Raw genomic sequence first — 144,179 nt, 5'->3', positions numbered from 1 at the left:
CATAAGGCTTGAGAAATAAAGTCTGGAATACTACCCCACCACATAGCAATGTTATCCACACTTTTTGCATTTCTAGTTAGCCTATGAGCAACCTGATTACCTTCCCTGTGCACATACACAAAATCACATTCAACAAAATAGGAAGAGAGAGACTTTATCTCTCTGTATAATAAGCCTAACAGTGATCCCTCCATGCTGTTTTGCTTTAAGGCCTCTACTACCAACAAGCAATCTGATTCTACCATAAGCTTTGAGATGCCCATGCTAACACACTGCTGAAGCCCTCTAAGTATAGCAATTAATTCGATTGCTTCAACTTCCTCACACTCATTGCCAACCATACTAGCTGCCATCAACACAATACCTTGGTCATCTCCCAAAATTGCCCTAGAACCAGATTTATGTTGATCTTAAAAAATAGCACAATCAACATTGAGTTTCAGCACACCTACTGGAGGGGGCTTCCATTGAAAGTGATCCTTCAGCTGGGTACTTGATTTGAGTCTGACCTCCTTAAAGCTTATGACTGACACAATAGCATTCTCAGCACCTTTCTTTGGATTCAACAACACCTGGTCATGCATCATCTTGTTTCTTCTATACCAAAAACTCCATGCCAAACCAAAGAAGATTGGTAGCTTCTCCTTTGATTCGCCCTCATAGAACTTCAATGCAACCTCATAAAATTTCATTCTAGGATCAATAACAATGTCTGGCAGCAGTTATTTCCATACATTATGAAGACTAGCACAACTGATCAAAGCATGATGTAGACCCTCACTCTCGGCCCCACAGAAACAACACTGCCCTTCAATTAAAACATGGCTTCTTAATAAATTCTCTTTTGTAGGGAGCCCATCTTTACAAGCATGCCAAGCAAAGATTTTTATCTTACTTGGCACCTTCATCTTCCATAACTATTTCCATAAGACCTTATAAGTACCAGTTGTTGAGGATTCAACACTATTTGAACACAATCTTGCCTTGATGAGTCTATAACAACTTCTCACACTAAATGAGTCACACCTCTCATGAGCCCAAATTCTGCCATCCATTGAATCTCTTGGACAGATCACTATTTTAAGAATATCAGCCACCACACTTGGATTGAAAAGAGTTCTAAGCTTATTTACATTCCACATTCTCGTATCAGTATCAATCAGTGTTGCCACTAAATCATCTTTCGTATGATCTGGTCTGAATACAGCTTCTGAAACAAGCTCAACATACCCTGGTATCCACTGATCACTCCAAACTCTTACATTTCTTCCATCTCCAATTCTCCATCTACAACCAGTAAACATCCATTTCTTTGATTCACATATGCCCCACCAAGTATAAGATGAATTATTTCCCAATCTAGCTTGCTGAAAACTAGAATTTGAAAAATATCTAGCTTTTAACAATCGGAAAATCAGAGATTTATCATCCTTCCTAAGCCTCCATCCTTGTTTTGCCAAAAGAGCCAGATTAAAGACTCCAAGATCTTTAAAACTCATCCCTCCACATGATTTCATCTCACACATTTTGGACCAACTAAGCCAATGAATTTTTCTATCTTCTCTCTTTTGACCCCACCAGAATTTAGACATAAGACTCTCTAACTCAGAAAACAAACTTGAGGGAAGCAAAAAGCAACTCATAGAGTAAGTAGGGATAGATAGAGCCACTGCCTTTAAAAGCACTTCATCTCCCCCATGTGATAGCAATTTTTCTTTCCACCATTGAAGCTTTTGTCAAACTCTTTGTTTTATGGAATGAAAGGCTCGGTGTCTAGACCTACCCACAATTGGTGGAAGGCCTAAATATCTTTCATATTGTTGGATTTCAATATTTCCCCACTGCAACCTTATCTCTTCTCTCACCTCCCTACTGACATTTCCACGAAACACCGTGGCAGTTTTTTCCTTATTAATTTTATGACCAGATACAACTTCATATTTCTCTAAAACAGCCTTCACTCTTCTGCTCTCCTCTACCTCAACTTTGCAAAAAATAACACTGTCATCTGCAAATAGCAGATGATTTATAATTGGAGCACCCCCGCAAATCTTCAGTCTCGAGATCCCCCCTCTCATCCCAGCTTCTTTTAAAAGAGTAGTCAAGCCTTCAGTATAGATAAGAAAGAGATAAGGGGACAAAGGGTCCCCTTGTCTCAATCCTCTACTAGGAACAATTGGCCCTTTTGGGTCACCATTTATCAGCACAGAGAAAGATACTGAGCTGATGCAGTACATGTTCATATGAATAAAATTTTGATTAAACCCCATTACCTTCATCACTGATCTTATAAAACTTCATTCCACTCTATCATATGCCTTGCTCATATCTAGTTTCAAAGACATAAACCCATTTTTACCTCTTTTTTTTTTAAGATAATGAACTAACTCATAGGCAATTAGAACATTATCCGTAATTAAACGACCAGGAACAAACACACTTTGGCTCTCCCCAATAATACAGGACAAAACATATTTTAATCTATTGGACAACACCATTGCAATTAGTTTATACACTACATTACAAAGACTAATGGGCCTATAGTCACAAACTTTTAAATGAGACTTCTTTTTTTTGGACAAGAATAATGTGTGTATGATTTAATGAGGCTGGAAAAGAACCTGTATTTAATGTACCAAGATGGTTGAAGTCACTGACTCCCCCACCACATTCCAGTATTTTTGGAAAAAACTTGGAGACATGCCATCTGGGCCAAGGGCTTTTGTGGGATTCATTTGTTGCAGAGCTGCTTTTACCTCTTCTGTAGAATATTCGTTGCACAACTCCTCATTCATATTGTTGCTCACCCTACCAGCAAAAGGCTCCAGAAAGTTCAATGAACCATTTGGACTAGAAGTTTTGAATAAATTTCTGAAATAATCCATGATGAGCCTATCCCTGCCTTCTGGTTCCAGCCACACCCCATTATCATCTTCAAGCTTTCCTATCTTATTCTTTCTTATCCTCTGAGAAGCTTTCAGGTCAAAATACTTTGAGTTTTGGTCACCTTCTTTGAGCCACAATGCCTTTGATCTTTGTCTCCATATAACCTCATCCCTTTCAAGCCATTTATGCATCTCTCTATTAGCCCCCAAATGAACCTTTTCATGAAGCATCGACATGTGTTGTTTTGCTTGAAGAAGCTTTTTTTGCATATGACCAAAAGAATGTCTATCCCATATGGCCAATTGATTACCACAAGACTGTATTAGCCCCATCAACCCAATCATATTCGTCTGAGAATCACATCTACCCCATGTATTTTTTATAACATCCTCACACATTGGCACACCCACCCACATAGCCTCAAACTTAAACATTCTCCTTTTTTTTTTTTTTTTGAAATCTGCATTACCCTCTCCATGTCCATCCATATAAGGACATGATCTGAAAATGCCACCAATCCATGAGTAACACTAGCATTAGGACACATGTGCCACCATTCAGATTTGGCCAGACCCCTATCTAGCCTCTCACTGATACACTGAGCCCCTTCCCTATGGTTACACCATGTAAAAGGGTACCTTTTAAAACCCAAATCTCTCAAACCACACTCCTCCACCACCTCTCTAAAAGAGGCAATTTTTCATTTAGGTGTTTGCCTCCCACCTCTCTTCTTATGATGATGTAATACCTTGTTAAAATCTTTTAGAACCAACCAAGGATCCTCATTGTTTCTACATAATGACCTAATCAAATCCCACAATCTGTGTCTAAGGTTTGAGTCTGGATTTCCATATGTGCTAGTTAAAAACCAAAACCCGTTTCTTACAGTATCACAATTTACCACAGCATCAATATGCGAATTAGAAAAGTTAATAATAGATAGATCTATTTCCCTTCCCCATAGAATTGCAAGACCCCCTTTCCTACCACAAAAGCAAATCGGTAAACAATTTAGAAAACCTAATTTGTACTTACAGCTCTCAAACTCACGGACCGTGAGTCTCGTTTCCTATAAGAACAACACGTCAAGACCTTCCCTCTTGATCAAATCATAGAGGGTTCAAATGCCCCATGGGTTCCCAAGCCCACGTGCATTCTAACTTATAATCTTCATTGCTCCCAGCCACCACCGATCTATCTGTTGTAGAGACCTCATCCTTGTACGTAGCAGACAAGGTGATGATGTGCCACTTGGCCAAACTACCATCGAGCTCCTCTATCTCTTCTTCTTCGCTAGCACCCTTTTTCCTTTTTCTCGAACCAGAAACCAACCTTTTTGACACTTTCCTTTGGTCTACCGCTTCATGGAGAAATGACACCCATTTCCACATTACTTCTAAGCCCGTCTGGTTTCTCCTTAATACCAAAGCCCTTCATCATGGGTTTTTGGGCCACCAGAGGCTAATCACTAGAATGCATATCCTCAGAACACCTTTTGGAGAGAACCGTAATCACTGGTCCATTTAAGTCCAGCCCACCCTTACTAATTAACTATTCTTCTCTTCCATTCTCATAATAGTTTTATCTCATCATTCAATTCAGAGCACCCTTCTTTACTCACAATGTCAATCTGTTCAGAGATTTTCTCCTCTAAATTCGCCAACTGCTTTTCTTTTTTCACAGAGACCATTATCTCCTTTTCCCTTGCAGTTTGAAACCCCTCGTAATTATCCCTGCCATTATTCACGACATATTCCCCTCCTGTCACAGCCACTCCAGCCATAACCCCCACACCTTCTTCACCGTCCCTTTTCGACGTAAAGAACACCATCGGAGGAACTTTTGGTTTGTCTTGGGCAGCCTCCCTCTTCTTTAAGCCATTTCTACGGTCACCAAAGCTCGAAGCTCTCAGCCATGCACCATATGGAAACATTGCACCTTCAGCTTGCATGGATTTTTGTTTCCATTCACTGCACTCTTTGTTTGCATGGCCCATCCGACCACACCCATAACAAAAATTAGGAAGTTTTTCATAGGAAAATCTGACCCAACAAGACTTGCCTGCACCAATGGAGACTTTTGTACCTCTTAACAGAGGCTCTAGAACATTAATAGCAACTCGGACGTGCTTGTATTCCCCCCATGCCATTTCACCCTCATCCAAGTCTAACTCCTTTACTTTACCTATTTTATTTCCTACCAAACTTCCCACATATTCATTCCTAGCCATAAGAGGGAGATCATGAAATCGAATCCAAAACAAAGCTTCTGTTATTTGAATTTGTTGTACCTGTTGACAGCCGTCTACCTACTTCACCAATACAATCTACTTGTCAAACGACCAGGGACCCTCTCTAATCACGCGTTCCTTGTCTATGCAATCATCAAAATCAAAAAGAAACAAAGAAGAACTCAGATCTTGAAACCTGACTCGCTTCTCAAGCCTCCATACTTTCCTCTTCGTGGATTTGAAGACTTCCTTGTTGTAATACTTATCTGTTAACACCTTCAGTATTAAACACTTACCCTCGCTTATGATAGCATCTTCTAACTTTTTCGGCTCCACCACAACCTCTTCTATCTCCCGCTCCTTCAACGAAAGTTGTGTATACAAATCCGCAAGGTTTTCCTCCATAGATCTTAACCGAAAGAGACCAAATCTATGCAAGGAAGACAACTGCACAGGCAATAGTAGAGAAAACCTCTTCGTAGGAAGACCTAGAGAGGGAGTTTATTTTAATTAATGGCTTAAGTGCCACAACCACTTAAATATATTAGTTAAGATAATCATCCAACTAATTTCTTTCTCATATTCATGATCTTCTGATGTTTCGTTTGGATCTTTGGCAAAACAACAAACATCCAACATCCAAACAACATGCCAAAAGATCACGCTGATTATCCAGACAACGTCTCTTTTAATGCAAGTTATATTACACATTTGAAGTAAGAAAAGTTACATACTTGATGAGCTGCAACTATATTTTCTGTGTCTTTTAATTTGCTTTTTTCCCTTCCCTTTTCTAAGAATGATTAGCTTAAGTACTATACGTTCTGGTTCGAAATGGTTTTTCACATGGGCATGCAACGCTTTATAACTTCATTGAATCACACACACACACACTATAACACATTAGGACAAAAAGGATTTGCACACACAGGAAAAGACTCTCTTCGAGGGGGAGCGCCTCCAGGAAGGGGTTGAGAGACAGAGAAGGAAAAAGTAGAAACTCGGTTTTCATTAAACTTTCTGGATAGTCCTTTTCATTCACTATATAGAACATTTAAACTAAAGATGTGCAAACACAGAGAAAAGGCCTTAGCCTTGTATAGACATGACCCACGAAATAACAACAACTAAACAAAGCAAATAAAGAGGAAATGGCCCAGATATCCTAAGGCCCAGTTCGTCATTCTAAGTAACATAACTAAACACTTCAATTACGAGGCCCATCAGCTTGGCCCAGGCCCAGCATGTGAACCCTTCTCATCTTGACTTCCACTTCCCACCAAGTACATGGAACTACTCTTCACTTCCTCTAGGCCCCCTCGACAAACACTTCAGCTCCACCGTTCACTTCCCTTCAGATTCTCATCTCCACCAACTGTGAGAGTTGTTGCCGAGGCTTGTTACATACCCTTCCCCTTAGAACACCTTGCCCAAAAGCTGTGGGAAGCCCTCCTTTAGCCGCGAGTAAGTCTCCCAAGTGGTGTCGTTGCCTCCTGATTGTGCCAACGAGTAAGTAACTCCACCACTACGTGGTTCCCTAATTTTCGCATCCTTCTATTTAGAATTTCCTCTGGTTCTAGGTAAATGACATCGTGTTCTTTCACTGGTGGTAGGGTCTGTATAGAAGAAATTTTGGAGCCCAATTTTTTTTTTAAGTTGAGACACATGAACTGTTGGGTGGATCTGAGAGGAAGATGGAAGATCGAGCTTGTAGACTCCTAAGCCGATCCGCTATAAAATTTTGAAGGGGCCATAAAATTCGGGTGAGAGTTTAAGGTTTCTACGCTAAGCTACACTGGTTTGGTGATAGGGCTGTAGCCTGAGGTATACTGCTTCTCCCACTTCAAAACTTTGTTCTTTCCTTTTCAAATCTTAGTATTTCTTCATTCGATTTTGTGCTTGTTGAGTGTTGAGTTTGAGGAGCTTTGTGATTTGGTGCCCGTTGCGTAATGTTTGGTCTATAGAGTCAACCTTGGTTGTCCCAGGAATATAGTCTACAAGTCGAGGTGGGGGTAGCCATAAAGTGCGTCGATGGGTGTCGATTTTGTAGCAAGATGTTGAGTAGAATTGTACCACCACTCAGCAAGAGAAATCCATGACACCCAATCTTTCGGTCTATCACAAGTGAAACACCTGAGATAATTCTCCACTGTCTTGTTGACAGCCTCGGCTTGGCCATCCGTTTGTGGGTGATAAGTCGTACTCAAGTCCATCTGAACTCCTTGTAAGGAAAAGAGTTCTTGCCAGAAATGGCTTGTAAACGTGTTATCCCTGTCCGACACAATTGATGTTGGCAACCCATGTAATTTAAATATGTGTTTGAGAAACAATCCAACTACTGTTTTGGCAATGTGGGGGTGCTTCAGTGGGACGAAGTGACTGTATTTCGTTAATCGATCTACTACAACCTAGAGGTTGTTGTAGCCTTGAGAGTTTGGGAGGCCATCTAGAAAATCCATCGTTATGTGTGTAAATGGTTGGGAGGGGATGGGTAAGGGCTGAAGTAGTCCACTGGGCAATGAGTTATTAGATTTAACTCTTTGACAAATATCAAAGGCCCTAATGAATTTTTTGAGGTCTTTCTTCATCCCAGGCCAATAAAATTCCGTTCGCATTTTGTGGACAAATTTGTCGTACCCTGAGTGACCCCCCCACGGGCTGCTGTGTGAGAGTTCCATTAACCTATTCTTGAAATCTTCGTTGTCGAGAATGTATAATCTGCTTTTGTAAAGAAGCAGACCCTCTCTTATGGTGTACTTTGGATTCAAACTGCCTTTGTTGTAGTTCTCAAAGAGTGTTTGTAGGTGTGCATCTGAACAATAAGCTTGTTTCAATTTATCGATCCAGTCCACACTAGGAAAAGTAATCAGCATAAGTATCCCCTCTTCTATTTTCTCCATTCTGGACAAAGCATCAGCTGCTCTATTTTCAGATCCCCACTTATATTCCACGACAAAATTGTAGGCTAGAAGCTTTGTAATCCACCTTTGTTGCATTGGCAGTCCATTTTTTTGATCCAGTAAGTGTTTAAGGTTTTGCTGGTCAGTCCTCACCACAATGGTTCTTCCAAGCATGTAGGGTTTCCATTTCAACACTGTCGAGACAAGAGCGAAAAGTTCCATTTCATATGTGGACATAGCAAGTGTGTAACACCCGGATCCAATCAAACTCAATTTTTTATTATTTATTGATTTTGTTATTTATTGATTTTATTTTATTTTCTTCACACGATAATTTCTTTTATTATTTTTATTTTTTTCTCTCCGCATGTTTTTTTTTTCTTTCTTTCCGTCTATATTTATTTTTCACAGTAGTGTTCCTCTCGTCCACGACTTGCACATACTCACGGCTCTATTTTTCAGCTTTCACTCCCACACATGTCTCCCTCATTTCTCTAGAGTTTTTCCATCGCCAATATATATTTATACGTACCTGCATGTTAGTTTACCAAGCCTATAGCTGCCGCTAAAACTCCCACGGCAATCTCCACCCACGCACGCACAGAAGCAGCTCCATCCACAAAGCATCATCCACCACAAGCCGCCACCCTCCACAACCTCCATGCAGTACCGTCGCTGTCTCTACACCTCCACATCCACGCCGTTAGACCTCGTTTGCAGCCTAGTTACACGACCTCACCATCACAAAAGCCCACGCACGTATGCGCTCAATCGAACGGAAACGACACCCGTACGAGTTTCCCCTGCACGACGGAAGCCTCTGGCCTTGGCCCAGCCCCTTGTGAAACCATAAGCCACCGTGCCCAACCACACGAAGCCGCCGCCCAAAGCCTCCCGTAGCCTCCGTTGCAAACCACGAAATTCTCCTGTTTTTGCTCCTCGAAACAGAGTAGTTGTACCACGGCCAGCCCCCTATCCTCCACGCCATCGCCTCCCTAGAAGACTAGCCTCCACGTTCTCAACCCCCTGATCAACCCCTGCATGACCTTCACCACCGCAAGCCTCCACCGGAAACAGCCTGGCCCAGCTACCGCAAACACATTCACGCTGCCCTCGCTCTCTCTCTCTCTCTGTTATCGCTCTCACCGTGTTGTTCTCTCTCTCTCTCTCTCTCAGTGCTCCGCCGAGTTCACCACCTTCCACCGCACCGGGCGCCGCACCCACCACTGCCGACCTCAGCCAGCTCTGTGCGTTGTCGCACGTGTTCCCTTCCCTCACGGTGAGCCTCTGCCGCGTAAACTTACCTCACGTAGTATGAGCATGTTTTCAAATAACAAAGCTTACCATATAGTTGGTCAAGCATATATTATTTGAGATGAAGTTACATCTTTACCCTTTGAGTACAAGCTGTATTAGCGTGTTTTAAACTTTTAAATATGTATTAGTGGACTTTATTTTATTTACGTTTACAGAAAATTACTTAAGTATTTTTAACATGTTATTAAGTAAAGATTTATTTTAAGAGTAAATAATATTGGAGTAATGTTGTTTTACATTTTAGATATGATTTAGTCTATTTAAAAATAGTTATGTTTATTATAAAATATTTTGGGATAATTATATTATCTAGTATTAAACTTTATAGTTTGTTTTCAATAATAAATAGATCAAACTTTTAAATGTTTTAATCATAGTTATTAAATCAACAGTGACGATTTTAGAAAGTGATTATTTGAATTTTAGGTTTTAAGGAATTTAATAGGCTATTTTAGAAGCGTAGGATTGAATATCGAAATATGAGATTAATTGAAAATTTACGAGAATTATGTGATTATTTTATAGGCGATGATTAATTATTGTTCGACATTTTGAGGAAAATTCTGAAAAAGCTAAGAAGTCCAAGTAAGCGATGTTCCTATGCTAGACTTTGCATAAAATAAAATGAACTGAGGTCCTTTTTGGAAAATGTGTATGTTTTGCTATGAAAAGAAATCTGAACACAATCTCAGATATTTGTTCTGCATTACTCATGAGATTCTGTTTAAGAAGAAAGTATTTTTTGTCATGACTGGTGTAGACATGAGCTTATTTTTAACATTCTGTTTCTGAATTTTGAAAAAGAGGGCGAATATGAAATTTTGTGCATAAATTATGTTTTGTGATCTGATTCTATTCTGTTCTGAAAATGTTTTGTACTCTGTTATGATGTGGCATCTGAAAAAAAACCTTTGGCATGACTTTCTGATTCTGTTCTGACTCTGATTCTGATTATAATATGGTGATTCTGATTCTGTATTGCTCTTATATGTGGCCTTGTCACGGGATACAATAGTGACCTCTGGCCCTGTCACGAGATATAATAGTGACCTCTGGCCCTGTCACGGGATACAATAGTGACCTCTGGCCCTGTCACGGGATATAATAGTGACCTGTGGCCCGCCACGGGATATAATAGTGATTTTCTGTTCTGAGTGCAATCGCTTTGATAACATGGTGATTTATGTTCTGCTTGGCTTTTCACAGAATGGACAACCCTACCACGGGAGTTAAACATGGCCTCTGTTCTGATATGATGCTCTGATATGATATGATAAGATAAAGATGTTTAGTCATGTTGTGCCAAATGGGTCTTTGAATATGAAAAGTTGGTTTCTGAATATGAAATGTTTGAAAAGTCGCTCTGATTTTCTGATAATATCTATTTTTGAGATTTGCATATTGATACTGAAATGTTTTGTTTCTGCATTCTGAACTCTGTGAAAATGCTTATGTTTACACACTAGTATATGTCCTCTGCTTACTGAGTTGTTGATAACTCACCCCTTATCTCCAATTATTTTTCAGATGATTTTTTGAATAGTCCAGCTAAGAATCAGGATTATGGAGCATCGGTGAGATGATTATTTAAGCATAGTGGATTACTCGTAGAAGATTTCTGAGAAGTGATGGATTTTATTAAGAGATTTTGTAGTATTCTGATGATGTTATATTTTGAAGTCTATAAATATATTGAGGAATGGTGAGTTTTAAGTTATAGGGAGTAACTCTTCGATCCCTGCGGGAACGGGGCGTTATAAAGTGCCCTCCCCTTTAGAGCTTGGCTGTAAAAAGCTATAGGTCTACTCTGTTGCATCAAAACAGCCCCTACCGCAATGCTAGATGCAACACACTCAACCATAAATGGCATAGTAAAATCAGGTAGTGCCAATACTGGAGGTTGGGTCACTGCTTCTTTCAACTTGTGAAATGCCACCTTATCCTCTTCACTCGAACAAAATCCATCTTTTTTAAGCATTCTTGTTAGAGGGGCTACAATTGCTTCATAACCCCTAATAAATCACCGATAGTAACCCGTTAATCCCAAGAATCCCCTTAATGCCTTTAGGGACTTTGATAAGGGCCATTCCACCATAGCTTTGAGCTTCTCGAGGTCTGCCTTCACACTGCTAGCTGAAATTAAATGGCCTACGTAGGCTATCTCCTTGCAAGCAAAACGACACTTAGATTGTTTTGCAAACAATGAGTGATGTTTCAGCATCTCAAGAGTGAGGTTTAGGTGAGTAGCATGCCCCATTTTCGATCTACTATACACAAGAATATTGTAAAAAAAAAAACAAGTAAAAATTTCTCTAGAAAATGGTCGAAATACCTCATTCATAAGACTTTGAAAAGTGGAGGGTGCATTAGTAAACCCGAAGGGCATTACTAGGAACTCATAGTGCCCTTCATGAGTTTTAAAGGTGTTTTGGGAACGTCATTGGGCCTAACACGGATTTGGTGGTAACCGAACCTCAAATCCAGTTTTGAAAAAAAAATCGACCCTTGCAGCTCATCCATTAATTCATCTACCAGGGATAGGAAACTTATCCTTGATGGTCACACTATTTAGCCCCCGATAGTCCACACACAATTGCCAAGTGCCATCGGCCCTTTGAACTAGCAGTATGGGGGAAGAGTAAGGGCTTTGGCTAGGTTGAACTACCTCCATCTTCAATAGTTCTTGAACGATTTTCTCAATTTCATCTTTTTAATAGTAAGGGTAACAGTATGGCCTTATGGAGATGGGGTTGGTGTTTGGGATAAGGTTTATAGCATGGTCATGGGTATGTGGGGGTGGTAATCCCTTTGGATCAGTAAATACATCATTAAAGTGGCCCATCAGGGTCTAAATATTTGTTGGAATGGGCTCTTGCTAGTCCGTGGCACTATCTTCCTCTAACAGCTGCAAAATGACACCCTTGTTTTCCATTTTTTCACCTTTGTATAATGACCCTTCTTCGATCATATTTACTGCAGTAAGGCCTTGCAACATAACTTCTTTGCCCTCATAGCAAAATTTCATGGACAGGTTTTTAAAATCCCATAAAATGGAGCCAAGCTCTCTTAGCCACTTGACACCCAACAACATATCGCATCCTGCCAATACCAGAATTTGTACTTCTAATAGAAAGGTAGTTCTTTGAGCAAATTGTCTCACATCTTTGCATTACCCCTCACTTGGGATGAGATCCCCATTAACAACCCGTACTTTGACTCTTCCCATGTCATCAATAGGCAAATTGGATTTCTTAATGAAAGCAGGGTCCAAAAAATTATGAGTAGAACCTTTGTCAATCAAGATTGTGACCTTCTGGTTTCCAATTCTCCCTTTCACCCTCATTGTGCGTGGGTTGTGTAATCTGGCAATTGCGTGGAGTGATATTTCAAGATTGGGTGAAGTAATGGTGGTTTCGAAAACTATTTGGGTGGGGTCACTTTGTTCACCAATTTCCTACCAAATGGGTTCGCTGTACTCTCTGTCCAGCAGCACTTCTTCTGGTAAATATAGCTTGGGGTTTTGGCATCTATGGCCTGGGAGCCACTTGGTATCACAATGATAACACAATCATTTCTCCCTCCTCTCTTTCATTTGGTTTTGGGTGATTTTGTGGATGGGAAAACTTGGTTTGTGTTGGTTGGTCTTGGTTGGGTCTATGTGGTGGGTGGGTGGTGTTTTCAAAATACATGTGTCAGGTGAATATAGGCTCACATTTTCTTCTTGAGTTTTGGTTAGACTATGTGCTGTGGTTAAGTTGGTGGATTAAAGATATGCACTGTTAATTGGATCTCATCTTTTAGGCATCTTAAAAAATAACTTAACTTGTTCTGACAACCCTCTCAATCTGTTAGACAAGATTTCAAACCTTGCTTGATAGTCTTTTACAGTACCAATTTGCCTTAATCTTGTGAGGGCTTCCATCGTCATATGCATTGGCCCGAATCTAATCAACATGGCCTTACTAAATGTATCCCAGTCCCTAAACTAGGTTTTGCTTCCATTTCTTGAAACCAAATGAGGGGTCTACCCTCCATGTGAAAGAGGCAAGCCTTAGCTTCTGATATGGTAATGTGTTGTGAAAATGAAAAAACTGATTAACCTTGTAAATCCAACCTGCAAGGTCTTCCCCATTAAAAATGGAAAAGTCTAATCTCTCTGATCATGCCTACACATCACCTCCATGTTGCTGTTGAAATTGCTAGCTTTGATGGTTTTGCTGCTTGTATTGTTGCTACTGAAAAGTCAAATGTAGCTGTAGGCTTTCAGCATCTTCCCTTACTTGTTCACTAGAGGATGAGTCCCTAGGGCTGACGTGGGGTTACCTCTTCTGAATTTTTGCTGTTAACACAGCTAGCTGTTGTACAATCACTTCATTTTGCCGTTTGATGATAGCCATTTCAGTATCCAAATGTAAAACCTTAGCATCAATGGTTTTTGTCATTTCATTGTACTAATTTTCTAAAGCTTTTTTTAGGGCAATGAGCCCATCTTGTAGTTGGTTTTGTCTTGTCCCCTCAGCCATTATAAACAGTGCCAGAAATCGGTGTCTCTTGATACTATTTGTAACACACTAGGACAAAAAGGATTTACATACATAGGAAAAATCTCTCTTTGAGGGGAGCGCCTCCAAGAAGGGGGTGAGAGATAGAGATGAAAAAAGTAGGAACTAGGTTTTCATTAAACTTTCTGGATAGTCCTTTTTGCTCACTACAGGGAACATTTAAACTAAAGATGTGCAAATACAGAAAAAAGGCCTCAACCTTGTGCAGACATGACCCACGAAATAAAAACAACTAAACAAAGCAAATGAAAAGGAAATGGCCCAGATATCCTAAGGCCCAATTCATCATTCTAAGTGACAGAACTAAACACTTCGATTACGAGGCCCATCAACTTGGCCCAGGTCCAGCCCGTGAACCCTTGTCATGTTGACTTCCACCTCCCACCAAGTACACTACACGGAAGTACTCTTCACTTCCTCAGAGAAAGCCCCCTCGACAAACACTTCAGTTCCAATGACTTTGTTGGCCTAACCCTAACACTTCAGCTCCGCCGTTCACTTCCCTTTAGATACTTGCTGCCGAGACTTGTTACACGCACATACACAAACACATATACATGTTTTTCAACTGATCAAGTTTATCCTTCGCATGCATGCACTATATCATATACAACCTAGCTAACCCAATATAAAAAATATTGCAAATCTTAGATCATGTTATAAGGAAATAATAAGATCAATATCATTAGATCAGAAGGAAATATACAGTGTAATTTGCAGTTTTCTTTTTGGGTATTAGAATTCTCTGATAAGTAATTAATATGCTATATTAATCTTTTTATATTGTTGTTTCTTTTCTGATTTGCATAAGCCTCAACAATTTGTAGACGTGCCCAACCTAAAACTTTCCCGTTCTGCCTTTAATTAATATTGGTTCATCATGTAGCGGAAAGCTATTTTTGAAAAAACAAAGTTTATGAATATAGTATTTGTTAAAAGAAAAGAAAAACATCTGAAGGAACCACTATCTCAATAGTACAAGTAATGAAACCAAGGATTTCACAGCTATTTTAATTTTATAGTTTTGGATTACAAAGTCAAAATTGAAACCGGCCATGAGAGCTAGCATGCATGCATCCTGTCCAGGAGGCTAACTAGGACTAAATTAATTAATAACAACCCTAATTAACTTATATAATATAGGACCGACCTATTACTAATGAAAAGCACTATAATCATAAAAAGATCTCGTCACAAAATTAAACTCACAAATTAACATGATTTCATATAATACAACATTAAATCTATTTTATAATATAAGGTAAAACATCAATCAAGCGATCACGTCAACTCACATGAGTTTACTTTTGTACCTGCAGATTTCTTTGTGACTAAATTATTTCTCATTACTAATATATATAATTGTAGGAACTTGCTAGTAAGACATGATGTACGTACATGGAGGTCGTGTGGTGTTCATGTGTTTAGAGTTATTGCATGCGTAGAACGTAGTACTTTGGCAAACTAAGTGCTTTATAAATAACACATGCACGCATGCATATTATATACGCTCCTGATCTTTGTCAATCATCTGTTCCAATAATCACTGATCATTAAATTAAAGTTGTGTTTGGTTCTTAAACTCAATCTAATTTTTAGATGAGTCTAACATCCAAATACCTAATTCTCAAATTACTAAACTCATCTTAACTCAAAACCTTTTTACACGTGAGACTCACAATTTTTTTTAACTTAAAACATTTTTATATTTGGGACCCACAACCTTTTTAAATTTCCCATAAAAAGTAGTACTAGACTCATTTTAACATCCAAACACACTTTAAACTCAGTTTAGATAGGTCCTACATAACTTCCTCTACTACTAATTAACTCACTACTATTGCTCATTTAAGGTCAATATCCAAATGCAGCCTAAGTGTTAAGAGAGGCTTAATCGAGTCTGGTCTACTCCTATTGATCCTGTTCCAGTAGGAGTACCAGTACTGTAGCGCTGTACATACACTGCTATATTTACGTGCACGCCAAGACAAGGTTTTTCAGTATAAATATATATGTGTGTATGTGTATGTATATGTATATATATATATATATGTATGTATGTATTCTACCGTAAGCTTCGGGTAAATTAAACTAGGACTTAATTAAATAAGCAAATCCGGGCGTGTCGTACTGTATGTACATTACTGGTTGTACAAGATGCATGCACCCTGCAATAAGGAGCTGATTCAGTACATATATATTAATTGTGCGTTACACTTCGGGTAAAAGCATTTGATAAACGGGCAATTGGTGTTAATTATGGCCCCCTTTAGCAAGGGAAAAGTCGTAATTTATAAGTTGGGTTCATTATAATAAATAAATATACTGTAAAATTAAACAAGTGCATGTCAAACTTAAGGAGGAACGTTATACGTACGTATTTTAATCCTAATTAATAATCTAGCTAAGGCATTGGACACATGGAATAAACATACGTATAGATTAATGAGGGAAGAAAGTCCTACCAAAACGAAAGAAGCTAGCTAGATATCATGCATATAGAAATTGAAAGCACCTAATTAATATGGGTTTTTTGAGAAAAAAAAACACCTAATTAATAATTATGCGCACAAAATATAGAAGGCAGGCAAGGATATAAATTATAATTATAATTAAAAGCAAAACCCAGAATAGCAGCCGGCTAGCAGTACTAATCGATCCTCTAGTCTGGCTTTCTTTCTTCTTCTCCATTTTTTTTTTCAAGAGATCAAAAGGGAGATCTATATATTGATCGATATTGTAGGCGTGCTTTGAAAAAGAGATCAACTCCACCACACACACTCATGATCGAGGTCTTGTCTCTCTCTAATCTTTAGGGAAGACGGGTATCATCAAGTAATAGCTGAATTATGATTAACCTAATTGGTTTGCATGCATACACACACACATATATTATGTATGTATGTATGTATGTATAAGCAACCAACGAGGAGATTCATGACCCCAAAGGGCAAGGCAAATTAAAGGGTAATAGCCAGGCGGCAACGGAATAGCTTTTTTTTTCTTTCTTTTCTTTTCTTCTGCCCTTTCATGAGCTATAATAGCTCATGCATGGGCGATATCGACAAACTCATGCATGGAAGGCTCGTGATATATACCAAGAAACGGTAGTTGAAATTCGCATACATAAGAACTTGAAAAATATGTAGTTTAATCCCAACCTCAAGGAGTGTACAATGATATTAAGCAAGTGTATGCACGTCCAAAGATAATGATCAGTAAAATTCTTATATGTTGAACTAGCTAGCAGTTGGGCAAGTTAGGGATCAAGTGATCAGAAAGTGAGGCCTTGATGCAATATATTGGAACGTTAATATATTTAACACACGCACGTAAAAGTTTGTTATAATTACCTGATGCAAGCTAGGATCCAAGTCTGATGAGGCTCAGATAATAGATGCGACATTAAAAGCATTGGATTACTTCGAGAAGGTAGACCAATGCAAAACTGGTGGGAAAAGATGAATATTCCTAGGATTTGGGCGAGAAGCAACAGATTTGGACGAGAAGTGGTATGTGTCGGATTTGGGCGAGTAGCAATTTATTTCTCAGTTGGGCAAGAAGACTTTTCCTCGCTGGGCGAGGAGAAGTGCCGACATCAGTATTTTAACTAAGACGTTGGCTACAGGTGTCAGAATCATGCATATGATCTCAATCTGGAAAGCTCTCTTCGTTGCACACGTCGTGATCACCATGCCTTTCCAGGTGGGCCCCTTGTTAACCCCAAAATTAGCCCATTTTATTCCAAATCGTCACTTTTAGTTGATTCTTCCATTTTTGGTCAATTTTCTTTTATGGTAATGTTTATCTTTGGTAATGATTTTATTCCAAAATCTTAAACTAGATTTTAATCATAGTTATCTCATTTCGTATTCTATTGTTTGGCCTTAGTTACAATTTTACCATTTTTCCTTAGCTATAAGCCTGGCTTGTGAGCTTCAAAAGATTATCATTGATTTATTTTATGGTAAAACCCTAATCTCATAGTTTCTCTCGGTTTCCAACTTTTCTCAATCTCAATCTCTAGCTCTCATTGTTTAACTAGCCATTACAATAATCTCATATTCTGGCCCGACGTCAATACCTGATGTAATTAATTAACAAGGTCTTATAATTTGGAGTATTCCCATCATAAGTTCTTTATTTCTTCGATAGGATTTGACGGTAGCACTTACTATTTCTTCGATCAATATGTAAAAGTTTGATAATTGTTCTTCCTTCAATTTAAACATGTAAAGATGCTTGGACGCTTCTTAATTAGAAGAGTGATCACTTGTTAAAATTTCAAAGGAAGATCATCATCAGCTAGATGAAATTATCTCGATCGAATACATTAGCAAACAATGAGAATTGAAATTTATAATTTATTGTTTGAGGTCATTTTGCTTAAATTATGTGGGTCATGAAGAGAAAGGAAAGGAAAGAGAAGATGTGAAAAAGAAAAACAATGATAAAAAAAGTCTAGAAGTCTTTTGTTGCTTGAGAGAGCATTTTTGTTTGTTGCTCAACATAGTCCTTTGTTGCTTGGGAGAGCCTTGTTCCTCGATGCAATCCTTTGTTGCTCAAGCAAGCATTATTGCTTAGGTGAGTGAGTATTGTCGCCCAGGGCAAGCGTTATTACTCAAGAAGAGCATTGTTTCTCAGGAGGCCTTTGTCAATTGTTTTTGGTGGTGGGCAAAGTGTTTGTTAGATTCTTCCTTTACTCCATATGTTTTGTTGGGCAAGCAGGCTCCCCAAAGTCTATTGTCTTTCAAGGTGAGCATTGTTGCTCTATCATGTCTTTTCTTGTCGCTTAGTCAAGTCTTTCTCTATGTCTCGATGGCGAGTATTGATATTCGGCACAGTCCTTCCTTACTGCTCGGAGTGAGCACTGTTGGTTGTCCTAACTCCTTGCCTGAGGACAACGATTTTTACTCGCAATTGTCCTTGCTTGTTTTTCGGGATGGGTGTGATTGCTCACCCAAAGTCTCCTCGTCGCTCAGGGTGAGCAGTTGTGCCCGCATGCCCATTTGTACGTTCATTCAGTCTAGGTACCCACATGTCCATCCGTTCATTCTTTTAAGAGCCTCATAGAAATCTGAGAAACTTCATGGGGAGAACATCCAAAGTGAAAGTTAGATCTCGTGCTTGGGGCGAGCAAACAAGAGTGAGCTTCTTTGCTCTGGTTACTCAGAGTATTTATAACTTCGCAGCGAGCATTCTTGCTAGGTCAAGCCTTTCCTTGTGTCTTGAGTGAGCATATTATTACTAGGCACGATCCTTCCTTGTTGCTTGGGGTGAGCTTCAGGGCCCACCATGCTTGGGCAAGTTTCATGGCCTGCCATGTTTGGACGAGCTTCTTTGTCATGGTTTTCCATTCAATGCTTAGCAGGCTATGCAAACTCCAGACTTTTTAGCCGGGGTGAAAAACTCAATTGAGTTTCGTTGCTCGCCAATTTGATAGATTAGGCAAGTCATGTATTCCTCGAGCGAACTCCATTGGTTACCTTGATTGTTGCCCGATTGCTTGCCCTAAAACTCTCCATACATGGGTCTGGCTGACTATCTGCCTTGCTTGCCTTCGCTAATCCCTACTAGGGCAGGCTTCGCGTTTAGAGCCTAGGAAAGGTTCATGGTTACTTACCTTGATCATTGCTGGGGTGGTCTCACTGCTCATTAAGTGCCCACCTTGCTTGTCTCTCAATTGTACTATATTGCTCGCCTGGGACTTTCCTACCACTAATAGGTCAATGCTTGTTTCTTGGGCGAGCTGCATTACTCGCCGAAGGGTTCTAAGCAATGGCGGGTATAGTGACCACCAGACTTATTTCCTAGGTGAGAAATGGGGTTCACCCAGGATGTCCAATCGCTAACGTGGTTGGTGCACGCCATGCTTTTGCCTCTGGCGAGCTGCATTGGATTTTGACCTAGAGGAGCAGCCTTTAAAATCTAATGATAAGAACACAACTGAATATGTGGTTGAGTATCAAAAGTGGGAAAGGGCTAATAGGCTTTGTTTGAAAATTATCAAACGTTCTATATCTGATTCCATTATGGGAGTTATGATGGTACAAGTGGAGTTAGAAGGACATTATGAAAATGATACATATATCCTCTAAGTTAAAAGCCCTTATAGTTCCCATTGCAACGCCTTTTCTAGTCTATCATGTTCAAAATAGTCTTCCTAGGCAGTTTAATCTGCTAAAGGTTACTTATAATGCTCAGCAGGATAAATGGAATTTAAATTATTTAATAATGGTGTGTGCCCAATAGGGGTATAGGATGCGTCGTTAGACTGTTGAAACTGTGCAATTGGCTTTTTAACCACCGCCGAACAAGGGGTATTCTCATAATCATAAGTCTAAGTTCCATAAGGGTAAGAAGTCACACTTAAATCAACACAATAAAAGGTTTGGAGGTCAGACTTCTAGCAGTCCTAAAGGAGCTATAAAAAAAAATTATCAATGTAAGTTCTGTAAAAAGAAGCATCATTGGCAAAATGATTGTTTTAAGTTTAAGGCTTGGTTAGAGAAGAAGAAGAAGAAGAAGAAGAACTCGGCAGGTACCACCTTGGCCTTAGTTTGTTTTGAGTCTTCTTTAGTAGATTTGCCTTTAAATTCTTCGTGGAAAGACTCAGATGCAAGTATTCATATTGCGAATTCCTTGCAGGGGTTTATAAGCAAACGAAGGCCAAGTGAGGATGAAGTGAGCTTGTGCATTGGGAATTGTGGCGCTCTCGACCCCCATGTACGAAAACTCAGGGATTGAGACGCCAGGATGATGACAACACGATCACGCATCCTAACGAAGTGCCAAGTGTGTGTACATGCAACAGAGTACAATAAACAATGCATCGGATAAATTAAGTAAGTCAACTAAGTACCAAAATATTTTTATACAAATTAACATAAGTAAAATTATTAAATAAAGTTAAACAATTATTCCAAATAAAAATATAATACAAAGCAAATTACAGATACGAGTGATCCCAAATCACTCCTCGGGCGGAGCCGAATCCTCAGACTCACCCTTAGCTTCAACTGCATCAAAATCTGCGTTATCATAAGACAGTACTGGAGGTAAATATAAACCAAACAATCATGAGATAAAAATATATTAATGCAACCAACATGCATGCATATGATGAAATATGCGTCAGACCCAAAATATCATTTTTTTTTTAAATGGATATTTTCCAACACACGCCAAATCCCCTTTGGACCAAAAATAATAATCCGTCATTTTTCTAGAAAATGACCCACACAAAATCTTTTTATCCAACACACGCTATTTTCTCATAAAATAGCCCATTAACCAATTTTACCATATGTATCACGATCTCCCCTAGGGATTATCTGCACACCCTGGCTCTCATCGTCACACCAAGAGTAACAACCGTGCGAGTGACTTCGTAACGAGCGATGCCCAGTTCTGCGCCCAGCGCGTTCGTGGCCAAGCATCCACTAACCCCCGCCAGCAGAAGGGCCACGAAGTCGACACAAGAGCGTTACCATCCCGTCCGATCTCGTTGTCTCCCAGTGACAACCCAAGGGACGACACTCAGTATATTCCGCTTCCGAGTGACTAGAGGAGCTCCACTGAGATAATGCCTCATCTCGACTTGGGGTCGTGATATGCACGCACCCAAAAATCCTTTAACACATGAAAACCTAGTTTTCAATAAACACATGAACATGAATGCAATTACACGAAAACCCAATTTCATTTACAAACATGATCATGTGTGCAAATATGCCATGTCCATGAAACAACACCTTAACCAACAACCAACAACTCACACCACAAACCAAACACACAAATAACTCAATCCTCCAATCCATCCGACCCCCTTACTCCTCGAACTCAGTCCGGCATAACCAACCAGTTCACAATAAAATGAGTTAGTACAAAAATATATTTAAATCACGATAGTTATTTGGAAAAATACTTTCAGCGCTTTGTAATAATTTTTGAAGGATTACGGAGCTGCGAGAAGTGGCAACACAGCAACGTAACAGTGCAAAATGCACTATAGCCGTGGGTCTCAAATACCCATTTTTGAACGGGAACAAACCAAGATCCGAGATTGATAGGGAAGGACATAGGGATGTCGGTGAAGCTAATGGTAGTGGTGGTTGGCCGTGGGTGGCGGCGTAGAGGGCGGTTAAAGCCAAAATGCTCAAAACGGAGATGTTGATGAATGTGCTTCACCGGTGGTAGATCGAGGCTGAAGATTGGTGCATTAAATTGCTATGAGGTCGAGGATAAAGTGGTGAAGAAATGGTGGCCGGAGGTGGCGCGACGGCGGCGCTGGAGCAAATGGAGGTCACTGCTTCGCATTGAGCGGGGGGACAAATGGTGGCGAGAGGCTAAGATTGGAGGGTGGTGGTCGTCGGCTGGTGGGGAAGGGAAGGAAAGGGGTGGTGAGGCACATGGCGACGCGTGGCGGTGGCTGGGTGGAGCAAAAGAAACGCACGAGGAAGAGAGGGGAGGGGTGTAGCGCGTGCGAGAGAGAGGCAGGGCAGAAAAAAAAAAGAAGAAAAAAAAAAAGAGGAAAGAGAAAAAGAAAAGAGGGAAAAAAAAAATAGAGGGAAAGAAATGAGGTCCAATTCTCACATCTTGGGTCACAAAAATGATCCAACGAAAAAGATTTCAAAACAGCAAATCAATTAAAATAATTTGAACGTAGTGCTTAAAATGAAAATAAAATAATTAAATCTAATAATAAATTAATTTAAAATGAAAAACAATTTAAATGCATAACAATAATTAATATTAATGAAACATATCAAATTAATTTTCACAAATTAAAAATCATAAAAATAAGCCATTTAAAAATTCGACAATTTTAAAATAAGATAATAAATTTTGAATTAATAAAAATAATCATTCAATAAAAATACACTAAAATACGGGGTGTTACAGGAATGGAATTCAAGTGAAGGTCGAGTTTATAGGAGTAGTAAAGTTAAATTTGGAGTCTGATTTTTCTCTTGTTTTGGAGAACATAGTTTTTGTACCGTCAATGAGACGGAATTTAATTTCTATATCAAAACTTGATGATTCTGGTTTTTCTTTCAAGTATGGTAATGGAAAAGTTGAGTTGTTTTATGATTCTCGTTTGGTTGGAAATGGCATTTTATGTAATGATTTATATAGAATATATTTGCCTCCTTTCGGTGAAGTTTCTTGTGTCACTAATGTAGCAAAGAAAATGTCTTTCATTCGTGAATCATCTTCTATGTTGTGGCACAAGAGGTTACGGCACATTTCAAAAGAAAGAATGGAAAGATTGGTAAAAGTTGAGATACTTCTCTCACTAGATTTCTCAAATTTTGACACCTACGTGGACTGTATAAGAGGAAAGCTGACTAAAGCCACAAGAAAAGGTTCTACTAGAAGCGATGGTCTTTTAAACTTGAGACACACCGACATTAGTGGACCTTTACCGTGTACCATACGTGGAAATAAGTACTTCATAACTTTTATTGATGATTTCTCTCGCTATGAATATGTTTACCTAATTAATGATAAATCCCTTGCACTTAAGAAATTTAAGATACTCAAAACGGAAGTAGAGAAATAATGTGGGAAAAGTATTAAAGTTGTGAGGTCTGACTGTGGTGGTGAGTACTATGGGAAGTATGATGAGTCTAGTCAAAACATGGGTATTTTACAAAATATTTACAAGAGTATGGGATGGTGCCTCAATACATCATGCCAGGAATACCTGAGCAAAATGGCGTTTCTGAAAGATGAAATTGGACTTTGAAGGATAAGGTTAGGAACATAATGAGCAGAACAAATCTGTCGAAGTATCTATGGGGTGAAGTTTTGAAAACTGTTATATGAATTTTGAACAAAGTTCCCAGTAAATCTATTTAACTCCTTTTCAATTGTAGACAAATCGTAAGCCAAGTTTAGCTCATTTCAGAGTTTGGGGATGCCCAGTTGAGATTAGGATTAATAATCCCTTGAAAAAAAATTAGACCCAAAATCGACTTCTGGTTATTTTATTGGGTACCCAGACAGATCAAAAGGATATAAGTTCTATTGTCTTAATCGTGACACCATAAGTGTTTAGTCCATTACAACCAAAGTTTTGGAGAATGATGTTGGTGATAGTGAGAGTTCTGTACTGAAGTTACAAAATTTTATCATATTTTGTACTTTATTTTTTTTATATGTAATGAACAATATTTTGACAAGTATGTAATGAACAATATTATTTAATATATCTACTATTTTTTAATTTCAATTATCAATCTTTTTAAATGTTAGCTTATCAAACTTTAATATTAAATCATTGCACTTCAAGTCTCAATCTTTTTTAATTTGTAATATCCAACTTTAATATTAAATAAAAATTTTACACATTTGCACGTAAGTAGCCTCAACGTTCGAATGTCCAGGGCCCATTCGAATATGAATATGGATACGTTCGAACGTAATATAATTTCTCGGCTGCCTTTAGCGAGGGTTTCCACCTTATATAAACTTCCTTGAATCACACACACATATATTCATGTTTTTCAGCTGATCAAGTTTATCCTTCGCATGCATGCGCTAAATTATATACAACCTAGCTAACCCAATAATATAAAAAAAAATATTGCAAATCTTAGATCATGTTATAAGGAAATAACAAGATCAATATCATTAGAGAAGGAAATATACAGTGTAATTTGCACTTTTTTTGGTCCGGTTTCTTTTCTTTGTTAGAATTATCTGATAAGTAATTAATATGCTATATTAATCTTTTTATATTGTTGTTTCTTTTATGATGTTCTTAACCCTCAACAATTTGTAGACGTGGCCAACCTAAAACTTTCCCTTTCTGCCTTTAATTAATATTGGTTCATCATGTAGCGGAAAGCTAATCCGGGCGAGTCGTGTACGTACATTACTGGCTGTAAAAGATGCATGCAGCACCCTGCAATAAGGAGCTAATTCAGTACATATATATTAATTGTGCATTAAACTTTGGGTAAAAGCATTTTATAAACGGGTAATTGGTGTCAATTATAGCCCCCTAGATTTAGAAAGGGAGAAGTCTTAATTTATAAGTTGGGTTCATTATAATAAATACATATACTGTAAAATTAAAGAAGTGCATGTCAAACTTAAGGAGGAACGTTATACTTGTGTATATTAATCCACATAATTAATCTGGCTACGGCTCAGCTAACAAATACGACGTTAAAAGCATTAGATTACTTCGAGAAGGTAGTCCAATGCAAAACTGGTGGGAAGAGACGAGTATTCCTAGGATTTGGACGAGAAGCGGCAGATTTGGACGAGAAGTGGTATTCGCCGGATTCGGGCAAGTAACAATTTATTTCTCGGTTTGGCAAGAAGACTTTTCCTTGGTTGGGCAAGGAGAAGTGCCAACATAAGTATTTTAACTAAAACTTTGACTACAGGTGTCAGTATCGTGCATATGACCCCAATTTGGAAACTCTCTCCAGCGCGCATGTCGTGATGACCATGCTTTTCCTGGTGGGCCCCTTGTCAATCCCAAAATTAGCCATTTTTATTCCAAATGTAGTTAATTCTTCCAGTTTTCGTCAATTTTCTTTTATGGTAAAGTTTATCTTTGGTAATGATTTTATTTCAGATTCCTAGGCTAGATTTTAATCATAGTTATCTTATTCCTTATTCTATTGTTTGGCCTTAATTACAATTCTACAATTTTTCATTAGCTATAAGCCCGGCTTGCTTGTGGGCTTCAAAAGATTATCATTGATTTATTTCATAGTAAAACCCACATCTCAAAGTTTCTCTATGTTAGCGATTTTTCTCAATCTCAATCTCTAGCTCCCGTTGTTTAACTAGCCTTCAGAATAATCTCCTATTATGGCCTGGCTTTCATAATCTCCAATCCCGTTGTTAATTACCTGATGTAAGTAATTAACAAGGTCTCATAATTTGGAGTCTTCCCATCATAAGTTCTTTATTTCTTCGATAGGACTTGATGGTAGCACTTACTATTTCTTTGACCAATTTGTAAATTTTGATAATTTTGCTTCCATCAATTTAAATATCTAAAGATGCATGGACGCTTCTTAATTAGAAGAGTGATCACTTGTTAAAATTTCAAAGGAAGATCATCATCAGCTAAACGAAATTATTTCGATTGAATACATTTGCAAACAATGAGAATTGGAATTTATAATTTATTGTTTGAGGAGTTTTTGCTAAAATTATGTGGGTCATGAAAGGAAAAGAAAGGAAAAAGAAGATGAGATAAAGAAAAACAATGATATAAAATTCTAAAAGCCCTTTGTTGCTTGAGAGAGCATTTTTGTTTGTTGCTCTGCATAGTCCTTTGTTGCTTGGGAGAGCCTTGTTGCTCGGTGCAATTCTTTCTTGCTCAAGCGAGCATTGTTGCCAGCGTGAGTATTCTCGCCCGGGGCAAGTGTTATTGCTCTGGAAGAGCATTGTTTCTCGAGAGGCCTTGTCAATTGCTTTTGGTGGTAGGCAATGTGTTTGCTAGGTTCTTCCTTTTCTCCATATGTTTTGTTGGAAGAGCAGGCTCCCCAAAGTCTCTTGTATCTCAAGGTGAGCATTGTTGCTCTATTAGGTCTTTTCTTGTTGCTCAGTCAAGTCTTTCCTTGTGTCTCGTTGGGTGAGTATTGATAATTGGCATGATTCTTCCTTATTGCTCTGAGTGAGCAGTGTTGGTTGTCCTAGCTCCTCGCCTGAGGACAACTAATTTTACTCGCACTTGTCCTTCCTTGTTCTCAGGAAGAGTTTGATTGCTCACTCAAAGTCTCCTCGTTTCTCAGGGGAAACAATTGTGTCTGCATGCCTATTTGTTCTTTCATTCAGTCTAAGTATCCGCATGTCCATCCGTTCATTCTTTTAAGACCCTCATAGAAACTTGAGGAACTTCATGGGGAGAACATCCAAAGTTCAAACTTGTTAGCATAAGTGAAAGTTAGATCCCGTGCTTACGGTGAGCAAACAAGAGTGAGCTTTGTTGCTCGAGTTACTCAGAGTATTTTTTTGCTTGGCAGCGAGCATTGTTTCTAGGTTAAGCCTTTCCTTGTGTCTTGAGGGAGTGTATTATTACTAGGCACGATCCTTCCTTGTTGCTTGGGGTGAGCTTCAAGGCCCACCATGCTTGGGCAAGATTCATGGCCGGCCATGTTTGGACAAGTTTCATTGTTATGATTTTTTGTTCAATGCTCAAGCGGGCAATGCGAACTCCTAGCTTCTTAGCTCGAGTGAGAAAACCATGTGAGTTTTGTTGCTGGCCTATTTGATAGCTTAGGTCAATCATGTATGACTCGAGCAAACTCCGTTGGTCGCCTTGATTGTTGCCCAGTTGCTCACCTTAAATATCTCCATGCGTGGGTCTAGCTGACTATTTGCCTTGCTTGCATTCGCTAATCCCTGCGAGGGCAGGCTACGTGTTTATAGTCTAGGCAAGCTTCATGGTTACTTGCCTTTATCATTGCTAGGGTGGTGTCATTTCTAATTAGGTGCCCACCTAGCTTGTCTCTCAATTGTACTATATTGCTCACTTGGGACTTTCCTAGCACTGACTGGTCAATGCTCATTTCTTGAGCGAGCTGCATTGCTCGCCCAAGTGTTCTAAGCGACGGCGGGTATAGTGCCCACCAAACTTATTTCCTGGGTGAGGAATGGGGTTCGCCCAGGATATCCAACCGCTGACGTGGTTGGTGCTCGCCAGGCTTTTGCCTCTGGCGAGTTGCATTGCTTGCCCAGGATTTTCTGAGCAGTCGCGCGGGGTGTTCCGAGCGATGGCCTTAGATTCCCCAGGACAACGTAAATGAAAGATAAAGAGAAACAACTGTGAAACTTATATATTTCTTTGGAGTAAAATAGCGTTGCAGTGCAACTAGTTTAGAGATGTTGCAGTCCAGGGAGCTTTCGAGTCAGAGGTGCTCGATGTGGACTGGGCTGCATCCACGGTGGACTGGGCCGCTAGGTGATGTACGTATATTTTGACATAAAAAATTTTAATTAGTTTCTTTCAAATATTTTGCTATCACGTGCTTGATCCACCTATATGTACATAAAAATCTTGGAACGGTTGATCAAATTTGTTCCTTTGACCCTTTTCCATTTGTGCACTGTTAGAAATCTTATGCTAGTGTAGCCAATTTTTTTTTTCTTTTAGATTTGTTATTATTTTGGGTTTTTCATTATTAGTTTTTCCTTCCATCTCTTTAAATTCTTGGCATTTCATAATATTTCTTGCATCTTTCCCTTTTTTCGGAATTCACTGATCTCGTGATCCTTGGCCTCATGATCTCCATCCTTACACAACAAAAAAAAAAAAACATCACCCTTTTTAGTTCACAGACATCTTTTGGTATATCAAAAGGGATATGATCATCACAGGCTCAAAGGCGTCCAAGACCAGCTCAAAGGTGGTGCTCTTTTTTTTTTTTTATGGAAAATGAGCATTTGGTACTCTTAACTTCTAGCATCCGAAAATCTATAACAAGGCGTACTGAGGCCAGATCCATGAAAATTTGATAGTTGTCCTCAACCATACCAACTCACTAATTTTCATCTAAATCACCATGAAAGTAAGAAAATAAAATGCACCTAATTAGCATACATTATAACAGAGCACATCAATTCATCTTAGGAATTGTAATTGCCCAAACAAGATATTCATGATTATCTAGATTTGACTTTAATAATAAAGTGAAAATTCAAACTAAATGCATTAAGACATAAATCTTAATGGCTAATTTATTAAATTATATCCCTGGTCTTCTTGCCAAAACATTATGGCCAACTTCGATTATTGTCGTAGTTTATTTTATAAGCAACAAATGCTTTATTCTATAATAATCTACTCCCATTATATTGTTAGACATTTTTCAAACATTATAATATAAGGCTCTAATTCCTGCAATATCATCTGCATTTAAGCCTTTAGTCACTCCCTGAGAGATAAAAGGTTCCATGATTGCTCCTTGAACTGAGCTATGTCCAAGTCCAAGTAGGTGCCCAATTTCATGTAAAGCAACTGTCTCCCAGTCATATGCACCAGGAGTAGCACCCACACTATAGCGCTCATCTGCATCATAATGGAATCTTCCATCTGTTGGCGCAAATGCATGAGCAATGGTTCCACCAGGTCCATCAAAAGGAAACCCATCTCCATGATCCCTTCTAAGAAAACCAATAGTGATATCTGCATTTGCCGAGGCTCGAGCTAGCGAGAAAGTGAACTGGGTGTTTCTTGCCCATGTTTGGAAAGCTCGTGCGACAGGATTCATGGCTTGAGTTGGGGTTCCTGGGAGAAACCTGTAGGTGAGATGATACTTTGAGGGTGGCCACCTTGGGGCACCTGGAAAGAAACTATAATGAGAGACGATATGAAATGAGCCCAAGTGGTGATGCTTTTTCTTATCCGATTGCATCGAGTTTGTACCATTGATGATATCAGCTACGCCACAACGAGGCATCATCATCTTTGATACTGTTTCAGCATCCAAAGTCCCAGTGGCCTTTAGATGATAATTTTGTTGGTATGTTTTGACGGCAGATTCTAAGAGTTCATCAAAATCATCATCATTGGCATGGGTGTTGTTTACGGTTTTGTGATAATAACCAAACTTTTCAAGATAAATTTTGAGGTCATGGATACCTTTGAGCTTCTCACCCTTGTGGCATCCCTGAAGATGCTTGACAAATCCAAAGGGCGATGTTTTTTGGTCAGAAGATTGAGGTGGAGTTGTTGCATGAGAAAGGACAGGAATGAGGGCAAAGAGGAGGCCGAGAGCTATCAAAGAGAAGAGGGGAGATCTTTTAGCAGCCATGAGTACTACTAAATGGCGAAATCAAGCAATTAAGTTGTAGGGATCGATGTTGCAGAAGGCTCATGGATTGGATGCTATTTATAGACTGCTAATAACCTTGTCTAATTAATGAAGTAAAGAAATTAAATAAATAAAAAAAGATGATCAATTAAATGATATATATATATATATATATATATATATATTCACTATGATCTAGAACGTACGTACGTACGTACATACTGCTACATACATATTAATTTAGAAAAATGATAAACACACATCACATTCATTTTAATTTAACAAAATATCCAATTAGTCAAAGAAGACTGTCTGTGGAATGAAAAGGAGGGAAATATATTAGCGATTTTGCTCATTTCAGTGCCCAAAGAATAGAAGGTGAGGATCATCTAATTTCCTGCAACAGGTTCAGTGAATTGTACGTACTAAAACAGAAGTCTGATGATCAATATTCGAACAGATCGATTTAACATCGAGAGTATTTAGTACGTAAAGAAAAATTGACTATTTACAATAAAAATGAATGTTTTCTCTGAAAGAAGAATCTATTTTTGTTATAAATAATTGGTCATAAATAATTATTATTTTTAGTATCATTGGTAAAACCTTCCATATTTCTGCTAATTTATTGTTAAGAGTTGTAAATAAATTAACTAAATAATTCCTAAATAATTCGAACACTTTCAGAAGGTTTTAATAAATTTCAACTTAAAACGTATTTTTTGAGACATCTAAAAAAAATTTTAGGACAGACCTATTGGGACGGCCTAAGGACGAAATTTTTTCATTTCAAAATTTTTGCAGAGGCTAAATGGAAACTTTTTAGGACGAAAAATTTCTTTCTTAAAAAGCAATTTTATTGTAGTGTTAAGAAAATAATTGATTTGTAAATGTTTTATTATATTAATTTATTAGGAAATTAAGTCAAGCTGATCATCGAGTAGAAGCTGCTGCCATGATTGATACCCAAGTCTTTCAAAGATATTACCAGATATATATAATTGGCAAACAATTAATAAAGCTCGTGATCTTAGATTACGGAAAACTTTCTACTGTCTGTACGTAATTGTTCTTGGCTCGTGTCTCTTTCATGCATGAAATGAAGTGCATCCCATTAATTTGTATCCTTTGTTCGATATAAGAAAATTATTTATTTACAGCTAGTTAATTCTTGTAAATTATTAATTATAGTTAAAATGAATCTGTTTTAATCACAAATAATCTTTTTATCACAAATAAATTATCACAAATATCTATTTTTTGAAAATTGAGAGCTGGGTAATAAGTATGTACTGTTTGGACATTGCAGGCAGGTCAAACATATATATATATATATATACACACACACACATTTTTAGTTGAAATATATGAGTAAAGGTAAGCAAATTATCAGAAAATCCAATTCGATCCGATCAATTAATTTTATAATTCAAGTTTTTAATGACTAATGCATTAGCAGATTATAGAATTGGAGGGAACTAATAAATTTATTTTTTTCAGGTTTCGATGATATGTATTAGAACTAAGGAATATGATAGTCCCACCGAGAAAAGAAACCGAATGTGTTTTTTTTTTTTTTTTTTTTTTTTTTTTTTTTTTTGCTTTCTTAAAAAGATACTAAAAAAAACACAAACTATTGATTTAAAAAAAATACTAATCAGTACAATATTTCGATATAGTGCATCGATAAATCTATCATTGTCCTAGAACTAATTAGAAGCTGCTCGCCGATCAATATCAATTCAACTCATATGTAATACCCATTTCTATTTTTCGGATTTGTCTAGTGGCCAAAATTAAAAAACTGGAGAGAGATCACAAATACATTTTCTGATCTAAACACATTTTTAACAATTTGGAGAGAGAGATAGATACACCATATGGAGTCCAATGCATTAAATGTTGTACGTGAGTAATATGGACCTAAATATTAAATGCAACGGTCTACACATGTATCTATCTCTCTTTAAATTGTATAAAGTATTTGGATGTTTTTGTGATCAGTTTATTGTGACCAAAAGATTATTTGTAACTAATTTTAGTTACAAATAATCATTTTGCTAAATTAACTATTCGTAAATAAGCAATTTTCTTATAATGTCAATAGAGATTTCCGTTTGTCAACGCTCATCAATTAATTCTGTATTCAGAAATAGTTAAAAACCAGCAAGATGGAGTTAAAATCTTGACCTAGCTAGAAGTGATAGAGAAGAGATCTAGCAATTAAGAGGAAGAAAAGATGAATGCCTTAACTCACACGGAACCGATGTTCAATCGAGAATTAAATTTGCAACAGAAGAGAGCTACATTATCAAAACAAACTCAACCGTGAAAACTAGACAAAATACTAGTACTTTGATAAGCCAAAAATATTAATGGTATATATACTAATATACATCTACACCATTATTATGAATGTGTTACAATGTTAGGCCCCGTTTGAATTTGGATTGAACTGAGATCAATTCAGTTCAGTCTAATTTTAAATTAAATCTAATATCTAAACATCCAATTCTCAAATCACTAAGAGTATTGATCGTAGTTTATGCATTTTTATATGCAAAATTACATCTTTTCAAGATTGATTTTCATTGGATTATGCATTTTTTAACTAAATAATAATAAAATGTTCATTATTTTATAATTTTTTCCTATAAATCTAGATGGTCTATTTTATGCATCTAGATGTTATATTTGTTAATCTGGATGGTCCAATAAATTAAAAGTAATGTTGGGGACCGAATAGAGAGAGAGACCGAATAATGTTGGGGACCGAATTATAATCTGGATGGTATATTGGGGTTCAGATAGAGAGAGAAAAAACATTAAAAACTTGAAGAATCACTATTTATAGCTATGTAAAAATTTAAAGATGCATAAGTCAATGTAAATAAATTTAAAGACATATTATTCAAATTTGAAGATGAAGATAAAGATGAATAAGCCATTGCTAGTGCTCTAAACTCATCTCAATTCAAAACTTTTTTACACGTGGGATTCAAAACCTTTTTCAACTCAACATCTCTTTATACACAGAACCCACAACCTCTTTCAACTTCCTAAAAATATATTTAAACTCATCTTAACATCTAAACATATCTAAATTCATCTTAAGTGGACACCACAAAATTCAATCCACCATCTCAACTCACTACTGTTGATAAAGAACTCAACTCATTTTAATTTAACTTAGCTCAACATCCAAATGAGGTGTTAATGTCTTTGTTCCTAATTCCCTCCTTCCAGGAGTTGAGAAGAACAAGCATCATTATACTGCTAGCTGCTAGCTAGTGCTAATTTCTGAACTCTAGATATAGAACATAAGACTAATTAGTTAATTGAGTTATTATACATAACTTATTAACCATTTAGGCCTTGTTTGTGTAATAATGTATTCTCAGATATTCTCAAATATTTCTTTCCCAAACATTACTCAAATATAAAATAATTTTCAATTTCAAATCTTCAACTTCTTAATTATCTAGTTATTATCCAAGCACAAAACCTAATACAAATTTTTCAAACTTCCAAATAAAACATAAAAAATAATACAATTTTTTCAAATTTTAAAATAAAAATAATACTAAAAACTTATGTTCAATTAGTTTTTTAACTTTATTATAATGTTTTTATTCAACTTTTTCTCTCTCATTTCCTCAAAAGAAAAATCTATTTATCAACATTTTTGTCATCATCATCTCAACATCCCCAGATGTGGCATTAAATGAAAAGTCCATAAGTGAAATATAATAAATAATCTACAATCATATAATATTACATTATGAGATTGTGAGAGGATATGATGGTAAAATAGATGATAGTAAAAGAGATGATGAGTAACATTACTCTTACTCAAAATCTAATAAAACAGCTTAACTCAAATAATTTTACTACTATTTATAGATATTTTGAGATATTCTAAGGTTTCGTTTGATTACACAATTCAAATAAGATGAAATGTGATGTTTAGTTAAAAGTTGAATAAGATTCCATAAAAAAAATATTAGTAACGCCTAATTTCGCTGAAGGACTGGAAAAAGGAAAATTAATTTGGTCACAAGGACATCCATCTAAAGCCTAAAGATGCCATTCATGAACCTTTGTCTTCACCAACCTCAAGCTCCAAATTAAGGATCAGATATATATATATATATATATATATATATATATATATATTTATTTATATATATGCAAGTTATAGTCTGAGACTACTCTTATCTTCACTTAATTGGGAAAAGTTGAACAGGAGCCATTTTGATTTCTTTTTTGGGTGGGGGGAGTTGTTGTTGGACTGTTGATATGGGCCACAAGATTTGGGGTCCATGCATGCCATTGCTTGAGCTTGAAATACAAAGCGCCCACACAACTTTAATGGCTTAGCCCAGATTCAAACTTGTGTTTCTACTTCTGGGCTTCTTCATGTAAAAGCAATCATACCTAAGAAGTTGTACAAATTCAAGCTTGGACTTTCCCAACAAAAAGTAAAGAAGCTAGCTACGCATTTAATCAAATACTTTTTTCCACCCTAACTAATTAGAGCAGTGAATTAAATATAAGCAAAGCTGTAATATATTTAATACAGGGGAACAGTAAAATAGCTTTTTTTCTGATCAAAAGAAAAAGGAGTTTAAATTTGTTTTGAGGGATTCAGCTGGTAAATGATGATGGGTGTTGGGCTGTTGGGGTTTTTGTAAACAAACAGGCGGCTAAACACGTTGGGTCAATAATTTAGAGCTTTATGATCGTACGGCCTGCCTATACATATATATATATATATATATAAATCTCAAAGAAAAAGATAAAGAAGTTTCTGAGGTCTTTAAGAGCTAGATAGCTGGCCGGGGAGGAGACGAAGACGAGGAGGAGAAGGCAGCAGCAGCAGCATGCATCATGGGCTTCCTTACTTCCTAGAGAACATCACCCATAAAAACAATAGCTTTCAGCTATAAAAGATGGATGTAGCTAACATGTATAGCTGCTGCTCTTAGCTTGTTGTATAGCCATAGACAAAAGGCTTAAGCTTTAAGTACATAGGGAGGCCGGCCTATATATCTATATATTGTTGCTTTATATAGAAGGGGACCTCTCCTCTCCTCTTCTCTTCTGCTCTATAAATGCAATAACTTGCTGGGTTTTACTTCTTTTATTTTTGCTGATCTTAATGCTTTGTTTTTCGACTTTTGACTCTGATCACATCAAAGTAAGCAAGCAAGCCAAGGGCAGTCTCTGTCTGTGTTGACACGATTTTAAGTACGTACAGCTAGGCCAGCTGCCTTCCTCAAGGACCCCCATCCCTAAAAGGAACAGTTATCTCACCCCAAATCCCTATATCGATCTATTCACATCAGCTTACAGGTCTTAACTAATTACTACTACTGTTACTGCTGCAAATTTCTTTCTGTTTTTAATGGAAATTAATTAATGAATGCTTAAGTTGAAAACTCTTAACTCTATTATATGTTATTATTTTCATCCAAAATTAATTTAAAGAGAAATATTATAGTAAAATAAATTTTATAAAAATAAATTTACGACATTAAATTATAAAATTATTTTTATTATAAATATCATATTAGTTTATGTCAATTTATAATTTTATTTTTATGATATTTTTTTATAATTGTAACACTTATCATATTAATAATTATATTCTAGTTTCAATTAATGTGAAAATCAAATTAATAAAAAAGCCTAATCTGGTCAACGGTTTAGTTTTATCTTGAGCTAGCTGGTTAATAACTCAACCACAAACACAAATGTCAAACTGCTCATGTGGCCCTTGGCCTGCCTCTCTTATCAGCACTAAAGGAAGGCTAGCTAGAGCCTAATGGTAGAGGCAGAACCTAAAGGTTGAAGACTTGAAGTAGCGAAGAGAGAGACAGTCCTGTACAGAAAGGGACATGACTCCTTGTTAAGGGTGACCTTCCTTAAAATCTAGTTGTCTATTTTTCTCGTATAGGGTCGGTGGCTTTCGATCCTTAAATCATCAATTTATTTATTTTCCTATTTTTTTAATTTTCTAATTCAGATTAACTAATCTATTTCTATTAGATTTTTATAAGTAGATTAATTTTGTTTATTAATAAAAATAACTAAAATAAAATCTATATTTCTATTAAATTAAATTTTTTTAATAAATCTAAATTTACAAATCTGGGATAAAAGACTGGCAAAAAGATAAATCTTTGAACTCAATAAAATACTAGGATATATATATAGAATTTTCTGATTTTTCATTTTAATTTTTAAAAATATATTTGGATAGAGAAAGTTTACTTTACTTCCCCAACTTGACACCTTCATTTGACCGCTGGTCAAAATTTTTTTTTTTTTTTACTTAGTGATTAAGGAAGTGATTTTAAGTGTATTGGTGTATTTTTTTTATTTTTTAAATATATTTAAATATGTTAAAAAAATGTGAAAAAAAAAAGAAAAAAAAAAGATTTTACGCTTTGCAGTATGCCCAGCGGTCAAAATGGGGTGGCATGGTAGCCGCCCCCATTTGGATAACTCTATATAAAAAACACACTAAAGATATAATTTATATACATATATAACTAAATATGTAATATTCATAAACATAAAGCTTTTTTCCTCTACCTCATGAATAGTTTTAATTCTCCTTTATTCTTGATTTAGAGGAATCGCCAATATTCTTATAAGTGGAATATGTTGTAATGATTTTAAATAATAATCATTACAAGAAAATTGCTTGTATATATGTTGTTAGTTATTTATAATGAAAATAATTATTTTTTGTTAAATTAGTCTATTCTCATCACAAATAGTCATTTTCGTAGTAAGTAATTTGTCACAAATAATCATTTTTTCTTATAGAGAATCCGCCGATTGATCTTATCGTTTAGATTTCATAAAGTAATTGATCGATTATTATGTTACAGATCGGGACAACATGATAATTAGCATGCAGAGAGATCAATTGGAGATCTAGAACGTGATGAAGAAGATTATCAATTAAGTTTAGTACTCAAGTAGGGTCTTGATATTAATTTCGGATCAACTTACAACATAAGCCACAGCTAGGGTTTGATTCTTGGTTTAGTTCATGTCATCATGCACAGATCATCAGATTCTCCCTCGTATATCATGATCATCAGTATACAATGTTGTAGTGAATGATCAGGTCTCCGATATATCGACATGCTGCATATAGATCAGCATGCATGAGAAACACAGAGGCAAGGATCCAAACCATCAGCTCATGCATTACAGTTTTTTTGTGACAGATACAACGCGTGCATGCATTATATACTCATCGCAGATTACAATTTTAAGTATTTTATGCATATATATATTTATATATATATGATTCGTGCATTCGTAGATTAATTGCTCACGCATGCATGGGTTTTCCAGCAATCTACGTACGGGTGATCATCAGAATCAGATGCTATAAATGCATGAATGCATGGACTATAATAACAATGCTTCGCTTTGAGTTGGGAGATCAGCCACGTCGATGGTACACGCATGACCTTGATTAGTCACTATTCATTCCATACTTTATATTTAATAGTTTTTTTTTCATATAATGTGAAGTACTATAGAATAATGAATAATGACTGATGAGAAATTTTTTTTTTTTCATATATATGAAAATATATATATATTCGTTAATTTTGGAATATTCTGCTAGCTGGTGTTACAAAAAATATATATTATTTTTAGCATAATATATTACGAAGAATAAAATCTAGAATATTGATCAGCTTTGTAGAGGGACATAAAATTGACCATATTTTTTTTCTTATAATATTATTATATATTCTCCCACTTCTACTTGTAAATTCCCCAGATAACATATATATATATATAGTCTGCAGGCATCGTGGGAGAGAATCCGATCCACCAGTCACGCATGCACGAGTGAATAAGAAAGTATGCCTATTTTCTTAATTTATTATATTCAAGAATTTAAAACATGATCAATTAAAGCACAATGTTTTTTCTTTTACCAAATACTCGATTTTTTCTACAAATTAATTAAAATTTCTGTTGGAATTAGGAAGATCGATCTCTATATATAGAGCAAGAAATTAAGGGCATATTTGGATAGTTAGATGAGATAGTTTTAGATAAGTTGAATAAAATATTATTATAATATTATTTTTTAATATTATTATTATTTTAAGACTTGAAAAAATTAAATTATTTATTATATTTTATGTAAAAATTATTTAAAAAAATTATAATGATAAAATCTCAAATAGATTTATCCTCTTTGTATCCAAATGAGCACTAAAAAATCTATGTATATAGGCCTAGCTAGCTATAGGTACAAAAAACGCAGGAGTAATGAAACATAATATATTTTTTCTAATTACGGAGAAATATATTTTTTTTATGGGAAATACGGAGAAATATTAAAGAAATTGGAAAGGATCACACGACATGTCGACAACATCGCCGTTGGTCGGCGATAATTTAATTGGGAAAAAACATACAAAGAACCTCTTTGCACGTGAGTCGTGACACCTAGAGAGTACTCTGATTGAACTTTCTGCGTTACAGAAACAAATAAACAGATTAATTAAATAAGGAATCCATTAAAAAACTAAAGAAAAAAAAAAAAAAAAGGTTGATGAGAAAGAGTGGAAGGACCACGTACGGCACGGATAGAGGAAGTAAATGAAAGAACAGTATAATAAAAATTAAAATTAAAATTAAAAGTAATAAAAAGAAAGAATAATTAAAATTTAAATGAAAATAATAAAAAAATAGAGAAAGAATATAAAATGATGGGAAGAAGACAAGCAAAGCTAAATTAACGGAGGTGGCGTGTTGTCTCCAAGAGTGGGTACATATGAGTAGGTCCTCCAATAATTTTCCCCACACTAATGCCCCAATCAATCCTCCACCTTTTTTCCACCATTATTTTTTTTTTATTATTGCTATAAATAATAGGAAAAAGTCCTCATTTACTACTCTACTCATGATGCTTTCGGTTTTAAACTTTTTATGCTTATGTAACACCGACAAACCCTAATTAAATAAAGAGTTCAATTAGAGAGAGTCGGTGCACGGGTTAGAGGGGTTAACTAATTTGTACGTACGTATATAGTATTATTTGTACTAAACTTTTGCACGTACATATATATATATATATATATGTGTGTGTTTATATATTAACTCGGTTTTTACTCAAAGGTTCTGATATCATGTATAAAGTAAAATAGTATACAAAAAAAACACTAAATAACACGTACTATCAATTGATGATAACTTGTTGGCTCTTATGTCAAAATGCCAATGACAACTCGTACAGTCGATTAATGGTCTGATATGAGAAAAAATAGATTGAAAACTGGATATAGTTGAGAAAATTTTGTGAGAGGTAAAACAAGAGGAAAAACTTTAAAAGAAATAATACACAGAATCAAGTCTGACATTAGCCAAGGACTTTGATACTACAGTGCAAAGTAAAAATAAAATATATAGAATATATTCATAATACTCTAGTATGTATGGTAATATTCTAATATACATATATATGTATATGTATAGAAAACTCAATCCATCATCCTCTTAATTATCAGTACCCTCATGATGCTCTTATTTGGCAAACAATAATTGGTTTATAAGTAATGAATGATAAATAATTTTATAATTATTTAATATCACATTAGAGGATGATCACAAAAGGAAGATGGCAAAAAGGATGGTATAATATTAATTTCTTGTGTGTGTATACACATACATATACACAGATTTTTTAGATCAACTTCAAAGAAGTTATATTGAAAACTATTCTATATATACAACTCATGATGATCATCAAGCTTAACTTTGAGGGGCAAAAAAGGAACTTTGGAGGATGCTTCATGAAAAATTCTTAACTCTCACATAAGAGTTTCAAAAAATTTGAAAAGTTTTTGAGACCAAAGGAATAAGGTAGGTAGCGGATCGAGACCCTAATCTTGCAGTTCTGTGTCCAATAATTCTCGAAAGAAATCCTGTATCATGCATTTACAGATTTAAAATCCAGGAAATCATGGGTAGAATGCTGTAGAATGTACAAGTTTGACTTACGGACATAGCTACTAGCTCTAGGCCGGATGATCTATATTTTTCAAGTTTTATTTGATCGAGAGTAGTCGAGAGTAGAAGGGGGGCCGGGAAAGGGATCGAATGAAACATATATATAATAGATAAAATGATCAATATTAACTTCTTTGGGATGTAAGTTTGAATTTTGAGTTACAATAATTTAAAATATATTTTAAAATTTAAAAATATACTATTCATATTCAAAAGTAATATTTTATTATAAAAATTATCTCAATTATTTTACTTTTCAATTTTAATTTCCCATAATTTTTACTACTCTTGAACGCTCTTTTACTTTTATTTTCGTGTTTAGTTTTGAAATATATGAAGGAAGAAATATTATTATTATTTAATATATAATTAGTGTAATTGTAAATTTAAAAAAATTATTATTAAAAAAATAATATTATATTATTATTTTGATTAATCTAATGTGATGTTATGGCTAGTGATCAGGTTTTAGATTTGTGAAAAAAATATAATTTTTATTAAATTTTAAAGATGATTTTAATAAAACTAATATTAATGCTCTTAAAAGGGGCCGGGAAAGGGATAGAATGAAACATGCTAATTACAAGCTAAAATATGCATGAAATAAACACGTACAAAATGTTAAATATTGTAACCCTTTTTTCTTAATTGCCAAATGAACACGAAATGCAATGCTATATAGCTAGCTGCTGAATAATGAGTATATTGGCAATCAGGACTTCCTGCATTCACCTCTTATCAATAAATGACCACCAAAACCTTTCATCAGTTGTTGGAAGAAGAGAGATTATGTGCCTTTTTGAACGCCATACGTACGTAAGGATCGATATATCAACCAACCGAATCCTAACATCAGATTGGATATTATATATAGAGGTGTACGCGGTAGCCTTATGGAGGATGAAAGCTAGCTGAGAGAACTAGCTAGCTAGCTAGCTTTTTCACTCCTCTTTGACTCACTTTTAACCTAAGTAACGCATCCTCCAATAAAGTTATCTCTATTCGTAAATTATAAAGTATATATAATATATCTGTTAATTTATAAATTTAATTTTATAAAATCTTTTTATATATAACTACTTTAAATTTCTATATATTATAATATGGTCATTTATTGTAAAATCACAATTTATTTTAAAAATTTAAACTAATAGAAAGATGTAGATTTAGTATTTGTATCATATTCTAAACACTCTTACTTACGTGTGTGTAGACTCTTTTTCAATGGGTGACCTAATATTAAATAACATCGAGTGTAGAGTCAGAATTCGAATTTAAAATAGTAGATTGATGTACATTTATTAATGAGAAGAATTAAATTTAATTATTTATATTCTATTATAAACATTTACTGATGTACCTGATGTGGATCAGCAATGCCTGCAAACAAACAATACATGCATCCGTTAGAGCTAACCTTATAAAGGATTAATCAGGATGATCATCAGTAACCTAATTAACCCAAAAAAAACTTGTCGATCTCGTGTATTGATTTCAAATCAAGTAATTATTTGTCATCTTGTGAATCTAAAATCTCTAATAAATAATAAAAAGGGGTTTTCTGTAGTCAAACCATTACCAAATTACTCAGATCAGTTTAAAGAATGATGCATAATATTGTTTTAAAATTACATATATAGCTTAATTTTATGAAGAAATTATATTTATACTTGTGAAATATATAAATATTGTGTAATTCTTTTAAAAAAAATAAGTAATAACAGAACTTACTTGATAAAAAAGTAATTTTTTAACAATAAATTCTATTATTTTTTAAAAAAATTATATGATACGTGTACACATTATGTTTTTAGCAGCTTGTTTTCATAAACTGATATGTCATATATTCTTACACTTTTTTTTTCTTTTTATCAGCTGATTGCATGCATGCATGCAGGAGCAGAGTAATAATAACAGTAAGATCAACAATAGTTAATTAATTAAGTAAAAAAAAAAAAAAAAAAAAAAGGAAGATGATCAGTACTCATTAAATCATATATATTCCCTATGCATGATCTAGTACGTACGTACGTACTGCAACAGACTGCAGACATATTAATTTAACACAATATCCAATTAGCCAAAGAAGGCTGTCAGTTGAATGAAAAGAAGGGAAAGATATTAGCGATTTTGCTCATTTCAGTGCCCAAAGAATAGAACGTGAGGATCATTTTCCTGCAACGGGTTCAGTCAATCGTACGTACTAAAACAGAAGTATCTGATGATCAATATTCTATCAGATTTAGGTTATATTTAGGTATTGAATTAAATTAAATTAAATTGAGATGATAAAATTTTATTATAATATTATTTTTTAATATTATTATTATTTTAAAATTTAAAAAAATTGAATTATTTATTATATTTTATGTTAAAATTTAAAAAAATTATAATGATAAGTTGAATTGAATTTAACTTACAAACGAAACATTAACATCGAGAGTATTTAGTATTGAAAAATTGACTATTTATAATAAAAATATTGACAATCCAAATTCAAAGATATTACCATATATATATATATATATATATATATATATATATAACTGGCAAACATTTAAGCTCATGATCTTAGATTAGGGAAAACTTTCGACTGTCTCTTTCATGCATGAAATGAAGTGCAATCTCCCAGTAATTTGTATCCTTCCTTTTGTTGGCATCATAATTTTCTTGCGATGCTGGATCTGAGTTTTGGGAATTGGGAGCTGTGTAATATGTACGTACTGTTTGGACGTTGCAAGCAAGTCAAACACACACCTCTATATATATATATATATATATATATACACACACATACATGTTTGGTTGAAATATATGAGTAAAGGTAAGCAAATTATCAGAAAATCCAATTCGAACCGATCAATTAATTTTAAAATTCAGGTTTTAATGACCAATGCATTGTCAGATTGTATATAGAAATGGAGGAAACTAATTAATGCATTTTTTTTCAGCCTTCGATGATGTGTATTAGAACTAAGAAAAATGATAGTCTCACCGAGAAAAGAAATCAAATGTATATTTTGTTTTTTTTTTTTAAACTGAGTTTTTTTTTTAAATATAACAAATAAAAAAACACACACACAAATGATTGATTTAAAAAAAAATACCAATCAGTGTAAGATTTCGATACCGTGTATTGATGACCCTAGTATTGTCCTGGAACTAATTAGAAGCTACTAGCCGATCAATATCAATTCAACTAATATGTAATACCCATTTATATTTTTCGGATTTGTCTAATGGTCAAAATTGAGTATGGAGTTGGAGCTTAATCGAGTGACCCTAGCCAAAATTAACAATCTAGAGAGAGATTGTAGATACATTTTTTTATCTAAACACATTTTTAACAATCGAGAGAGAGAGAGAGATACACCATATGGAGTCCAATGCATTAAATGTTGTGCGTAAGTAATATGGACCTAAATATTAAATGCAACGGATCTACACGTGTATCTATCTCTCTCCAAATTGTAGAAAGTATTTGGGTTAGAAATTTGTAAAAAAATCTAATCTCCGGTAATTGACCTACAACTAATTATGAGCACTAATTGGGAAAAGTTTAATTTCTATGCATCAACTAGTACTTGGTTCCAATAGAGATTTCCGTTTGTCAACGCTCATCAATTAATTCAACATTTAGAAATAGTTAAAAGACTGATTAGTTAATTGAGTTCTTATACATTAGTTAATTAATTCAAGTTCAAATCTTAAACTTTTTGATTATCTAATTATTATCCGAGCACAAAATTCAATAAAACTTTTCCAAATTTTCAAATAAAATACAAAAAATAATACAACATTTTTAACTTTCAAAACAAAAATTATATTCAATCAATTTTTTAACTTTATTATAATATTTTTATTCAACTTTTTCTCTCTCATTTTTTCAAAAGAAAAATCTATTTATAATCTTCATCTTAACATCCCTTGATGTGTCATTAAATAAATAGCCCACAAGTGAAATATATTAAATATATAATGCCACATAATAAGATAATGGGATGATATGATGATAAAATAGATGATAGTAAAATAGATGATGAGTAGCATTACTCTTGATCAAAATTCAATAAAACGTCTTAACTTAAATAATTTCACTACTATTCATATATATTTTGAGATATTCTAAATATGTAAATGAGCTCCTAATGTTATTCGAAGACTTGGAGAGACAAAAGTAGTACTAGTACTGTAGGAAATCATAATCCTTAAACCTTACTCTAGCTAGCTAACTTTCTTTAATGTACAACTATGCATACATGAGATGGATATATGGTAGTTGATAATTAAATATAGGATACTTAGTTCTTTGGGAATTTGGTCAATAAATGGAGTCGTAAGTCCATATATATATATATATAACAATAGTCGTATCCATCCATATATTAATACGAATTACAATTAGAATGTGCTGAGGAGTTTGAATAATAATTATATATTCTGCAACTTTTAATTACCTTACTTAAATATTACGAAAAAGGAAAAGTCATGCAGCATGGTGCATGATTAAAATTATCTGATCATCTCATGATCTCGTAATTGACTTTTCCATGACTGAGCAATTGAGAAAGATGACAAATTTTCCAAAATTATGGAGGGGCCCGGGATTTAGATCATTCATATAATATATATAATATATATATATATACACACATATATATGTATGTATGAGTCTGAACATGCATGAAATTTAAAGAATTTAAATATGAGGGGTAATTATTCTCGAGAATTGTAGTACTACGTGATCATCTGGGCAAGTTCTGTGCGATGGTCAACTGTATATGATGGTACGTGAGTGCAATAGCCCGCAAGCTGTCTTCCTTTTGATCAAGTGTCAACATCTTCATATCTATTACATTTTGGTCCTTACATGCACTAGAGTTGTAGCTAGCCCTCACCCAAACCTAAAACTTCAGCAATATTCCCCCTTTTTCTTCGTCTCTTCGTCTACTTTCTTTTCTTATTTGCAACTACTCCTAAATATCACTTCTATATACATAAAAATTAAATTTGGAGGTAGGGACTCAACAACATTACTATATATGTCATGTACGTGCGCTCGCTCTAAAAACTGGCATGCGATATTATACGTGCGATCGATAATTTCATGGTTTGATAGTCAAAATTAGGTCATAGGTTCGAGTTAAAATTACAGGTGTAATGTCAAATACCGTAAAATACTTGCCCTTAGTATATATTAAGGCCTCGTTTGTTTTTATAGATAAGATGAGATGAGTTGAGATAAAAATTGAAAGTTAAATAAAATATTATTAAAATATATTTTTTAATATTATTTTTATTTTAAAATTTAAAAAAATTGAATTCTTTATTTTATTTTATATGAATATTTAAAAAGATTATAATGATTAAATGAAATTAGATGAGAAATTTTATAAAAGTGATCGAGCCCAGTAACCTTCAAGGAAAGGCGCAATAACTTTTGAAATAGCTAGCTCGCTAGGCTCTATGATGTACCATAATTGGTCATAAAATTTGGAGTGCTCAACTTGTACAAACAAGCATGGATCCATGATGATACTCGGTATCCATCATGCCATGGTTGGTGCAATATACATATCTGTCTGTACTCGGCCATCTGATAATTATGGTACTTTTTAATTCATAATTATTATCTATATATCACGTCTCTGGTTTAACCAAGTTATAATTTAAGGCATTAATATTTCTGTCCAACTCATGATATATACATATATATATATATGTATATATATAGGCTTTCTTTCATGTTTAACTAGGGCTAGCTAGCTTGGTAGCTGCTCTAATTACTTAATTATATTAATTAATTAGATAATCATCCAACTAATTTCTTTCGATCTCATATTCTGCATGATCTTCCGATGTTTCGTTTGGATCTTTGGCAAAACAACAAACAAGAAGCAAGATCCTGTCCAGACAACATGCCAAAAAATCATGATGATTATCCTCCAGACAACTTCTCTTTTAATGCAAGTTATATTGCACATTTGATGTAACAAAAGTTACCTGTTTGATGAGCCCAACTTTATTTTCTGTGTCTTTTAATTTGCTTTTTTTCCCTTCCTTTTTATGAGAATGATTAGCTTAAGTACTGTACATTCTGATTCGAAATGGTTTTTCACATGGGCATGCAACCTTCTATAAATTACTCATTGAATCTTACACACACGTACACACACATGCATCCTGTCCAGGAGGCAAACTAGGACTAAATTAATTAATAATGACCCTAATTAAGTTATATAATACATATTGGACCGACCTATTATTAATGAGAAGTACTATAGTCACAAAAAAATTTCACAAAATTAAATTTAAAAATTGACATAATTTCATATAATACAACATTAGATCTATTTTATAATTAATCCAAGGTAAAACATCGATCAAGTCATGGTCACGTCAGTTTACATGAGTTTACTTTTGTACCTGTAGATCTATCTGTGACTAAATTATTTCTCATGATTACTAATATATATATAATTGTAGGAACTTGAGATTAAGTCAAGAGTACAAATTATATAATGTGTGCTTAGTTCTGAATCTCTGATATTGAAGGAGACAGTACTAACGCAACACTTTCCCAGTCTAATGGGCGTACGTACTTAGAGCTCGTGTGGTGTTCATCATGATGTGTTTAGAGTTATTGCATGCGTAGAATGTACTTTGGCCGAGTGCTTTATAAATAACACGCATGCATGCATGCATATTTTAAACGCATCTGATCTTTGTCAATCATCTGTTTCAGTAATCGCTGATCAGTAAACTACGTGTTAAAAGAGGCTTAATCGAGTCTGGGCTACTCCTACTCCTGTTCCATTAGTACCAGTACTGCTTGCGCTAGCTGTAGGTACACTGCTATATTTACGTGCACGCCAATATTACAAGGATTTTCCGTATAAATATATATATATATACGTATATATATTCTACCGTAAGCTTCGGGTTAAACTAGGATTAAATAATCAAATCCGGGCGGGTCGTGTACGTACATTACTGGCTGTAAAAGATGCATGCATGCATGCATAATTATGCGCACAAATTAATATAGAAGGCAGGCCAGGGTGTATATTATAATTATAATTAGAAGCAGAATCCAGAACAGCAGCCAGCACTACTCGATCCTCTAGTCTAGCTTTCTTTCTTTGTTTTTTTTTTTCAATCCTCATGAAAAGGCAAAAGTTGTGAAAAGGATTCGTTATGGGTCCAATATTAATATTACTTGTAAATTAAGAAGCGTACGTACATCAACTTGACACTAATTAACAAATTAAGCAGCTGCACTTTAAGCTTGGAAATTATAATTAAACAAGTGCTTTTCCAAATTTACGAACACTTGGCAATCGATCGAGAGATCAAAAGGGAGATCTATATATTGATCGATGGTGGCGTGCTTTGAAAAAGAGATCAACTCCCACCATAGATGCTCACGATCGGGGTCGTGTCTCTCTTGATCTTTAGGGAAGATGGGGATCATCAAGTAATAGTTGAATTATGATTAACATAGCTAATTGGTTTGCATATATATATATATATATATATATATATATATATATATATAAGTCATGTATGCATGTATAAGTGTTGAAGACCAAGTCAAAGATATAGTTTTTGTGATGGACAAACCTGCTCCATTTCCCACTTGAATTTGGTCAGGTCCATCATGATCTTCATTATGAAGATTGAGATTGTTGACATCATTCGTCAAGTCATGTGTGGCTCCTGTGTTCAGATGCCAATCAGACTCCAAGTTGTATTGATTTGATGCGACCATGGCTTGTCGTTGTCGGGTTGCATTGGAATTATCCTAGTAGAAAATATCAAATATGTGAAAGCAGTTTTTGGCATAATGTCCAAGGTTTTCACATACTTGGTAGACAAAGGAGGTGCGGCTAAACTGTCCATGGCTAGAATAGTTATTGTTACCACCACAGTTAACACGCCCCCAACCTTTCTACCCTCCATTACGGCCTCATCTGTAATTTTGTGGAGATAGTTTGGTCGCAACATTGGCAGTAGCATTGATAATGGGTGTGACTTGATTGTGATGGTCAAGTCGAGACTCACTTGTTAGTAAAAGAGAATAGACATCTTCAAGTTTAAGAGGATCTGGCCCTACAGTAAGGGTGGAAACCAGCGACTCATAATCAGTTCCCAAATCGACAAGGATGTAAGAGATTATGACATCATCAGAGAGGGGCTGACCAGCAATTACAAGCTCATCCGAGAGCTTCTTGACATGAAGAAAATAATCAATGACAGAAGAAGCGCCTTTGGTGGCAGTGGCTAGCTGAGTCTGAATATGAACAATATGAGCCTTTGACTTGGAAGAGAAACTTTGTTCAAGGGATAGCCACACGTCTCAAGACGTGTTATAGTTGATAACTTGAGCAAGGACACTTTTAGTAAGAGAGGTCATAAGAGTGCTTAGAATGAGATTATCCTACTTTATCCATTGTAGATAGGCAAGATTTTACGAGGGGGAGATATCACTAGTGTAGGAAGAACTTTCCAGGATCGGAGATGGTTTTGGAATAAAACCATCAATGTAACCGAATACATCTTGATCTTTGAAGTATGGAACCATTTAGACTTTCCAAAGAAGATAATTGTCACGATAGAGCTTGGCTGTGATCATGTGGGCCATAGCTGTAAAGGTTGGAAGTTGGGATTGGTTTGGATTGGAGTTGGAGGAGACAGACATTGTAGAAAGTAGGACGTTAGTCGAGAGGGCTCTCTGATACCACGTAAAATTTCAGAATTCTAATATATTTGTAAAGAAGTCTTTTTTATTGTCCTCTATAATTTACGTGAGTACTACATGAGATTTATACAAGAGTTGATTGTAACAAAAACATGTGAATGCAACAAGAATCCAAAATTCAAATTTACATTTGAATAAACACAATAAACACAAAATTGATTTTTAGTCTAAAACGTGCATCTTTATTGGCTATAGCCTTTGTTATCACATATACATGAATAGCCTTAATTTATCAACTGGAAAAATTTTTGTGTCGCGACATGTCGTTTTTAACGAAAATCTATTTCGTTATCATAAAAGCCAATCTCCACCAAAATCCACCAACTCCACCGTCCTTGTTCTCATCCCTTATCATCTCGGTCAAATGCCTTCTTCCACTTCACCTATTTGTGATGCAGGTACACGTAACAATCAATTCTCCATATCCCACTTGAACGCAAGTTAGCAAAGACATACATCTCCATTGCGAAGAGAAGAGAATGTGTCTCCTGGCAAGGATGCCGAATCACCTCCTAAGCTGTCTCCTTTGGTGCAACCAAGTTCCTCTCCACCAGTCCAAGAAATGTCAGTCCCGCCAGCCCTAAGGCACTCTATAGTCACCCGATGAAGAAAAAATACAGTCAAGCCAACTACACCCTTTCCAGGGATTATTCGTTATCCATTACCGAAACCACTTATTGCTTTTGTTACCACAAAAATTTTGAGCCAACATGTTACACAGTGGCCTCCAAATATCACCAATGGCGAGAGGTGATGAACAAAGAGTTTGATGCATTGCTATGAAATGGTACATGGACTTTAATACCACTAAAACCTAACATTAATGTTGTAGGTAGCAAATGAATATTCAAGATTAAAAGGAATGCAAATGGTCAAATTGCACGCTACAAAGCAAGGTTAGTATCTAAAGGATATCATCAGCAACATGGTATGGATTTCAATGAGACTTTAAGCCTTATGGTCAAACCGGCAATAGTTTGTACTGTTCTTTCACTAGCCATGACTCACAACTGGTACCTTCGCCAAATTGATCTTACATGGAACCTTACAAGAAGAAGTGTATATGGTTCAGCCTCCTGGATTTCAACATCCTCAATATCTGAATCACCTTCATTGTCTCAAGAAGTCATTCTATGGCTTACGGCAAGCCCCTTGTGCCTGTTTTCATGGCTTACAGAAAAACTCAAGGCCCTCAATTTTTACAATAGCAAGGCAGATACATCTATATATATTTATCACACCTCTTATGCAATTCTATATATTCTCATATATGTTGACGACATCATCATTACAGGACCAAGTTTGGCCTATTGATCAGTTAATTAATGAACTGGATTCAGATTTTGCAGTGAAAGATCTCGAGTCTCTAAGTTTCTTTCTGGGTGTTGAAGCCATGCCTTATGATGGTGGTTTATTCCTAACACAACATCGCTATATTGTTGATCTCCTCAAATGAAGTTCTATGGATAAAGTCAAGCCTTGCTTGACTCCAATGGCTACTGCCACTTCTCTCACAACAGATGATGGAGAATCTTTTGAAGACCCTTAGTTGTATCGCAGAATTGTTGGACGGTTACAATATCTTTCATTCACTAGACTTGATCTCCCATTCACTATATACAAGGTTAGTAAATTTATGCACAAGCCACGTGTTCCACATTATCAGTCGGTTAAACGTATTTTATGTTATCTTAATTTTTCTCTTTCAGATGGATTATATATTGTCAAAAGTCTAGATTGAGTATAAGTCACTGGCAAATACTGCATCTGAGATTCAATGGTTGAAAACACTATTGACTAAGTTTTGCATTCATACATCTTCAGCACCAGTGTTATGATGCGACGATATAGGTACAACTTATTTGTCTTCTAATCCAGTGTTTCATGCCCGCACAAAACATATAGAATCAACTTCCATTTTGTACAAGATCAGGTGGTGAGTAAATGTCTACAAGTTAAATTTATTTCAAGTCGAGATCAACTTGCCGTTTTATTTACCAAATCGTTGAGTGCTACACAGTTTAATCTTCTGAAGTCCAATCTTACGTTACGAAGTCTTCCCTTACGATTGCCGGGGGGGGGGGGGGGTGTTGAAGACCAAGTCAAAGATACGGCTGTTAGAGACCAAGTCAATGAGGCTACAGTGGAAGCGGAGCAGATTTGATCTTGGGAGTTACCGTAATTGTAGTATACTCAAATGTAAATGTGAAATTTGAATTCTTATTACATTCACAAGTTTCTGTTACAATCAGTTCTTGTATAAATCTCATGAAATACTTACGTAAATTATAGAGGACAATAAAAAAGATTTCTTTTCAAATATATCAGAATTCTGAAATTTTACAATAAGCGACCAACGAGGAGATTCGGGGCCCTAAAGGGCAAGGCAAATTAAAGGGTATGTAATAGCTAGGCGGCAGCAGAACAACTTTTCTTTTCTACTACTTTTTCATGAGCTATAATAGCTCATGCATGGGCGATATAGACAAAGTCATGCATGGAAGGCACGCGATATATACCAAGCAACGGGAGTTGAAATTCGCATTCATAAGAACTTGAAAATAATGTAGTTTAATCCCAACCTCAGGGAGTGATGATATTGAGCAAGGGTATGCACGTGCAAAGATAATGATCAGTAAAATTCTTATATCTTGAACTAGCTAGTAGTTGGGCAAGTTAGGGATCGAGTGATCAGAAAGTGAGGCCTTGATGCAATATGTTGGAATGTTAATATATTTAACAAATGCACGTAAATGTTTGTTATAATTACCTGATGCATGGGAATCTGAGTCCGATGAGGCTCGACTGACATATGCGATGTTAAAAGCACTGGACTACTTCAAAAAAGTAGATCAGCACAGAACCTACAATAAGATATGAGTATTCCTAAGATTTGGGTTAAAAGCGATAGATTTGGACGAGAAGTGGTATTCGTTGGATTTGGGTGAGTAACGATTTATTTCTCAGTTAGGCAAGGAGAGTGGCGACATCAGTATTTTAACTATAACTTTGGCTCTAGGCATTAGAATCGCGGATATGATCCCAATTCGAAAATCTCTCTTTGGTGCGTATGTTGTGGTCACCATGATTTGCCTAGTGGGCCCCTTATCGACCCCAAAATCAGCCCTTTTTTCCTTCTGAATCTTCACTTTTAGCTAATTCTTCCATTTTTGGTCAATTTTCTTTTATGATAATGTTTATCTTTGGTAACGATTTTATTCCGTATTCTTAGGCTAGATTTTAACTATAATTATCTTATTTCGTATTCTATTATTTGGCCTTACTTACAAATTTTTCATTTTTCTTTAGCTATTTAAGCCCGACTTGTGGGCTTCAGAATATTATAATTGATTTATTTTATAGTAAAACACTAATCTCAGAGTTTGTCTCTATTTGCGATTTTTCTCAATCTCAAGCTCTAGCTTCTATTGTTTAACTAGCTGTCAAAATAATCTCCTATTCTGGCTTGACGTCATTACCTGATGTAATTAATTAACAAAGTCTCATAATTTGGAGTCTTCCCATCACAAATTCTTTATTTCTTCGGTAGGATTTGCCAGTAGCACATACTATTTCTTCTATCGATTTGTATAGTTTTTAATTTTTCTTTCTTCAATTTTAAACATCTAAAGATGCATGGATGCTTCTTAATTAGAAGAGTGATCACTTGTTAAAATTTCAAAGGAAGATCGTCATCAGCTAGACGAAATTATCTCGATCGAATACATTAGCATGAGAAGTGGAATTTAGAAATGAAATTTATAATTTATTGTTTTAGGACGTTTTGCTTAAATTCTGTGGGTCATGAAGAGAAATGAGAGAAAAGAGAAGATGAGAAGAAGAAAAACAATGATATAAAATCTGAGAAGTCTTTTGTTGCTTGAGAGAGCATTTTTGTTTGTTGCTCAGCATAGTCCTTTGTTGCCTGGGAGAGCCTTGTTACTCGATGCAATCCTTTGTTGCTCAAGCAAGCATTGTTGCCTGGGTGAGTATTGTCGCTCGGGGCAAGTGTTATTGCTCAGGAAGAGCGTTGTTTCTTGAGAGGCCTTTGTCAATTTCTTTTGGTGGTGGGCAAAGTGTTTGCTAGATTCTTCTTTTTCTCCATATGTTTTGTTGGGCGAGCAGACTCCCCAACGTCTCTTGTCTCTCAAGGTGAACATTGTTGCTCTATCAGGTCTTTTTTTGTTGCTGGGTCACGTCTTTCCTTGTGTCACAAGGGCGAGTATTGTTATTTGGCACAGTCCTTCATTATTGCTTGGAGTAAGCAGTGTTGGTTGTCCTAGCTCCTTACTTGAGGACGACTATTTTTACTTGCAATTGTCCTTCCGTGGTTTTTGGGATGAGTGTGATTGCTCACCCAAAGTCTCCTCGTTGCTCGGAGTGAGCAGTTGTGCCTGCATGCCCATTTGTACATTCATTCAGGCTAAGTACCCGCATGTCCATCCGTTCATTCTTTTAAAAGCCTCGTAGAAATCTGAGGAACTTCATGGGGAGAACATCCAAAACTCAAACTTGTTAGCACAAGTGAAAGTTAGATCTCGTGCTTGGGGTGAGCAAACAAGAGTGAGCTTCGTTGCTCGGGTTACTCAGAGTATTTGTTGCTTGGCAGCGAGCATTATTGCTTAGTCAAGCCTTTTTGTGTGACTTGAGAGAGCGTATTATTACTAGGGACGATCCATCCTTGTTGCTTAGGGTGAGCTTTAGGGTCCACCATGCTTGGGCAAGTTTCATGGGCTGCCATGTTTGGACTAGCTTCATTGCTATAGTTTTAGTTTAATGCTCAAGCGGGCTATGCGAACTCTCGACTTCTTAGTTTGGGTGAGAAACCCAGGGGAGTTTCATTGCTTGCATATTTGATAGCATAGGTAAGTCATGTATGACACAAGTGAACTCCATTGGTCGCCTTGATTGTTGCCCAGTTGCTCGCCCAAAACTCTCCATGCATGGGTCTAGCTGACTATCTGCCTTGCTTGCCTTCACTAATCCCTACGAGGGCGGGCTACGCGTTTAGAGCCTAGGCAAGGTTCATGGTTACTTGCCTTGATCATTTCTAGGATGGGCTCATTGCTCATTAAGTGCCCACCTTGCTTGTCTCTCAATCGTACTATATTGCTTGCATGGGATTTTCCTAGCACTGACAGGTCAATGCTCGTTTCTTGGGCAAGCTAAATTGCTCACCCAGGTGTTCTAAGCGATGGCGGGTATAGTGCCCACTAGACTTATTTCCTGGGTGAGAAATGGGGTTTGCCCGGGATGTTCTGAATGCTCGATCGAGATGTCCAACCTTTGACGTGGTTGGTGAGGCTTTTGCCCCTAGCGACCTGCATTGCTTGTTCATGATTTTTTGAGCACTCGTGTGAGGTGTTCCAAGAGATGGACCAGGATTCTAGAAGATAAAGTAAATGAAAGATAAAGAGAAACAACAGTGAAACTTATATGTAACTGTTATGTAAAACAGGGTTGCGGTGCAACTAGTTTTGAGAGGTTGCGGCACAGGGAGCTTCTTGGCCAAAGGTGATTGATGTGGACTGGGCCACGTCCACCGTGGAGGATGTGCTAGGTCAGTTTTTCAATGATTTCGATTTGCTTTGTTTTTGGTGTTTAAAATAAAGGCTGCTATAGCTTTTGTTGGCGGTCACGGGGAATCTCCTAGGCGATGTAGGAAGTTTGTTCACAGTGGCCCTAACGTTTAGTTTTGTGTGGAACAGTCTCTAGTGGACGAGCTAGGATGTAGCTGGGACTCTATTCCTCTTCTCCCACTGTAACGCTCCGTTGAGTGCAACACCTCATTTGCATTGAATTAGCTTTTGTTGGGTAATGTACTTGTTGTTCTGAGAGTAATTTGTTGGATTCCACATATGTCGCCAAACTATTGATGCAATTTTGCAGCGTGATCGAAGAGCAACAACGCAGATGGATGGCCAACCATGATGGATTAGACGTTATAAGATTCTTGGGTAGTCTTCCATAAAATAAATAATATATGAAACATATAAATTGTAAATAAAAAGAGAGACAAAGATATTTATGTAGTTTAGTATAAATGCATACATCCACGGGTCATTTGGAGGCAAAATCTATTATATTTGATGATTATATAATCTCTCATGACCTCACATAGCTTTTAATACAATAGAGAAAATATGATATAGTAGAGATTGGAGAAGGCTCTTTCCTTTTGGACAGAGAATCCAGTTGTATAAAAATAGTAGTATTTCTTAACAGAGTTGCTAGATCCCCATGTTTGTAGTGGTTTCCTTATTTTATAAGAAGTCTCATTCCTTCTTTAGAGTAACTAAGACTTACTTGCATTATGTCACTTTTACTATTTTGTATGTCAGTCAATTTTTTTTAGTTTTATTTCTTCTTTAGCTTTATCTCTTCATTTTACTATTAGTAATGACCTTCCAACGGGCTATATGCCCAATTCATTTTATATTTAACATCTCATATTCACTAAAGTAAATTCACATATCGATATAGTTTTACGTAGTAATATCTATTTTATAAAAGAAATAATTTTGTGATGTGACGTAACACATCAAGACAATCATTATAGGTTTACTTTTTACAAAATAGTTATAGTAAAGCATTTCTCAATCTCTTAATAATCCAATACTTAGACAGAAACACAAAGTGAGATTATGGCGACTGATGGATATTGAGGCCTACTTTTTGTTTAATGTTTATGACTCCACGTTTATTTAATGATAAATGCGAATAAATTATCATGAGATAATGCACGCGGCGCGTAATTCCCACGCTGCTGACCGATCAGTACTCGGTACTCCATTAAAATCATGGGGATGGGTCCTTTAAAGTTTAAGGTGGTGGGGCCGATGGAGCCTCCAATACGGACTGCCCAGATGGAATTGAATGGATCGGAAGGGCTGGTTTTATGAACAACATCTCCGTATGGATGGAATGAATATCTTGTATTATTTATAAATATTAATAAAATAATTTGTAAATAAAAATAAATAATATTAAAATAATAACAAAATAATAGTGAATAATAATAAATTATTTATAAATAATTTAAAATATCTGAAACAAACAAGCCATTGCTGTCCAAAAGCAAGCAACACATACATATATACAAGTACAGAACACAGTGAAAGAAAGAAAGACAGACAGACAGACGTTAAAAACATATATACGTGTATATGTTTGATTAATTTGCTTAAAAACAAATGAAGGAGAAATGTCGTGCGACTTTTGGAGGAGTGTGTCCTTTTTACGTGTCTTTTTTATTACCATCTCCCCACCTGTAGCTGCAGCTATAGTTAGTGTTATTATTGGAGAGAGAGAGAGCGAGCGAGTGAGAGAGATAAAGAGAGTCTGAGAGACAAAGAAGGATCAATTGGAGAAGAAAGGAGGAGGAAGAAGACGACGAAGACGATGATTATGATGGTGATGATGAGAGAGAAAGTTTGGCAAAAATAACAAATGAGCAGATGACTCTGAAGAAAGGTCGTTATTGCTTTCTCTCTCTCTTTCTCTTTCGAGGGGAGCTAGACTCATCTCTGCTAATTCTGGGCCCCCCCTCATCTCCCAGAAACTCAGTCCTTTCTCTCTCTCTCTTCCCCACCTCAGAAGCTTAACTTTTTTCTCTCAGAAAAGCCAAAGTGACAGTAATAGTCGTCTTACCAACAGATGCAGAAGCAGCAGCATCAGTGATCTTCTTAAGAGCGAGACAGACAGAAACTAGAAAGCCACCCAACAGACAAAATCTCTGTCTCTCTCCGCGTATCAAAATTTAATTACTCTTTTTTTTTCTCTCTCTTAACTCATAATTTCTCTCTCAGAGAATTTCAGAGACCCCACTTACATAACACCTACAGAGATACATCCATAGATTGAGCTCAGTATCACAAATCTCTCTCACTATATATGTATGTGTCTCTGTTTGTTTGTGTTAAATATACACTTCCAGTCAAGAGTGGATTCTGTTAACAAGACGACCAGTTGTGGCTACTACACGGAGGTTACCTTCAGATTCTGGAGCTTTCGCAGACTGGGGGGCTGCGTCTTCCTCCGCCGCGGGTTGCGCTGCCCCGGATGAGCTCTCCCTCGGCTTTAATGCCGGACCCACCGCCGCTGGAACCAGCACCGGCCCCACCTCCGGAATGTGGCAAGCTGCGTCCTCCAGGCCCATCAATTACGGCCTCGCTCCCACCGAAATGGGCATGGTGGGCCTGCGCGATCTCTTTGTCGTCGCGCCCGCCTCGTCTTTCCACCACAACAACCATCACGGCCACCACCATCACCAGCATGACCCCATGATGTCCAATCCTCATTCCATCAACGGCTCCAACCCAGCCACTGCACTCGGCATGGGCGTCGGAGTGGGCGTCATCCCCCTCCTCACGGCTACTTCGTGTCTCGCTGCGCCAAGTATCGGCGTCGAAGATGAGAACAATGGGCTGAGTAACATGAATCGGGGCGGTGGAGGAATTCAGCTCTGGCAGAATAATCAGCAAACCCAGCATGGGCACTATTTCAAGAAACCCGCGATTCTTGATCATCAAGGTGGTTCTGGGAATTTCTTGCAAAGTGGTGGCAACGGTGGGGGTGGGATCGGTGGTTCGGCAACGACGATGTCATCAACAGCCACATGCCAGGACTGCGGTAACCAGGCCAAGAAAGATTGCAGCCATGGAAGGTGCAGGACTTGTTGCAAGAGTCGCGGTTTTGATTGCGTCACTCATGTCAAGAGCACTTGGGTCCCAGCCGCTCGGCGAAGGGAACGCCAGCTCATGACTGCGTCCGGTTCTGCAGCCGCTGGCTCTTCTGGGGCCACGTCTTGTTCGAAGAAACCTAGACTCATCACCTCGCAAACCACCTCTCATAATTCCACTTCTAACACCACTCCCCCAAGAAGCTTTGATACTAGTTCCAGTCACCAAGGTTTGAGAATTGCTCTTTCTATCTCTCTTGAACGCCTTACACATAGATAATGTTCTTAAATATTCACACTTCGTTAGTTTAGGCGAGGTTTAGGGTGTTTGATGTTTGAACCTGCATGATTGTAGTTTTTGCTGAATTCTGCACAGATGGGAATTTTAAAGAGGCATTGCCTGGGCAAGTACGTGCACCAGCTGTTTTCAAGTGCGTACGAGTGACGGCTGTGGAAGACGGCGAGGACGAGTACGCGTATCAGGCGGTTGTAAAGATCGGTGGCCATGTGTTCAAAGGGTTTCTGTATGATCAAGGGATTGAAAATAGAGATTATCCTAATATATCTGAATTGCATCTCGGCGGCGGCGGCGGCGGCGGTAGTAGTGGTGGAGGTGGGGGGAGAAATGGGGCCTCGTCGTCTTCCCCAATCCTTGACCCTTCAGATGTTTATGCAGCCTCCGGCCGAGGACTGCTTGGAGGTTCAAGCTATGGTAATCCAATAAATTGAAGCGTTTTCGTACACTTCCAGTCTCCGAGAATAAGGTAGTCGATCTAGGGACTGGGAAGGAATGCAGCTCTTCTTCTTCTTCTTCTTCTTCTTCTTCTTCTTCATGTTTTCCACTTTTTCATATGCTTTTGCAAAAACTGTTTCATTATTTATATATTCTTGTATCTTATTAACATATCATGTCATGCTCTCAAATTTTCAGCTTCTTGGATTTGATTTTCTTTGTTTCTCGCAGCCTATTTCCTCTTGCCATCGCAATGAGATCGAGGATCATTATATGCTAATAATGCTACATTTCTAACGACTGTAGTCATTTTCTTAAACCAGATTACTGAAAATGGAAACTAAAAAAGGAGGAGACAGCTTGTTCTAACTGCTAATAGTAATTACATGTTTTAGAAATGGGTTATTATATAATATAATTACATGCTTTTTCTTATTTTTCAAAGGTGAAGGGTACAGTGCAAAAGGGTAAAGGTTATTCATCCAAGGAAAATTGTGGTCTTTCATTTATAAGTTTTCTAATTTTCTCTTGCTGGTATTATAACGTACTTGCCTTGATCATCATCATGTGCTGCTAGATATAAGTAAATTTTTTCTGGTCTAGAAATTCCGATCCCACTTCTAAAGTATGTATTGTGTGCTTCCTTTTTCTTCCTCGTTTTCATTATTCTAATCATTTATACTTTCATGGTTGACACTGAACAATATATGGCAACAGTTTTCTTTCCTGTCGTTAGGTTTGTTTGGTTCAGCATTAACTAGAAGAAAACGTGAATATCGATCATTATTATAGCGCTGCTTTAGACTTTAGCATGAGAATTAAGTTGTAATGTCACCATCATTGTTTGCCAAAGAAAACATGACATCAGACGAACGTCCTTTTCAAGCCACATCAACCTCATGATGCGTTTATCACATTTGATCTGCAGTATGTGGACAACCCTGCTACTGTGTTCGTTTATGAATACCTGATGTACTTGCTTCTGCATACTGTTTCCTTTGTTTGGGATAATGTATTCAGCTTTGAATCTCAGAAGTGTCGGATCATTCATCCAGCCTTGGAATATATCAGCCTTGGTAAATAAAAATATTATTAACTAATCTCACATATTTGCATAGATTTTTGTCATCATTGACACTGGATATTTCTGCACTCATTGCTTACCTTCATCAATAATAAATTTACTTATAATGCATTAGTTCGGTACTGCTTGCACAGCTTCTATTACTGAACATACTGATATGTAGATATTATTCTGCGTTGTGGTTGTTGGATGTTTTTGTTTTTTCTTTTGTTTTGTCCTTAGTGTATGCCTTAACGTCGGTGAAAACTATGTATACAATGTACTGAGTCGTTTTAATTTTCTTTTTGTCAATGCATGCTTCTTGTTGTTATTGTATGCTTTTTTTTAATCATCTGGTCATTACTTCCTTTGGTACTTACCAGGATAATTGCTGTTTGGGATGTGTATGTGGCTTCTCTTTGATGTACTTAAATGTGTTCCTTCAGATGCAGCAGGTGTACTATGTGACAAACTTTTTGGCTATGATCTAGCATGCAAATGTTGACTTCTGATCTGGATTAAACAACTTGAGAGGAATCTGAATTCAATGCTTGCTTGGGTTTTCTTTTTACCTCACATGCTGTCCCCCTTTGGATGTCTGCAAATGAATTGTAAATGGGTATTGGATTTTATCATGTGGATTGCATTATAATTCACTTCTTTTTATATTGGTCCTTCGGTGTTGTTACATTGGATATGCTGCATTCCACTTTTAATTTTGTATGCATCTTTCTGTTTAAGGACATGCACATTATCTTCTTCTTTTCTTTATCAGATGCTTTGTGCACATGTACTGTTTGTATGTCTTTCATTTTAACTTATTGGATAATCACATGTAAAATAATTCTCGAGCCCCGCACCCCAAAACAGATGCATCTTTCCTACACGTTGCGTCCAGAAAGAAAGATGTCTTGGCAATAAAAGTATAAATAGTACTGTTCATAATCATAGTTCTTCTGTTTTAATAAGCAATAGTACTGCTTGTGTACTTTTCTCTTGATTCGTCATTTGTTTGTGAGATGCCATGCTGGTGTTGGATCTGTGTAAACAGAGGGAGCTGAGGGAGGGATGGAGGGAGGGTGCAGTTTTGCTAGAGAGAGAGAGAGAGAGAGAGAGAGAGAGATAGATAGCTCGGGAGGACCAGTGTTTTGCTCAATTGTTATAGTAAACTAGGCCATTCCCTTGAATTGAGAAATTCATCTAGCAAGATTTTCTATTATTATATGCTCATCTATAGGAAAAGAAAAATTATATATATATATATATATATATATATACCAGGTTCATCCCACTCCCATGCTTTGTATTATCATGATATTATCTATCAATACTGGAATAAATTAATTTGAAAAAAAAAGATCAGTTGATCCAATGATTGAGGGTGCAATGTCACATCAGCACAACATGATAAAAATGAGATAAAAGTGCGGTATATCATAACTCGTATGAAAATATTGGATTTCTTCTTCCTCCTATTTTTTTGGCTTGGATTTTAATATCTTGTCACGGATAATCGTCCTTCGTTCTGGTGGGTTTATCTCATGCTTATTTAGTATTGCAAACAGAAAGCAGAAGTACTATATATGAACAAACTGAAGATAAGAATACAGTAGTTTTGGCCTTCCCACGACTTCATTTGGGTTGCTTTAAAAACTCGACTACATCAGCAAAAATGAAAAAAACACTAAAAAATTAAAATTTTCAGTTTGCAAATTGCAAGAGTTTTATGCTACCACATTCTAGATTTTGCTACTTTTTGTTTGTTATATATACCTGCAGGGTTATGGTGTGCCTCTTCTTGTTTACATGATCTAGCAGTAGGCTTCACTCAACGGCAGAAACTGAGTTAGTGACTGCATGTATAGTAGTACTTCACGTATGTATATATAGTTGCAGTTGAAACACACTTGTCCTCATGTGTACACATGCAACACATGATGCGATGCATGAATTTCATGTGTTGTCTCCAAGTTTCAAGATTATTTTGGTCATTTTATATTAATTTTTTTTTTTATTCAAATTCAAGAGATCAATAAACTTTCAAGCCTTTGGCTTTCTTTGTAGAATGTTATAATTTCTCTGGGTGTAATGCATTGAGTGGTGATCATTCCTGCAGCTAGCTTCGTGGGAATTAATTATTGAGAGGTAATCACACTACAAGAACTCTAGATATATAATCCCTAGATTGTGTGGATTTCCTTTGATGTGAGTTTTATCTATCCTTTGGGCGTACGTGTTATTTGTTTTGCTTGCATTTCTCTGTATTTTCTGTGAAGATGGTGATAATGGTGGATATTAATGGTTCTTGTCTTCCTGCAATGTGTGCAAGTGGGTGGTTTTCTATTTCTTTTTAGAGTTGTGGTCTGACATTTCATCTTTGCATTGACTATTTCATATTATTTGTCTGCGCCTTCTTGCTTATCACTGTTTGAGGGCAGTGAATTAAGTGCAGAGATCGATCACACCCAAACTATTTAAAATAGGAGAAATACTTTTACCGTAAAGGAATTACATAAAAATAAATTTATAAACTGACATGACTCGATGCAATACGTCAGATTGTAAAGTTACTTTTAGTGTAAAGTAGATCTAACGGATCACGTGAAACTATATCAGTTTGTGAGTTTATTTTTATGTAATTTCCTTATATCTGTAGTAGTAGTAGTTCTCTTAAAATAGAGGTAGGTATGTGTTGTGTGCAAATGGATGACTGCCTATGATCATCATGCATGGAATTCTGTAGGCTGTTACATAATTAGCATAAATCAATCGAGTGTGTTATTTTTGCTGAGACGTGCTAGCAGGTTCACATAGAGCTTTGGCAAAAGAAAAATTGATATGATTAAATATGATAAATTAGATCTTCTTCGGTCAGATCTCTCCTATGCCTTTTATCTACTCTCTCTCTCTCTCTCTCTGTCTGTGGTGTAGTTTGTTTTGTTGTGGACAGACAACAGCAACAGCTAGCGAGATCTCTAGGAAAAGCCCACTTCATCCATATCCACTCGGCTTACTGTGAGGCCCAAGTATTTCAAGAAAAAAGCCGACCCCATTCCCAAAGGATATATTACGCACGATCCAAACATCCAGATTCGTTTTCCCCATCCCAATTTTGGGTTGGCCCAATCCGACACAAAAGGTTCAACAATTCTCAACCCGAGTCATTCCAAGTGTTTTCTACAATAAAATAAGCTAAAATGTGAGTTTATTTTTTGAAAATGCAAACGAAACCAAAAATGAAAATGAGTAATGTTATATGAATTTCAGGATGTGTAAATCTTGTTAACTATTTTTGGAAAAAAAAAAAAAATATGGCAACTTTTTTTTTATTCATATCTCATAAGTCAACAGTTGATAATTTGGATATAGACGTACATTCACAATTTAATAAAAATATGTTGCAAACAATGAAAGAGAATATGCCTGGGTTCGGGTACACGTACTCAGCCTTTGCAGCCTTGCTTGAGCTAGGGTTATCCACCCGCATTAGGCAAATAAGCGCCCGCCCATGTACATAGGCAATGGTGGGTGCCCGACTAGGCCTTGGCCCTGCCTGGATTTTGCCCATCTACCCCATATATATATATATATATATATATATATATATATATATGCACAATCATATATATTTTAAAAACATTAGAATAAAACGACGTCATTTCGTTTTAGGATAAATTACCCCCTCCTATTGTCTTCTCCCTCTTTTTCTAACAAGGGTATATTGGGAAAAACACCCTAGACTGACTCTCCACATCTCTTTCTTTCTTACTATTCTCTCTCAATCCCTATGCTATCTAGAGTCCCCATCTCTTTCTTTCTTTCTCTTCTCACTCAATCCCCCTGCTATCTAGAGTCCCCATCTTCTTCATCTCCTCCTTCCTCACTAGCCCCAGCCCCATAGCAAGTCTTTTTTTTATCTTCCTCCTCCTCCTCCTTCTCCTCTTTTTCTTGTTTCTTTTCTCTTCTCTTCCTCCACTTTTTCTTCTCAAGGTGATTTTCTAGATACCCATGACATGGCTATGGTTCTTTGAGCAAACTCACGACCATGCTGTAGCTCGTGGGTATCTCATTGAGATTTAATTTGTGTATTTTTATTGTTGGATATGTATATTCGAGGTTTGATGCGTGGACTTGATGAATGGATTTGTAGATTTGGTGAACGGATATGTAGATTTGAGGCGTTTGGAAGATTCTAGATGGAAAAGACCATCCATCCGTTCGATAGTCTAGCAAGATCACCAATAGGGACGAAATCAGAAAATCTGGTCTAGGGGAGTCAAGTTAAAAAAATAATAATTTTGGGAGGCTCAATACTAATTTTTATATGGTCTACTTTATAAAAGAATCTTTCAAAACTTGATTTTCTTCGAATTGAAACTTTTTAGGGACAACCCCCCCTCCTCCCGTCCTCCCGCGCCCAATGTGGTCCATATGCATCCCCCACCAATAAGTACGGGGCAGGTGGTGGCTAGCTACTCGCTCACATAGGGCGGGCAACAGGCTTAAAAGAGAGATAAAGAATTATTTTAGTATTATAACCTATTAGATTATATAGAATTTTTTTTTATGAATTTATTCCTGTAAAATAAGCAAGAGGCAAAAAAAACAAAGCTAAAGAAGAGTGTTTTTTTTTTTTAAATTTAATTTGCCATTACAAGATCTAATGTCTCGCTACAACATAATGGTATTTTACAATTAATTTTAATTGAACAAAAAAAAAAAAAAAAAAACTCCAACTCATTTGATCCCTCACATATGTGTCAATTTGACGATGAAAATTATAGTTTTACCATTATCCTCATTATTATATTAAAAAAGGACATACAAATTTATTGCTTTGAAGGGATGAAGTAGATGTTACCAATCTACAATTTTGTCTTTTCTTGCACCAACCTCCTTTCTTCCAAGAAAATGCAATGCACCAACTTCTCCTTGTGTGTGTCAAGGATTGCAGAGTTTACAACCAAATCTGCCTATGCCTAATTAACATCTCTCATCTCTCTAACACTATCAATGTTTGTATATGTAAAAGGAAAATGCTCGGGCCACCGAGAACCTTCAAAGTGATTAATTTTGTCTTTTTATTTTTTTATTATTCTTTTTATTTAATAATTAAGGAAGTATTTTTTAATAAGTTTATAAATTTTTTCTCAAAATGTTTAAAAGGGTTTAAAAAATATTAAAAAAAAAAGAGAAATGCATTTTGCACTATTCGGTACAATTATTATCTATACATTTCGACAAATTATTTTTGTAAAAAACCATTTTTAGTCATTTTTTAGTAAACTGAAAAAAAAAAAAAATCAGTTGATTTTTCCTAGTGCAGGGGCTTCTCTTTGCATTGAAGAAAACTTCAATACAAGAAATAATGGAATAAGGTCCACTTTTTGGCCCCATTTCATCTCCCTTTCAATTTTTAATTTTTATTACTTTTTTAATTGTCTCTTGTTATACAAATTACTCCCCATGATTGTTAAAATACATGAGTTGCCTTTAAAATATAAAAAAAAAAAAAAAAATTGTGCAAAAGTGACGTTCAACGGATCTTTTATATCATCCTTATTTTAGGTTTTGCTAAAGTAATTTCGCTATATATAGAGGATATTATTTATGGTTATAAATTTATGGTTAATTTTCTCCATTTTTTTTTTTTTTTTTTTTGAGTTCTTATTTTCATTTAGGCCCCTTTTTCTCTCTCTCTCTCTCCCACGCTTTCTTTTGAGTTGGTTGAGGTGACTCAATATTCGGTCTAGGTATATAAAAGCAAGTTGCATATGAATAAAAAAAAAGCTACATGACTACGATTAAAAATAAAAAAACTACGTACAACTCCGATCGGTTTGTATATCCTTGTAGACGTGCAATAACCCCATTGTACATACTTTGAGAATATTTTTATTATATAATATTTTTTTAAAATTAATTTATATTTTGATTTAGTCTATAAATTTAGATTAATTTAAAATAAAACATAATTATATGATATCGGGATGTATTGCAAATATTAAAAAAATATGAAAATATTATTGGTAATTAGAGAACATTTGAAATGAATAAAAATATTAAAAAATATAATATTTAAATGATATAAAGAAAAAATAGATAAGCTGATGGATAACATATTGTAGAAGTCAGTATGTAAAATAGAAAAATTGAGTTTTGGTGATATATTTTAAAGGATAGGATGAAAAATCAATTGGGAGTGCTCTTAGACAGAGACCTCAACCCATTCTTCTGTATCTTGATTAATTTTTAGAGAATAAAAAATTTAGATTCCTTAGAATTTGAACAAGAATTCTAAGGTCTCGTCTAATTATGTAAATGAGATGAGATAATATGAGAAATTTGTGAATAGTAGTGAAATTGTTTGAATTAAGATTTTTATGGAGTTTTTAGAAATGAGAGAAAAAAAGTTGAATAAAAAAATTATAGAGTTAAAAGAGGATTAGAATATAATTTTTTTTTTGAATTTTGAAAATTTTAATAATTAGATAATAATTAGATGAAAAAACTGAAAAATCTGAAATTGAAAAATATTTGTATTTAAATTATGTTTGGATGTTAAGATGAGATGAGATAATTTAAAAAATTTGTGAACCAAATTAGACCTAATATCCAAATTTAAAAAAAAAAAAACATAAAAAGGTTAAATGAAAAATAGACCCATTAATCGAACAGATACAATGTTTAAAATAAATTACAAAAACTTTACCCTTTTTTATTCAATTCACAGAAAAAATCTCATAAAAATATTATTAAAATGCATTCAAAGGTTGAAAAACTCAACCAATAACAACACGCGTTGAACATCTTTCTAAAAATGTGTATAAAGTCCTTTTTTCAGTCTACATATTTTTGGAGTCAATTCAAATACATAAAAATAAATAAATAAATAAAAATTGGGCAAATGGGGAGACAAACGTGTTGGTTTTGAATAATCCGAATCTTGCTGTCACCACACCAATAAAAATGCATTTCTCCCACACAAAAATAAAGCCTTTTTCATAACCATCCACGTCTTGTCCCACTTGCGAACGTCTGTCTAGCTTTTCTTCTCATTTTTGCTTTTCTAATTTCTTTTAATATAATAAAAAAAGATTAATTAAATTGTACAATATTAAATATTGTAAGAAAATAATGTAAATTCATTATCAGTAAATTAAGTATCTTTTTTTTTATTATGCTTTTATTTTTGAATTATAAAAAATATTTAGGATAAAACATTTCCCGAAATAATGCAATTATTTACAACAAGAATTCAAATTTTAAATTATTTGTAGCAAGTTAGAGATTTTATTTTTTACACTGATTTATAAATATAAAATTTAGTTCTTCTATAAATTTAAAATGGGCATGCTTATTAATTTAATTTATGAGAAAATTTTAATAAATAATAAATATTTTCTAAAACGAAACTTGTAAAAAATATTTATGTCATTTTTTTATTTAATTAATAATATTTATGTCATTATTATGTAAAAAATGAAAAATAATTTAATAATATATACTCACAGAGGAATCTCTATCCTCTCCTGTGCTGCCACTTCACATTTCTAGGTCTTGCCTCCTCTCCCATGTGGAATCAGAATCTCTCTATATTCTCTTTGGCATCTCTCGTCCTTCACAACTCTCTCTCTCCACCAATCTCTCTGTATAAATAGCGAGTTTTTGGATCAAGAAATTTTCTTGTCGGTGTTCTCTCTCCTTCCCATTTTCCCTTGGCGTCCTCCCATTTTAAATCCTATTTATTCCGCTCCATGGCTTCTTCGGTTATCGAGATCGGCGGTGAGCACTTAGTCAACGGTCTTCGCGGCCTTTCTATCCAAGATCAGGACCCTCAGGTTCGGTTCTTTTCACGATTGTTTCTTCTTTGATCGGTGCCTTGAGATTGAGATTCGCGATTTTCTGAAGACAATCTACTCTTTGTATTCTTTCATCAAAGAACCAAGATGTCTTTTTTAGGTATTTTTCTGGTCTTTTACGTAGTGTTTGGTTGCACGGAAAAGAAAACGAAAGAACTTGCTGGATTCTGAATGGTCTGTTGTTTGTGTTTTGGTTCTTACCTAGGGATAGGTAGGAGAAAGCCCATAGGTTTTTCGGGTTTCACCTAGTTTTTATTATTTTTTTAATTTTAAAATTTCTTACATATCCTCTGGAACCTTGTGTGAAGAGCATGTATAGAATTATTTTCAGGTCTTGCGACACTGTGAGCCTGATTTCGCGTTGTCTTCCTGTTACCATTTCCTTTTGTGCATTTTCCCTTTGATTAATTCTTGGAAGAAAATAAAAACATATTTTCTGGAACCAAACGGTGGGAAATTTAGGAAAGGAAAATAAAAAAACAAGGTTGCTTTGGATATATCTGATGCATGCATTTGTAGTGGTAGATATTTGATTTTTTTTAATTGAGCTTAATTTAGAAATTTCCCGGGGGGCCTACTTTGATAGGAACTCCAAGATGGAGGCTTTTTAGTTTCTTCCTTTGTTTTCCTGCATGGTTTCAGTAATTAAAACAATAGTTTAGCAACACATTCTTATTATGGAAGATAGTTAGAATGCAAACGAACTATTCAATGCAATCCAATAGAAACTATTCATGTGTGTTTGAAATTACTGGGTAAAATGCTGATTAAAGCAGAGATTGAGGAAAAGGGGTGTGAAAATCATGGTGGGATCTGCGCGATATGTTTGGATAAAATAGTGCTTCAGGAGACGGCTCTTGTAAAAGGTTGCGAGCATGCCTACTGGTTTGTCTAAGCTATCCCTTTATCTCTTAGTCTCTTTAAGTATTCTGGATTTATTGTCTCATTTCTGATACTACTTTTTTGCGGGCTTACGAAATTATGGTTATGGTTGTTTGTATTCATGCTGGAATTCTTTACTGGAATCTGTAATCATAGTTTCTAAAAGGGAGAATTACTTATGAATATTTTGAACGCTAGATTGGAGTGGATGATACCTTGGATCATAGATCTAGATTGTTTGATCCAAAAGGCTAATGTCATAAATACTGTTACTTGTCTCAATTGAACAACTAGGGGCTCTGGCATTATGAGGACAATCATGAATAAGAATGTTGGTATTTCACATGCTGAAAGCATAAGTCTGGTTGTGAGTGATAGCAGAATTCTAGTAAAGTGCTTGATTGTTGCATATTAAAATTTTATGATTTGTGGATGTGGGATTAGGACTATTGGCAGAACGTTGGTAATAATGCCAAAGTACTCATATAAAAATTTACTTGGAATAAAATTCTCTTATTAACTATATAAAAAAAAATACTCATATAAAAATGAGTTCTTGTATGGATGCTATTTTTTATTTTAGCAAATACAAAGAGGGTTTTGTGAGGATACAGTTTATATCCTATCATAAGTAACAGATTATACATTTGAACTGTATTATGTTTTCTTGATCTATGATGTGGAAAACCTATATGTTGTTCTACATGGTGGTGACTGTGACTAAAAATATCAGCCTATCATGCTGTTAACAGGTTCTACTTCTGAACCTAATAAACACGTAAGTTTGTGTACAAGATGGAAATCTTGAGTGTTGGTTTTACCCGTTTTGGTAAATCAAAGTTACAAAATTCATGCAACACAGATATTACATGTGCTGCTTCAAACTTTGGCTGTTTTTATGCTTAATCTTTGAAATATTTTATATATAATTCTTTAAGTATGTTTTCTCATTTTATTTCTTCTATTTCTCTTTTGTTCTAAGAATTTGTGATGACTTGGATCCATCCTTGAGGCTTACAGTTTGCCTTAAGTTGGGGAGTAAATAAAAAACCTCATTGCTTTCGTATCGCTTTTTGGGACGTGGTTTAAAAATTGTACTGATCAGGTTGCTGGAATTTGATAAGAGGTATGTTAATCTATGCAAACTAGTATCAAATGAACATATTGATCACTTGGCATTGTTTTTCCAGTTATTTCCCACCACTTCATTTTCTAAAAAGTATTGAACTTGTTTTTACCTGCATGAAAGGGTCCGTCCATTAGTTGGAGATTAATTTCACACTGCAAGAACTCAAATTTTTATGTTATAACTAGTAATTTCAGGAATATACACACTCGTCATTAAATACTATGTAATTATACAACTTTTCATGTTCTCTTTTTTTGCTTGTAATAACTAGTAAGCACTCTTGCCAAGATGATTTGAGATTTCCTGCATGCTTATTGTGTCAGTGGGTTAGCAGCCCTGTCAATCTCACTCCATGCAAAACTTCTTTATTCTTGTCCTGTTCATCATACTACCTCTCTCCGTATCTTGATACACAAATGCAATCATTTATCTTAAACAGAGTAGTGGAATGATGTAGGAATATTACTCTGAGATCTGACTCATATGGTCAGTATGTTTCATTATGTTTCATTAATTATTTAACATGACGTGTGTACACTTAACTAGTTATTTTTTCCGGTGATGTCATTTTGGGTGCAAATATCTTGTGGTTCCAATGTTATGAAGCATACATGTAACGTTCAATTCGAAAGAAGTGATTGGTAACCCTTGCATTATGTCAATGATTTAGATTTGTTGGACCTTTCCAATGATTCTTGAATTTTAGATCTTGACCCTTGATGAAATGTGACTAATGAGCTGTAAAATAGCTTGGCTGGCTTAAATATATGAAGAAAGATTTTGTACTTGAAGTTTCTTATGTTCAGTCACTGTTGATCCTATTGTGGTGGCTTTTTTTTGGCAACTTAGAATTCTATATCCTCCATTGCCAATGAATTCTGTACAAATATCTTGTACGTAGTTATTTTGTAACTTTGTGCCATCTCTTTTCGATAAATGATGAAAAAACATCCTGGATTGGTATTTTGCTAGTTTCTTGTTTTGTTTACACAAAACTTGCTGTCTATATCCCACCCCTCCATGCATGCTGAATAAACTTTGAATTAATTTTATTGCAAGCTCCAGTCTAGTTGTGGTACGAGTAAAATTGTGTCATATGGATTGGGGGTTGAATTTTGGATTGAATTTTATTCACACATTGTCTATTGATGTAATTTATTGGATCTTGAGTTTGAAGAATTTGATGCTATGATTTCTAGTGTTTGAAGAAATTGAAAACTAGAAATGGATTTTCTTGGTCATTGTTCGTAATTCTGTTTTCCTTAAAAGAGTGGTATGCCATTCTAGTATTTATGGTGTTCTTATGTTGATTATTTGTTTTTTGTAGCGTGACTTGCATCCTCCGATGGGCCACATATAGTCAGAAACCAGCATGCCCTCAGTGTAAACATCCATTTGAGTTCCTCAATGTCCACCGTTCTCTTGATGGCAGGTAGTATTTCCAGACCCTTCTTCTCTCTCTCTCTCTCTCTCATGTATTAATAATGAGAAAACACGGGGTCCTGCAAGAACATATGCTGGTGTGATATGAGTGGATTTTGTTTTGAGGGTTCTAAAAGAGGGAAAATACAATCAAAAGATTGAAATGAAATTTTGGCAAAATAAGTTTGATGGGGAATCAAGGTCGATGGATAAGCAAGAGAAGCCAAGAGTGGAATTAAGTTGGATTTAGCTGTAATTAACCTATGGGAAAATTATATTTTACGTCTCAAATTACCAATGTTTTTGTTTTATGGCATTCAAATTAACAAAGTTATCACTTGATTTCGAATTGTTAGTTGCAATATTGCCCCTATTATAATCATGTTACGTTGTCAAATATAATTCTTCCCTCAAAGAACGACAAAGCTTGATTTTCTGGTATCTTTTCTTTTGGCATTTTCTCTGATTGCATTACTAATTTCAGAACCTATCAGTGACACATCTTTATTGGCAGTGTCAATGATTACATGTTTGAGGAGAGTGTCTGCCTACTCCTTAGAGCTACTTGGTTTAAGCCTTTGATTGTGGAGGAACGGGAAGATGTTTATGATGATCCTGAAGATTACTATCCATATGAGGAGGAGGAGGATGACGAGGAAGATGAGCTAGATGAAGTTTACTTCAGTGGTTCATCACATCTTCGTATTGGTAATAGAAGGTGGGGGGACAATGGATTCGTCAGGGCAGGACGTCAAGAAGCACGGCCAGTCTATCGACCAAGTTTCCAGGACACTGGTGCCAGTACATCATCCCGAGAGCCCAAGAAGGAGGCTGCTGCAAAAAGTACAACTGGACGACGAGCAAAAAGGGCACTTAAACGTGAAGCAGCCGATAAAGCTGCTGCAGCAAAGCATCAGCAGCGTCTGGTGAGGTTGGGTCGGACGTGAGGCCATTTGTGTAAGCATCTAAGCCGGGCCTCCAAACTCGATGTCCCTTTGTACAATATGTTCTCTCTGCTTTTAACATTGTGAAATTATGTTACAATCATCTGTAAAAAGAAATAACCCATGTGAAATAATGACATTGTAGTTGGTTCGGTCTCTTAGTGTCTCGATTGATTGGGTTTTGCAGTGCTGTGCAATATTGACTTACTTGCATTGCAAGAGGCATTCTTTCAATTTGACATGCTAGCCTTTCGACATTAGTTAGTTTGTAAATAGAATATTTGTATATTAAATAGGACATGAATGGAGTTAAATTGTGAGCTGTTATCACAAACTTTAACCCCAGTGATCATCTCCTACGATCATTTCCTAATTCTAATGTCATTGTTCCTTCTTCCTCATTGGGTTTTCCCCTTTTATGCATTATAAGGTCGTACTTATTTGGAATTTGTATCGGTTAGGACAACTGGTGACAAACTTGCTTGCCATTATTTTGGCAAATTCATTACATTCATAGAAGAAATTACGGAAGCAAGAGAGGGGGAAAAAAAATGATAGTTGTAGTCGTAAGTGTGTAAGTGAGATGTAATTATTTTGAAAAAAGTGAATAAATATGAAATTCACATAAAAAAAAAAATTAATAGTAAATTTTATTTTTTTCAAAGCGACTGAACAACACCTATATATTTCATGACTATATGTAGAATTACTAAAAAAAAAAAAAAAAAAAAAAAAAAGCCATCTAAAAGACATGATCAGGCATAAAGAAACCAACCCTATATGTAGTATTACTTAAAATAAAAAAATAAAAAAATAAAAATAAAAAAACCATCTAAAAGACATGATCAGGCATAAAGAAACCCAAAGCCAAGTTTCGCATTCTCCCAACGGGTTTGAATCTCTTAAAACTTCTCTCGGGTTTTAGAGCGATTGAGAGGATACACGAGGTGGGTCCTATAATATTAATTATAACTTTCTTCTCAGTCTAAGATAAAAGGCAAACAACTTGGTCAAGGAAATTACAATGGAACAAGTCATTTAATTAATGCAGATTCATGGATTCAACAGTGGTCTTCAACTTTGCAGGCAGCTTTCCCAACCGGTGAAACTCGCCAGCATAAAATAATTGAAAAGAAAACTGGAATGTGTAGCTAGCAAAGATGAGATGTTACATACAAGTTTTAATTGTGCAAGTCTTCTATACGACTTTTGTAAATAAAAGTGGACCCTACTCGAAAAAAAAATATTATTTTTTATATTTTTTAGTAGTAGATTTTATTTTTTTTAAAAATGATAGTTATAGTCTTGAGTGTGTAAGTACTGCACAATCACTTTAAAAAAATGAATAAATACGAAACTCATAAAAAAATTAATTTTTTAATAATATATTCTATTTTTTTTCAAAACGACTTCACGAAGATTGTGCACTACACGACTATATCTAGCAATATTACTCTCTCTCTATATATATATATATATATGCTATATGTATGCTATATATTGCCTAAAATAGGCCACTGTCATATCATGTATGTTTGTCAAAAAATAGAAACCTTTCTTTAATTAATCCTTATATATCTTTACAAAAGCGCAGATTCGTATAATTGAAATCTTTTTCTTTTCATTTTCTCCTCTTAAAAAGAAGGCTAAATTATGATCAGCTACCCGCCCATATATGTTAAATTGTTAAACCAGGATCGATGAAATAGTAATTACCCAAATCCGAGTTTTTAATTTAAATATCTAGACATGACTGACACAGATATATATATATATATATATATTGATTACTTACTTTATTAATAAATATAGCTCATTTAGTAAGAATATCCTGATATTATATCAATTAAGTAACTCAATAAGTAATAATTAATTACCAATAATATTGAATTATATGTATATAATACGTACGGATCATCTTATACCAACTATGCATGCATGCGCATGAATCTAATATGGAATTTTGTGTACTATACATTCCCTGATTGGTCGATATAATTACCAAAATAATGCAATTAATTTGTGTACTGTAAAATCCCATACTTACGTCGTGGATGGATGCATGCATGCATGCAGCCTTAGAAATTATATACAAAACTCATGCATGTATATATGTTAACCTTGCTTGCAAACAAATTATCAACATGATCTTGATGAGCATTCTACTGATCATGATCAAGTACATGAGATCATCATCAAAAGTAGTTCTGCTTCTGATGCTGCAGCTTGTGTTCTTCGTAACTACATTTGATATGGTTGCAGGACGTAACCAAGCGCATGTGAGAATCTCTAATGAATTAGATGTGGGTCTTGATCTTAAAATTCATTGCAAATCTGAGGATAACGATCTTGGCGAGCATCTACTACACTACAAAAATAGCTACTATGAATTCAGCTTTAGGCCTAACCTGTTTGGGGGAACACTGTTCTATTGCAGTTTTGAGTGGAATGCCGATGACTGTCCTACACACCATGGGTTCAACATCTACGAGTATAGTAGAGACAATCTTCGTTGCAGTGAATGTTATTGGAAAGTTCATCTAAATGGTTCATGTATGCTAAACTATGATGTTAATCTGTATGATCTTTGCTATCCCTGGAAAGATTGACGATGATATTGATCCAACATGAAATAAAGGACAGACTCGCGTGCATCAGCATCTGTCTGCTTTAATTTGTTTTTAAGACTATGATCATCATATGATCAGTACTAGTAGTCATGCAATATATTGTATTCAAATTGGGTTCATTGTTAGTGTCAAGTCCATATATCGTGAACATGATGGACAAACAATTGATAAATTAAACTTAATAGTCATATGATTTGATTTTCTACTAAATTTTTTTGTCCATGTTTGAAATTATTGAAAAATATTCATTTCATATTTCCAAAAGGGAACAAAAGATTAAGATAAATTAGATATCTACTAAGAGATCAGGAGAAAAAAGAAAAGAAAAAGAGAAATGTTATTCTAAGGCTTTTACATACTCATTTTACTTGTAATTGATATAGCGTCATATGATAGGATGAGAGTAGCGCACGCTTGTGCGTATATACACTCTAACACTACAACATATATCTTATAAGATTAAATTTACCACTCATTTACAATTAATTTTCTACAACTTTTTAATAAAATAATATTTGTTTAAAATTTTAAACACATTAAATCAAAATCAAAACTAAAATAAATATTTAAAAACATATTATTTTATTAAAAAGCTGTAAAAAAATTGTATGGAGTAGTAAGGATATCATTTCTCCTAATAATTATTGCCGCTAGTAGTAGCACACCAAAGCATTTTATATGCTTGTTTGCAAGGACTTAGGCCATGTTTGAACACTTGGCCTCGTTTGTTTTTGTAGATGAGATAAGATGAGTTGAAATTAAAGTTAAAAAATTGAATAAAATATTGTTAGAATATATATTTTTTAATATTAATTTTGTTTTGTGATTTAAAAAAGTAAAATTGTTTATTTTATTTTAAATGAAAATTTGGAAAAGTTGTAACAATTAAATGAGATGAGATTAGATGAGTTGAGAAGTTTCTTGAAAACAAACAAGGCAGATGAGTTGAGAAGTTCACGAATGTAGTTATAATGATTAGATGAGATGAGATGAAATGCTCTCATGATCTTCTCTCAAAAGCTTTTATAATTTTTTAATTTCTAAACATCATTCAAATACAAAAATATTTTTTAATTACAAATTTTTAACTTTTTTATTTAATCATTACCTAATCATTATAATTTTTCTAAATTTTCAAACAAAATATATACAAAAAAATAATACAACTTTTTTAAACAGATAATGCTACTTGTACTTACTCATTTTACACTGCATTCATGACATGTTGATGTGGTGCAAGTTTTTTTTCTTTTTTTTTTTTTGTAAAGAGTAATGCTGTTGTCCCGCCGCACCCCGCCGTGAAAATCCTCACCTTTACCCACTAGCACGTCAGACCATCTTTGTTAAAAGAAATCCATTTTTGTCCCTCTATTCAGTCAGTTTCACCTTTGCCATTGCCTACCGCCACTGCTCCGTTGTGTTTGATCTGTCCCTCTAGACGCCACAATAGTAAGCCTTTATGCCTCTTGCCTTGTAATGTTTCATTTTATCGGATGACCAGTTTTTAATCTAACCAACTTTTTCCGTCCGCACAACGATGTGCACATCCATTCAATCGCGGGACCCCGTAAACCATCACGTGCGATCATCCAGAATATTTGCTTTCCACGTTGTAAGTAACTCTCCAACACAACCTTTGAATTCTAACATGACATTTATCGCTAACTTTATTGCAGTCCGGTTGTGTTGAGAAGGGCCTTGGGCTCGGGGAAGTATTAGAAATATTTGATGTGGTTGATTATCGAATTTTGGGTCGAGGGCCGGATGGAGGATGAGAAACGCGTGTAGTTGGGGTTGTGAAACTGTGGAATTGTGACTTGTGTGTTGTTGTGTGGTTGACTATTTGTGAGCTATGTCATGTCATCCAATAGTTGCATGTCATGCATCTGGATATTCATTGTTATTAATATTTGTCATGAATTATTCAGCTGTGTTATGTTCTATGCTATGTGACGTAATCTGAAACTGATTTTTGGTGTCTTTGGAAAAATAATATAATTTTTGTATGGGTGCGTGTATGTCACGACCTCAAGCCGAGATGAGGATTATCTCAATTAAGCTCATCTGGTCACTCGGGAGTGAATAAAACTGAGTGATGTCTCCTGGACTGTCGTTGGGCTACAACAGGCTTGGGCAAGACGGTAACGCTCTTGGTACAACTCTGAAGCCCCTCTACTGGCGAGAGTTAGAGGATGCCTAGTCATGTAACGTGCTGGGCACGGAGCTGGGAATCACTCGTAACGAAGCCACACGCACGATCATTGGTGTGACGAAGAGAGCCAGGGTGTGCAGTGGTCCCGAGGGAAGACCATGGTGTATACTGTAATAAATGGACGTGTTTTTGGGTACAAAGGGGTTTTTAACGTGAGTGGTTCTAATAAATAATTTTTGGGGATGGGTTGTAAAAACGAGGAATTTTGGGGTTATTGCTTCCATGGCTATTGTTCCTTGTTTGTTGTATAATTTCATGTTTGAATCTCTTGGATGTCTCTCAGCTGATTTATTTACTGAGATTGTGAAATCTCATTGTGGTATTCCTACCTACGGTTCTGTCTTATGGAATCGTAAACTTTGATTCAAATGAGGGTATGAGCTGGAGGGATCAGCCCTACCTGAGGAGTGCTGGAATAGGACTTTTTGCGTTATTTGATGTTGGACCTTTGTTTTCATTTCCTTTATTTCAACCGGATGACTCTATTAATCTCTTGGAGGACTTTATTTCGGGTTGTATTGTTGTTAAAGCTTTCTAGTACTTAGTTTGGCTACCTTATCTTTTTTCCTTGCGATTTTTATGATGTATATATTTTGCATGTTTGTACACACTTGCACAATGTGATCAGGTGTATTATCCATGTAGTCATCATCCCGATGTCATGATTTCCACCAAATCACACGTAGGGGTCGAGGGCACCACCATTCTCCTCAAAAGTCTTAAATTTTGTTGTCACTTATTCAAATAAACTAAGATGCCCCTTTGAAGTTCATTGTCATGGACATTTCATTAAAAAAAAAAAAAATCACAACAATAGATTTTGCATGTAATAATTTTAACAAAATCCAACTGATACTCTCATATCGAAGGGACACCTTCGATGTCGATTCTCGCCCCAAACCGATTGTCCTAGCTGCTGACTATTCTTGAGCTAAGCCGAGAAAGAAAACAGAGAGAAATGGAGAGAAAGAGAGAGCGAGGGAGTGTCAGGGCCGCTTAAAGGGAAGGGAGAAATGGTGAAAAAGATAAATGGAGTGTTGGGAGTAGATTCATGTGGGAAGGTAGATTTCTTGTAATTGTGCAGAATTATTATAGAATAATATATATATGTGGTCTATGAACATTGTCATGCCAAATATGACTTTTTCTTCTAATTTACTGCAGCTCAAAGGTTCACATAGTTCCTTTTAGCTAATCTAATGCAACAATTTTAACCAAAAAATGAGACCTATTTTTTAATTCACTGGCATTTGCCTAGCTCTAAGTAGCTGCCAAATGCAATTGAGTCCTTCTACGCAACCTCCACACACTAGCTTACATGTAATTTGTTTTTTTTTTTTTAAATGAAACGAGTGTTTTAGAACAACTCATTTCTAAATCCAAAATTTTTCCCTTCCCCCCTCGTTCTCCCCCCAGCTCGGTTCTCCTTCCACACGACTACGTCGCATAGCTTGCATTCTTGCTTCTCACCACTCGTCTTCTACTTCCACTGCCGTCTAGGGTCGCCAACAAGGGTAAGAACTGGAAAGAAATTTTTTTTTTCTCCATTTCGTTTTCCAGTATCTCTCCATTTCTAGCATGAATCATCTTGTGTGTTTTTGTGTTTCTTGGATCTGTAGTTTTGTATTTGTTGGATATGTGTTTTTTTATTGTTGATTTTGGGTATTTTCTCATCCGAGAATGGCATAAACTTTTTCCTTTGTTTTTTTTTTTCTTTTCTTGCTTTGTCAAAAAATTACGTGGCTTTTGCATGAACATACTTAAACTAAGCAGTATCTAAAAATGCTTCTCAACTTTTTTACCCCTTGGAAATTAGTTCAATGCTGGAACTTTTATGTGGGTTGGTTAGTTTTTCTTGCATTTCTTGTATGAGACTGTGCTTTGCGATGGAACTGTATCAAACTAAAATTTGTTCTTACACACACATTGTAGAGATACGACATAGAGCAAGGAAAGAGATAGACCCACTCCCATAAATTAGTGCATCTGTCCTTTTTACATATGCATTTATATATATATATATATACACACCTAAGTAGTATCTCTAATATCCTTGATTGTAGGTATGATTGTTGGCTATAAATAGCTAGAGGAAAGAGAATGTGGTGGTACTACCAAAATATGGTCAAAGAATCATTCGTAGGTCTTGGAGTCTTGGTTTTATAGAATCGGAGCAGGCACTAACAAAGAATAGGTTGAATGAATCGGACATCGTACCTCACCCAAAATCCCACTGCAAAAAAAAAAAAAAAAAAAAAAAAAAAAAAAAAAAAAAAGAAGAAGAAGAAGAAGAAGGAAAAAAAGAGAGAGAAAAAAAAAGAAGGAAAGCACCTACAGTGTACAAGCGGATCACGAGTCTTTAGGTAGTCTTTTCCTATTTCCAAGCTTGGTTGGTTAGCTCATTTCGTACTTGTATTGTGTTTGCTTTTCGTTGACTAAACCGCCGACTGGCTGGTTTGTGAGTGATGAACCAATCTCGGGGAAAAGGTCAGACTTTGTAAGTGAGTTCAGAGACTGAAGTGGTCAAGTTTGGATGTTTCAAAACCATTGTAAGTCTGCAGATAATTATCTTGGCGTCCATGTAATCAGTCTTCCAAAGGGTCGAATTCCACTCAAACTTTTGGGGAAGAACATTGTTCTAGTACTGCAGTTTTCAGTGGCTTGGAGCATTCCACTAGTTAGAAATTTATAACTTTTCTAGAGACCATTCTAGTAACACCTAGGCCCAGCACCAAGCCCAAGCCCAAGGCCGAGAACTATTAATTTATTGAGGTTAATATTTATGGGAAGCCCATTTGAGATTTAATGGGTAATTTTGAAAATGTCACAGGCCCAAAATTTGTTATGGTGAAACATGGATTTTTTTATATTAGGCCTAGATTACATATAAGGGTCTACTTTCAATAAACCCACAAGCTATTATTTTCTGAAATTGGTTAGGAGATTTCTAATAAAGCCCCTTTAATATTTATGGGCCAAGAATTATAAACTAGAGAATGTGGTGATTTATTTTTTAGAGTGGGTGAGGGGAGAAGATTAATCAAGTAAACCGCAGTTTTAAAAGCATCGACCTAATAGGAGAATGATAGTGAGGAATGAGCCAATAAAGCGAGCCCGGTTTCAACTATATGCCGGTGTTGTCTTTCAACAAGGCCATTTTGTTGGTGCGTGAGAGGACATGAGAGACGATGAGTGATGCTTAATTTTTGACAAATTGGAGTTAATGGTTTAAATTCACCTCCACCATCTATTTGTAAAATTTATAAGTTTAGAATTGAATAATCTTTCAAGATAAGGCAAAGCGGTATTGAAAATTTGTGTAACATCTGATTCTAATTTGAGTGGGAAGAACCATGTATACTGTGTATGATGATCAACAAAAGAAAGATAGTATTTAAAACCAAGTCGTGAAACATAAGGGGTCGGGCCCCATAAGTCAGCACAAATAAATTCTAAGGGCCTCGAATATTGGGCCTAACATTACAAAAGGGCAACTGATGACTTTTAGCAAGAGGACATTAGGGCATTTAAAATTTGTAGTGCTGGAAGAAAAAGGCAAGCATCTTGTGTGCAGAACACGTGATACCAATGCTAGAGAGGGATGCCCCAGTCTGCGATGCCATTGTTCTAGAGTGGTTCTTTCGCCAAGATGAGTGGATGGAGATGAAGTGATTGTGGAAGGAAAGACATAGAGACCATTATGTGTTGGCCATGTGAGGAGGAGAGTCCCCATGTGTTTGTCCTTCACAGAGAAGTGAGAAGAGTGAAACTCAAAATAACAAGAATTATCAATACAAAATTGAAGAACAAAGACTAAATTCTTAGTGATGGAAGGAACATGTAACAAATTACAAAGTGAAAATGAAGAAGAAGAAGGCACGGGTTTGAAAAAAGAGTCACCAAAATGTTAAATGGGAAGATCACTGCCATCTCCAACCCGTATTGTATCACCACCACTATATTGTTCAAAAGAAATATTCAAGTTATTCAAGTCGTTAGTTATATGATGCATAGCTGCCGAGTTCAGATACCAGGATGAATCAGAAAATGATGCAGGGGCAGTGTAGTTAGCAGAAAAGGATCTTGGAGCATCAAGTTGATAGGAGTGATCAACCCTGTATCGGCATTGAAGAGCAACGTGGCCAGATTTATTGCAAACTTGACATGTAAGGTGCTGGGCAGTATACTGAGATGTAGGATTTGCAGAATTATTGAAGGAGTTGGTTCTTCCACCACGAAAGTTGGAATTGAATCAACCTCTCCCTCGACCTTGGCGTCCATCGTGAGAGAAGCCTCGGCCACGTTGGACACCCCCGCTTGAGGCACTGAAGTTGACAGTGGGTTCAACAGAAGATATTGTATTCCTTGTTAGGTGGGTTGCTCGCGCCTCATGTATGAGCAAAAGTTGGTACAACTCATATGATGAGAGAGGCTCTGCTCTATTTGTTACCGAAGTGATAAAAGATTCATAAGATTGTCCAAGGCCATTTAGCAAGTATGTAACAATCTCTTTGTCACAAAGATGAGTTCCAGTGGCAGCAAGAGAATTAGCAAGAAGACGGACCTTCCCAAAATATTCAGAAATCGATTGGTCACCTCTAGAAAAATTAGTGAGTTGAAAACGCAGTTGAAACTCTTTTGCTTGGGAGTGGGAGGCATACATTGAAGCCAAGAGAACCCATAGAGCTCGGGCAAAGGTAGATGATAAAAACGTGACCAATAATAGAGTTAGATAGAGAGGAGAATAGAACGCTAAGGACAAGTTGGTCCGTGCGCCTCCAATGAAGAAAATAGGGGTTAGCTTTGGGTATGATAGTGGATGATTCAGTAATGGTTTCTAGGGGTGGGGAAAGAGACCCATTGACATAACCAAAGTGGTCTTGACCTCTGAGATAAGCCTAAATTTGTACCTTCCATAGAAGGTAATTATCATTGGTAAGTTTGGTGGAGATGATGTGTGAGAAAGAGGATACGGTGGGAGGGGGAGGAGGAGAAGAAGAAGGAGGAGGAGGACGGGGAGGAGGCTCAGAAGAAGAGGCCATGGATCATGAAAAAAAAAGAAAAGAAAAAAGACTATGGTCTGAAAGCTCTCGATACCATGTTAGAAAAAAGAAATATATGCTGGAAACTCTCTGTTTTTCATTAATAAATTTTGTCTATTGTAGACGGTATTTATACATGATGTAAAAGAATAAACAAATAATTGAGTTGGTTACAAAAGCACCGTAGGAACCGGTAACAAATTCCTCTGCTGTTAGTTTCTAGAACTTGCATTCGGTTGTGCAGTGCTCTGCTGTGTGGTGCTCTACTGATGTAAATTACGATGGCTCTGTAGGTGTCCTCCATTGCTCGTTGTAGTGTCATGCCAAGTGCTCTCATTTCGTTCGTGAAAAGGTGGCATAGAATCAGTTATTTCAATATATATCTTTACAAAAGCGCAGATTGATCTTATAATTGAAATCTTTTTCTTTTTATTTTCTCCTCTTGAAAAGAAGGCTTAATTATGATCAGCTACCCCCCCATATATATATGTGAAATTGTTAAACCAGGATCGATGAATTAGTACGTAATTACCTAAATCCGAGATTTTAATTTTAATATCTAGATATGACACAGATATATATATATATATATATATTGATTACTTTCTTTATTAATAAATATAGCTCATTTAGTAAGAATATCCTGATATTATATCAATTAAGTAACTCAATAAGTAATAATTAATTACCAATAATATTGAATTATATGTATATAATACGTACGTACGTACAGATCATCTTTACCAACCATGCATGCATGAATCTAATATGGAATTTTGTGTACTATACATTCCATGATCGATCGATATTACCAAAAACTAATGCAATTAATTTGTGTACTGCAAAGTCCCATACTATACGTGGATGGATGCATGCAGCCTCAGAAATTATATATAAAACCCATGCATGTATGTTAAGAAGTTGAGATCTAAGTTTTCACCAGTACCAAAGTACGTACCTATACCTACCTCTATATATATTAAAACCTTGCTTGCAAGCAAATTATCATGAAGTACTACATGAGATCATCATCATCATCAAAAGTTCATCATGTTCTGCTTCTGATGTTGCAGCTTGTGTTCTTTGTAACTACATTTGATATGGTTGCAGGACTTGACCAAGTGCATGTGAGAATCTCTAATGAATTGGATATGGGTATTGATCTTAAACTTCATTGCAAATCTCGGGATAACGATCTTGGCGAGCATCTACTGCACTACAACAATAGCTACTACGAATTCAGCTTTAGGCCTACATATTTTGGGAGCACACTGTTCTATTGCAGTTTTAGGTGGAATACCGATGGGTGTGCTAAACTGTATTGGCTCGACATCTACGACTATCATAGAGACGGATCTCGTTGCACTGAATGTTACTGGAAAGCTCGTCTAGATGGTCTATGTATGCTAAACCAAGATCATACTGATCTTTGCTATAGCTGGCATTATTGAAGATCGTAATCGATTAATGGCGATTTCGAAGATCATGATATGTCACATGCATGGTTTCCCCTTTTTTTCTCCTTATAAAAACACAGTAAAAGACAGATCACTCGTATATATGGCGCAGTATCTGTCTGCCTTTTGTTTTTAAAGACTATCATTTTATATGAGTAGTCATGCGATATTATATTGTAGTACTCAAATCTTATTTTTCTCATTGATCTTTTGAGTCGTCATAAGCTTATTCTTGAGGAATTAATTAATTAAGCGAAATTCAAATAAAATGGGTTCATTGTGTCAAGTCCATATAATTTCGTGAATTCTTGTTATATATCCAAGCATGCCCTTAGTGTTATTCCACAAATGATTTTCCAGCTCATGCTCATAAAGATTTCAATTGTCAATTATATATTAAATATGGTCTATCTCTTTTAGAGCCTTTGAGATAAATGATATTAAATGGGCCAAAACTTAGGATGAAAAAATGCAGATTATTATTATTAGAAAAATTATATGTCAAGTTGGTATGTAGAGCACAATTAGTAAAGTGCTTAATTATATAGCATAATTTGATTTGAAAGGGAGACTTTAAAACTTGAATCTTAATTAAAAATCAAATCTTTTCATTTAACTGATGTAAATTGTGTGCTCTGTATACATCGGCTTGAGAATAGCGTAACTCTTATTATTATTATTATTATTATTATTATTATTATTATAATATTGAGCTTCTAATTAAGATATATACTGCATGAATGACTACTACAAAAATCTAATTACCATATAACATATATATAATTAATTATAAATAAGCAAAATTTTAGAGCATTGCATGGCAATGGTCTAGCCAAAGCCAAAATTTAGCTAAAACTAGATATTTTGCCTAAAAATTAAAGCTATTCAAGTATAACTCCGCATTGGACTAGGTAATTATAAGCCAAAATGATAATATAATATTATTTTTTAGTAATAATATTTTTTTTCATATTTTACAACTACACCCACCATATGTTAACTAATAATTTAATTTTACATTCCTGTGTAGAAGTACATTCCTGTGCATGTACAAATATATCTACCCACAACTATGATGAAATCATGAAACCCCTTTGTGCATATCAGACATTAATGCATGCAGGCACAACTAAGAAGAATTTACCGTGGCTACCCGTTGGCATGGTATGCCAAGTTTCTTGAGCTTGAGAGTGGGAGTGACGAGCAGCTTCTGAAAGTCACCATGCATTCTCAGATTCAAACTTAACCATGTGGGACTCAACCCCTTTCCTTATTCCATTTAAAAACTCTAGGATGCCAACCTTTTCTGCAACAACAACAATCAGAGCCTCAAACTCAACTACAGGGCCTCAACAACCAGAACCTTTTCTTGGTGAAAAATATTAGTAACTAGAGGCATGAGAAAAACAAGAACTCTCTATTAGGAGCTTAGAGGGTGGGAGGAAATGGAACTTGAGCTCGACAGAGGAGAGTGTTATGACCCTTCATGGAAGTGAATCTGTTGAGGAGAAGTCGAAGTATGAAGACTTGAAGTGAAGATGAAGACATCACTCGATACGGTGCCGTTTGGAGCTAGAAGAGAGACGACGTCGTTTGGAAGAATAAATCAGACGTTGCGTTTGGAGTTGTTTATTTAGGGTCAATGTTGTGCGTTTTGTGCTGGCCTTTCAGTTTACAATAGTATGTTATTTTCTTGTGTGTTGTCTATATCCATTTTATCATTTTTCACTTTTTGTTTGGGTGGTTACGTTGAGTGTGCTGAGTGAATTGTAAAAGGGGAAGTGAGGAAGAGGGGGGGGAATCATTCTGGATATTTCTGAAGGTTTTCATTGTTCTTTCATGGAGGTTATGGGTGCCTCGAATACCCTTTGTACACTCGGATAAATCATATGAGCATATTTCTTTCTAGCATTTACTCTACTTAGTTTCTGTATTGTATTACTATTCGTAAGGGAATCATAATAATTGGTATCTAGAGCCACCGATTTTTTATGGACGGGATAAGATTCAACAAACAGCAAACAAATTTGCTGGAAAAGATTTTGGATAAGTTGCTGGAGATGAAAGAAATACTTGACAGAATGCAAGTAAATTGTAAGAGAATGCAGCAAAATTACGTGGGAATGCAACAGACTCTCTTGGAGCGGCAAGACGAAAAAGACTTGCCAACTACGGATTCAACTGAACAAACACAACAATCGATAGTGCATGAAGAAAATGGAATGAAGAATGAAGATGAAGTCCTAGAGGAAGGCCTAGAAAATGCAGTATAGGTGGAGGAGATAGTGGTAGTGCCCACAGAAGTTACCCCTAAAGAAATTTCTCTTTCATCTGTTCTCGAAAATTCTTGTGAAAATCTCATCTTATGTTCTCAATCTTCAGATCTCCCTCTTAATGTTTCATTTCTTTCCTCCACCAACACATCGTCTGATGTTAAACTCACCCAGATGGAACACTTGATCGGTGATGGGGCCAAGAACTAGAACACCATGAATTCCATCAAAAGTGTCTTCGATGCTAGGAGGCTGATTGGCTATAGAATTAGTGATGCTTCGGTTCAGAGTGACATTACATTGTATTTATGGCATCCTCCATGACATATGGCATCCTCCATAACAAGCATGGAAAATACATCTGGAGATGAAGAATAAAAGTATTATGTATTTTATTTACATAGCTGACAGTACAATACATTTTTTATAAATTATTATGTACTAATTTTTTTAAAATATTAATCATTTTCAAGGATACCACCAAAACGACAACGAATAAATGTGCCTCCTCCCCCAAGTTCCGAACCCCTTTCATGACTCCCCAACTGAGGACTCAGCTCTTGAACAAGTTAATGCATAGGATACAGATAACCAGTTGACACCTACCAGTAAGAAAATTTTGTTAATAATTAATTATATTTCAATACTTTGGGGACTGTGTTTAATTATTTTAAAAATATTAGCTGATGTATTATCACGTCGCGGACGTGGCTACACACGTGGCCTTGCTCTTAAAAGAAATATAAGGTACGGAAAAATCAAGGTCAACATTCCTGATAACTTCACTGGAGGAGTGGATGATCGTGCAACATCGCTTGCCTCCTATGTTGACACATTAGTCCGAGCTTATGCCTCATTTTATGTGTGATCATGAAGAGATGTTCCAAATAAGGTGAAGGATCACATTCAGAGTCGTGCACTGATGAGTTTATACATGAACGTAAATTTATTTAAAGATATTTTGATTTCATATTTTTGACGCAATTCACTTCTTAGAATGAATTCGACCTCAATTTTGGCCGTAGCGAGGATGTGTGAATTGTGAATGAGTTGATGACTACATTATTTCAATGTCACAACGGACGATACCATAACCACTTCAAGAAGTTTGAGACGTTGGAAGAGGTTGTTCAGTCTCATTTTCAAAAAATGAAGTTAGACGATTGGAGGACGTGTTGTGATTTTTTCGCAAGTCCAGATTATCAAGTATTTTAGATTTATTCCCTATAAGTTATTTACCTCTATATTGGTTTCATATATTATATTTAACATTGTTAATTTATCCTGCAGCACTTAAGTTCTATCAATGTATAGAATAGAACGGCTTTGACAATCCACCATCGGGCTGGCTCAAGGTCATTCCAACATCTTACTGATAAAATGGTAATTGATAACTTATTAACTCTCACTCATTTTTATCATATTCTTTTAGTTAAGTACTAATATTATTTTTTAAATTTACTAATATGGCTTTGTTAAAAACTTGATGATACTGAAAATTTCTCCATTATTCATGTCTATACTGCTACTCACACTAATGAGCATAATGAGTGAGTTGATCTTGTCGCTAAAAATAATTATGTGAATGATCTTATTTTCTATGACTAAATTATGCAACATGTGAATTCATATTATATTTCATTCCTCGTTTCTTTTAATATGTGAGCTTTATTATCATATTTTTGTTGTAATTGCAAGAAAAAATGATTGAGATCCAATTAGCCTCTGAGGAATCCTCTCCTAGGGGCATAGACATATTCACGCAAGTGCTCGAGACCAAATCTGGTTTGGTAAGAGATTTGGGACGTTCTTTCAAGCATGTCGGTTCATTCTCCAAGACCTCGACTTCTGAAGTTAATAATCTTACTAAAGATTTAGATGCAGCACGCCAAGAAATTGAGCAAATAAAGTCGAGACAGCAAGAGCTGGAATCTCTCTTATCACGACAGTTTGATTTAAGGATGCGTATGCAGGAGGAACAAAGAGACCGCAATGAAATAATACGCATTGAAGTCCAAGAGCAAGTGCAAAGGGAGATGATGGTCCAAATGGAACGTGTTATGTCAATTCAGTAGGATCGCAGTGGGCGAGGAAAGAAAAAGAAATGATCAATATATCATTATCATTATCAGTATTAGAAACTTTTGTTGTCTATTTTTACAACTCTATAAAACAATATTAGTTGTTACATTAATGGTGTAATATGAAACAATTTGTATTCTTTTTAATTTTATGAAATTACTACTTCTGATTATAATGTTTGCACGTAAAGAACAAACGAACATTGATTCATGTTCAAATTAACAATTGAACAAAATGGTAGCGAATTCAAACAAAACATTCGAATGTAAGACACTACGTTCACACGTTTTAATGCACAAACAATCTAAACATTTGAATGATGAGAATTGATACGTTCGAACGACAAACTAACATCCGAGCGGTATAAATGATACATTCAAACTCTTCTCCTTTAACATCCGAATGTTACATTCAAATCTCATTGAGTTAACGTTCGAACGTAAATATCATTCGTGTGAAGCAAAAACAACGAACGTCAGTTTTTTTACATGCGAACGTTAATTAGTTGGGTTAACATTCAAATGTCGGTTTATACGTTCAAACATTACTTTCCACGACAATTTTTAACTGTCACAAAAAATATCACGTTCAAGCGTTGCATCTCACAGAAGACTTCCAACCGTTAGTTTTTTTTGTGATGGTTGAACAATAGACCGTCGTAATAAAGAAAATAAGCAAACTGTCACAAAAACTTTATTGTTCAACCATCACAAAAACCAAATTATGTTGTAGTGTGCTGAACTACAAAACCAAACAGTACCATGCATGATCTTTACTACTTTTGGAATAAGTCTTGGGATCAATCAGCTGACTTCCATCTCCAAAGCATTCGCAATTTTTCTCTTTTAGTATATGAAATAAATTAAGGACATATAAGGAGTTTTTACTCGTTGATATTGTTCTTCAAATAGTATGCACGATCTGACAGATCAAAGACAGATTGAGGTGCATATATACATGAAGAGTCTGATGGATATAAATAAATTCATGCAAACTCATAATAATTATGTGCTCTTTTGGTTTGAAGGAATAGGGCTTTTCTTGATCACTAGTACTTCGGATCAAACCTTCCACATCAGTTATGTTAATTAAGAAATAATTGGTGTTTTGACTTTTTTAAAATTGTAATGGATCCGATTATAAGTGGTGTATCAACCCATAGATTTGTATGTAGCCAAATTCTCATATGTATGATTGTCAAAAAATAGAAAATTGTAATGGAGCAAACCTGCACAAGGTTGGTATAAATTGAATTTCAACGGTAACACTTGGGCAATCCAGGATTGTCAGGAGTAGGTGGTATTATCATAGATGCTCATGGTAATGTGGTCCATGCTTGTGCTTCTCATCTTGGTAATGGATCGAATAATAAAGCAGAGCTTTTAGCTCTTTTGCTAGGACTTAGACGCTGCAAACAATTGAGAGTTGGCTCAGTGGAAATTGAAATGGACTCTCAGGTTGCGATCTCTTGGTTACTGCGAAAGAGATGTGGAATTTGGTATCTGGAAGACTTTTGGGAGGAGTTAATCTCACTCATAGATTCAATGCTTTGTATGGTGACGCATGTGTATAGGGAAGGGAATGCGGTTGCAGATTGGCTAGCAAAGAAAGGTGTGGAAGGTGATATATAGCCTCGAATGGTCTCAACTATGGGACATGCCTAGAGAGCTTTGTGGCCTTATTCAACTTGACAAAGTTGGTCTTCTTTCGCTACATACGTGTAAAGCGTCGGAGCATCATTGTTTTTTCTCTATTTTGGCCAGTTTTGGTTTTGTTTTTGGTTTTGGAATTGGTTTTAATGGTATTCCTCAGCCTAAAGTGAGGATTTTTTTTATAATAAACGTCAGGGCTCTGCCCACTGCTTTAAAAAAAAATCCTTATATATATCTTTACAAAAGCGCAGATTCTTACAAAATCCTCAATTAATCTTTTTTAGCAATTTTTCAATTGTTTATCTTGTATATGGTATCAAACAGCTCTCTTCTCTAGCAAGACTGTAAAATTTTTTCCTCAATCCTACAGCTTCCAACAGCTCAAACACTCCAGTATCAACACTCCCTTAAACTCTTCGACAGAACAACAACCCCTGGTATCTGTCAATGCCAGCACCCAACTTCCTTTGAAGCTTACCCCTACCAATTATCCTTCATGGCGAGCTCAGTTTGTCACCCTTCCCATTGGATATGATCTTATGGAATTCATTGATGGCACATCTCGTTGCCCGTCTCGCGGTGACCTCAATTCGCCACCATCAACTGCATACAAGTTATGGTACATGTAGGATCAACTCCTACTTCATGCCATATTTGCCTCAGTCTCTGAGACTGTGATGCCCTTAATTGCATCTGTGGCAACATCCCATGCAGCATGGGAGAGACTTCGACGCTTGTATGCCAACAAGTCTCGTACTCGAGTTATGCAGCTTAAGGAGGATCTCACGTTGATACAGCGTGGCAATCGATCTATTAGTGATTTCTTCAATCTGTGAAAATGCTTGCAAATGAAGTTGCAGTAATTGATGCACCCCTCTCGGCAGATGACATCACACTGTATGTTCTCAATGGATTAGGGACAGAATTCAAGGATATTGTGGTGACCATTAGAGCTCGAGAAAACCCTCTAAATTTTGAAGAACTTCATGATTTATTGGTTGCTCATGAAACCTGTCTCAAAAGAATGGACTCTGCTACTGCTAATCTAGTTGCAACAGCCAACTCCACTCAATGTTGCAGCAATCAAAGTAAATTTTACAATAGAAAACAACAAGGGAGAAATTTCATTGGTGACAAACGTTATTCCAAGTGAGACAAAGGAGGAAAGCCACCTATAACCTGTCAACTATATGCTGAACAAGGTCACACAGCCAAGCAATGTCCTGCATTCACCAAAGGCTCACCATCTGCAAACTATGAAACCAATGGAGATGCCTCGGACAAAAAGTGGCTGGTGGACTTAGCAGCATCCCACACAATAACCTTAGACTTATCAAATCTCTCTATTCATTCTGAATACGATGGAACTGATGAAGTGGTTATAGGGGATGGATCAGGTTTGCGTGTTACACATGTTGGATCCGTGCCAATTCCTTCCAAATCTTGCACGTTCAATTTAGAACCCGATACTCTACGTGTTCCTTCAATTCATAAAAGTCTTATTTCTGTGCATTCCTTTACAAAAGCTAACAATGTCTTTATTGAGTGTCACCCATTTGAATTCTTTGTGAAGGATCAGAGCACGGGAATGACACTCCTTCGAGGTAGATGTCAAGATGTTGTTTATCCACTTCCAATACGAATTGCTACAAGTTCATCTTGACCACTTGCTCTAGTAGGTGAACGTGTCTCACTCAACAATTGGCATCGGAGGCTAGGCCATCCAACTTCTACTATTGTGTCTCAAATTGTCAATCAAAATTCCTTAACTGTTTTAGCTAAGGATTATTCCTTGACAAACCTTTGTATCTCGTGCAAATGCAATAAAAGTCATCGTCTTCCTTTTAGAACCACTTCACTTATCAGCCATAATCCTTTACAATATATATATATATATATATACACTGATGTTTGGGGTTCTGCATCCTTTACTTCTGTGGATGGTTACAAATATTATGTAAATTAACCATTTCACAAAGTACATGTGGTTCTTCCCTCTTTGCAAAAAATCAGATGTGAGTTCTATTTTCCCTCACTTAAAAACAATGTTTGAAAACCAATTTCAGCACAAAATCAAAAAATTTTATTCAGACAATAGGGATGAGTTCCAAGCCTTGTGCTCCTTTCTTGCACAAAATGGCATAAGTTTTTATACCTCGGCACCTCACACTCCTCAACAAAATGGGACAAGTGAGCGTCGCCATCGCCATGTTGTGGAGATTGGTCTTACTCTACTCCGCCAAGCTTCTCTCCCTTTGTCTTACTGGTCACATGCTTTTCAAACTGTTGTTTACTTAGTAAACCGAATGCCAACCAAAATTCTTAAAAATCGAAGTCCATTTGAAGCATTATTTGGTTGAAAACCAAATTATCTAAAATTAAGAACATTTGGTTGTCAATGTTTCCCTTGGTTAAGACCATACAATCCAACCAAACTTCATCCCAGGTCTCGGGCATGTCTATTCATTGGATACAGCACCTCACAAAGTGCTTATCGGTGTCTTGATCTTGAATCCTCCAAAATATATCTCTCTAGACATGTTGAGTTTGATGAAAATGTCTTCCCATTTTGTGGCTCTGTTTCTAATCAATCCTTGCCAATTGTTCCACCTCCTAATGCAAGCACTCGGGCTAAACTATTGCATTTGGTGCTTGGAAAACCATCTAGCGCTCAACTGAGTCCTCAACTGAGTCATCACCTTCAATTCATTCAAGCTCCTTGCCTCCACCTGCTCCTGTCCAGCGCTCAAGAAATCATTCAATGACAACAAGGTCAATGAATAATATTTACAAGCCCAAATAACTTTATATGGTGTCCAAACATCCTCTATCGCAACCTATTGAACCCACATGTGTCATGCAGGCCATGAAAGATCCTCAATGGTGTCGAGCAATGTCAGAAGAATTCACGGAACCTATGAAACATGGAACTTGGGACCTTGTTCCAAAAACAGAAGCACAAAATTTGGTAGGATGCAAATGGATATTTCGAATAAAAAGAAATCCTAATGGCAGTATTCAACGCTATAAAGTACGATTGGTGGCTAAGGGCTTTCATCAGAGACTAGACTTGGATTATACAGAGACTTTTAGTCCTATAATCAAGCCGGTAACAGTTCGATCTATACTCACCATTGATGTGAGTCGCGGTTGGTCCTTACGGCAATTAGACATTAATAATGCTTTCCTCCAAGGTACTTTGCATGAAGATGTCTATATGATCCAACCACCAGGATTTGTGGATGCTAATTCTCCAATGCATGTATGCCGACTAAAGAAGTCTATCTATGGACTAAAATAGGCTCCACGAGCCTGGTACAAGGAGCTTCAACTTTATCTTCTAGAACTGGGTTTCACAAACTCACGAGCAGATCCTTCTTTATTCATATTTCAACAAAACACATTAATCATCTATTTACTTGTTTATGTAGATGATTTAATTATTACAGCAAGTGATAAAGCTGCTGTCAACAAAGTGATCAGTCAACTTGGAGCAAGATTTTCACTTAAGGATCTCGAACTTCTCCACTATTTTCTTGGTGTGGAAGTTATTCCGTGCAAACATGGATTATTTCTAACCCAAAAGAAATATATTCGTGACATCCTTGTCCAAAAAAAATGGATGGTGCTAAAGAAGTCCACACTCCGCTTGCTTCCAAAGATAAATTACAACTCAATGATAGATCCTCACCTGTTGATGCCATTGAATATCAAAGGGTGATTGGAGCTTTACAATACCTTGCACTTACAAGGCCAGATATAGCCTTTACTGTCAATAAGCTTGCTCAGTTTATGCATCAATGAAGTATAATTCATTGGCAAGCTACAAAACAACTACTCAGATTTCTCAAGCTTACTGTCCATCACGAAATTGTCATCAGACATACGGACAAGTTACATCTGCATGGCTATTCGGATGCAGATTGGGGTGGCAATAAAATTGATCGCACATTGATCTCTGCATATGTTATTTTTCTCAAATCAACACCTATATCGTGGTCCACTCGCAAACAACGTGCAGTTGCAAGGTCCTCCACAGAAGCGGAATATAGAGCCTTAGCCACTGCAGCATCGGAACTGGCCTGGATTACATCTCTGTTTAGTGAACTAAAGATCCCAATTCCAAACTCTCCAACAATTTTTTGTGATAACATTGGTGCAACACAACTAAGTCTCAATCCTGTTTTTCACTCACATATGAAGCATATTGTAATTGATTTACATTTTGTTCGAAATTTAGTTGCCAAAGGTGTATTGAATGTCTCACATGTTAGCACCGAAGATCAACTTGTTGACCTCCACACCAAGAGCTTATCACGCCAGCGTTTCCAGAAACTTTCATCCAAGATTGGTGTTGCAAATGGAACACATATCTTGAGGGGGCATATACAGATAATGGCTCAAAATAATATCAGATCATCACAGCTCATTGTCGTCGGTTACTTGCATGATTTTATGCCAAAATACTTTTATATATCTTTCCATTTATAGAGTAACGTAAACTGTAATAAATTGTATTTACATTCTTTCCTTTTTTATTTACATTTGTAATACTCTGTATATATACAGCAGTTACACATGAATACATGCGAATCAATTTTCATCAATTGTTTATCTTCTATAATATATTGATCACTTTCTTTTTATTAATATAGCTGATCATTGAGTAAGAATATAATAATATTATATCAATTAAGTAATTCAATAAGTACTGATCACGAGTGTAATATTTTCTGATCAAACTTAATTTGGTGGTATTTTCAAGGCCAGGGAATTAAGTAATTACCAATAATATTGAATTATATGTATATTACGCTATATATATACACATTACTATGATACAGATCTTTTACCAATCATGCATGAATCTAATATGGAATTTTGTATACTACTACAGTAATATTCCATATGAGTTTGTGTACGTGGATGCAGCTTGCAGCCTTAGAAATTATAAAACCCATGCATATCATGAAAACCTTGAGCTTGCAAACAAATTATCAACATGATCATGATGATGAGATCATCAAAAGTAGTTTATCTGCTTCTGATGCTGCTGCAGCTTGTGTTCTTTGTAACTACATTTGATATGGTTGCAGGACGTAACAAGGTGCATGTGAGAATCTCTAATGAATTGGATGTGGGTATTGATCTTAAACTTAATTGCAAATCTGGGGATAACGATCTTGGCGAGCATCTACTGCACTACAACAATAGCTACTACGAATTCAGCTTTAGACCTGCCGTTTTGGGGGGAACACTGTTCCATTGCAGTTTTCAGTGGAATGTTGATGACTGTCCTGCAGTGCATCGGTTTGACATCTACGACGCTCGTAGAGACAGTGTTCATTGCAGTGAGTGTTATTGGAAAGTTCATCTAAATGGTCCATGTATGCTAAACTATGATGATCATAATCATTACGATCTTTGCTATAACTGGAAATATTGATCATGAGTACTATGATGATCACGATCGATCCATTAATGGCGGTTAATTCCCAAGATCATGATCACATGCATGGTTTTTCCCCCTTTTTTTTTTCTCCTTATAAATAAAACATGCAATAAAGGTCAGACTCGCATGCAGTAGTACTATCTGTCTGCTTTTGATAATTCTAAGACTATATATATATATAGATGATATGAGCAATTATGCAATACATTGTACTCGATCTTATTTTTTTCATTGATCGTTTGAGTCCTCATATAAGCTAGCTACATGCTTATTCTTGAGGAACTGATTAAGCAAAATTTAAATAAAATGGGTTCACTGTGTCAAGTCCATATTATATATATATATATATATATATATATATATATATATGAACATGCACAAACAATTGATACTAATTATAAGTAGTCATATGATTTGATTTTCTACTAAAATTTTTTGTCCATGTTTGCAATTATTGAAAAATCCACATTTAATATTTCCAAAAGGGAACAAGAAGTTAAGATAAATTATATATCTACCTAGAGGCCATCAGGAGAGAGAAAAAAAAAAAAGAAAAAAAATGTTATAGTCTAAGGCTTTTATGTGCACGTACCACTTACATGGCATAATTTAATTTGTAAGATTCAAATTTTAAAATTTAACTTCAAATTAAAACATGTTATATAGATGGTGTGTGGTGCAAAAAACTTTAGAATAAAATTATTCTGACAAAAAAGAAATGGATGAAGACCTCTCTTCTATATTTTGAGAGAAACCGTCACTTACATTAAATAACAATTAAAAAGACAAAATTTGTTTCAATACATCCAAAGATTTGTCGACCTCCCCCCTTTTTCCATCACCTTAATCCGTTACTTTCTCCAAATAAATTTGTTAATTAGTGCGAAGCTCGTTAGCGTGAAAATTATTAAGTACTCATGAATTAGTATATATGGATCATGATGTGATCATACTTCCATGCATCCAATCAAACGATAACATGCGATTAAAATTGCATGTTTGCATTAATATTACTTTTCAATGAATACTACGAGAAAAACTCTTATGTGCTGCCAGTTATATATATGTTATGAAAATGATTATTTTCTATTAGAATGAGTTTATTCTCACTGCAATTAGTTATTCTTCTTGCATATCATCAATCACAAATACTCGTTTTTCTTATAATGGACATAACGTCATATGATAGGATGAGTAGCGCACACAGCTTGTCCGTACTCAAATACTCTAAGACTATCTAATAACTATTGCCGCTAGTAGTAGCAAACCAGAGCATTTTATCTGCTTGTTTGCAAGGACTTAGGCCATGTTTGGACGCTTATATGAGATGAGATCCTCTCACAATCTAATTATCTCAAAAGCTATCATAATTTTTTAATTTTCAAACATTACTCAAATACAGAATATTTTTTATTTTAAATCTTCAACTTTTTCATCTAATTATTACAACTTTTCTAAACTTTCAAACAAAATATAAAAAACAATAAATTTTTTTTAAATGGATAATGCGCTAATCAAATTTACTCTCTTACGCGGCATTCGTGACGTGCTAACTGATAAATAATAGAAAAATCTACTTCTTTTCATTAGCTTAACTTTTAGGATAAGTGATGATTTCCACATAGTATCAAAGTAGCTAGGGGTCTTGAGTTCAAATCTTGACTCTATACTCTACCTCATTTAATTAAATATTCCACGCGTGTATTGAGTCAAACAGTCACCCATTGAAATGGAGTTTGGCCCACACATGAGGGAGAGTATTAAGATATAAAATAAATAATAAAATCTACTTATTTTCATTAATTTAAATTTTTGAGACAAGCGGTGATTTCCACACTGACGTGGTGCAAGTTTTTATTCTTTTTTTCTCAAACATCTAGACTTTGAAACCCAATACCCATAAAAATTCATTCCCTGCTTTTAGGTGTGTTCAATCCGGTACGTAATTGGTCCGATCTAGAACCGGTTCAAAATATGTCCGATCTGGAACCGGCCCGTTACCAGTTTTCATATTTTGAAAATCGGTTTGAACTTCATCCGACCGGTATATATATATATATATATTTAATTTTTATATTATATCTAAAATATTATATATATATATATATACTATTTTTTATATTATATTATATATTTTATATGTTAAATTGTTAATTAATATAATATAAAATTTTAATCTTAAACATGAACATTAATAAAAAAATAAAATATCCAAGCGGATAACTTTGAGGGTGCAAAAACATGGGGCTAAATATCATTAATTTTCAAAGCAGCTTATACCATGTAATTAACCACCCTACAACACTAGTACTCTTGCGCCCAATATACTTTGTTTCGTATAATTTCTTTTTCCTGATAATCGGAGTATCGAGTCATACATATTTCGAAAGTACGTAATTAATAATTAATTTTCTGAATATATATATATATATATATAAATAATATTGAACCTAGTAGCTAGCCTGACCTATTGCTGGTTCAACTTATAATTGAGTAAACAATTGCGACGAACGTTCGGCGCAGTAGAATTAACCGCTAGGAAATATTAATGCATGTATTAATATTTGTGATTTTATGGGTTATTTGCGACGATTATTGGCACCGAAAATTAAAAGACGGTTTTTATTGTAGTGTGTAATGCATGTATCATTAAAATTTGACTAAAGTCACATGCTTTTACTCGTTGATATTGTTCTTCAAACAATATGCACGATCTGACAGATCAAAGATGTATATATTGTGTTGCATACAAGAGTAGTCAGAGTACTGAATATAAATTGCAAACTCATAATAATTATATATGTGCTCTTGTGGTTTGAAGGATTAGGGCTTTTCTTGATCATGAGTACTCATATGTGGTTATTGTTTTCTCATTTTATTTCAGCCTCATTATAATTTTCAAGTCACTTAAAAGAGCTAGCTAGTAATTTGTTTGTTTGAAATATTGAGAAACATGTAATTGGTGGTTGGCCATGCTTGTCTTAACTATTAGTTCACTTTCTTGGGTGTTCACAAGGGCACATGATCTATATATATTTTTGGTCCTCTTTCAAAATACAGAAAATCTATTTATAAGCCTCATTTTTTACAAATCCAATACATTGTAGATGTGGAAACCTTCCACATTAGTTATGTTAATAAGAAATAATTAGTGTTTTGATTTTTTTAAAAAAATTATAATAATAGGTCCCATTGTAAGTGGTGTCACCGACTTGTATATAGCAAAACTCTCATATATATGTATGTTTGTCAAAATATAGAAAAATTTCTTTAATTAATCCTTATATGTCTTTACAAAAGTGCAGATTCTTATAATTGAACTCTTTTAATTTCTTTTCTCCTCTTCAAAAGAAGGCTTATATATAATCAGCTCTCCCATATATGTTAAATTAATGTTAAATGTCCAGGATGAATAACTAGAAACCTAAATCGAGATTTAATTTAAATATCTAGACATATATATATTGATTACTTTCTTTTTATTAATATAGCTCATTTAGTAAGAATATTCAAATATTATCTCAATTAAGTAATTCAATAAATACTGAGTAATATTTTCTGATCATTCAAGGCCAGCTAGGGAATTAATTAAGTAATTACCAATAATATTGAATTATATGTATATTTTATACACACACACACACACACACACACACACACACACACACACATTAATATAATACAGATCTTTTACCAACCATGCATGTGAATCTGATATGGAGTTTTGTGTACTACATGATTCCATTCATGTGTGCGTGGATATTATATGCTTGCACGCATGCTGCCTTAGATCAAATTATAAAACCCATGCATGCATGTTAAGAAGTTGAGATATTCTAAGTTTCGCCACCATATCAAAACCTTGCCTGCAAACAAATTATCAACATGATCATGATGAGATCAAAAGTTCATGATGATGTTCTGCTTCTGATGCTGCTGCAGCTTGTGTTCTTTGTAACTACATTTGATATGGTTGCAGGATATGACCGAGTGCATGTGAGAATCTCTAATGAATTGGATTTGGGTATTGATCTTAAACTTCATTGCAAATCTCGGGATAACGATCTTGGCGAGCATCTACTACACTACAACAATAGCTACTACGAATTCAGCTTTAGGCCGAGATATTTTGGGAGCACACTGTTCTATTGCAGTTTTAGGTGGAATACCGATGGGTGTTCTAAACTGTATTGGTTCGACATCTACGACTATCATAGAGACGGAACTCGTTGCAGTGAATGTTATTGGAAAGCTCTTCTAACTGGTCCATGCATGCTAAACCCAGATGATAATCAGCATGATCTTTGCTATAGCTGGAATTATTGACGATCGATGATCAGATTGATGGCGATTCCGATCGAAGATCATGATATATCACATGGTTTTCCTTTTCTTCTCCTTATAAAAACACAATAAAAGACAGATCGATCACTCGTACGCAGTATTTGTCTGCTTTTGTTTTTAAGACTATCATATATGAGTAGTCATGCAATAATATTAATATATTAATACTCAATCTTATTCTTGTCATTGATGATGTTTTGAGTCGTCATAAGCTTATTCTTGAGGAATTGATTAAGCCAAATTTAAATAAAATGGGATCATTGTGTCAAGTCCATATATCGTGAACATGCACAAATTAAACAATTGATAAATTAGTAGTCATATGATTTGATATTCTACTAATTAAAATTTTTTTTCCATGTTTGCAATTATTGAAAAGTCCTTATTGAGCCATCCACTTTAGCATCCAAGAACTCCAGCACAGCTGCTGCCTCCAGAAGAACAACCACGTCAACTGCTCCGCTGGACACTCCTCAACGAATATCTTCTGGAATCACCTAGAATAGGCTGGTGCCTACCCTCTGGGTATGGCTGCTGTACTGCCATAGCAATACATGATTATACATTGTATTATGGCCGACAACTTGTAACCAGCTCTGTAAATATACTCTGCTATTTGTAATGCACAGCATGTACTCGATTATATTCCTTAGAGAAGTTGTTAGGTTTTTAAATACTATAAATACTCTGTAAATATACTCTGCTATTTGTAATGCACAGCATGTACTCGATTATATTCCTTAGAGAAGTTGTTAGGTTTTTAAATACTATAAATACTCAAGTTTGTACACAGAGCAATACATTCTAGAAATATAGAAAAGGTTTTTCCTTCTATCAATTTGCATTTCCTCTTCTTAACATGGTATCAGAGAGCCAATAGCGACTAACGTCTTTTTTTTTTTTACCTGGTCCTCTTTCCTTTCATTTTCTTTTTCTTCTTCCTCTCCTTCCATGGCTTCCGATAGCTCCTCCTCTGATAAAGATCTTCTTCATCCTTCTACCTTCCAACTCCCCAGCAACTTCTCCACATAGTTTCCGTAAAACTAACTTCTGATAACTACCTATTGTGGCGTGCCCAAATCATTCCCTATCTCCATGGCCAAGAACTATATCACTTCATCGATGGTTCCACACCTCCTCCCCCACCTATTCTTCCCGCAGTATCACCGTCTCCAACTGGATCTTCACTTCCTCAACCAAATCCAGCTTACCTTCAATGGCGTCGCACTGATCAAATGCTTCTCAGTGCCTTACTTTCATCTCTCACATAACCAATCTTGGCTCAAGCTATTACCTCTCGGACATCCCGTGAACTCTGGCTCACCCTCGACACCATGTTCACTTCACAATCTCAAGCCAAAATCTTCCAAATTCGTCATCAACTCACTAATCTGAGAAAAGGCTCCCTATCAGTAACCGACTATTACAGAAAAGTTCGGCCCCTCTCAAACACAATGACTGCTGCCGGTGAACCACTTCGAGACTCTGAGGTAGTCTCATATCTGCTCAATGGCCTCACCTCTGATTTTGATACTTTCGTCACTTCAGTGACAACTCGTGCCACTCCTATAAGCTCCTCTGAGCTATTCAATCTACTTCTCACTTTTGAAAGCCGAGTATCACTTACCCCCATACAACATGGCCTCCTCCCAACACCATCTGCAAATCTTAACACCTCCTTCTCTTCTCAAAATGCATATCGTGGAAGCCGCAGCACTTATCGTGGTAATGGCCGAAACAATTATCGGGGTGGCCGTAACCGTGGAGGTCGCACCACTACATCTTCTCCCCTCTCTACTTCACAAACCAACAAACCCACATGCCAGGTCTGCAATAAAATGGGCCACGTAGCACTTCAGTGCTACCACAGATTTGACAAGGCATATCAGTTTGAGCCACCTCGATCTCTTTCGACAAACTACACTAGCTCACCACGGCTCTCCGACAGACACTAGTATCCTGACTCAGCCGCAACAAATCACATAATCTCGGACCTTCACAACCTCAACATTTCAAGTAAACCATATCTTGGGTCTGAACAAATTCAAGTTGGAAACGGTGCTGCTCTCCCGATCTCACATATTGGTGACTCTAAAATCTCTTCCTCAAACTCTGTTTTCTCACTTCAGAAATTACTTTGTGTTCCTCAAATCACCAAAAATTTAATCTCTGTACAAAAATTCTATCATGACAACTCTGTTTTCTTTGAGTTTTATGAATCTAATTTTCTTGTAAAGGACAAACAAACGGAAAGTTACTTCTCCAAGGCCCAACCCATAATGGTCTATACATGTTTCCTCCAGCTTCCTCATTACCTGCTCTTGCTGCTTTTATTGGAGAACGCACTACTCTTGCACAATGGCACTATCGGCTAGGACATCCCAATCTTCAGCTTGTCTCTCGCATATTGCGCACAAAATGCTTGCCTTTTGTTCCGTCTCAACACAAGTTTTTTTGTTCAAATTGTCCTCTAGCCAAGTGTAAACAACTATCTTTTCATTCCTCTAATACACGGTCCTTGAGACCTTTGCATTTAATTTTTGTGGATGTTTGGGGTCCATCCCCTCATATATCAAGGGACGGTTTTCGATATTACATTTCCTTTGTGGATGATTTTAGCCGCTTTACTTGGTTCTATCCCTTAGCTTCAAAGGGTGATTCCACATCCGTTTCACCATTTTTCAAAAATACATTGAGCACCTCTTCAGCACTAAAATAAAAAATATTCAAAGTGATTGGGGAGGGGAGTTTCGACCCCTGACCCGCGTGCTCCAATCTCAAGGGATATCCCATCGTCTCTCATGCCCTCACACTCACCAACAAAATGGTGTGGTTGAAAACACCGTCACATAGTTGAAACGGGCCTTGCCCTTTTAGCAACGGCCTCTCTTCCATATAAATTTTGGGCCAATGCCTTCCAAACCGCGGCCCATCTCATCAATTTTCTCCCTTCTCCATCTCTCAAAAACAAATCTCTCCATCTACTTCTCTACAAAAGAGAACCTGATTATTCTTTTCTCAAGGTTTTTGGCTCTGAATACTGGCCCAATCTTAGGCCCTACAATAATCACAAAATCAATCTTCGTTCCTTATCTTGTCTTTTTCTTGGTTATAGCCCCATTCACAAAGGGTACAAATGCCTTCACGTTGAATCTGACAGACAATACATCTCGCGTGATGTCATATTCAATGAAACTTCCTTCCCGTATGAAAAACTCAAGAAAACACCTACTACATTTTCCCAACCCAACTATACTCTACTTCCGATTTTACATATCAGCCCATCTATCACCAACACAATAACAGGCCCATCAACCTTACCCCCGAACCCATCGTCTCCTATCATATCCCAACAAATCTCCTCAAGCCCAACTTCTACGCCAAACACATCGTCTTCTTCACCCTCCTCCCCCTCGTCAACATCTCATCCCACGCTCACAGAAAACCCTCACCTTCTCATCCCTACTCCTTCAACCAGCCAGCCTCCCTCATCCTCAAATAATAATCAACCTATACCACCACCTCGATCACCCATTATAACCCGATCCAAAACAAACTCCTCCTGTCCCAAACTTTTTCGAGATGGCCAAATTCCATACCCCCCACCACGACAAGCCCTAACTTCATCTCTTGAAATTCCAGAGGAACCAAGCTCTTTTACCATGGCATCTTAGTTCTCTGAATGGCGAAATGTCATGACCACTGAATTCCAAGCTCTCATTCAAAACTGAACTTGGATATTGGTTCCCCCTCCCCTTTTTCTAACATTGTTGGTTGCAGGTGGATTTTTCGGACTAAGCATCATTCAGATGGCACCATTGAACGTCGCAAGGCGAGACTCGTCGCCAAGGGCTTTCATCAACAAGAGGGAATCGACTATTCTGAGACTTTCAGCCCCGTTGTTAAACCCACCACCATTCGGTTAGTGATTTCCCTTGCTGTTTCCCATAGTTGGCCTCTTAGACAACTAGATATTTCTAATGCCTTTCTCCATGGTGAATTGACCGAAACTGTCTACATGTCCCAACCTGTTGGTTTTGTTCACCCCGACCACCCACACTATGTCTGTCGCTTGCAAAAGGTCATCTATGGCCTTAAGCAAGCACCTCGTGCATGGTTTGCACAACTGAGCTCCAAACTCTGTGAATATGGTTTCATCCCATCCAAATCTGACCCCTCTGTTTTTGTCTACTCTTACCAGTCTGTTCTCATTTATGTGCTTGTATATGTAGATGAAATTATTGTCACAAGTTCTCATGATGCACAAATTGAACTACTGATCAAATTTCTTGCCTCTGTTTTTCCAACAAAAGACCTAGGAAAATTGTCCTACTTTCTTGGATTGGAAGTATCTTATTTATCCAATGGCATTCACCTGTCCCAACGAAAATACATCTGTGATCTCTTAGCTCGCACAAACATGTTGTCTGCCAATGGTATAACTTCTCCCATGACTGCCTCATCTCGTCTTTCCACTTCAGATACGCCCACCTTCACTGACCCAACCCTGTACAGAAGTATTGTAGGCAGTCTACAATACTTTTCCTTAACTTGACCAGACCTTGCTTTTGCCATAAACAAAATTGCACAGTTCATGCATAATCCAAAAATGCCCCATTGGCAAGCAGTTAAGAGACTACTTCGATACCTCAAACACACTCTGAATTTTGGTCTTCTATTTCAAAAATCCAACTCACTTCAGCTACAAACCTTCTCCGATGCGGATTGGGCTTGCTGCCCTGATGACCGCCGCTCTACCGGTGGTTTTTTGTATTTTTCTTGGTCCAAACTTAGTCTCCTAGAGTTCTCGAAAGCAACGAATTGTTGCTCGCTCAAGCACCGAGGCTGAGTATAAAGCTCTAGCTAATGCCACTACTGAATTACTTTGGGTTCAATCTCTTTTAAAAGAACTTTGCATTTTCCTTCCGAAACCCCCAACTCTTTGGTGTGACAACCTTGGTGCCACTTATCTCTCCATCAACCCTGTTCTTCACTCCCGTACTAAGCACATAGAAATCGACTTCCACTTTGTACGTGATAAAGTCGCTGCAAAAACACTTCAAGTTGCCTTCCTCCCCTCCAAAGATCAAATTGCTGACATTTTTACAAAACCAATTGTATCATCTCATTTTCACTTATTGCGAACAAGTCTCACAGTAGTTGACACACCGTTAGACTTGCGGGGGCATATTGAGCCATCCACTTCAGCATCCAAGAACTCCAGCACAGCTGCTGCCTCCAGAAGAACAACCATGTCAACTGCTTCGCTGGACACTCCTCAACGAATATCTTCTGGAATCACCTAGAATAGGCTGGTGCCTACCCTCTCGGTATGGCTGCTGTATTGCCACAACACTACATGATTATACACTATATTATGGCCGACAGCTTGTAACCAACTCTGTAAATATTCTCTGCTATTTGTAATGCACAGCATGTAATCGATTATATTCCTTAGAGAAGTTGTTAGGTTTTTAAATACTATAAATACTCAAGTCTGTACACAGAGCAATACATTCTGGAAATATAGAAAAGGTTTTTCCTTCTATCAGTTTGCATTTCCTCTTCTTAACAGTCCTCATTTAATATTTCCAAAAGAGAACAATAGATTAAGATAAATTATATATCTACCGAGAGATCAAAAGGAAAAAAAAAAGTCATTCTTATCGATCGTCATCCTTGTTGCAAATAGTTACGAAAAAGAGTCATTCGTAGTATAGTCATTCTTATCAATAATTAGAATCAGTCTGAGAATGATTATTTCCTATAAAGATGAATCTATTTTTACTACAAATAGTCATTCTTATTGCATATAATTATATTCTCATAATAGGATGAGAGCAGTGCATAAGCGTGCATACTCAAATAACTGTTGCCGCTAGTAGTAGCACACCAGAGCATTTTATTAGCTCTGTTGCAAGGACTTAGGCCATGTTTAGACACTTAGATATTGAGATATCATCTCATCTCAAAAGTTTTCATAATTTCATTCCCAAATACAAAATATTTTTCAATTTCAAATCTTCAACATTTTCATCTAATAATTACATAATCGTAATAACTTTTTCAAATTTCCAAACAAAACATAAAAATAATACAACTTTTTCAAATTTTAAAATAAAAATAATATTACAAAATTATAATTGAACATTATTTTAACTTTATAATATTTTTATTCAACTTTTTTTTTTCGTTTCTCAAAACTCCATAAAATATTTTAATTCAAACTAATTTACTACTATTTACAAAATTTTCGTATCATCTCATTACCCAAGCATGCCCTTAGTGTTATTAATTCCACAAGTGGTTTTGAAGCTCATGCTCATAAAGATTTCAATTTTCAATTATATATTAAATATGGACTATCTCTTTTAGAGCCTTCAAGATAAAGGATATTAAATGGGCCAAAACTTACGGCGAAAAAATGCAAATTATTATTATAAAAAAAATTCTATTATAAAGTCGGTGTGTAGAGCAGAACTAGTAAAGTCCTTAATTATATGACATAATTTGATTTGAAAAAAAAATTAAATTTGAATCTTAATTAAAAAAAAATTCAAATCTTATCATTTAAAAAATTTGAATGGTGTGCTCTGTACACATCGACTTGAAAATAGCATAGCTCTTATTATTATTATTATTATTATAATATCGAGCTTATGAAGATATATACATGCATGACTACTTCAAAAATCTAATCACCTCATAACAAATATATAATGAATAACTAAGCAAAATCTTAGATTTCCATATTCATTTCGATTTGCATTGTTTTAATTCTAAGACTTATAATGAGCACATTTATCTTGACAACTAATTAGTTCATATTTGACCTTATCAATTGCTAATTAAGCCATGAAAACTTAGTTAATATTTGTCTTATATATAGATTGCATTAAATGGCCCAATTTATAAATTGCATGAAACCTTATTAGTTGAAATCTTAATATTTTAATGCTTTCATGAATAAAAACGGAAGCCTAATTACTGTCGTACCATACATAAAGGAAAGTACTATACATGAATATTATTTAGAATAATTATCTTATTTCCGATTTTAATTTGATAAAATATGGAATCTGAGCTTTTGAAAAGACCCAAAAATAGGATCAAGTAATTATACTTTGCTTATACCATGTCAACCAGCAGCCTCATGCAGCAGTACTACTCTTGCACCCAATACTTTCTATATATGTTTTGTGTTATTTCTTTTTCCTAATTATCATGAGTACTCCAATATTGAACAAAACATGTTAGTAGTTTTGATGCAGCTTTTGTTGTTTACAACAATCATATTTGATCTGGTTGCAGGACAACGTACGTACTGCTCAAGATCACATGATGTACAAATGTTCAATGATTTGGTCAAGGACTTGGGAAATTTCAATCCATTGTAAGTGATCTACACATAATGATCTTGGCGTCCATGTAATATATGATCAGTGATCCAAAGGGTTTCTATGAGTACTTCGAACTCCACCCAAACTTTTGGGGAAGAACACTGTTCTAGGCCGTACTGCATGCATGCAATTTTCAGTGGCCTGGATTCCACTAGTTCGAAATTTATAACTTTTCCAGGGACCGTTATCTCTACAGTAATTGTATATATATATATATATATATATATATATATATATGCACGGAAGCTCAGACAGGATGGTCCTTGCATGCTGAACTATGAAACCAAACAGTATGATCTTTGCTATTTTGGAATAAGTCCTGAGATCAAACTTAATCTAGTTCCAAAACATTCGCAAATCTTCTAAATTAAGAATAGACAAGGAGTTTTTGTTGATCATATTGTTCTTCAAACAGTATATATGCTTGATCTGACTGACTAAAGACGGATTGAGGTGCATACAAGAGTCTGAGTACTGGATATAAATTCATCCAAACTCATCATAATTATGCACTGTTCTTTTGGTTTTAAGCTGTTTTTTCATTTTATTTCAGTCTCAATATAATTTTCAAGTCGCTTAAAGTAATTTGTTTGTTTGAAATATTGAGAAACGTGATTGGTGGATGGCCATGCATGTTTATAATGATCGAAATGATCACTCGCAAGAACAAAGCTGTTGTCTCTAATATTTTCTAATTTAATCTAACTCAGTTACTTTTATGTACTCTTTGTACACTTTACTGATGTGATTGGTCAAACCAGTTATTTTATATTAAAAAAAATGATGCAACCAATCACATTAGTGGAGTGCGCAAGTAGCTAGTATGCAAAAGTAATTGCAAATAGAGTTTTTGTTTTCTTAATTAATTACAAAGGGGAATTACCATGATTACTATATATATCCAGCATAATTCAAAACATGAGGGTGCAAAAGGTTATAAGTAGGGAACAATATCGTTCTCTAATTACATATCATATAAGAAGACTCCATGAAAAGGAAGCTTATTTTTTTGTGATGCAACATGTTGATTCAATTAAAAAAAAATAAAAAATAAAATAAAATAAACCAAGCACTATAATTTTGTATTTGGAGTTACTTCGGTTATTATGATCGACAAGGAACAAAAAGGACAAGAATTAATTGGTTCCGAAAAGGTCATCAAGCTCTAAGCAATTTACTCATCGGGAGGAAGAACAAGTACGGAAAGAGGCAATTCTAGGGGCACATTAATATCGCGTGAGCCTTATAACATCTAATATATATTAGAGTAATGCTATACATCACACTACTATCTTACTTTCATTCTACTATGTAAGATATGTTATATTTATCACCATTAGATAATAAATAATTATCTAATAAATGATCATTCAATGGTAATAAATGTGACACATCATGTATATTGGGATGAAAGTGAGATAGTGGTGTGATGTATAGAATTTTCCATATATATTAATATCGTGTGACTCGCAGCAAAACCGAATTGCTCAATTTCAACCGATTTAAATATTGTTGGAACTACTCATTTCAGGCGACTAAAGATTCACCGGAAATAGTCATCTACAATTTTTCATAAAATTTGTAAAAGGTTATTTCCAGCTCTTTTTATTCGCCACTAATAAGCAATAATTCGCCTCAAAAATATCTATTGTGGCGATTTTCCTATTCGTCACAACTAAAACACCGCTGCAGTTATAAATTTTATTTGTGACGATAGTAAATCACCGCAAAGGTAAAAAAAAGTAGCCACAAATATGTGAAAAGTAATTTCAACATCAACATTTCGTATACATTGCTTTGGATTTCAACAGCGAAACGAAAATCGCCGCAATTAAAAAATTTCTGCAAATAAGGATTAATTGTGGCGATTTTTTTTGTAGCAATTTTAAAATCGCTATAAAATGCCTAATTTTGTAGTCTATAATAGTCATATTAGAATTTGAGAAATGATATTTGTAATTTTAGGATGTACATATCATGCGTACTATTTTTAAAAAAGTGAATAATTTAAGATTCATTTAAGAAAAATTATTTTTTAAAGTACACGGAACTTGCACAATCTAAAACTATATCTAGTATTAATACTCAGTCTCTTAAATATTAATCCGAGACTATATTTTTAGTTTTTTTTTTTTTTGAAAAAATCAAAATTAAGTTAAAATAAATTAGAAGAATTTCTCTTTAATGATATGTCTATCTTTATGTGTATTGAACTCTCCAATTTGATCTAAGCAATTAATAAATATCTCAATCATAGTTGAATGCTGTGCTTTATGGGATTGCATGTTGAGTGTCATGAGTGTTGCTTATTAATTTGATCTTAAAAAAAATTAGATGAAAATGAGAAAAGAATAGTACTATAAATATTTATAATTTTATTTATAATTTTACGTAAAAGATTTATCTTGTTATTTTTTTTAAAAATCTAAATTTCATAATTTTGAACGTTTAGAGGTGAAGAAGGTAAGTATTTTATAAAAGAAAATACTCTAGTCATAAATGAATTACATTAAAAGAATTTTATAAATTAATGTGACTTTATGTCGTTTGTAAGATTGTAAAATTAATTTTATTATAAAATAAATTTAACAGATAATACAAAACATAGAATTATTTTATATAATTTCTTTATAAACGTGGCACTCACTACTCTTTTATAAATTTTTTCAATTACATCCGGCATTTTTGGATCGTGAAATATCAATATTGGCTCCCAATGGCTGATGTGGAGCGAAAACGATCGGCCAACCGCCAAAGCTGCACTGTCCTTGCTTACGCCTTTCATCGTAACATGGTCGTGGTCCTTTCGGCCGACGTGTGATCTCTCTATACATATAAAGGGCAGAGGCCTCTGTCATTCTGTTGCTTTAAACTTTTCAAACCTCTGCGTCTTCCACTAATTAAGCTTTCACAATCCAATCCAAAACCTCAGTCTCTCTCTCTCTCTCTCTCTCTCTCTCTCTCTCTGATACTCTGCGCCCTCTGTTCCCCTCAGGTATTGTTTCTTTTTCTGCACATTTATTTCGCTTTTAAGATATGTCAGTTGTCCGATGCAATGCAATTTATTTCGTTCGTTCAATTGTCTTCCTTCTCTCTCTTTCTCTGTCGTTGTCACGTTTCTGCTCGGAATTGAGTTTTAGGTGTGCCCATTCGGGTTTTCTTTGAAGTGAAGTCTCAGATCTGATATGAATACGTCTGAAAATCCCTCCTGCTGTATGATTTATCCTTTTTCTATATTTTCGAATGAATGGGATTGGTTGCTGGTGTCTTTTTTATTAACCATTGAAAATAAAAAACAGATTTCTGAATTTTGGTTGCTCTCAGAATCTATATTCAACTCGTTTGCTTGCTTTTTGCTATAGTATCTACACTTTATCACAATTACTTTATCGTGACTTTCTTGTAATTCTAATGCAGAACTGTGCTTGCATTTTTCTTGCGGTTTCTGATTGATGCATTGAGAATTGAGTAGTAAAGGCATTGGTTGCTGGTGTCTTTTTTATTAACCATTGAAAATAAAAAACAGATTTCTGAATTTTGGTTGCTCTCAGAATCTATATTCAACTCGTTTGCTTGCTTGTTGATATAGTATCTACACTTTATCACAATTACTTTATCGTGACTTTCTTGTAATTCTAATGTAGAACTGTGCTTGCATTTTTCTTGCGGTTTCTGATTGATGCATTGAGAATTGAGTAGTACAGGCATTGGTTGCTGGTGTCTTTTTTATTAACCATTGAAAATAAAAAACAGATTTCTGAATTTTGGTTGCTCTCAGAATCTATATTCAACTCGTTTGCTTGCTTGTTGCTATAGTATCTACACGTTATCACAATTACTTTATCGTGACTTTCTTGTAATTCTAATGCAGAACTGTGCTTGCATTTTTCTTGCGGTTTCTGATTGATGCATTGAGAATTGAGTAGTAAAGGCAGCCTTTTTGTTTGTCTAAATTGTGTTATGTATATTGAAGTTGTGGAATTGAAGGATTATATTGGCACTAGGTTTTTCATTCAAAAGCTGTTCTAGAGAGAATAATGGAACTTAGTTGACTTTTAAAGATTTGTAATTTGATGTTCCTATAATAAGACTTGAAGATGATTGGAAGGAAAAACACGGGACGTGCATCTCCGGTACTTTTGGTGCTTTTGGCGCTTGGATTTTTCTTTGCAAGCTATAATTTTTTGTCTATCGTAATACACAACAAAGCTTCCAATTCGGGGAGTTGGGTGGCGGACAGATTGGACTGGTTTGATCCCATTATTGGGATACCTGAGAAGATGAAGAGATCAAGGAATTCAAAGTTTCACGTTGCCCTTACGGCAACAGATGCTTCTTATAGCCAATGGCAGTGTCGGATTATGCATTACTGGTATAAGAAGGTCAAAGAAATGCCTGGATCAGACATGGGAGAGTTTACCCGAATTTTGCATTCTGGAAGTCCAGACAAGTTGATGGAGGAAATTCCTACTTTCGTGGTTGATCCTCTTCCAGAGGGCTTGGATCGGGTGAGAATCTTATTGATGCTGTATCTCAAGTTCTCATCTTTTCTTATATTAATCAATTTGTAAATCTTGTAATTCAGAAGACTTCTGAACCGACTAACTTTAGGAATATGATTCTTCACGTAGCAGCTTTTCTCATTTATCAATCTTGTTTCTAATGCTCACCCGGACATTGATTGTTTTGTTAATTTTATTGTTCTATTGCCAATCTTTCAAGATGCTTTTTTGGTTTCTCTTTTTCACTGGGTGAAAATATCCAGATAACTGTAGTATGAAGCTAGTATATGTCGGTTTCAGTGCCATGTGTTCTTGATCTTCTTCTTCTAGTTTTCTTTTGTGTATCTATCTTGAATTTTCAGCAATCACGCAATTATGTTTGACCATATATGGAAATTTTCTGATTCAATTTTAATGTCATATCCAGGGTTATGTTGTTCTAAATAGACCATGGGCTTTTGTGCAATGGCTGGAAAAAGCAAAAATTGAAGAAGAGTGAGTATCTGAACTTTTATTTAGAAATTATTTGCTCTTTGACTTGATTGAAATCTGAAAGCGGGTACATTTGTTGTTGATACAGATACATTCTGATGGCAGAGCCTGATCATATATTTGTAAACCCTCTACCTAACTTGGCAGATGGAATCCAACCAGCAGGGTTTCCTTTTTTCTACATTAAACCAGCTGAGCATGAGAAAATAATTCGGAAATTTTATCCAGAGGAGAATGGTCCTGTGGCTGATATTGATCCAATTGGCAATTCTCCTGTAATTATCAAAAAGGTAAGATCTTAATCACTATATTAGCATGCGTACTGACCTTATTGTGTCATTGAATTATTTAAATTTATTACTATATAAGTTTTCTGAACAACTGACAATAGGGTTTCATAAACCTAAGAAGGTGCAAGATATTATACAGAACTGTAAAAGAAGAAAGGTTGAATGAGTTTTAGAATTGTGCTAAAAATGCTGAGCTGTTGTCATGGTCATTACAGTTATAGTTGTGATGTCACACCCTGACCTTTTTTCTTTCCTTCTTTGCTATTCACCAAATTATCTGCTTCAGTCATCACTGGAGGAAATTGCTCCCACATGGGTGAATGTTTCCTTGAGAATGAAAGATGATCCAGAGACAGATAAGGCTTTTGGATGGGTGCTTGAAATGTGAGTGTTATTCTAGAAGATCTCATATTAGTTTTATTTAGTGGATGCTATCGGATCAGGACATTGCCGATGTATCTTGTGATGTTTATTTCTTTTTCTTTTTTGTTGAGTAGGTATGCATATGCTGTAGCGTCTGCATTGCATGATGTGCGCCATATTCTTCGTAAAGACTTTATGTTGCAGGTATTAATGATGCCTATTTATCCATTTTGTGTTCACTTTTTCCTCTAGTCAGCAATAGTCATTAACATGCATCATTATGAGTTTCCAGCCTCCATGGGATCTAAATGTGGGAAAGAAGTTCATCATCCATTATACTTATGGATGTGACTATAATTCAAAGGTTAGCAGCTCTCTTGCTCTCTCTCTCTCTCTCTATCTCTATCTATCTATCTATATCTATATCTATATCTATATATATATATGTGTGTGTGTGTGTGTGCGCATGCGCGTGCAGTAAAACTGATTGTTTAACTGGGATTGTTACTGTCGTTCCTGATAGAGATGTTGAAACCTTTTGTTTGTTTATGCGTAAGTGCTTCTCCCGAAGAACTACAACCCTTTTCTTATTTTTATGCCCATAAACTTTGACTTGGAGTAAATTGGACCTTATTTGAGGTTTCAGTGTCAATTTGTCCCCTCCATCTAAAACAGTCATTAATTTGGACAGAAAAGCATATAAAATGACACAAAGGTTCCTGACACATGTTTTTCCCTCATCTCTTCTTTACAAAAGTTTCCATCTGATGGGTTTTGTTGGACAAGTTTCTGACTTTTACATGCTCTTTCTTCGGAGTTCATGACTTTCTTAAACTAAGGGGAAAATTGACATTGGAACTTCAAAATGGAATCTGAGTTATTCTGATTCAAAACGTATGAAATTAACTGAAAATTGTTGATGATTCATGGGTGAAAATTGTTGATTCAAAATGTAACAAGGCTTGTTCACTTGGTCATTATTCATTAAGTTGTTTATTCCAAGTTGTCATCATCCAGGGAGTACTAACATATGGAAAGGTTGGAGAATGGCGTTTTGACAAGAGATCATATCTTACTGGTCCTCCACCAAGAAACCTCTCCTTACCCCCTCCAGGAGTTCCTGAAAGTGTGGTAAGTCCATTATGAAACAGTTTACCCCCTTAATCATCATTATGGTGGTGTTTCGAGACCTGCAATAAAGCTTCTAAGCACAGCCCATTCCTTGAACTACAATTACTGATCATGTGTTACACCATAACAACGTGCCAAGCTTAAGATGTTGGATGCTTATATTCCATTGCCCATGTGTCTTTAACACATCATTATTTAATTTTATCACTTCAATGAATGTAATCATCCAATAAGATTGTAGTTGTCATTAACCCATCCGGTCCAATAGTACTAGCTTCTTTTTATCTTATGTCAGATTTCTCTTTTTGTCATTTATGTTCTACTTTGAATTTTAACCATTCATAATCTATCAGTATAATTCTTGGTCCCTGTTTGTTACATTGTTAAATTTTTGGTTTTATGTTACTCATAAAAAAATTATGGTTTAATGTTGTTGGCCCAAATCTTTGGGTTAAGGAATTTTGCCAGATTCAGCAACTGCAATCACAGACTGCTTGTCTAGTTGGTCTAAAATGTTGATCTTTTTGTGCATATAAGTGACATTGTCAGTTAACTTTGTTACCTGTTACTGCTGCTAAATAAGACACTGAAAAAAATAATTTCACTAAAATTTATGGAAGTTTCAGGAAAAATAGAAATCTCCCTTTTACTCAGAAATAGGAAAATCTGCACTCTAATAACTTGAACCAAAATTGTATTCATATAGGCACGAGCCAATAGGAAAAAGGTGTAGGGGAACAGTTATTTGGTCAGGCATTAGCATTAATATCTAAAGTAAAGTGAAGAGGACAAGGTTGGCAGCTGGAATATTAATGTAAGTGGCATTTTTTTTTCTTTTACAGAGGCACGCCTGTATAGAGAATGACCAAAAACTAGTTATAATGTGAATCAGTTAGTGCAACTGATCTAATCTTGAATGACTTGAGTTGCCCCCTGGAGGGTAGATTTAGTTTCATATTTAATTTGGGGGGGGGGGGGGGGGGGGGGGGGGGGGGGGGGGGGGGGGGGGGGGGGGGGGGGGGGGGGGGTGGTCGGTCTAAACCTAGGTTCTGCCCTCCCCTGGGAACCTAGCTTAAATGAGGTGAAGCCCCTCATTGGTGCACTTGGGCAGGCTATCAACGTCAACATTAACCCAAACAAAAAAATGAAGAAGAAGAACAAGAGCAGCAAGTTTGGTTAGTTGTTTAAGAAGAGAGATTAAATTGATGAGCCTCTACTTTGTTGTGGTAATGGCGTGGCTTTGCCTAGGGATGAGAGAAACCAAGGGGTGGCCGTTTTTCCAGTAACTGTGGAAAATTTTGAGATCTAATTATAAGAAATATACACAGGTATAGGAACTTTACCATAGTGTTTTCAAGTATGTTGAGTTTTTTTTCCCTGTTGGCTCAAGTCTACTTTTAATACTGAACTGTGATTACTTTGGAGAATGCCTTCTTTAAACCTGATATTCTCTTACTGTGGTTTTGGTAGCCAAATTCTATATAATGCATTACTTTGTTATTAATAGATGAGGTAGATGTAATAAGTTCATTTCATTGCTCAATATACAAATATATAGTGTGTATTTAAGTAGTTGGTGAAATTGCACAGGTTATCTTTTCTCTGCGTTTTGTATTTTCTTGTACCTACATGTGTTCGATTCTGTAAAATAACAGCACAAGGACACATTATTATTAAAAAACTTCTACTCATCATCCCCACACCACACACCACACATAATTTTTTAATTTTTTAATTTTTTTTTCTCTTACCAAATGTATGGTATATGGATGATGAGTAGGAAGAATTCAATTAGTTTAGGAAAAATAAAACCAAAAAAATTTAAAATAAATAAAAATAAGTATGACGTGTGGCATGTAAGGATGATGAGTAGCAAAACTCTTTTTCTTACTCAAGTCATCTAGTTGACATTAGTAACCAGGGCTAGGAAATGAAAATGATAAATTTAAAGGGTGCCTCTATGCATTGCTGTTTGAATATTTTCTAGTTATTCCTATGTTCATTGTTATTTGACCTCACAATACCATGATGGTGCTAATTTGTACTTGTTTTTGTCTGGGTTATATTAGCATGTTTAAGACCCAGCTCAGACAGTACCTATGCCTTCTAATTATCAATAATTCTCCCCCCTTGCATTTATGCTCATCATAGAGTTGAGGTGCAACTTATGTGATCTTTCTTTCTAAGTTGATCCTACTCTATATATCATTGCTGGCAGGTGAGACTCGTAAAGATGGTGAATGAGGCTACATCAAATATTCCCGGGTGGGAGACATTAACTAGCGGCTGAGACCAAAAGTAAGATAATCAACCATTGATCCTTATATTGCTACTGATATCAGTGGCGGCCCCCCCGGCCGGAGAGTGCCATCAATAAAAACTGCAGAGACTGAATGAATGAACGGTATAGGTAAAGAGAAGGAATGGTCTGATGAACCAAGCAAATGGGATCATTTAGGACAAGTTTCTTACTTGTAAAAATGAAAGGCACTAATTCTTTTGTATATACATTTATTAGATTTTGAACCAGAGATTTCGTTTTGAGTGTCTACATTGAAATACCTTTTTCAAAACTTTTATGATTATTATTTTTTTTAAACAATTTTTAAGTTTTCCCGTCACCCCAATGCTTGACTCTTCAAAGTCCAGAGACATTTTAGGCCTCGTTTATTTTCGCAGATGAGATGAGTTGAGATAAAAATTGAAAGTTGAATAAAATATTATTAGAATATATTTTTTTAATATTATTTTTGTTTTGAGGTTTGAAAAAGTTGAATTATTTATTATATTTTATATGAAAATTTGAGAAAGTTGTAATGATGAGATGAGATGAGATCGTTTTTCTATCCAAACAAAAATATATATGCTTACATATTGGTATGTGCTTCTTTTAAAAAAAATACATATATATTTTTATGAATCTGATACTTAAGAGTAACGAAATTTGAGTATTTTTCTGTTAATGATTAATATTGTAATTAAATTTATAATTTAGAAAGATTAGTTAACTAAATTTTATAATATTGGAATGTAAAATTCTCATTCACTTTCATGAAAATGATGTCAGCCTCTACATCTTCTACCTAAATGTGAAAATCTTAATAGAGCTAAATAATTTATATAGCGTCTTACCTTAACTTTCTCGCATTCAAGAATCCGCATCTCTTTCAGCATCGACCATTTTGAATCATGCACTCCCTTGAGTCTCCCTAAATTTTAAAGACACGGAGAAGTTACTTGAGGAAACACCAACGTCATTTCTACTGCTGCTCCTCCTTCAGCCGCAACAATTTCCTCCACCCCACAGTCATAAATCTTAATTTTCTTCAATTGCTCGAGACATCTAACGCTGGAAACAAACATTTCAGACTCACACATTTCCTCAGGGAATGGGAATGGGAATGGGAATGTCCATTAATTATTTATATATATATATATATATATATATATATTTGGGCAGCTAATTGATAATGTGGCCTGGTGAACTCATAAATATTAATTAATTCCCTTGTGATTTTCATTCCTTGCTTTGTTGAAACAGTACTTGATCGATCCCAACGAGAATAATATTAATTAATATTGATCAGTTGGTGATCAGGTCGGTAAAACATCTTGATCGATTTATAATGTGAGTTTGAAGCTGCTGCCATGCATGCACCACCTCCCTATAATTAGACATGATCCGACTACAGAGCTTTTCATAATTGTAAGTTGATGTTGATGGTTTAATAACATAATTGGGTTGTGGAGAGGATAGAGAGAGATGAAAGCATTGCTGGTGAAACTAAACTGTCGGAGGCCCTGTTGCGAGACCTATTGCAAGGACCCTGCTAGCTCTCCAAAGTATAAAATGAAATGCTATTATTGCTATATCCTCTAAAAATAAAGGAGAAATTGCATTTCAATGGGATCCTAAATCATTCCAAAAGATAAGTCTTTTGAGACACTTAAGGGCTTGTTTGGATAGAAAACCAATCACATCTTATCATTACAACTTTCTCAAATTCTCACTCGAAATATAATAAACAATTCAATTTTTTCAAAACCTAAAATAATAATATTATTATAAAATAATATTCTAATAACATTTTAATCAACTAATTTAAAATCATCCTATCTTACTATCTAAACGAGCCCTAATATTTAAGACCTCGTGATGACCATCTTTGTCACCTCTAAAATAGAAGAGAAAGAAAAAGAACAGGTAAGCCTCAATGACCAATACATTAATTTTCACACAACCCGCTTGGATAAGTAAACCAAAACAAATCTCATAAAAATAATAATGCGAGACATCCAACATAAGAGAGGTAATTTCCACAGCTTATTTAATCATAAAAAATAAAAAAAAAAGTTCCGAGTCCAGCCCGACTTTTGAAAGCACCATAATGCTATTTTATATTATCCCTTATCACATAATTTACCCATAAAATTATTACACAATAGGCATAGGCATAATAATATCAACACACAGAGTCTTTCCTGAAGCAACGACCATACAGTATTACACTTGCACTCACCCAAATACACTCTTCATCTCATGTCTTTTATCATATCACACTGTCCAACTTGCCGATACCCCACATCACAACCAGCAACCTTCCCGGACTGTGGCTCGTATTGTAGCGAACAACTCGGCCTCAAGTAGCATTATATATTTTATCGGCTGCCAGCTGAAGACCACAGCAGTGTTTTTGACAGCTAGAATGTCTAACAGTTGAGTAGAATGGGAAGCACATTTTAATTACACCAATTGTCCGAGGCACGAGACCCAAAACAACAGATGATCTTATTTCTATCCATCCCAAGTAACCAGACAAGGCATCTACTGCTTATGAACTTCGAATCCATATTTCTCTTCCACCAGGCTTTAAAGCTCGACGAAATCTGTAAAAAGAGACAAAACCAAAGTGCACATAATAACAGAACCAAAACAGAGGAAGTTGAACAAAAGCATCGAAACAGAGAAAATACAAAAACAAATTCAGTTCAAAAAAAGATCCTAGCCCCAAACAAACAAAAACTAGAAATGTGTGCATTGCATGCTATAGTTTACTAGTTACTATTCATATAGATTTTGGTAAACTTAGAGGCAGTCAAGTTCCTCTTCCCCAAGGCAGTGTCAATTAGAGAAGAAGTACCACAAAAAATGAATTTTGTGTAATTATACACCTGAACAGAGAGGAAAGAGATAGCGGTGCCTTTCATTGTGATAAGGGAGGAAAGCAGGTCATCATCTATACCAGTGACGAGATTTGAATATGAAATCTAGAGCAAGGGTTGTCAAAGTACCAAGTAATATTGCCTGGGAAGAAAGTTATCAAAGAAATACTGCCCGAGAAAAAGGGGTGCAAGTTGACTGAACTCTATACAAATCAATTGGTGGAAACCCAAATGTCACAACCAAGAAAGATCTGATTCAGATTAGGCTCGAATCTCATACAATTGTGGTGAATGAAAAAAATAGCTTGCTATAAAAATGATCAAAATAATGGATTTTCATTCGTTTCGTATTTGAACCAGACAAAATGAGCCTCAGAAGTCAGAAGAAAGCTACTAGAGGGGGGGGGGGGGGGGGGGGGGGGGGGGGGGGGGATCTGCTCACATTATTTATCATTCCTTCCATCTTTGGTAATTTCACAAAGTAATCTGCATATTTAAAGTTAGGCCCTATATTCACAACATTATTAGCAAAGCAACATACTAGGTTATCAATTTCCAACCACTCACCCTAAATTGAAAAAAGATACCGATGCACCTAACCTCCAAATAGATTTTTTTTTTTTTTTTGGCATGTTACTAGGAAATAGTTCACAAGTCATAAAGAAAAAACCCAAGTACATGTTTGTGCACATACTTATATAGAAATCAAATATCTAATAAATCAAAACATCAGCCAATTCAATACTTAATGTATTTGTTCTCATTGATAATTGGGGATCAAGGCTCAACAACAGAAACATACATGGTGGGAAAACATGTACCACAAAAAACCAGATCTATTGTGGAGAAGGAACAGGAAAAACCAAAACCGTCCCTCAAACAAGAATTTATATGGATACACATTAATGTTCCCCCCTTCCCCCAACACAATGGAAATTTGTGTAAATGACAGAGCAAATATTTACTTAGATAAATTTTTTTAAAATAGGCAATATTAGTTAGATAAATACTCACCCAAGTAGTAGCAAGTGCCTGCAAGAAAGCCATCGCCTCCCATGCTCCAACACTAATTCAACATTGACAAGGCTACAAAGTTGGAGTCTAAATTCGGTAGCAAAAGGATGCAGTACATTCACCAGAATTGTTCCCAAGGGCCTGAGGAATGGGTTTTTCAGATCAGAATACTTGAAAAAAAAGTTTGTCAGATCAGAATGAGTTCCTAATTACGGCAATAAAATAACTAACTATAATAACAAGAAGGCCTAATAATAACAGCAGTAGAAATTACTAACTACAACTATGAACAGAAAACTTGATCTTACCACCTATACTCTCGCACTGACATCACACGAAGTAACGACCTGTCCAGATGGACTGTCCTTGATATTGCTCAGGCAGCCGAGTAAATTGCTGATTTCCATTGATGGGGTTAAGCTGTTGCTGCAACTGCTGTTCATGGTGCAGATTTAGCTGTTCAAGGGTCTGGTATTCTTGCCAGCCCTTTTGGTTTTCCACTGAGAATGGCATAATTGGAAGTTGTTTTCCAGGAAATGGAAAGTTGACAGTCCCACTCGAGCCATTGCTGATATTGATGTGCTGGGCATTAGAATAAGATGGGTAATTGATGGAACTATTTGTCCCAGAGCCTTTCCTTGATGATGGCAACTGATACCCATCCAACCAGCTATAATCATCCATTACTGGTAGCTCACTCACCAAATCGGACCCAGAAACAAGTTCATTCACTTGTTTAGGGCGAACAGGGTTAAAACCAGGTGGGGGCCCAAGGTGCCTAATAGGCCGACCAACTGGACTTCTTCTTGTACCAGCAACTGAAGCTGATGATGTTTTCACAGCCAAATTGTCTGACATCACCCCAGACAACGGAAAAGCATCAATCTTAGATATGAAGGGTTCTGGAGCTTTTGTATGACTGTAAGACATACTGCCATTATTGGCACTGACAGCTTGCTGGATGGAAGCTGAATTGACAGGAGTGAATATGCCATTGTCCTGGTGCTCAGATTTCATTAGATGTCCATCCTCCGGAAATCTTAGACCTTTCAAGCCGTTAGAAAGAACAGATTCCTCTTCCACTGACCACTTTGAAGCATAAGATTGAATTGGTTGAGGATGCTGGGGGACCATATTAGCAACAGATAGAGGAACTTGTAAACCCGAATCAAGACCAATCTGCTGCCGAAGATTCCCTAGAGGGGCTGAAACAGAACTGCCAAGAAACTTCATATCATTTGTAGAAACATTTAGACCAGGATCCAGGCCCTCATACGGGGCCCATTCCAGACCAATCGCATCGGACCGCCTCTCAGCCACTGTGGGCTTAAAAACTATTACCTCATCCTCCTCTTCCCCTTCTAATTCAGGATTTTGCTGCGGAATGCCCAGATTCTTTGTTTTCTCCAACTTCTTTTCATACATCATACTATTTGTAGGAGGCATGGCCCCATAGGTGGTAGTAAACATGCAACCATTTGTGGTTTGAGGCTCAACACCGATAATAAATTTCTTGACCTTCGAATCAAAACGCATTGGTTCTTGATCAACTCTAACCACATTTGCAAGATGCTTCCCTGCAGCTAGGATCCTTCTAACACGGGCTACTTTTTCCTTATTGCCATCAACTCCAAAGGAATGCTTCCTCGAAAAATCCAAAATTGTTTGTGCAGGAAGTAGTGGCAAGAATCCTCTTAACTCCAAGTCCTCCCACAAAGCAAGCCGATTTTCAGTTTCCTCTTCTTCATACCTGCTTGCGTTATTAAAGCAGGTCTCATCTTCATCATCATCAATGGACATCGCCTTATTTGACAAGAGCTTATTCAAGAAAGATATGCAATTGTTCCAAAATCTTGATCTAACAGTTTCCTGTTTTTCATCTGCATCACTGCCTGTTGCAACATCTGGACAACAAGCCAGCCATTCTACAAATACCAGAATGCCAGGTAAGAGGTAACTTGAAGAAGGATCATGCAGCTGCACACATCTCTCTAGAATGTGTCCCATCAACTCAAAAACAGCAGTAAATGCATTCTGAAGTAGAACAGCACGCTGTACAATTTCCGAATATGATTGACCTTCAGCCTCCCTTCTTACATTATGAACTGTGAATATAAGAATGGAGATAAGTCTAACAATGAGAAGTCCATTCTCAAGAGCATCAGCACCAAAATTCAGCTCTTCTTGTGGCCCAGAAGTCAGAAGTTCACATAAACCACTGCTAACCAAAGACAGAACTTCTGCAAATGTCTCCAGGCTAGAAATATAAAGCCAGGATACCACAGGGAGAGGGGGGAAGAAAGAGAGAGAATCAGTCTACAGCAAGTGGTCAAAATATACCCATAGTAAAATTTCCAGGTAAATACCTTGTGCGTGTGAAAAGAATTCCATTTAGACGAACAAACCGAACACAAAAGGATTTATAAGTCTCGGGCCCAGTGGATGCTCCGTCCTTTACTTGGCTGCCTTCTGTGTTTGTATCTTTTGATGCAAGTTTCACATCCCCTTTCCCTTTTCCCTTGCCAGTCAACCGCACAGGAGATTCCTTGATCACAGAAGCTTTGACATCCTCGGACAGTTGAGAGTAAGTCTGACGATTCTACCAAGAATGAAAAGTCAAACAAATAAAAAAGAGAAGCATTATTAAGCCAGATACTAAAAGTGTTTTCTCATAGCATCAGAAATCATGACTCAGGACAGAAGCACAAAAACTGAAAAGAGCTGTTACAATGGCAAAAGCAACCAACCAAAATATACATTGCTCGAGTCCAGAGAGGTCAAGATGACATTCAGTGAATTTCATTCAACCACTGCCTAACATGATTAAGCCGTGAAAAAATGCTGCTGGTTTATTTATTCTATGTGATGACATCCAAAATACATTTTGGGACAGAGAATGGAATTTGATTTCGTAGTTAATACTTACAACAAAAGCATATTCCCCAAACCTAACAGATAATGTAAACTTCACTTTTTTCATTGAGAAATTCAAGGGAAGTGATATTGAAGGAAGATCATATTCACAGTTTTCCCATCCCAATACACATACAAAAAATCAGGTTACTTTTTTTTTTTTTTTATAAGTAACAAACAATCAGGTTACTTACAATACATGTATTTCTGTATTACATATAATCTGATGATAAGTCATTATGGCACCGCCTATCTCATTCTTCAGTACCATTTGTAAAGCATATAGCTAGCGGTCCCTTTGAGCCACGATCAAACTCTTCTTTCAAGTATGATTGGGGCCCACAGTGGTAGAACCTGGTCAACCGGGAATACCACTTCCCAACCTTCTGATGAAAATGGATCTTATGTGGTAAAAAAAGATGCATGTAGCCGGCCTTGATTTAATGAGATTAAGCCTTAGTTGAGATGAAGTTAAATCATCTCATATCAAGTTTCATATCAGTCAACTGACCCGCTTGCTCATAGTTATCTAACTGATGTTACATGGTTCACCTGTTAAAGAGCTTCCAACAGAAAACGAAAATGGCCTAGTTTCCACCTTTATTCAGTAAGCTTCTAGAATTCCATCAGAAGAGGACTAAATCAGTCTAGTATTATTCTAGAAACCAATGAATGAGATGAAACCTGTACAATGGCTAGCTGTTAAGTCCCCACAACACAACAAATACTTCTCCACAAATAATAGTGATTAAAATTTTTTAGAAAAAACATAAACAAAAAAGAAGGATATAGCAGCCACAAGTCAGGAAAATAACACATTTTTTAGACCAATCAATTAAAAAAATTATACCTTCTCAAATGCAACAATCAAGTTATCCCTTGCTGTTGAGAAGGGACTATCCACTGCCAGACTCCGAAAATATCGATAAACTGTCAATAGCTCGTCCCCCGAATAGGAAGCCAATATAGCAAGCTGAGATGATAATTAGAGGATGTCACAATGAAAGATTGAAATCACAACAAAACATAAGAATCCACTCAATACAAAGAATATGTTAGAATGAATAATGGCAGAGCAATAATAAAAACCTGATGATGGGGATTCCCACTTGATGGCCACAGAGATGAAGCTTGCAAATAGTAACTTGAAGCTGCAGCATACTCCCGACTTTTAGAGTCACCCTCCCCATATAGTCCTTTATAACGTGCAAGGTCACCCAAATATATCAAGCAACGGTGACAAGATATCAGACCATTTCTCATTTCAGTAGATTTCTTCCCATCTTTCTCCATAACAATTCGGTTGTCTGAATCCTCAGAGAAATAACCCAGAGGAAGGCCATACTTAGCTCGGATTTTCAAAATAAGATCGTGGTAAAACCCAGTTGCTTCTGAAAGGAAAGCTTTGAATTGCATTCTTATTTTTGCAATTCGATCAGGTCGAGCAGGGCCTTTCACACCCTGAGATGTGTTTGAGCCTGCAGTTGCTAAAGTAGCACTAAAGTGTTGTCTCAATTCCTCAATTCTCCTGTAGTGTAACTGCCAAAGAGCATATTCAATGCTGTGCTGCTCAGAGAAAACATGATCCTCAAGAATTATTGCTTCATAATTCTCACGCATCTGTTGCCAAGCATTCGGATCTGATGGGATGCGTGCCTGGGCCGACCTTCGACGCCTTTTTTCCAATTCCACATTCTGCATAAAGGAAAAATGTGCTCTTAAAGAAAAGATATATTCTACAGATATCTATATATTTTTTATAAGTACATATATATATAAAGAGAGAGAGAGAGAGAGAGTCATGCACGTAAGAATTCCAGCGAGATTTTTACTAGCATAAATTAGTTTATGTTGCAAAGATAATCCAAGCCCCATATTTAGAATGGAAAAAGCCGAATTGTAATGAGGAAAGAGGAAATACCTTCTCATAAAGACGTTGGGCATGCTCCCTAGATGTTGGAGTGGACATTTTATCCATCTGTTCAATCATCATCCATTTAATATGCTTGCCTAACTTCAAACAGAATTAACTGCAGAGGATCTACAGACACATAAAGATCAATTTGAAGACAACTACAGCTTTTCAATAAGAAGAGATGAAAGAAAGAGAATAATAACTGGCTGACGACATTAATAGCCAAAACAACAAATTTAAAACTGTTCCTCGATAAAATATTGAGGGTCAGTCCGGTCTGAGGTGAGACAAGTGGTACAAGTTTTAATCACTTCACACATTGGGATGTATTCTATAGAGTACAAGAGTAAGGAGAAGATGGAATCAGAAGGCAAAACCAGTATGTTAATCACACTCTAATCATAGAAAAGGAAAAAAAACTGCCACACTCCCCTCTCCCAAAAAATTAAAAAACTTCTTGACATCTTTTCTCTTATCAGTAAACAAGATTGTATTGATCATAAAAATAGGCAAGAGCCCCAGAATACAGGACATATACAAGAGCAACGCCTAAGCGTGATTAATGGTTGTCAAAAATTATGTCAGTTGCAACACAGTGAAAATTCTTTTGGTAACTTCTAACAAAATCCTTTTAGGACTTCTAACAAAATACATAACCCAACCTTACCATTTGATCAACTGAGGAAAAGCTGAAGAACTAATACCCAAATACCTCTTTTTGCATGATTTTCTCAAGTCTGGCCTTGGAAAGCAGCCTAAAGGCTTAAATTAGGTCAAAGTTCAAACACTCATGTTCTTTACGCTATTTTGGAAGCAAGCTCATTTTATCCACAGGGAATGCAGTTTTAAAATAATCGATGCTTAATGCTTTGAGGATTGTGAATGGATAATGGAGGAGCTCAAGACTTTCTTTCCCAACACTCTCCTCCTTTGGACATCTTCGATAGATTTCAATAGGCTTAATTTACATGACTTTCTTGTATCTTTTTCTCTTTCTAGTAGGTCAATCACTTGTATACATCTTGTGCACTTTGAGCATGCCTTTTCCTCTTTTAATATTTTTTTTTTTTTTTTTTTTTTTTACTTACAAAACAAAAGAAAAAATTGATGCTTATATAAATGGAATTGAAGGAGGACCACAAATATACATTTATATAACTACATATATTAGCCTCTTAAAGCTGAGAATTTAATTGGCTCAAGTCCGAAAAGGGGCATATCAAGTGGGAAAAAACCCACTTTGAGATTACATATTATGATTTCAAGTTATTTGTACCGATTGTTTTTCTTAAAACCTCTAAGCTCGAGTCATTATTGATATTTTCTTAAAATGTTGTAAAGATCAAAATTTCAATCCATCACATTTCAGATACCCAGGATTCTCTTTGACAAGTGTAGATCCTGTTCTACAATATTAAGAAATCTCAAACTAGCTTGCAAGGAAATATTCTTACTGGAAATATACTACAAACAACCATTATTTTCTATGTATCGCTCCTCCTAAATTCTAAATAACAGAACCACTTGCCTATGCAAGAACCGTGCCATAGCGTACGTTCAGAAGAAAAATAGACCAGCCAAAGAACTCTAGAAGCATCATTACTACAACAGCACCATACAGGTTTTGAACAGTTTATTCTCATCAAACAACCCCAGTGAAATAAGAAGTCAAAAGAATTTAAGAGAAACTCCCAATTACATTTAGTATGAGACGTAACCTCTCAAACCCGCAAATATCATCTGCGATTTTGCACAAACCCACCCGGCTGCAGAAATCTTGTTGGAAAAGAAAAGAAGCCAAAAGGATAAAACCCTAGAATTTATAAAGTTTTGACAACTGCAACCCGTCTGACGGACTCTGAACCCCCCCCCCCCCCAAAAAAAAAATAAAATAAAATAAAATAAACAAGGTAAAAAATACAGCCTCCAACCTTTTGAGCCTGGCATAATGTCCGGCTTAATTACAAAGATTTATGTTCCATTTATAATCCGTTTACGTTAGGTTGCCTCAATTTTCTCTACATCCAAGCATTGGGAAAATAGGAAAGAGTTCCATAAAAACCAGAACACGAGTTAATTTAAAACCCAAAAAACGATTATTATCCGAAGAAGAAGAGAAAAGACACACGATCAGGAAAAAAGAAAGGTAAATAAATTGAAGTTGAACCAGATCCGGTACGGCGAAAAATCATGAAACAAATAGATCAATCAGCTCAAACTTTTCAACAAAAAAAAAAAAAAAAAATAGAAAGAACAAATATCAGAATGCAAAAAATAAGAAGAATAAGATGAAAAGTATAAGAAAAATAACACACCTCGAGAATCAGATCCACCGCGCGAAACATATCGGATCAGAGCATCGGATAGCGAAAAAAAAGAAAGTATTTTTTAGGGTTTGGATCGTTGATAGAGAGAGTCCGGTTTTGTGTCTCCAATAGGCCACTGGGGATGAGGTGAGAGTTTTACATATTTTATATATAAATAATTAAAATAATTAAAAAAAAAAATTCTTGCCACTTTCTTTCTTTCGTTTCTCCAGTCTTCGACTCTTCTCTTGTTTTTCAAATTTTGCATGAGTAAAACGACGACGTTCCCACCCCCCTAATAATTGACTTTCCATTTTGCTTTTTCTTTTCTTTTGTTTTTTAAGTTTTGTTTATTTTCGGGTGTCCACGCGCTTCACGGCTCTTTGCTCGCAGGCGGCGATATCCCAAACGACGCCGTTTTCTTTAATTATTCCTCTCTGTATTTTTTCTCAAGGTTTGGTTTGGATACCAAAAGTGTTTTATCTAATTTTATCATTATAATTTTTTTAAAATTTTTATATAAAATATAATAAATAATTTAAATTTTTCAAATTATAAAAAAATAATATTTTATTTAATTTTCATCTTAACTAACTATCCAAACGACGCTGCATTTCTCTTTTTTTTTTTTTTATTAGAAACTACTTCTATTCTTCTAATTGTTTTTGTTAATTTATTTGCTTCCTATAAATTTCTATATTTTCCCAACTCTCGAGGAGTACTAATAGGTCATTTTCATTTATCATTCTTTCTCATGAATAATATTTGAGAGTCAAGTCTTCATATCTTAATAAGAATTTTAAAAAATGCTTAAAAAGCATTAGAATTCAACATAAATATTAGGTATACACAAAAGTTAATAAGTGGAACGATGTTATTTCAATTTAAATGTCAGTTTATTTTTAAACTAAAACGACGCCCGTTTCATCTCTCTCTCTCGATTCCAATATTTACATTTTCTTTGATTTTCAACCAAAATTTTCTTCCCTCATTTCTCACGCCATTTGCGTTATCTCAATGCCATGCCATTATTATTTGTGTTGGCCAATGCTAGACAACCTCTTTGACTTCTGTCAAGTGGTATAGCCAAACAATATTCTCCTTTTGGTTCGAGGTTTTCCAATCTTAATTAAAAGAGTAATATTATATACAATCATAAAATATATAAGTGTCGCACAATCGTTTGAAAAAGAACGAGATTTATTATTAAAAAATTAATTTTTTAAATAAATCTCGTATTTATTTATTTTTTTTAAATAGATTGTGTAATATTTGCACACTTCATATCTATAAATATCATTTCTCTAATTAAAATATAAAAATGTTATTTATTATCTTATTAATCATCATCCTAACAATATCCCTTGAAACGATCTCAAATAATTGATCTTATCTCAACATCATCAATACTAGCTGCTTGAAATATTAAATTTTGATTTGACAATGCGAATCAAACTTAAAATATTTTTATAAGTTTACTATTACGTGTGCTGCCCTTTAATATTTGATAGCCAAACAAAAGAAATAATAATATGTTTCCAGTAAATGCCATTTGCTAAGATCACCTATATCATTCTGTTGCAAGAGAAACTATCAATAAGTCTAGCCCACCTTATTGACAAACGCTAAGAAGAAACGCACAAATACCCCCTAAGGACATGCTAATCACCTACTTTGGTATGTAGACATTGTATAGGTGCAAGAGAGTGAGTTTCTTCCCCTACCTTCTTTTCTTCAACTAGTAATAAAAGAGAGAAAAAGAGAGCTTAAGAGTGTTTTTTTTTTTTATTAGTACCGGGTGTCCAAAAATAGCGTTTCGATTAATTCCAGAGTATACAAAACCCTTGACAAGAAGTTTTCTACAAGTACACGTCAGGTAATTTAAAGAAAAAATTCTTTAATTCGATAGACCTTAGTGATTGTTTACACGAAAGAAGATTCAAACCTTAAACCTTATAATAGTACATTTTCATAGTAGATTATCTCTTCCAAACTTTTGTGAACTTAAATTTTGGTGTGGAATGATACAAATACTTATCTTATTTATTTAACTTTGATCCCTTACATTTTTAGTCATCATCAAGCATCCTTTGTTGCATGCATATTATTCAACCACCATCGACGACCATCGTTGAAAAACGACATCTACGATCACTTGATCTCTATATATGACTATTGTTAGTCAATATGTCCAAAACAGATAACATTTAAATAGTCGAAGGGTACAAGAAGTCTCAATTTTTCACTTGATGGAGGAAAATAATGATAAAATTATTAGGCACTGTTTGGACACAGAAATAGTTTCATATCATCTCATCTCATTATTACAATTTTCTTAAATTTCTACAAAAAAATATAATAAACAATTTAACTTTTTTAAATCTCAAAATAATAATAATATTAAAAAATAATATTCTAATAATATTTTATTCAACTCATCTAAAATCATCTCATCTCATCTCATGACTATCTAAACGAGCCCAAATCTACTGCCACCAACACCCTCTTTCCTTATATGTCTCATATTGTTCACTTTATTTGTGATTATATGAACCTAATGACTGCTTAAAATCTATCAGTTGTGAGTTAACTTCGACCAAAAAAAAAAAGATATGAAAAACACAACAAATGTTCTTTGGGAGTATGAATATTCAACCTAATGTTACCAAATTCAAACCAACCTCGTACTCATTCATCCCCAACTTTCCCTATGAACTCAAACCAACCCCTTTCTGATTTTTCTTTCTTTTTTTTTTTTCCCTTTCCTATGATTGATTTAGATCGAATCCAACGATTTTGCAAAATTGATGGATTAACCTAAGGCCGACAATTAATATGCACTTTCTATCAAGGGAAGGCGCTCTCTTTCTTTTATAATATGATAATTATTTTCTAAAGCACATGAAAGTATAGCAAAAAAATGAACTCCGTCAGGTGACCAAGAAAGAAATTGATTTACACGCGCTTGAATTAATATTACTAGGTCGCAAAGGGGGAAAATAGGGCATTCTTTTGATTTTGTATTTTTGTGATATCTTTTTCTTGTGAGCATTCTTTTGATTTATATGTTATTCCTTGTTTTGTTTATTTTTTTTATATTTTTTTATTCAATTCTGCTACGGGTACCCGAAGGCAGGTACCCTTTGCGGAATCGTCTGTCACGTCAGCTTTATATTATTATTAAAAATAAAAAAAAAAAGACCGATTTCAGACCTAAGCGCCAAAATGAAGTTCAAATTTTAGAAACTATTTTTGCGCTCTCAGAAAAGAAAAGCAATTTTAAAATACTAGTAAAGAAATGCCGATTACAGTTAAGTGAAATGTGCAGATATGTAAACCGTAGCTTTTCACGCCAAAGTAGCCTTCAAACAGATATGACAAATATGTTTCTGCTGCTTTTTACTTTTCAATTTTTGGGTTTCTTGAACAGTTCTTTCTCCCAAAAAAATAAGCAAAGTGATTCATTTACACTACAGTACTAGTTGATCTCCGGACATGTTCCTCTCATTCAATCAACTAATCTTATTCTTAAATCTCGTTTGTGGGATTGACAAGAATAAATGTTTTTATGCATTGGAAAGGGGTTTCATTATCATATACAGTACCTTAACTGATGTGGAAATAGAACCCACTCATGGTATCGGAAGTTTTCTATTCTTTATATGAAGACGGAGACTGCTAAAAAATGCAAAAAAAAAAAAAAAAAAAAGCTTTCTAAAAAGAAAAGGAGAGAAAAAGAGATATAGATGGAAATACCAGTCAGTCAGGCTTTGAGATAACGGAGAAAAGAGCAATACGTGGAGACAAAGAATATTTTTGGTTCTAAACTGTCGATGCTGATTCTAAACTATCAATGCTGCCCAATTGTTAGATTGATGAAGACGAATATTTCGGTGGGTTCCCTCTGTTTTGCCAACATTGTCAAATTGGCTCCGAACGCACCCGACCCATGCTTTATTTGGAGTTAGACCCGAACACCAAGCCATAAAAGCCCATCATTTCATGTTTCGGTGGGGGAATGGTCTTCGTAGCAAATTTGGAAAGCTTGAAGGTGTGAACGGTGCGAGGTGAAGATTGGGATTTTTCATCGTCTTCCATGATTGTTTCGGTGCGAGTTCAATCCTAATTGTCGAAAGATATTACATCATCTTCGTTCCGAGTATCAGTTTGATTTCACTAGTGTTGATTTTAAAAACAACACTAAGTAAAGAAACGGTGCGTTTAACTTAGGGTGCAAACACACCATTTAAATAATACTGACTTGGAACTCGGATACGCGGCGTGTCCCCGTCCCGGGTGCAAGTAGTTTTTTTCTTTTTTATTTTATACATATGTTATGTCATATTCGAAACTAAATTGGTTTCCATTGAAAGATAATGTGGAAAAAAATAATAATAATATGGATATTGCACGCTCCATACAAGGGGAGTGTGTGTACTTGGCTGTGAGAATATGTTTGGGTCCCACGCAATTGATTCAGACATGCAGTGCTGAAACCGGCGCTTGCTGCATTGGCGACTTTTCGTAATCCATGGGCAGTGATCACACCGTCCAAAAAAATTATTTCGTTTTGGATTGGAAAAAGATAAAAAAGAAAAAAGAGGAACCAGTAAATCGGATGGGACCGAATCGAATCAGTAAATTTGATCCGGTACCAGATTCAGTCTAGTCCGGTAACAATTCTATTTTTTTAAAAGTGGTAAAAATTAATCTGATTTGGATTTTTTTTTTTTTTTTAACACGAACAGGATCGATTCATATATATATATATATATATATATATATATATATATATATACCAGCAGTTATATAACTTGCAAAGCACGTTTGCCCATTTGTCTAATTGAAAATAATGTGTCTAAAAAATAATATGATGTGTAAAAATAATATGTTTTTTAAAAAAATTAATTAGTTAATAATTTAATGCATAAGAGCAGGAAAATAAATTTTAACAAACATCATAATGATAATAAAACGTTACAGTAATATGAGTAATATGAAAATTAAAAGATTTTGAATATTTTAACAATAGTTTTCTTAGCAAAATATATGAATTGTGTAGAATTCAACCACAATACTCAATGATTCAGGGAGCACTGAAAAAATACAGAATCTTTTATTTCTATATTGCTCTCACATTTTTTTATCATTAAAGTAAGTCTCTTCTATTTTGGAAACTCTAAAAATATTATAATGGTAGAAAATCATTTTATCTAAATGATTTTAGTTAATTAAGAATATTGTGAGATTTAAATTATATTAAAAACTCTAATTATTTATATGATCTTACTATCTTAAAAATATTTAACAAAACTCTATCATTTATTTAATGATAAAAGATTAGTATTTTATAAATTAAAGTTGAATTTATATTTTAATTCTCTATTTTAAGTTAGTTTAACCTCCACTGTATGATCAAATCTGGAGATTGAAGATGAAATGTTGAGATTTAAAATCTAAAACTCTAACTTTTTCCCTCATTTTTCCCTCCTCCCTCTCTCTCCTGCCTCCCTCCAGTTGCATGCCCCTCTTCCTCTCGATCTCTCTTCTCCTTGGCTCCTCCCAGCGCCACCGGTCGCTGCTACTGCGCCACCACCAAGCCTAATCACCGGCGACCTTCCCCACGCCGATCTCGTCCTGACAGACCTCTCTCTCTCTCCCCCCGCAATAAGCCGAAGCCTGTAGCCCTCTCTTCCTCTACACGCACGGGTTTCTCCCCGTGCGTGGTGATTTTGTGATTTATGTGGTGATTTGTGTGGTGATTTTGTGATTTATATGGTGATTTGTGTGGTATTTTTTTATTTGTGTGATGATTTTGTGATTTGTGTGGTAATTTTGTGATTTGTGTGGTGATTTTGTACTTTTTGTAGTGATTTTTGTGGTGATTTTGTGATTTTGTGGCGATTTGTGTAGTGATTTTGCTGTGAGGATATAGAGAGGGACACAGATGCACGTAGCATTGTTCATACTGTTCATGTAGCACTATTCAGCATTGTCCATTACGGAAACATGTTAATCACTGTAGCACTGTTCAACACTGTTTATTACTGTTCACGTTTAAAGCCACTTTTAAGTTAAAAGGAGATATATATTAATTTTTTATATTATATAAAATATTTTTATAGTATATATCATCTTTATATATAATATATAATTATATATAACATAATTTTGTATTATATGATAAATTATTAATTAATATAATTTTAAATTTTAAAATCTTATATAAATAACTATATATTATCATTATAATCTATAATACAATTATAATATATATTATATTATATATTACATATTATAATATACTATAATATATATATATTATATTATATATATTATATAATATATTAAAAAAATCGAATTGAATCGGATTGGTAACGCCCCTAATTTTGGACGGTTGGTTACGAGGTTGTTGTAATCTTTACAATCAACAGCATTTCCAAGGTCCTTAATTAAACAACCCCTTGACTTCTATCAAGTGGTATCAAGGTCCTTAATTAAACAACCCCTTGACTTCTATCAAGTGGTATAGCCAAATAATATTCTCCCGTTGGTTCAAGGTTTTGGAATCTTAATTAAAATATAAAAATGTTATTTTTTATCTTCTTAATCATCATCCTATCAATATCCTTTGAAACGATATCAAATAATTGATCTTATCTCAATATCCTATCAATATCCATCTGCTTGAGTTATTAAATTTTGATTTCACAATACGAACCAAACAAAAGAAATAATAATATATGTTTCCAATAGGTGCCATTTGCAAAGATTACCTATTTCACCCTGTGGCAAGAGAAATTATCAATAAAGTCTTGCCCACCTTATTGACAAAAGCTAAGAAGCAACACACAAATACCCCCCCAAGGACATAACCACCTAATTTGCTACGTAGACATTGTATAGATGCAAGAGAGTTTCTTCCCCTGCCTTCTTTTCTTCACCTTGTAATAAAAGAGAGAAAAATAGAGCTTAAAAGTGTTGCTTTTTTTATTAGTGCCGAGTGTCCAAAAATAGCATTCCGACTAATTCTAGAGATATACAGGCTCTGACAATGAGTTTTTCACAAGTGAATATTAGATAATTCAAAAAGAAAATTCTCTAATCCAATGGACCCTAGAGGTTGTTTGCACCGAAGAGGATTCAAAACTTAGACTTTGTAATAGTACATTTTCATAGTAGATTATCTCTTCCGAACTTTTGTGAACTTAAATTTTAGTGTCGAATGATACAAATGCTTCTGTTATTTATTTAACTTTGATGCCTTACATTTTTAGTCATCATCAAGTATCATTTGTTGCATGCATATTATTCAACCACCATTGACGACCATCATTGAAAAATGACATCTACGATCAAGTCTTCCACTCTACATATGACTGTCATTAGTCAATATGTCCAAAACAGATAACATTTAAGTAGTCACAACAAATGTTCTTTGGGAGTGAAACAGTATGAATATTCAACCTAATGTTACCAAATTCAAACCAACCTCGTACTCATTCACCCCCAACTTTTCCTTTTCTATGATTGATTTAGATTGAATCCAATGATTTTGCAAATTGATCGATTAGCAAGCTCTTGTGAATAGTCTAAAAATGAGTATCCTACATCAAATGATAGTAGCCATAAGCAAATCACTACATTCTTTATAGAAACATAAATTTCTGTCTATAAAAGATCTAATAGGAGAAGTGAGGTAATTCCTTATAAAGATCAGGATGAGTTTACTCCTAAATCATGTGAGATTTCTCAATATGCCCCCTCACATGTCGGTTAGTATTTCCAGTACCATTATCGCGGGTAGATTGTCGGAACTTATCATCTGTCATAGGTTAGTCTGCTCTGATACCATATAGAAACACTCATTTATACTCAAAAAATACCTAATAGGAGGAGTGTGATAACTCATTATAAAGATCAGGATAAGTTTATTAAGTCATGTGGGAGACCATAAAGACTATACTTGTGAGATAGAGATTATAAAATGACTAACCTCACTTTCGAGTAATTCGCCTTCCATGCGAGAAATCTGATCCCTCATCTGAAAAAATCACTGTTGTGAATAATAATATTATTTATGATAGTCTACATCCTAAAGGCCGACAATTAATAAGCAATTTCTATCCAAGGGAAGGCGCTCTCTTTCTTTTATAATATGATAATTATTTTCTAAAGGACTTGAAAGTATAGGAAAAAAAGTGAACTCCGCCGGGTGACTAAGAAAGAAATTGATATGCGCGCGCTTGAATTAATATTACTAGGTCGCAAAAGGGTAAAATAAGGCATTCTTTTCATTTTGTATTTTTGTGATATATTTTTCTTATGAGCATTTTTTTTTTATTTATATGTTATGTCTTGTTTCTGTTTATATCTTTTTTATATTTTATACATATGTTATGTCACATTCGAAATTAAATTGGTTTCCAATTAAAGATAAATATGAAAAAAAAAAAGAGAAGAAGAAAATAATGTGGATATTGCACGCTCCATACAAGGGAAGTGCGTGTGTACTTGTCTTTGAGAATATGTTTGGGTCCACGCCATTGATTCAGACATGCAGTGTTGAAAACTTGAAACCGTGGCGCTTACTCCATTGGCGACTGTTAGTAATTCGTGGGCTGCGATCACACCCGTCCAAATAAATTATTTCGTTTTGGACGGTTAAAAGGGATATTTTGGATAGTAGAATATTTTCATAAGGAAAATACTTTAAACACAGGAGAACTCCTTCCAGCCGATCCAGCTGGCCAACCCCAAACAACCACCCCCCAATAGTAGCCATTCATTTACGTATGCATCCATCCTACAGAAGATCACAAACTCTACAAAAAGTTTTCGTGCCCTCATTGTCTTCCACCCTGACCAGGGAGACAAACCTAGAGAAAACTAAGTCTCGTACCTCTTTCGTCTTCCACCCTAACCGAATCCAGAGAATACCTTGTCGAGCCGAGACAAGCTCTTTCCTGCCGAGCCACGAAGGACAGAGATCGTCCCCCCCAACTGCGACGGACTGATCTCGCAACCCGCAAGCACCCATCCCAAACCCAAGGGTCTTGAAGTGTCCCATTTGAGAATACCGCCCCATTAACTAGCTGAGTTCTTTGTTTTTTCTTTTCTTTTTGGTTCACTTGGCCTTCAACAGCGACGGAGACCGAGAGAGTGACCTGTGGTGGAGTTGACGGCGGCGAGAAAATGGCTGGGTGCTATTGGTGGTTTTCGTAGGGTCATCAACACTCCTTTTTTTTTTTTGTATAAAAAATTGAGATTTGTGTATAACGGTGGTGCTAGGTGCTATCGGTAGTGGTGTTAGGAAGAAATTGTGCTCTATTTTTGCTCCTAAAAATAGAGGTTTGTTGGGCGGCATCTGGGCCATTTTCATGGTGATGACGGACTAATTTTGAGAATACTAACCCATTCGCCACTTTTTTTTTTTTTTTTTTTTTTGTGTATAAAAAAATGAGATTTGTGTTACGGTGGTGCTGGATGCTATCGGTGGTGGTGTTAGGAAGAAATTGTGCTCTGTTTGCAGAGCAAAAACAGAGGTTTGTTAGGCGGCTTCTGGGCTATTTTAATGATTGTTCAAAACTTGCTACGAAGGTTAGACGTGGGGCTTCGCGGTGCACTTTTCTTGTAGTGCCATGCAATGCTTGGTTGTCTCATGGTGGATCGATTTTTTTTTTTTTTTGTGGCAAGGGGTGGTGGCGCACGGTAGAGCTTTGGGGGTGGGTTAACGGAGGCTAAACGTAGTGCACTTTCTCTCTATGCATGTGTGTGTGTGTTTGCAGTGGCTTCCAAATTTGAGATTGATGTGGAGGGACTATTGTGGGTTTTATCATGCAGCGATGGAACTAAGATGGCGTCGGACTGGTGGCGGTGTAGTGGTGGTGGTGGAACTCTGCTTTTTTAGCGTGCAGCGGTGAAACTGGAAGCACATGATCGATTTAATTTCCTATCACGAATGAGTCTCTTTTCTTTCCCATGTGAACGAGTGTATTGTAAATTTGATGTAATTTCTGAGGTGACACGCTGTTAAATAAAGAAAAATAGCTCGACCGGTTAGAAGGGGAACTCTAATCACAAATAGATTACATAAAAGTAAACTTACAAACTGATATGACTTGATATGATATGTCAGATTATAAAATTAATTTTATTATAAAGTAAATCTAACAGATTTCATGAAGTCACATTAATATGTGGGTTTATTTTGTGTAATATCTTTACATCTGTAGCAGTTCTCTTCTCAAAATATTTTACTACTATTTACTATTATTTAATATTCTATCATTATTTTTTATTACTTTTCATTACTATTCATAGAATATTTGAGATTACCTCACTACTTAAACGTAACTTAAGACTTTCTAGTTAAGAGGCTGTTGTTCTAATCTTTGAAATCAACAGCATTTTTAAGGTCCTTAATTTATGAGCTTTGCTACTCACCATTTTCACACATCACATACTACATTTTTTTTTTATTATTCTTAAAATAATTGAATTTTTTTACTCATCATTCATATACCATAAGAGGAAAAAAAAAGGTGTAGTGTATAATGTATGAGATGATGAATATAATTTTTTTAATTTATTGCCCGACTAAAAAACAAGTCAATATTATTATTTTTTTTATATAATGATAATAGTTTTCTTAATTTTGGTAAGAGGCAACTATGAAAGTTTCCTAACCCATGAAGAAGGCAAGGCCCTAGTTAGAATTAATTTTCAAACTGGCCATGGGGAAAAATTGTGATTTTTTTTTTTATAATTATAAAAATTGTCTCCGGCTCTTAAAAATAAATTAACTTTCCTTTATAATTTTATCATATTCAATCTCACTATGCGACACTTTTTAAATGATTTCATGTATCAATCACTTAAATAAATAAAATAATAATAATAACTAAAATATGAATTTCTACAATATTTTCCTGTTGAATTTACTTATGGCAAGCTTCTTGGTTGGAGTTTCTTGTAGTTCTCATTTTTTCTTTTCTAATCAGTTCATTTCAGGATACATAATTCGATCAAAATTTTCAAAAAGTTGGCTCAAGTGGTAAAGACCTTAATCTTATTGGTATGCTCCCTTCAGATCTAAAGTTTAAATCATCTTCGATGCAAATAATTTTTAGAGACTATCGGATTGAAAAAACTTTTCCTTAAATTTTTTAATATGCACTTATAGAAAATTTCTTATCAAGAGCCTGGACATCTTTGAGATTAGTCGAGATTTAATAAAAAAATCAAAATCAAAATCAAAATCCCAGACCAGAATGTCTACGGCACATGGGAAAAGTCCCATTAGACCAAAAAGGCCCATTGGTAGTCGATTGAAAGGGTTTTTCTATTATATATAATGACACTGCTACGTCCACTTACAAAAGCCACCGAAGTATACCCACAGTGTTTAAAGTGTTTTTTTTTTTTTAACAATATTTTTTTGTGTATTTTTTTAAATACAAAAATATAGAATAAACAATTCCAAAAAAATAAACAAACACAAATCTAAAAAAAAAAAAAAAAAAACACATTTCGGTAAGGAAAATCGGTAGACTCTCTCGGTGAGGCTTTCATTTTCCTATATACAAAGAGCCATCACACCAGAGGTCTATTGCAGCAGCAATTCAGGATGGTAAATAGATATCAAAGCACACAAAAAATGCACAAGCACCAAGTAAAGTTCATATCTGTACATTTCAACATAGAGTACATATATTACAATTATACTGCCTTAAGGGCTAAAGGGGGTTCAAATTTACAAACTTTAGATGCACAATTATCTTAAGTTGCTCCAGAGCTCTCAAAGAGAGAAACTTCAAACCAAGTAAATGTGAGAATAGTTATCTTTTTTTTTTTTTTTACCATCTCTTTAGATTCAATATCAAATGCACTGTGAAATTGTATAGCTCACTATGTCTCAGAACACACGATTTATCTTGAACTCTTCTGAAAACTCCAACTTCTCCATTTTACGTTGCTTATCCATCCAAAATCAATCAAAGGTTGCCCAGACTGCAGCTTAACAAGGTGGCTTCTGTAAGGTAGTAGTATATTCTTGAGACCTGCCATTTATGGTGAGACAACTATTAGAATAATAGCAAAAAGTGATCAAAACCCAAAAAGAGAAAGAACATAATGCAAAGTCATGTATTTTTTGAACAATAATGCAAAGGAAAGGATTTACTAAAGAACAGGATTGTGATGCAATGAATACAGAATACCTGTAATGCACATCGTCTTATAAAGAACTGCAATCTGAGGATCTCCTTTTGTACTCATATTTGGTCTCTCCAAACACTCGAGAAACGCCAAGTCGGCCTGAAGTAGCTTGGCCTGATCATGTGTGTCATAACCAATATCATGGCAGTAGCAGCAGAAGTCCAACCAATCAATTGGCCGCTTGTCCCAAATTGGAGATCCATGATCTTTTCCACTGGACCAATTAGGTCCACAATAATGCCCATATCGCGGAAATAATTGAGAAAGAAATGCTCTTACACCTGTATGCCATGGAACCTTTGAAACATATGGTCTAAAGCGCAAAGCCACAACCTTGCCACCATTTTCAACAGCCCCAGGAGGTTGCGCTCGCCTCTTTAATCCTCTATTAACAGTGGCCGGTGTTTGAATTCTATCTCTAGCATTGATTGCCCAGGGAAGCAATGAAAGCAAGGACCATCCCCACAACTTGATACCAAAGCAATCTTTCTGTTTAGATTGTTGGACAAGGCCACTCGTGGAATTCAGAGTGATCACCAAATCATTGCGAGGTTGGCCCCTAAACCATGGGAAAGCACCAAGGAACCATAAATTCATGGTTGAGAAGTTCAAGAAGTCATCAAATTGAACAATCAAGCTAACAGGAATCACAGATACGCCGGTCTTCCACCAAGATCACAAAGCTATATCAAGCAAATACCACCTACACGAAAAAGGGTCAACCAATCAGCATAAACCCGCAATTTCTAGGCATTATCAGGCTTAGAAATACGAATTGGTTGTAAAATAGAATCATTTCACCATTTAACTCGCAAACTAATGAAACAAAGATCAAGTCTCTGTCATTTTAACGGAAACACAAGTTTCTTGAACAGAATATTCCTCAAAACCGTGTTTCTTTGCTGAGAAAACGGAGGTAAAATGGGTCAAAAAAAGAAAAAAGAATTCAAAAAGACTTCAACTTTCCACTTTTCAGAACGGGAAATTAAATTTTATTAAAAGAAAACAAAACTCCAAATTCGTTTAGTTTTAGCTTCCAGCGTTTTCTCAGCGATCGAAAAACAGAACCAAACGCAATATAGGAGTATCATGTATACGGAAATAGTGCACGAAAACATACAAACTTTGAGCTATATTTTTAACTACGGAATTTCGGAGAAAAAAATAGCAAGAATCACAAACCCAAAATCGTTAGGGGAAAACTTACTTGCTGTAATCTATGGACTAATGACCGTGCCACAAGCTCACAAACATGGGTTGAAAGAAGACATGGAAAATACAGAGAGAAAGGAAGAAGAAGTTTCTCGTAAATTTTTTTGTTTTTCAATTCCCTGGGGCTGGGGATGAAGTGGATTACGCGGACCCACTTACCTCCGCCCAAACAAAAGCAAATATAGAAATATGTGGTTCAAGCCAAAGATGCCATAAAATTAAGGAAAATGCTATTGTCACCGATATAATGGCCCGATAATTTCTACCGATTTGCTTTTTGTTTTTTATTTTTTGTTTTTTGTTTTTTGTTTTTTATTTTTGTTTATTTTTTAATTTTTTATTTAATAACTAAGTAAGTGTTTATTTTTATGTTTCTTAAATGTTTGAAGGGTCAAAAAATATGTTTAAAAAACAAAATTTCTTTAAGCATCCTCAATAGGATGTCAGTAGCTATAGCATGACTCTAAAATTAAACTTGAAATGGTTTTAATAACATGTTAGATCTAATTTTTATTTTTTAAAAAAAATCTATTTACAAGTCTAATTTTTAAGTCATTCATATACTATCGATGTGGAAGTCTTTTACGTTAATAACATCTAAAAATTATTGGTACGGTCTATTATATTGCCAAGTCAGTTTGTAAAGCACAATATCTAGAATGGTAAGATATGTTTTATGATATTTAAATTTTAAAATTTATCTTTCAAATAAAATTATGTCAGGTAAGTATTTTACCAAGTGTACTCTACACACTTCCTTGTGGATACAATTTTTCAAAAAAAATATATATATATAATTTAATGGATTCACATCAATTTGTGACTTTTATTTTTGTGAAATCTTTTACAAGAACCTAACACTTCTCTAATAAAAATTTCATTATAACCCAAGTTTAATAATAAGTTAGTTTTAAGCTTAATTACTCGGTTCCTAGATTTTTTTTTTTTTTGGTAGATAAGTCTTCAAGTTTTAAGTTTTAACAATACTTAAATTTACTCTATTTTCTTATTAAAAAATGTTTAATCTACATAAAAATCTTCACAAAAAAAGTCAATGTGATTTATAAGATCATAAAACTTTTCTTTATTATTATAAATTAGATTTGATGTATTACATTAACTGTGTTGGTGTATAAATTTTTTTTTTAACAAAATTTATGTAAATTTCTCTTTAATTATGAATGGAAATGGTCACTTCTTTACGTGACCTTAGCTATTCATCAACTAACCATCAATCATGTTTTGACACATCGAACTAATGAGCTCACGCAAGTATACAAGATTTTCATCTCTGTGTATGATGCAAATTTGGAGACTGATTCCATTGCGGAAACTGCTCCTTGAATGGTGGATGATGTAGGCTTATCTAATTGTTAAAATTCTGATCTATTTATTTTGAAATATTGTTGCTTAGTTGGTAATTCTTTCCTAGTTTATTTCCTAGGTTCTAGCATTCTATGTATTCCTTTAAAAGATGATCAAATGGAAGTAAGAAGGCAGTGGCCATTTTGTTGATGAATTCGAATTTTGGAGAGATTCCATTTACAAAGACATTCTGTTTTTTACTCCGTTTTGGATGTCAACGTGACGTTGGCCTTGGAGGGTTTACACCAATTTTGGCATCAGAGAAAAGTTTCCTTCCTCAAGGAATTCGATGTCTCATGCCTGTAATCTGCAGTGATAATTCTTACAATATGTTGAATAACCAAAACCCAAACACTTACCTACCCCATCTGCAAGAACAAATCACCCAACTCGCATCTGTCCTGGAGCATATTACTCATAGGTTGGATGCAATGAACGAACGTCAAACTCGTGATGAGTTTCGACCTCACAATAGGAGGGTGCGTGGGCCTTTTCAGGAGGATGTATTGAGCGATAGTGAAGGGGAATCAGAGGATGAAGAATATAGGGAGATGGATAGGGGATTTGGTGATCATGGAGTTCGTTTTAGGTGTAACAGACGAGAATTTCCTAGAGGACGAGGAGGGCGTGATGTTGACCATCATCTTCTTGATGAACTAACTAAGAGGATGAAGGTGGATGTTCTAGATTTTTTTGGAAAATTGGAACCCAATACTTTTGAGGATTGGTTAACGGCCATTGATGATTATTTTGATTGGTTTGTTGTGTCAGAGGATAGAAAAGTTTGTTATGTCCGAAGGAAGTTAAAAGGGCATGCACGAGCTTGGTGGGGTAGTGTGGAAGAACAATTACGGTGTACTCGACGTGCGCCAGTTTCTAATTGGGAAGAGATGAAGGAACAGCTGAAGGAAAAATATTTGTCTATTGATTTCAAGCAAATAATGTTCGAAAAGATGCTACAATTGAGGCAAGGATCATTGACTGTTGATCAGTATACATACCGTTTTCATGAACTGACTACCCGTAGTAAGATTGTGGAAAACAAGCAACAAACTCTTGCTTGATACTGCACAGGTTTGCATAGTGAACTGCGCAAAGAGATGTTGATTGCACAAATCATCAACATTGAAGAAGCTTATCAACTGGCCTTACATGTCGAGAAGCAAATGGGACTTTTGAGTGGGAGGCGAGTAGTATCAATAGATCCTAAGTAGGAGCACTTACCAACCTACTCATTCCAAAAACCATCCTTGCCAAATGACTAAGCTAGAAACACAGTGATGGGAGATCAAAAGGGGAAGGCCAAAGTTACAGGTGAAGGGTCACAATGTTATAAATATAAGGGATTTGGACACTTTGTTGTTGTGTGTCCTACGAGGGATAAAAAACTAGTCTTTGTTTGTGAAAGAGAACTAAGAGTGTTTGATGCAATCGAGGGGATTGAGGAAGAGGAAGCCGATGAAGGTGGTGATGATGAAGTAGAACATTTGGGTGCAACTGACCTGCTCAGTTACGTGATCCACCAAGTTCTAACTAGCACTAAGAAGGAGATCCAAGCTAACTCCGATTGGTGGCGCACCAATATTTTTCACACCCGTATGAAACATGGAGGTCGTGCTCTGAATGTCATCATCGACAACGGCAACGGCAGCGGCATGAATGTAATTTCTGGAGATGCAGTGGAGCGCCTAGGCTTGAGGGTTGAAAAACACCCAACTCCTTATCGAGTCAATTTGGTTAATGAAGACAATCTCATCCTAGTGAAGCATCGTTGCCTAGTGAAGTTCTCACTAGGAAGAAATTATGTGGATGAGGCCTGGTGTGATGTGGTTCCTATGATCATTTGTCACTTGCTGCTGGGACGACCATGGCTCTACGACAGGAAGGTGTTATATGACGGGTACACCAATTCTTACTCCTTTAAATTTAAAAGTAGGAAGTTTGTTTTAGAACCTTTGCAGATTTCTGAATTTGAAGCACAACCAAAACAAAAAGAAGTTTTCTCGGTACTGACTATACGTCAATTTACTCAAGCTTTAAAGGGGAGCAAGTGGTGTTGATGGTGGTGAGTCATGAAGTTAAGCAGGATGATGGCAGTATCCCCACAGAATCTATAAAAAAGTTGGAGAAGTTTTAGGAAATCATGCCTGACGAGATGCTGAAACAACTACCTCCAATGCGAGATGTGCAACACGCTATTGATTTAATTATTGGTTCATCTTTGCCAAATTTATCACATCGGCATATGAGCCTCACAGAGAATGAGGAGGTAAATCGGCATATTCAACAGCTGCTTGACAATGGCACCTTCATGCTTGTTATGACACAAGCACTCAAATCGTTCTTGGGCAAATTTGTAATTGTCTATTTTGATGATATCTTAATTTTTAGAAAAATTTTATTCATCATCCTCACACACCACACACCACATTTTTTTAATATTTTTTTATTTTTTTCTCTTACCAAATGTGTGGTATATAGATAATGAGTAGAAAAATTCAATAAGTTTAAGAAGAATAGAATAAAAAAAATTTAAAAAATAAAAAAGTATAGTGTGTGGTGTGTGAGGATAATGAGTAGCAAAGCTCTAATTTTTAACTATTGTTTGCAGGATCATTTAGACCATGTACAACAGGTCTTGGAGACATTGAGAAATGAGCGGCTTTATGTGAATTGTGGCAAGTGTTCTTTTATGAAGCAACAGGTGAATTTTCTAGGATTTATTATTTCGGATCAAAGAGCTGAAGCAGATCCTACCAAGGTCCAAGCGATTAAAAACTGGCCTACCCCTTGGAATTTTTATGAAGTACGAAGCTTCCACAGATTGGCCACATTTTATCGGCACTTTATACGGAATTTCAGCACCATTATGACCCCTATTAATGAGTGTCTAAAGTCCAAAATTTAGTGTGGACTGCAGCAACCGACAATGCATTCTCCAAGATCAAAACAAAAATGGGAGAGGCTCCGGTTTTGAAACTGCCAGATTTTTCAAAGGTGTTTGAAGTCGCCTATGATGCGTCGCATGTGGGCATTGGAGGAGTGCTAAGCCAAGAAAGTCATCCTATCGCTTTCTACAACGAGAAACTTAATAAGGCCCGTCGGCTAGGGCTATAAAAGAAACCGTTAAACCGGCCAAAACCGGTAGAGAACAGGTCTGCTGGCAGCAGGAATTAAGCAAAACCGATGTTGGTCAGTTCGGTTCCGGTTCGACCCAGGGCAAAATTGTTGAACCGGCCGACGTCAGCTATCTTCCTTTCTTTTTTTCAAATATACGTATAAGAAACGACGTCATTTCACTCAAATAAGTGAAACGGCGTCGTTTTGGGGACGCAAGTCGTAAAAAAAAAAATTAAGAAGGCAAACCGCGTCGTTTTGAATTAGGGTAAAAGACCCCTGCAAGCCTTCTTCCTCATTCTTCATTTCAAAAGCTTTTTCCCTCACTCAGATTCTCCCTAGCAACAGCCACCCCCAGCCTACCTCTCCGATGCAGCGATGCCAACTCCCTCTCCCTCTCATCTCCCTTTAGGGC

General features: G+C 35.5%; 9 protein-coding genes, 1 long non-coding RNA gene and 1 other non-coding gene across 19 annotated transcripts; 5 read left to right on the top strand and 6 right to left on the bottom strand.

Annotated features, from left to right (window-relative positions):
* Positions 1–2,627: 2,627 nt before the first annotated feature.
* LOC121240903 lies at positions 2,628–4,277 on the bottom strand. The gene is made up of 4 exons (XM_041138425.1): positions 4,048–4,277; positions 3,660–3,869; positions 3,356–3,497; positions 2,628–3,203 (listed from the first exon to the last, which is right to left on the bottom strand). The coding sequence occupies exons 1-4, from the start codon at positions 4,275–4,277 to the stop codon at positions 2,628–2,630; spliced, it is 1,158 nt and encodes a 385-aa protein (XP_040994359.1).
* Positions 4,278–28,738: 24,461 nt separating this feature from the next.
* LOC121240307 (metalloendoproteinase 3-MMP-like) lies at positions 28,739–29,724 on the bottom strand. Its single transcript, XM_041137704.1, has one exon. The coding sequence runs from the start codon at positions 29,681–29,683 to the stop codon at positions 28,739–28,741; it is 945 nt and encodes a 314-aa protein (XP_040993638.1). The 5' UTR covers positions 29,684–29,724.
* Positions 29,725–47,800: 18,076 nt separating this feature from the next.
* LOC121241744 lies at positions 47,801–47,939 on the bottom strand. The gene has a single exon (XR_005935773.1). It is a non-coding gene; the product is annotated as a small nucleolar RNA Z247 (small nucleolar RNA).
* A 7,907-nt stretch (positions 47,940–55,846) lies between these two features.
* Positions 55,847–59,750, top strand: LOC121241538 (protein LATERAL ROOT PRIMORDIUM 1-like). Of its 6 annotated transcripts, none has more exons than XM_041139339.1 (3): positions 55,847–57,413; positions 57,539–57,947; positions 59,435–59,750. In XM_041139339.1, exons 1-2 carry the CDS (start codon positions 56,633–56,635, stop codon positions 57,910–57,912), a joined length of 1,155 nt encoding a protein of 384 aa, XP_040995273.1. In that variant the 5' UTR covers positions 55,847–56,632; the 3' UTR covers positions 57,913–57,947; positions 59,435–59,750. The 6 variants fall into 6 exon arrangements, with proteins under 6 accessions (XP_040995273.1, XP_040995272.1, XP_040995271.1 ...); XM_041139338.1 differs by having other exon boundaries at positions 59,426–59,750; XM_041139342.1 differs by having other exon boundaries at positions 55,859–57,413; positions 57,560–57,947.
* A 6,823-nt stretch (positions 59,751–66,573) lies between these two features.
* LOC121241291 lies at positions 66,574–71,473 on the top strand. The gene is made up of 4 exons (XM_041138998.1): positions 66,574–66,820; positions 67,608–67,726; positions 70,180–70,284; positions 70,789–71,473. Exons 1-4 carry the CDS (start codon positions 66,737–66,739, stop codon positions 71,219–71,221), a joined length of 741 nt encoding a protein of 246 aa, XP_040994932.1. The 5' UTR covers positions 66,574–66,736; the 3' UTR covers positions 71,222–71,473.
* Positions 71,474–73,362: 1,889 nt separating this feature from the next.
* On the top strand, positions 73,363–73,827 carry LOC121240902 (S-protein homolog 5-like). Its single transcript, XM_041138423.1, has one exon. It carries the CDS (start codon positions 73,363–73,365, stop codon positions 73,825–73,827), a length of 465 nt encoding a protein of 154 aa, XP_040994357.1.
* A 24,076-nt stretch (positions 73,828–97,903) lies between these two features.
* Positions 97,904–98,344, top strand: LOC121240901 (S-protein homolog 3-like). The gene has a single exon (XM_041138422.1). It carries the CDS (start codon positions 97,904–97,906, stop codon positions 98,342–98,344), a length of 441 nt encoding a protein of 146 aa, XP_040994356.1.
* A 10,230-nt stretch (positions 98,345–108,574) lies between these two features.
* LOC121240200 (hydroxyproline O-arabinosyltransferase PLENTY-like) lies at positions 108,575–115,089 on the top strand. Of its 3 annotated transcripts, none has more exons than XR_005935484.1 (9): positions 108,575–108,757; positions 109,634–110,270; positions 110,692–110,759; positions 110,845–111,046; positions 111,333–111,430; positions 111,544–111,613; positions 111,702–111,773; positions 112,413–112,540; positions 114,759–114,793. XR_005935484.1 is itself a non-coding variant. In XM_041137600.1 (9 exons), the coding sequence occupies exons 2-9, from the start codon at positions 109,860–109,862 to the stop codon at positions 114,828–114,830; spliced, it is 1,107 nt and encodes a 368-aa protein (XP_040993534.1). In that variant the 5' UTR covers positions 108,590–108,757; positions 109,634–109,859; the 3' UTR covers positions 114,831–115,089. The 3 variants fall into 3 exon arrangements, 2 of the variants coding, with proteins under 2 accessions (XP_040993534.1, XP_040993535.1); XM_041137600.1 differs by having other exon boundaries at positions 108,590–108,757; positions 112,427–112,540; positions 114,759–115,089; XM_041137601.1 differs by lacking the exon at positions 108,575–108,757 and adding an exon at positions 108,811–108,975 and having other exon boundaries at positions 112,427–112,540; positions 114,759–115,089.
* Positions 114,007–129,700, bottom strand: LOC121240201. The gene is made up of 3 exons (XR_005935486.1): positions 129,608–129,700; positions 116,702–116,713; positions 114,007–114,017 (listed from the first exon to the last, which is right to left on the bottom strand). It is a non-coding gene; the product is annotated as an uncharacterized LOC121240201 (long non-coding RNA).
* On the bottom strand, positions 117,284–126,029 carry LOC121240198 (protein SMG7-like). Of its 2 annotated transcripts, none has more exons than XM_041137598.1 (8): positions 125,861–126,029; positions 123,552–123,608; positions 122,720–123,325; positions 122,481–122,603; positions 121,084–121,316; positions 119,026–120,974; positions 118,718–118,858; positions 117,284–117,427 (listed from the first exon to the last, which is right to left on the bottom strand). In XM_041137598.1, exons 1-6 carry the CDS (start codon positions 125,888–125,890, stop codon positions 119,048–119,050), a joined length of 2,976 nt encoding a protein of 991 aa, XP_040993532.1. In that variant the 5' UTR covers positions 125,891–126,029; the 3' UTR covers positions 117,284–117,427; positions 118,718–118,858; positions 119,026–119,047. The 2 variants fall into 2 exon arrangements, with proteins under 2 accessions (XP_040993532.1, XP_040993533.1); XM_041137599.1 differs by having other exon boundaries at positions 123,552–123,671; positions 125,861–126,019.
* Positions 129,701–137,526: 7,826 nt separating the features above from the next.
* LOC121241587 lies at positions 137,527–139,491 on the bottom strand. The gene is made up of 3 exons (XM_041139416.1): positions 139,278–139,491; positions 138,073–138,773; positions 137,527–137,913 (listed from the first exon to the last, which is right to left on the bottom strand). Exons 2-3 carry the CDS (start codon positions 138,665–138,667, stop codon positions 137,783–137,785), a joined length of 726 nt encoding a protein of 241 aa, XP_040995350.1. The 5' UTR covers positions 138,668–138,773; positions 139,278–139,491; the 3' UTR covers positions 137,527–137,782.
* Positions 139,492–144,179: the final 4,688 nt, after the last annotated feature.

The sequence above is a fragment of the Juglans microcarpa x Juglans regia genome, chromosome 7S (assembly GCF_004785595.1).
Source record: "Juglans microcarpa x Juglans regia isolate MS1-56 chromosome 7S, Jm3101_v1.0, whole genome shotgun sequence".
Lineage (NCBI taxonomy): Eukaryota > Viridiplantae > Streptophyta > Magnoliopsida > Fagales > Juglandaceae > Juglans > Juglans microcarpa x Juglans regia.
The sequence above is the reverse complement of the archived record's forward strand: the minus strand, read 5'-3'. Positions and strand labels throughout refer to the sequence as shown.

Bases quoted from the DNA above. Each gene is read 5' to 3' on its own strand.
- LOC121240307 (XM_041137704.1), bottom strand. From the start codon at position 29,683: ATGGCTGCTAAAAGATCTCCCCTCTTCTCTTTGATAGCTCTCGGCCTC.
- LOC121240198 (XM_041137598.1), bottom strand. From the start codon at position 125,890: ATGTTTCGCGCGGTGGATCTGATTCTCGAG. The intron at 123,609-125,860 runs GTGTGTTATTTT...ATGATTGAACAG, and splicing joins CGGTGGATCTGATTCTCGAG to ATGGATAAAATGTCCACTCC. The intron at 123,326-123,551 runs GTATTTCCTCTT...TCCTTTATGCAG, and splicing joins CCCAACGTCTTTATGAGAAG to AATGTGGAATTGGAAAAAAG.
- LOC121241538 (XM_041139339.1), top strand. From the start codon at position 56,633: ATGTGGCAAGCTGCGTCCTCCAGGCCCATCAATTACGGCCTCGCTCCC. The intron at 57,414-57,538 runs GTTTGAGAATTG...GCATGATTGTAG, and splicing joins TACTAGTTCCAGTCACCAAG to TTTTTGCTGAATTCTGCACA.
- LOC121240901 (XM_041138422.1), top strand. From the start codon at position 97,904: ATGATCATGATGAGATCAAAAGTTCATGATGATGTTCTGCTTCTGATG.
- LOC121241291 (XM_041138998.1), top strand. From the start codon at position 66,737: ATGGCTTCTTCGGTTATCGAGATCGGCGGTGAGCACTTAGTCAACGGT. The intron at 67,727-70,179 runs GTTTGTCTAAGC...TGTTTTTTGTAG, and splicing joins GGTTGCGAGCATGCCTACTG to CGTGACTTGCATCCTCCGAT. The intron at 70,285-70,788 runs GTAGTATTTCCA...CTTTATTGGCAG, and splicing joins CACCGTTCTCTTGATGGCAG to TGTCAATGATTACATGTTTG.
- LOC121241587 (XM_041139416.1), bottom strand. From the start codon at position 138,667: ATGAATTTATGGTTCCTTGGTGCTTTCCCATGGTTTAGGGGCCAACCT. The intron at 137,914-138,072 runs GTATTCTGTATT...CATAAATGGCAG, and splicing joins TAAGACGATGTGCATTACAG to GTCTCAAGAATATACTACTA.
- LOC121240903 (XM_041138425.1), bottom strand. From the start codon at position 4,277: ATGTGGAAATGGGTGTCATTTCTCCATGAAGCGGTAGACCAAAGGAAA. The intron at 3,498-3,659 runs GTTGGTTCTAAA...GTGTAACCATAG, and splicing joins AGAAACAATGAGGATCCTTG to GGAAGGGGCTCAGTGTATCA. The intron at 3,204-3,355 runs GTAATGCAGATT...GGGCTAATACAG, and splicing joins TATGGATGGACATGGAGAGG to TCTTGTGGTAATCAATTGGC.
- LOC121240200 (XM_041137600.1), top strand. From the start codon at position 109,860: ATGATTGGAAGGAAAAACACGGGACGTGCATCTCCGGTACTTTTGGTG. The intron at 110,271-110,691 runs GTGAGAATCTTA...TGTCATATCCAG, and splicing joins TTCCAGAGGGCTTGGATCGG to GGTTATGTTGTTCTAAATAG. The intron at 111,431-111,543 runs GTGAGTGTTATT...TTTGTTGAGTAG, and splicing joins TTTGGATGGGTGCTTGAAAT to GTATGCATATGCTGTAGCGT.
- LOC121240902 (XM_041138423.1), top strand. From the start codon at position 73,363: ATGATCTTGATGAGCATTCTACTGATCATGATCAAGTACATGAGATCA.